The 144,179-nt window shown below is 45.1% G+C and overlaps 1 protein-coding gene across 8 annotated transcripts; it reads left to right on the top strand.

Annotated features, from left to right (window-relative positions):
* The first annotated feature begins 29,337 nt into the window (after nucleotides 1-29,337).
* Nucleotides 29,338-108,232, top strand: LOC140455411 (netrin-G1-like). 8 transcript variants are annotated; one of them, XM_072550249.1, is made up of 8 exons: nucleotides 29,338-29,567; nucleotides 31,332-31,365; nucleotides 33,215-33,326; nucleotides 34,451-35,002; nucleotides 72,597-73,240; nucleotides 76,679-76,851; nucleotides 82,405-82,431; nucleotides 106,322-108,232. In XM_072550249.1, the coding sequence occupies exons 4-8, from the start codon at nucleotides 34,760-34,762 to the stop codon at nucleotides 106,549-106,551; spliced, it is 1,317 nt and encodes a 438-aa protein (XP_072406350.1). In that variant the 5' UTR covers nucleotides 29,338-29,567; nucleotides 31,332-31,365; nucleotides 33,215-33,326; nucleotides 34,451-34,759; the 3' UTR covers nucleotides 106,552-108,232. The 8 variants fall into 8 exon arrangements, with proteins under 8 accessions (XP_072406350.1, XP_072406348.1, XP_072406353.1 ...); XM_072550251.1 differs by lacking the exon at nucleotides 29,338-29,567 and adding an exon at nucleotides 30,227-30,621; XM_072550250.1 differs by lacking the exon at nucleotides 29,338-29,567 and adding an exon at nucleotides 30,227-30,736.
* Nucleotides 108,233-144,179: the final 35,947 nt, after the last annotated feature.

Genomic DNA, 144,179 nt, shown 5'->3' with positions numbered 1-144,179 from the left:
ATGGCTGATCTTTTTATGAACTCAGCTTCACTTACCTGCCCTCTCATCATAACCCTTAATCCCTTTACTGTCCAAAATCTATCTTTGCCTTAAAAACTTTGAATGAGGTAGCTTCAACTGCTTCATTGGGCAGGGAATTTGACAGATTCACAACACTTTAGATGAAAAAGTTCCTCCTCAACTCAGTCCTAAATCTGCTCCCCCTTATATTGAAGCTTTGCCCATTAGTTTTAGTAATGTCATCATTCAGTGTAACAGTTTCCTGATGTACCCTGCAACAAGCAACAGCTCTGGGATTCTATTCATCAGTGGCAGCAGTAAACCACACAGTGGCTCCATGGTTAGCACTGCTGCCTCACAGCTCCAGGGACTCGGATTCAATTCTAGCCGTGAGTGACTGTCCCTGTGGAGGTTGCACTTTCTCCCCATGTATGTGTGCATTTCTGCTGAGTGCTCCAGTTTCCTCCCACAGTTAGCGAGATGTGCAGATTAGGTGGATTGGTCATACTAAGTTGTCCAAATTGGCCAGTGATGTGCAAGCTAGGTGGGAGTCAGTTTAGTTCAGTTGGCTGGACAGTGGTTTGGCAAAAGTGGGTGATGCTAACATTGTGGGTTTAATTCCCATCACCAAGCGGGGTTACCATGATGGACTCTCCTTCTCAACCTCTCCTCTCGTCTGAGGTATGGCAGCTCCTCAGGTTAAATCACTGCCAGTCATATTTGTTGAATGAGAGTGCAGTCTTATGGTCTGATAAGACTACAGCGACACAAAATCTAGGTAGATTAGACATGATAAGATGGGAATCATGTTAGGTCAGTTTAGGATGCTCTTTGGAGGATCAGTGCTGTAGTTGATGAGCTGAATGACCTCTTTCCACACTGTAGGGATTCTATAACCAGGGCTTTATTCACTTTTCATTTCAGAAGCAGAGTCATGCTCGACTCAAAACATTAACTGCTTTTTTCTCCACAGATGCTGCATGACCTGTTGAGTTTCTCCAGTATTTTCTATGTTTGCTACCCTACTTATGAGCTGGTAAACCTAACTTGTCATGTAGTTGTTCCACAGGATCACCAACGTGATTCATACCGATGTTAAGTAGTTGATGTTTTCATCTTCCAGTTCCATTATCTCCTCTCAAGGTGACTGATTGAACTTGTGATGATAATGAGTCTAGGTTGATATATTTTGAGTGCAATGATTTTCTGTCCTTGTCTCTCAGTGTGTGAAGACTTGGACTAGTGACGAGCTTGTTTGCCTGCCTGCTGTCAGACTGTGAAGTGAGGTGAAGTGTTAAGGATGAGTTGGAGCTGACATCAGTAATGCAATGTTACTCAGTTCAGTGCGGCAACTGGTAGCCTAGCGGTCAGCTCAGTTCCTGGCTTTGCTTGAGCATAGAGACTGCTTCTACACACACTGAGCCCATGCAGTCACTCACTATCATGGGAAGAGAAGACGTTAACCATTGTAGATTCATCTGTTGTCTTATTAGATGAAGAACAAGGGGATCTCCCTGTTCCCCTTTAAAGATTCCTCCCTCGACAGGACAGTGGTTGGACCACTTTTAGAATATTGCATTCAGTTCTGGTCTCCCAGCAGTAAGATATTGTAAAACTTAAAAGGGTTCAGAAAAGATTTCCAAGAATCTTGCCAGGGTTGGAGGGTTTGAGCTACAGGGAGTGGCTGAATAGGCTGGGACTATTTTAAAAGGAGCGTCAGAGGCTGAGGGGTAACATAAATGCTTATACAATCATGAGGGGCATGGATAGGGTGAATAGCCAAAAGGGATAGGGGATTCCAAAACTAGAGGGCGTAGAGTCGTAGAGTTATAGAACGCGGAAACAGACCTTTGGTCCAACTCATCCATGCTGACCAAATATCCTAAATTAATCTCGCCCCATTTGCCAGAATTTCACCTATGTCCCGCTAAACCCCTCTTATTCATACACCCATCCAGCTGCCTATTAAATGTTGTAATTTTACCAGCCTCCACCACTTCCTCTGACAGCTCATTCTGTACATGCACCACACTCTGCGTGAATAAATTGCCCCTTAGGTCCCTTTTAAATCTTTTTCGTCTCAGCTTAAACCTAGGTTTAGATTCCCCCTGCCTGGGGAAAACACCTTGTTGATTTACCTTATCCATGCCCCTCATGATTTTATGAACCTCTATAAGATCACCCCATACCCTCTGATGCTCCAAAGAAAACAGCCACAGCCTATTCAACCTCTCCCCATAGTTCAAACCCTCCAATCCTGGCAACATCTTTATAAATCTTTTATGGATCCTTTCAAGTTTCACAACATTTTTGCTATAGCAGGGAGAGCAGAACTGCACGCAGTATTCCAAAAGTGGCCTAATCAATGTCCTGCTGCAATGTAACATCTCAATGCCAATATTCAATATTGTAAGTTGAGAAGGGAAAGATATAAAAGGGTTATGAGGGGTAACGTTTCCACGCAGAAGGTGGTGCATGTATGAAATGGTCTGCCAGAGGAGGTGGTGGAGGCTAGTTCAATTACTACCTTTAAAATACATCTGGATGGATATATGAATGGGATAGGTTTAGAGGGATAAGAGCCAAATGGTGGCAAATGGGACTAGATTACTTTAGGACAGCTGATCAGCAAAGATGAATTGGACCAAAGGGTCTGTTTCTGTGATGTATAACTCCATGTATTGACCAAATATGCCGTGTGAACAACCTTCTGAACTCTTCCTCTTTTCCTGGGAACGTGAGCACGTAACCAACCTTCCCATGAATCCTGCAATCTTCTGAGACCTCTGCGTTCATCCACATCTGGTTTTTGCTCAATCCACTTTGCAATTGCTTTCAGTGTCTTTGACTGGCTGGACCAGAGGCAGTGGAATCCCTCTCCCTTTCATCTGTACATTTCTCTCACCCTGTCTCCTCCATTAAAACAATTCTTAAACTCTTTGACCAAGCTTCTCACCTCATGTCCTAATATCCTTTTAAGTGGATCAGTGTCTTTTGTGGATTTTGTGAAACACTTTGCAATGTTTATCACATGTTAATTGTACTTGGGAAATTCAGGGTTTTTTTTTATCTTGACAAATAATTAAATTCTGGGCACCCACAAGACAGGGTAACAAACAGACCAATCAATAGCAGATTCAGAGCTTGCTGAGTCAGGACATCATTGAATTAATCCTCATCCCCTACTTCATTCTTTCAAAAATATATTCATTCTATTCTGTCTTTATTTTAATCTGCTTCATGAATGAGTTTCAGATTAAGTTAGTTTAACTATATGCTTCATTTCCTTAAATCCCTTTTATATGTTACTGCGCACTTGCTGTAGGGAAACCAAATATAAATATTCTTCATCTCTGTTATTACAGTAAGTATGGGTCCCCATTGTTTGAAGGTTGTCTATTAACTTCCCTCTTTAGTTTTGTCCCTTCCTCTCATTCCTGCACAGCTTTCTCTTGCTGTAGCTTCTTCCAGTCCCCAATCCCTAGTCTATCACTGTAACCTCCTACAGTCCCCACAACCCTCCCTAACTGTATAATTTCCTCCAACCCTTAAACTCTTCCCCATCACTGTAATGTCTCCACCCTTTAATTCCTACCCTATCAATGTAACCTCCTTGAATTTCTACACCCCTCCCTATCACTGTAACCTTCTCCATTCCTCCCTATCTGTGCACTTCCTCCAGCCCCTCTAACCCACTTTTTGTAATCACTTCCAGGCTCTACACCCCAGTTATCTTTGGAATCTACCTCAGCTCTCACAAGCCTCCCTCTTTCTCCGGGCCTTACAACCCTCCACAATCTCTGCTTTTGTCTAATTCTGTCCCCTTGTGAAACCTCATGCTTCCCCCACTGGCTGCTGTGGCTTCAGCTGCAGAGTCCCTCAGCATTAGACTTCACTACATAAACCTTTGTGCCTTTTTCTCCTCCTTTGTCACATGCCTTATCAACCATCGCACTAATGCTGTGATTCAAATACAACTAAGATTGATGGATTGTTTCTTAAGTGAGACAATTAAGGGTCAGGAGCCAATGTACATATATTGAGTTGGGCTACAAATTAGCAATTTTCAACTTAAATGATGGAACACCGTCTACAAAGGCTTCTCTTTCGCCTATTGTGTTTGGGATCTTGCAATGCACTCTCTGCTGTCCCAACTCATAGGTCATAGCAGTGACTTCATATGCAAAGTTCTAATTGGTCTGAAGCACTTTGGGAAGGCATGAGGTGGGGAAACACACTATCGAAATGTAAGGTTTATCCTATCCTGAATTACAGAGGATTACATTAAATCCTCAAACCTCACTGGATATTGGAGTCTGTCCTTTTCACCTCAAATACTTCACAGTATCATACTTCAGTGCACAGAAATGTATATGTGATTAAAATCTCAGATCACTCTTTGTCACATTTATTGTACTATTTCTATGTGGTGACTCATATTAAGAAACCTAAGGGACTGGAATCTGTGAAGCTGTTAAACCGAGCAGGTCATTAATACAAGACCGTAGTCTCCTGCAAATTAACCCTCACATTAAGTAATGGAGGCGATTGTCAGAAATTGCCAAAAATAAAGAAGCCAGCAATAAATTGTCTCAAGCACAATGATTCCATCATCACAATTAGACTTCTAATTCCAGCTTGTTATTAAATTAAAAATACTTAATCTGCCGTGGTAAGATTCAAAGTCAGGTTCCCAGAACATTACCTGGGTATCTGAATTGAGTCCAGAGACAACACAACCAGAATGTTGCCTCTACCTCACCCTGAGGGATAGATATTGTGCTCACTGGCAGGGACCCCAGGTTCGGAAGGCCCTCTTGCCTGCCTGGTGTCAGGGTTAAAGGCAACTCCTCGGGGTTGGAGAGGAACTTGAAGTAGCTTGAAGGAATCCACTTACCCTCATCTATGATGGTACAAATTACAATAATATGATTGTAAAAGAGGTGCTGCTGAAAGATTTTGAACAATGAAGAAAAGCTAAAATGCAAAAACTCCACGTTCACAATCTATGTTACTATGCCGAAGGCAAATAAAACGTTACGGAGTTAAATGATTGGTTCAAAAGACTGGCGGGCATGGAATCAGTTTCCAGTTCATGTGTCACTAGCACCAGCACTTGAGCAGCCTTCATTTGAATTCTGGCCAATTGAATAACTAGGGTTGGAAGGAGCACTTTAAACAAATTACAGGATGGGAGGTGGGGGGGCTGGTTGGGATAGTTGAATGCATAGGCTTGCAAAGCAAAAGAAATGGCAGCATTCCATTAGAATGTGTGGATAATGATATCCTAAGTGGCACAGGATGAGAGTGTATGCACATTTTTTAAAATAACAAATAGGTTAAAGGGAGAAAACTTTGCAAATACAAAGGTTAATTCCTCTGTAATTAAATGTGCATAGATTAACTGGAACAAAATAAATTAACAAACAGCAAAAATTGAGGCCAATGGGTACAACCTTATAGCCATTGCGAAGATATCGTTACAGGAAATCAAACCTGCAATTAAATATTCAGGTGAATGTGACTATTTGAAAGGATAAGCAGGAAGGGAAGATGGAGTGGCTCTGTTAGTGCAAGTTAAAATAAGTCCATCAGCAAGATATGATCCAAGATTGGATGATGTAGCAATTGTATAAGTAAGAAACACATGGGGAAGAAGACAACAATAAAATTATTCCATAGACCCTCTAATAGTGGCTACAGTGTAGGGAAAGAATAAACCTGTAGATCATGAAGGATGTAAAAAGATACAGTCCCTTAACCATGAGTGACTTTAAACAACATGTAGGTTAGGAAAATCAAATTGGCAGAGTTAGCTATGAGGATGAATTTGTAGAGTGGATTCAGAACAGTTTCTGACAACAATATGAATGGATTCAACCAAGGATCAGGATATTGTGGTTCTGTTAAAGAGTGATGGGGCTGGCTTAATACATAATTAAGATAATAATAAGTAAATAATTTTCATAATAAGTAAAAGATTTTCTGGGTAGCATAACATTGTGGAATACAGTTTGAGAGTTAGAAACTTGGGTCAGAAACAACTGTGTCAATCTTTAAAAAAAGGTAATTACATAGTCATGAGAATGAAATTAGATGGAGAGAACTGGGAATAGAATTTAGCAGAAAATAAGGTTGACGATCAATAACAGGCATTAAAAAGTAGTTCATGACTCACAGTAAATGTATATCGCTGTGAGGTGGGAAGATTCTAAGGGGATTAACCGGACATGATTAACCAGGGAAATTTAGGAGTTAATCAGACTGAACACTAAAACATGCAACATGGCAATGCATTGGGAAGAATTTTAAAAGCCAACAAAAGATAACAAAAAAGGGAGAAAATAAATATGAGCTTAGACTAGCAAGTAAACCAAAAAAACAGACAGTAAGATCTTCTTTCACTATGCAAACAGGGAGAAGTCAAAGGAAATAGTAGAGGAGTTGAATGCATAATTTTCATCAGCCTTATGGTAAATGACACTGATAGCATTCCAAAATTACTAAATAATCATGGGCAAAATTTAAGGCAGGGGTGGGGAGGGTGGAAGATGATAACAGATACAATAGCTAAAGAAAAAAGTATGTGGAATTCTAATGGGTTAGATTAGATTACTTACAGTGTGGAAACAGGCCCTTCAGCCCAACAAGTCCACACCAACCCACCCAGAATCCTACACCTAACGTGACTGGCAATTTAGCGTGGCCAATTCATCTGACCTGCACATCTTTTGGATTGTGGGAGGAAACTGGAGCACCCAGAGGAAACCCACGCAGACACGGGGAGAATGTGCAAACTCCACACAGTCAGTCACCTGAGGCAGGAATTGAACCCAGGTCTCTGGCACTCTGAGGCAGCAGTGCTAACCACTGTGCCACCATGCTGCCCACTAATGGTGTTAGTCAATGCCCCTCAGATCTGATGGCTTGCATCTAGGATATTGAAGAAAATAACTACAGAGATAGTGATAGTCATATACCAAGAATCATCAGATTCTGAAATATTTCCAGAGGATTGGTTAACTGCCAATGTGACTCCCTTATCCAAATGGGGATGAAACCGAAAATCAGATAACTATAAGCTAGGTAGATTAACATTTGTCATTGTCAAAGACTGTTAAAGGATGTTATAGCAGAGTATTTAGAAATACACAATATGGTCAAATGGCCTCAGCATTGCTTCATGAAAGGGAAATTGTGGCTGACAAGTTGCCAAGAATTCTTTGAGGAGGTAACAAGTAGAAATAATAAAGGTAAACCAGTAGCTTTAATATATTTGTAATTTAAAGAAATATTTGGTAAGATATTGCATTAGGTTGATTAATAAGTAAAAGCACATGGTGCTAGCTTGTTAGCAGGATTACAAGTAGAAAACAAACACTTGGAATGATTTTCAGGATGATTGTAAGTGCCACAAGGATCAATGCTGTGGCCAAAATTGTTTAAAACCTATGATAATGACTTAGATGACAGAAGCAAATGTACAGTAGTCACTTCTGTGGGTGACACTAAAATTGGTGGGAAGGTTTGTCCCCAGGATGATACAAAGAGCCGACAGATAGATATAGACTGGGTAAGTGAGCAGTTAAAATATTGGCAGATGGAATATGATGAGAAGCAATGTTACATTCTATACTTTTGTCGGAAGGCTGGAGAAGTTGAACATTATTTGAATGAAGGAAGGCTGCAGGAGCATGGAGGATTTGAAAGTCCTTGTGCATAAAGCACAGGAGCTCAGCATGCAAATTCGACTGGGAATACAGAGGTCAAACAGAATGTTGGCCTTTACTTTAAAGAGAATAGAGCATAAAAATAGGGAAGCCTTGCTAAAAAGATACAATGCACTAATCAGACCACAGCTGGAATACTGGAAATGTTTTGGTCCTCTTACCTAAGGAAAGACACATTAGGATTGGTGGTAGACCAGACCAGGTTCACTAGGCTGATTCTAAGATTGGGGGGAACTGTCTTATGAAGAGAGGTTGAGTACATTGGGTTTGTATTCATTGGAATTTAGAAGAATGAGAGGTGACCTCATTAAATGCATTCTGTTCTTAGGGGACTTATTAGAGTTGTCCTCTTTGTGGTAGAGTTGCAGTCCAGAGGGTAGAATCTCAGAATAATACATTTAAAATGGCGATGAGAAGGAATTCTTCTCTCATATGTTAATGAATCTGTAGGATTCTATATTAGTATAGGGCTGTTGAGGCTGGTTCATTAAGTATATTCAATGGCGATGGCTCTTTTTAACCAACAAAGGAATCAGGAGACAGGAGCTGAACATTTGGGGTTTCGGCAGGAAAGTGGAGTTAAAGATTATCAGATAGGTCATGATCCCACTGAATGGTGGAACAATCTCAATGGGCCACATGACCTACTCCTGCTCCTACATTTTTTGCATAGACAGGTGGCTAATCTGCAAACTACACTCTCCGTGTAGTCTCACCAACGTCCTGTGTAATTGCAGTAAAACCTCCCCCCTTCAATGCCATTTCAGATTGTGCACAGACACAACATAGAGGAAGAATGTTCATGACTGAGCCAAGGCCAGGCATTGTCAGAACAAGTATGGCTTTCCACTGCCCGATTCAGAGTCTGCAAAGCATTATATAATCACATAGGGCCACCCACGCACAGAAAAGGGAGAGAGAAGTCGTGGTTTATTTGTGGAAACCTGTAAGCCTGTCTCAGAAGGAAGATGCTCATGATAGGTTTTCATCAACATTTCTCTCAGTTCTGCTCATTGCTGTATTATTGAGACAGTGACAGACATAATCTGATGCAGTCAGTAATATCAAATCTCCAGATAGCAATTCCTTCCAATTGGAACAGGCCATTCAGCCCCTTACTATGCCAATTCATAGAAATTGGAGCTTCTCTTGTCCATTCCACCATTTGTAAGGACAGAAAAGCATTTAGTCCCTTCAAATGGTTCCAATGTTCAGTGCAACAAATGAACAGGAGTGGGTAATTTGGCTCCCTTGAGTCTTTTCCATCATTCATATGACAAAGAGGAGGCTATTCAGCTCCATAACAGAAACACGAGAAAACCGTTCAACCCCCATGAACCTATCCTACCATTCACCATTCAGGAACAGGATGGATAATGGCTAACCATAGATGAAAGAAATTACTCAAGAGCCCAATAAGAATTTCAAGTGAAATTTCATCATTCTAAGAAAAGTGAGATTGTGGAGCACAGGGATTAAATGAGGTGCATTGGATAAATATATTTAAAGGCAGAATACATGGCGGAGTAGGAAAAGAGGTCAGAAGCATACATGATGATAAGAGGAAGAGGGTGTGAAGGGGATAATGTGGAGTGTCAAAAATCCACACGGACTTGTTGGGCTAAATGGCCTGTTTCTGCTCTGCTTAACATTTAAATTTTGACAACGTGATTCATCGCCTCAAGTGTTTTTGATCAGCCGAGGAGCGAACGATTGGAAATGGATTTATTCACAAAGCAGTCTGCAGAATGTGACCAGCTCACACAAACAGCCGCTGAACATGGAAATTTATTCACAGGGGGAAAATGGAACTGTATGTCAACTGTTGAAAGAGAGATTGCACAAAGTGTGCTTATTCCAAACTTCAGGCATGTTCAACAGCTCGCTCAAGTGTTGTTATCCTGTTGGAGCTGTTATTTTATAACATGGTTCATTTTAATGGATGAGAACAGTGTTTTAAACTGCACTCTCTTAACATGCTTAGATAGAACAGATTTACGTCACTGATCTTAGTTTACCTGTAGGCCCAGACCAAAGGCCCACCTCTTCCTGCAATGTTTTCTGTCTGAAATCTTTGTATTCCAAAGTTGGCCTTCAATCACAGCTTTAAATGGACCTGTGGAGAAACTAACCTCCCTTGACAGAAGTGGGTCAGAATGTGTTAGAGGCCAGTCTTAGACTGGTCATGAAGAAAGGGGAGCGGAAAGAAATGTTGCTGATAGCTCTTCCAGTGGGCATAAATTTCATTCACAGACCTGTCAACAATGTTGATAAATATGAAAACACACAGCATGACTGATTTCCTGAGAGTTTGTGAGATAGGGGACTTGTTTCTGCAGTCAGTTTCACTCACATATGGGAAAGGAGAGCTTTAATCTTCTAGAGTTGCCACACGGACAACATCAACTTTTATTTTTGTGATCATTAGATTCACAAGTATTGATAACAAACTTCTGGGATATAACTGTACTGTGACATGCTTGCAATTTGCTACAAGCTGAAAATCACAGAAAAAGACCATTTATATCCGTTTGAGTTATCGCGATCAGAGAGTTTTACAGCATGAAAAGAGGTTCTTTGGCCCATTGTGTCTGACCTGTTTACCAAACACTTATTTACTCTCGTTTCATTGGCCCATTGCCTTGTTACGGCACTTCAAATGATCATCTCATTAGAGTCATACAACATGGAAACGTGCCATTTGGTCCATCTTATCCTTGCTGACCAGGTTTCTTAAACTGAACTAGTCCTATTTGCCTGTATTTGGCCCATATCCCTCTAAACCTTTCTGATCCAAGTATTGGTACCAACCTCCATTACTTCTTCTAGCAGCTCATTCCATCCATGCACCATGCCCTGTGTGAAAAAGTTGTGCCTCAGGTCCCTTTTAAACCTTTCCCCTCTCAGCTTAAATTTATGCCCTCCAGTTTTGGACTCCCCTACTGTGTTGAAAATACCTTGCTTATTCACCTTATCTATGCCTCTCGTGATTTTATAAATGTCTATAAGGTCACCCCTCAACCTCCTACACTGGAGATAAAAATGTCCCAGCCTATCCACCTCTCCTTACAACTCAAACCTTTCAAACCTTAGTAAATGGTGTGATGATTTCTGCCTCTAACCACCCTTTCAGGCTCTGATTTCCAAACATTCATCATCCTCTTGGTGAACAAATTAACTCCCTTTAAACCTTCTGCCCTGCACCTTAAATCTATGTCCCTAGTTGCTAATCCTTTGATTAGAAGGAAGGTTTTCTTCCTGTATGTTCCTATGTATGCCCCTAATATTTTCTGCTGACCCTATTGCCCCTGGAAACAGTTTTACTTGGTATACCCTGTCAAAGACCTTCACAATTTTGCACACATTTATCACATTTGCCCCTACCCTTCTCTGCATGAAAAAGAATAAGTTCAGCTTCTTATATTTCTTCCCAACAGCTGAAGTCCTTTATTATTGATACCATTCCACTGCATTCTCTCCAAGATCCTGTCATCTTCCTAAAGTGCGAGACCAGGAAGCCGACACAATCCCCTGTGATTTATAACTGTACTCTAATGTAATTAAAAAATTTAAAATGTAAGTGAGGAAAAATTTATTCCAGTCGTAGGAGAGGTCAGTAATCAGGGGACACAGATCGAAGATACTTGGCAAAAGATCCTTCAGGCAATGAGGCGAATTTTTAAAAAGTTGCTATCGACTTGAACGTGCTGCCTAAAAAAGCAGTGGAAGCAGATTCAATATTAGCTCTCAAATTGAAGGTGGAGGAATAATTTTGAAGGAAAATCTGAAAGTTGTGGGAAAGTCCAGTGAAATGGAAGCACATGGATAACTCTTTCCAAGAGCTAGTCTGGGTATGTTGACATGGATGACCTTGTTCTGTGCTGTATTGTTCTACAGGTTCTATGACACTATGGTTGTAATGTAATTGAATTGATCAATAAGGTTAGAAATTATTGTGTCAGTTTTGGGGTCTGCGCTATGAGTCAAATTGTATTAACACTCAGCTCATGACAGTGAACAAAGTATGATCATTACTGCATCCAATTCTCAAATACTCAAATTAGTCTGAAAAGCTTACTTTATGCAGAATTAGGCCGCAACCTCACTACCAGTGCTGGGTGAAATATGGTCAATTAGATTCAGTGGAGCAGTGTAGGATTGTTTGTTGCTATGGAGACAGGAAGACACATTACAATATCATTGAACAATCCCCCAGGGCTATTAGATTTTTTGATTCTAAACAAGTTTACTCAGACACAAGTTCGGCTCCTCGCCTGCTGTTGTGCTTTGCAGAATGTTGCAGCTAACTAGCTGCCTCCTGTGCTCTGATGGATGAGATGAAAGTCGAGGCTGGTAAGCGTCTCTAGTGTAGCCAAATGTTGATCATTGTCAGAAAAAAACCACCAGGTTCATCGATGTCTCATTTGGAAGGAAATCTGCCATTCTTGCCCGATCTGGCCGACATGTGACCCACAGCAAATTGGTGGATTTTAAACAGCCCTTGGGACAGTTCAGGATAGGCAGCATCTGCTGACCGAAGTCAGTGATGCCCACATTTCATGAGCAAACTTGAACAAAAGAAAATCAAATTGCTAGTTAAACAGTGACAGAGGAAATTAGAGTCATAAAGTTGTACAGCACAGAAACAGACTCTTTGGTCTAACTCATCCATGCTGACCAGATATCCTAAACTGCTATAAGTTCTGTGTTATATGATTCTGCTCCACAAGCACTTGATGAAGAAGCAGAGCTTTGAAAGCTAGTCCCTCCAAATAAAAAACTGGTGTTGTGTGATTTTTAACTTTGTCCACCCCAGTCCAACAGCAGCACCTCCAAATCATAAACTGATCTCGTCCCATTTACCAGCATTTGGCCCGTATCCCCTGAAACCCTTTCTATTCATGTACTCATTGAAATGCCTTTTAAATGTTTAATTGTACCAGCGTCCACCACTTCCTCAGATAGCTCATTCCATTTATGCATCACCTTCTGCATGGAGTTACCATTTTATATGTTTCCCCTCTCACCTTAAATATAGGCTGTCTAGTTTTTGCACTCCCCTCCTCTGGAAAAAGATACCTTGGCTATTCATCCTATGCATGCCCCTCATGATTTTATAAACAAGATCACACCTCAGTCTCACATGCATGAGGGAAAATAGCCATAGCCTATTCAGCCTCTCCCTCACACTCAAACCCTATAATCCCAGCAAAAGCTGGGCCAAGGGGCTGAGGAGTAGCAGATGGAGTTTAATTTAGATAAATGCGAGGTGCTGCATTTTGGGAAAGCAAAGCTTAGCAGGACTTATACACTTAATGGTAAGGTAAAAACAATGACTGCAGATGCTGAAAATCAAATACTGGATTAGTGGTGCTGGAAGAGCACAGCAGTTCAGGCAGCATCCAACGAGCAGCGAAATCAACGTTTCGGGCAAAAGCCCTTCATCAGGAATAAAGGCAGTGAGCCTGAAGCATGGAGAGATAAGCTTATCTCTCCATGCTTCAGGCTCACTGCCTTTATTCCTGATGAAGGGCTTTTGCCCGAAACGTTGATTTCGCTGCTCGTTGGATGCTGCCTGAACTGCTGTGCTCTTCCAGCACCACTAATCCAGTACTTAATGGTAAGGTCTGAGTGTTGCTGAACAAAGAGACCTTCGAGTGCAGGTTCATAGCGTCTTGAAAGTTGAGTTGCAATTAGATAGGATAGTGAAGAAGGTGTTTGGTATGCTTTCTTTTACTGGTCAGAGTAATGACTATAGGAGTTGGGAGGTCATGTTGCAGCTGTACAGGACATTGGTTAGGTCACTTTTAGAATATTGTTTGCAATTCTGGTCTCCTTCCTATTGGAATGATGGTGTGAAACTTGAAAGGGTTCAGAAAAGATTTACAAGAATGTTGCCAGAGTTGAAGGATTTAAGCTATAGGGAAAGGTTGAATAGGCTGGGGCTATTTTCCTTGGAGTGTTCGAGGCTGAGAGGTGATCTTATAGACGTTTATAAGATCATGAGGGACATGGATAGGATAAAGAGGCAAAGTCTTTTCCCTGGGGTGGGGGAGTCCAGAACTAAAGGGCATAGGTTTAAGGTGAGAGGGGAAAGATATAAAAGAGACCTAAGGATCACCTTTCTCATGCAGAGGGTGGAACGTGTAAGGAACGGGCTGCCAGGAGAAGTGGTGGAGGCTGGTACAATTGCAACATTTCAAAGGCATCTGGATGGGTATATAAATAGGAAGAGTTTAGAGGAATATGGGCCGGGTCCTGGCAAGTGGGATTAGATTGGGTTGGGATAGCTGGTTGGCATGGATGAGTGGGACCAAAAGTCATGTTCCTGTGCTGTACATCTCTGTGACTTTAGAGCAGCTTTGTCAATGTTTTCTGCACCCTTTCAAATTTGACAACATCTTTCCTATAGCAGGGGGTCAAGAATTGATTACAGTATTCCAAAAGTCGCCGAATCAATGTCATGTACAGCAGCAACATGGCCTCCCAATCTTGTATTCAATGCACTGATCTTTAAAGGCAAGCATACCAGCAGAAAGTAAAACCTGCAAAAAAACCAGTGAGGGCCCAGACTAACGGAAATGTTCCAATACTGATCCTCTGGTGAACTGAAGGATCCGTAAATACTTAGGAAATTTAAAATCCAATTCAGGAGCACAAGTACAGGGTGGAATCTTCCAGGCCCATCTATTAGAAGAATGGAAGAGATATTTGATCAAATGGCAGGCAAAAATCGAGTTCACCAAGTTTTGCTCTGACATTCTCGGAAATGTTCGGGCAGGTCAACTTCAGGAGCCGATTTCGCATTCATTAGCATGCTATGAATAATTATTGATACTGCACTCCACTGAAATCATATACAGGAGCACAGTCTTGTTAGGGAACACAGGGAAATGTTTATGACCATGAACCTGACTCCAAGTATGAAGGATGTATACTAGTTGAGATTAACTTCTTCGTCCCATCTCCAGTGAGTACAACCTTCTCACGAATTTGGCTCATCCCTAATGAAGCATCTTCTTTCACACAAATGCTTACAGCAAACACATTGAAGCCTGACCAGGTCAACTAGCTCATGGGAAGTCTCAGTCAAAATCCAAAAATATGCAGGTTAGGTCAATTGGCCATGCTAAAAAGAATTGCCCATAGTGTCAGGAATGCGTAAGTTTGGTGCATTAGTTTCGGAGAAAGTGAGGACTGCAGATGCTGGATGCTGCTTTCCTGAAGAAGGGCTTATGCCCAAAACGTCAATTCTCCTGCTCCTTGGATGCTGCCTGACCTGCTGCGCTTTTCCAGCAACACATTTTTCAACCCCGTGCATGAATTTGGGGAAATGTAGTGTAGTAGGGGAATGGATATGGGTGGGTTACTCTTCAGAGGAACAGTCTGGACTTGAGGGCTGAATGGCCTGTTACCACACTGTAGGGATTCTAGAATTCTATGATAAGTGACCTTGTTGGTTGTTCTTAAGACCTTGTAATCTAAAGGGTGAAATTAAAGTTTTTTTTATTCTTTCAGGAGACGTGGGCTTTCATTTTTTCTCCATCCCTAACAATCCTTGAGAAGGTGGCAGTCATTTGTCTTCTCGAAGTCTGCAGTCCATATAGAGTAGGTAAACTAATAGTCCTGTTAGTGAGGGAATTCCAGGACTTTGACCCAGTGATGTTGAAGGAATGGTGATATATTTTCGAGTCAGTGTGATATGTCGCATGCAGTTGGTGATGTTACTGTGTACCTGCTGCCCGTATCCTTCCATATGGTGAAACATCACACAACACTGGGTTATAGTCCAACAGGTTTATTTGAAACTGCAAGCTATCAAAGCCCCTGCTCCTTCCTCAGGCTGCTAGTGAGAGAGAATACATCACACACAGAAGTTATAACTTAAAGATTAAAGGGTCAAACAACTTATGCAAAAGTATTGAACAAACCTAGATGGCTATTAAGTCTTGAATCAATTAGAATGGAGGGGCAAGGTTTGATTGATTAATACACAAATCCCAGAATTTCTTTCAAGCCACAAGATAACTTCAGGTTTTATCAGAATAAAGGTGACATCTCTGGTCAGACAATATATTTTAAGTGTGAGGCTATGTTTCAAGTCTGTTTGTATCTTTCAGACTGGTTTTCTTTCCAAAGTAGGAATTTATAAATCGTCACGTTGACTGACTGTCTACAGATCGTGTGCTTTTTGAATGTATCTGCAAATACAAATCTGCAAATGCAAATTCACCCTATCGATGTGTGTGTGTGTGTGTGTGTGTGTGTGTGTGTGTCTGTGCTTGTGTCTGTTTGTGTGTGTGTGTGTCTGTGTGTATCCGTACATGAATGTGCATGTCCTGCTCAATCCAACACCAGTAACTTCACAACATGGTTTCGAGATAGTGCAGATTGTAAAGTTGTAAGTTGATGTCAAAGAAGTCTTGAGTGCAAAGTTTGCTGTGTAGATTTTGGACAAGATTTGGGAAGATAGGAAGAGAATTAATTCATGTTGGATTTACAGACTCTGACCTACTGTTGTCGCTACAAGATTTATGTGGCTGTTGCAGTTCAGTTTCTAGTCAACAGTGCAAAGTCAATAGTGGGGGATTCACTGTTGGAGAGAGGCATAGTAGCAGAGCCATAGGAAAAGAAGGATGGAAACTACATACTTAGGTTGGTGAATGTAGTGGTGCAGGTTGGTGCACTGGAGGGACCAGGTGAATTGACTTTGTCTGGATGGTGCAAGGCTACGTCTGGGCATGGAGATATGGATGAATGTGGTATCATGGAGAAGAGCAGGAATACTTAGGATGACAATCATGATGAAGAAATGCTGGTGTTGGACTGGAGTGGACAAAGTTAAATATCACACAACACCACCGGGTGGCACGGTGGCTCAGTGGTTAGCACTGCAGCCTCACCGCACCAGTGTCCCATGTTCGATTCCAGCCTCGGTTGACTGTATGGAGTTTGCACATTCTCCCTGTGTCTGTGTGAGTTTCCTCTGGGTGCTCTGGTCTCCTCCCACAGTCCAAAGATGTGCAGGTCAGGTGAATTGGCCATGCTAAATTGCCCATAGTGTTAGGTGCATTAGTCAGAGGGAAATGGGTCTGGGTGGGTTACTCTTCAGAGGGTCGGTGTGGACTTGTTGGGCCAAAGGGCCTGATTCCACACTGTAGAGAATCTAATCTAATCTAAAAATCTAATCTATAGTCCAACAAGTTTATTTGCAAGTACTAGCTTTCAGAGCACTGCTAAGGCCAGTAGTTACACGGGAATTTGAAGAAGGATGATGGAAGTGCCTAAGGAAAAGGGAAGATGATCTCTAGTGATAAAGTGTCATCTATGGGGATAGTGGAGGATGAACTCATAAAACGTAAATTGGACAAACACCATCTATCTTCTAAATCAGCTTGCAAAAGAAGATCTTACAGAGAATGTATAGTATAAACATGATGGAGCCAAGACCTATTTACAAAGGATTCAAAGCAGAAACTGAAAATAAATACTGTGCGGTTTTAGAGCTTAGAATTGAAAGGAAACATTCACTGCAGAATGAAGGTGAATAAGCTGTATCAATAGTAAAAAACTAACTCCTCAATACTGGTAATGGGATTGGGGTGAGACATTATTCCATACGTAGCTCATGTTGTCTGAAAGGTAATGACATGGGAATGAAACCACTCTGTCGGCTGCAGATTCCAACTTTGTTGGGCTGTATCTCAGTGGACACAGAGATCATTATCACATGCATGAAAAACAATGTAAACATCAAGGCCTTAAAGATCATGCACAAAGCAAACGGAGGTAGGGAAAAACCAGTCATGGGAGTTGCACCTCATTTGATAGAGGAGGGGCTGTGTGGCAGACTTTCAGCCAACACATGAACAGCCTGTCAAGGGCCCAAAGATTAGATTGATTATATGCAGATCTCAAATTGAATACAAACTCCTCACTCCTGATATTTATTTACTGATCAGTACCTCCATGCCAGATGTCCCACTAACCTGCACAGGCCACTGCTTTAGTTAGTTTTAAGATAGGGGTGAGGGAGCAAGGAGGTCAAGAGAAGCGGGGACACACAGGGTGCAGCTTTGGCTGAACAAGCTGAGCATGAAGAGGGGAAGCAAAGACTTCAGCACCATCGAGCATTGGAACATGGGAATAAGAGTAGGCCATTCAGCCCCTCAACGAGATCTTGGCTGACCTGTGATTTAACTCCATATCCCTGACTTTGTCCATGTACTGAGAGTGGGTCTACCTGATATTGTGAGAGGCAGTGCTCGTGAAGCCTTTGCATCACTGGGGATGCCCATCTTCCACATCTGCCACATGCTGCTGGCATTTCTGCATCTGGGCTGTTCAGGAGGCAATGCAATCCCATGGCACTGAAGGTCACATCAGCATTTGAACTTCCTTTCAAGCCTCAACTGGGAATTCACATGGCATTTTCCAATCTGTGGCCCACAAGTGCATTTGCTACTGCACAGATGCCCTTTTTAGGAAAGCCATGCAGTTTGTCCAATAGCAACGGATCCAGAATGCCATGGTGCCCAAGCCATCAGATTTGCAAGCATCACTGACATTGCTCGAACACAAGGGACCTTGAATAATGTTGAGGAATTCCATGATACCATCCAATAAGATTACTGAACAGGAAAGATTTTCAATCCCTTAGGCCACCATTTCCTCTGGCAGCTCATTCCATACACGCACCACCCACTGTCTGAAATGATTGTCCCATAGGTCCCTTAGGAGTGTGGCAGCATAGTGATCTGTTGGTTTAGACTGGATATAATTGGATGATAAATTGGATAGTCAGGTGATCAGTGGAAGGTCATGCGATCTCAAAGGGATTGATGGGGTGGAGGGTTTCAGATGGGAGGTATACGGGATCTCAAAGGCATGGGCTTGTGGGAGTGTAGTAAGAATGTTGGGGCATAGCTAGGGATTCAGGGAACTAGTGGGGTGTTAACATCAGAAGGCTAGGGGTGTCAGAAGCTCAGGTACTTCATCAGAGAGTCAGTGGTGTGTTTGCAGATTCACATCAGGGGATCACGGTAAATGATTACAGTGTCAATTCTGTGATTAGCCAGGCATCATTGTTTTATTGGTCAGACCATTGAGTATAAGGGTTGGGAGGTCATGTTGCAGATGTAGAGGATATTGTTTAGGCCACTTTTGGAATATTGCATGCAATTCTGGTCGCTCTCCTATTGGAAAAATGTTGTGAAACTTGAATGGGTTCAGAAAAAATTTACAAGGATGTTGCCAGGATTGAAGGATTTCAGCTACAGGGAGAGGCTGAAGAGGCTGGAGTTGTTTTCCCTGAAGCATCAGAGGCTGAGGGGTGACCTTATAGAAGTTTATAAAATTATGAGGGGCATGAATAGGATAAAGAGTCAAGGTCTTTCTCTTAGGGTGGGGGAGTCCAGAACTAGAGGGCATAGGTTTAGGGTGAGAGGAGAAAGATGTAAAAGGGACCTAAGGGGCAACCATTTCACATAGTGGATAGTGCATGTATGGAATGAGCTGCCAGAGGAAGTGGTGGAGGCTGGTACAATTGCAGCATTTAAAAAAATATCTGTATAGGTATATGAACAGGAAGGGTTGAGAGGGATATGGATCAAGTGCTGACAAATGGGACTAGATTAGGCTAAGATATCTGGTCGGCATGGACAAGTTGGATCGAAGGGTTTGTTTCCATGCTTTACATCTCAGTGACCGTATAACATGTCTTGTATCAATATTTAGCGAAGCACCGTGAAAGTCTGTTAGGGATAACGCTGAAAATCATAGAATCTTTCCAGTGTGGAAGCAGGCCACTTGGACCATCGGGACCACACTGACCCTCCAAAAAGCATCCCACCCAGATCTACCTCCCCTCGGAGAAAGTGAGGACTGCAGATGCTGGAGATCCGGGTTGACAATATAGTGTCGGAAAAGCACAGCAGGTCAGGCAACATCCGAGAAGCAGGAGCATTGATGTTGCGGGCATGAGCTTTTCATCAGGAATGACGAAGGGCTGATAAAGGGCTTATGACCAAAACATCGATTCTCCTGCTCTTCACATGCTGCCTGACCTGCTGTGCTTTTCCAGCACTACAGATCTACCTCCCCTACCCTATCACTGTAACACTGCATTGCCACCAGTTTACCCAGCTAGCCTCAATACCATGGGCAATTTAGCATGGCCAATCCAACTAAGCTGCACATCTTTGGACAGTGGGAGGAAACTGCAGCACCCAAAAGAAACCCATGCAAACATGGGGAAATAATAGACAAACACTAAATAGACAGTGACCTAAGTCCGGATTCAAACACAGGTCACTGGTGCTGTGAGGAAACAGTACTAATGACTAAGCCACTGTGCTGCCTATGGGAAAGATTGCCTCAGGAACCACCCACTTGATAATGTCATATGGGTTTGGTGGGAGGATAGTTCGGGATCTAATAGGAGCAAGACCTGAAATTCAGATCCACCTCACTGTCTGTGTAGCAATGTCTGTCACATCAAATTTTATTGCTGTCAGAAACAAAATCAGAAATTGCCAGAAAAAATCTAGCAGCATCTGTGGAGAGAAAACAGAGTTTAATATTTCAGGTCCAGTGACCCTACTTCAGTTCTGATGGTATCTCGGGAAATGTAGGTATTTATGCTGGGGGAGGGAGGGGGGGGGGGGAGGGGTTGGGGAGAGGAGTAACGCTGGGTGGAGATAGAGCCAAATTGAGAAAAACACAGTTGTGAAGACAAAGAACATAGAATAGAAAATAGAAAAGTACAGCACAGAGCAGACCCTCTGGTCCATGATGCTGTGCTGAGCATTAATCCTAATGTAAAATAAAATAACCTAACTAACGCACCCCTCAATTCACTGCTGTCCATGTGCATATCCAGCGTCGCTTAAATGTCCCCAATGATTCTCCTCAAAGGATTGAGTAAATTCAGCCAGTGGGAATGACTGTAGACAAGCAGAAGCTTGGAAGAACACAACAATCCGGGTAACATCAGGAGGTGGAGAAGTCGATGTTTCGGGTGTGATCCTTCTTCAGGAATGGATTGCTGCTAATGGAGATGATCAATAGCCGATATTGGGTGTGTAGCAACCCATCTTGGGACAAGGTCTGTTGCGTATGTGTGTGTGTGTGTAAGGACACAAGAAGAAATGCTCAGGCCCTAAAATTATTGAAGTTAATATTGAGTCCAGGATGCTGCTGAGTTAGATTAGATTGGATTCCCAACAGTGTGTAAACAGGCCCTTTGGCCCAACCAGTCCACACCGACCCTCCGAAGAGTAACCCACCCCAAACCCATTTCCCCTCCCTGAAGTGCTTTTCCAGCACCACTCTAATCTAGACTCCCATTTCCCCTCTGACTAATGCACCTAATACTATGGGCAATTTAGCATAGCCAGTTCACCTGACTTGCACATCGGAAGGAAACCAAGCACCCAAAGGAAACCCATGCAGACACGTGGAGAATGTGCAAACTCCACACAGACATTCACCCGAGGCTGGAATCGAACCTGGGATGTTGGTACTGTGAGGCAGCAGTGCTAACAACTGAGCCACCGTGCCGCCCATCCCAAGCAGAAAATGATTTTGTTTTTCAGCCTTGCTCTGAGCTTTGCAGAAGCATTGCAGCAAGCATGAGATAGAGATGTTGACTGGGGAACAAGGTGGTGTGCTTAGATGGCAGTGTCAAGAAGTGTGGCACTGGCAACGCACAACGCACGCGCAGCATCTGAGAAGCAGGAGAATTGACGTTTCAGGCAGAAGCCCTTCACCAGGAATGGTGGGGGAAGGGTACTGACAGAAAAATAGGAGGGTGGGTTTGGCTGGAGGGAAGGTAGCTGGGAAGGTGAAAGGTAGATGAAGGTGCCGGCGATGGTGATAGGTCAGAGGGGAGGGTAGAGTGGATAGGTGGGAGGGAAGATGGACAGGTGGGACAGTTCAAAAGGGTGGTGGGTTGGGTCTGGAATAAGGTGGTGAAGGAGGTGATATGAGGAAACCGGCAAAATTGTGTGGTTAGAGTCCCAAGCAGAAGATGAGGTGTTCTTCCTCCATGCATCGGGTGGTGAGGATTTGGTGCTGAAGAAGGCAGCAGACAACCAGAACATTGGGGTAATTCCCACAGACTGAACGTAGGTGTTCTTCAAAACAATCACCCAGTCTGTACTTCATCTCCCCAGTGTAGAGCAGGCCACATTGTGAGCAGTGAATACAATAGGCTACATTGAATGAAGTGCAGGTAATGCACTGCTTCACTTGGAAGGCCTTGGGTACTGAGGAGGGCAGGTGCCTTGTGAGTTATAGGGTGTTGGGAGTGAAGGATGAGTGGATGAGTGGATGAGGGTGTCCCAGAAGGAACAGTCCCTGCGGAAGGCTGACAAGTGAGGGAATGTCTGTTGGTGGCATCCCAATGGAGGTGGCAGGAATGGGAGTTAATGATCCTTTGGGTGTGGATGCTGATGAGATGGTCGCTGAGGACAAAAGGGTCCCTAATGCTGTTGTGGGAGGGAAGGGGTGGGGGGGGGGGGGGTGGTTAGTGAGAGCTGAATTTTGGGAGATGGGGGTGGGGGCGTGTTGATACAGCTAATGGCCCTGTCAACCACAGTGCTGAAGAATCATCGACCCAGCATCCGCAGTTTTTTTTTTGTTTAGCTGCTGTCATTATTTTAAAGGTCTTATTTAAGAAAAAGCCTCACCTAATTAAACTACCAAGCGTTTTTCCTCTACCTCACTAGAGCAAGCATGCTCTGTAGCTTCCAGCCCTGCAAGAGGATGGTGCCTTTAAATTACAATGAGCATTCGAACAGAGAGCTGATACAACATGCAGAGAGTGCATGTACAAAAATATATCGGAAACGACCCATATTCTCCGACTTCACCTTAGGGACTGAGACTTTGTTGGAGGGTGCTGAGGAAGAGGTGAGTTGTGCTTAAGGTCAGTGCATCAGAAACTCCACAGGGTTCCAACTTGCATCTCAAGTTTCATGTTGGATCCACATTCCGATCAGCTGGCGACAGGTTTGGACCAGAGAACGAGGAGAGAAGGGGGGTGGGGGCGAAGTTGTGAAACAGAAGGAAAGTGAAGGAGACAGGGAAAGAAAGACTGAGACACAGAGAGTGAGAGAAAGGATAGGATACAGGAAAAAGGGCAGAACATCAGCGCAACAAAGGGACAGATTTATTGATCTCTGCAAACTTTGTGCTGTTATTGGATGGAATTGGGAGCACCGAGTTGCCAGTGCAGTGCAGTGAATGTACTGAGCTGTAATTTCACCTGTGATATGGAAACAGCAGGCTCCCAAATCACTGTGAGAGCCAGAAACATTCCAATCGTGAATTGTACGGATGGTGCTGAGTGACGTCAGAGGGACATTGACCGGTTGGCCAAATGGGATAACACCTGGCAAATGAATTTCAATGCCGAGAAATGTGAGCTCATACATTTTGGCAGAAGAAACACAGAAAGACAATACAGTCTAATTAGTACAACTTTGAGAGGAGTACAGGAGCATCATGTGTATGATTCTCTGAAGGATGCGAGGCAATTTTTAAGAGGCTAACAGGATCATCTGGTTAGAAATATAGGCATAGAGAGTAAAATCTCAAAAGTGTTATTTAACTTTTACAAATCATTGGTCGGCCCACATTTGCAGTGTGGTATTCAGTTTTCAGTGCCTTATTTAAGAAAGGATGTTAAAGCTCCGGCGAGAATTCAGAGGAGATTTACTCAAATGATACCATCAATGAAGGATGTTGCATGCAATTAAAGATTAGATAAACTGGATTTATTTTCCTTGGAGCAGAGAAGATTAAGAGGTTCCCTGATTGAGGTGTTGACAATAACAAACAATTTTGATAGTGTAAGGAAGGGCATTCTTTTTCCACTAGCTGGTATGTCAGTAATGAGGGGTCAGAATGTCAAGACTGTCAGCAGTAGAGAGCTAGGAGTGAGATGAGGAGGAATTTCTTCACTCAAATAGTTATTACGATTTGGAATACATTGCCTGAGAGGGTGATGAAGGTGAATCCAAGAGGACGTTTCAAAGTAAAGCTGGGTATATATTTGAAGTGACAAAGTTACCGGGCTAAGGAGGTAGGACTGAAGAGTGGGACTAACTGGGTAGCTACACCCGGAGCCAATGTGAACAGGATGGGTCAAATAGCCTCCTTATATACTATAAACTTCTATGATTTTATTTCCTCAATGACTGTCCCCTACGTTGGCCTCAATGATGATCCAAACCCCCACCCCACCCGAGACTGGAGCAGATGTTGTCCGAACCACCCTCTTTCCTGTCACAGTATAAAGCGGTGCCCACTGAGTGTCTCTGGAATATAAAAGCCGAGTTTTGATCATGTATTTCATTGCTATTGATGGAACATTGTTGTGCACACTTGGCAGCAATGTTTCTGACTGACTCAACTCCTGAAGTATTCCATTGTCTGTGAGGAGCTTTGAGAAAATTCATTCCCACCTTCTCAGGGCAATGAAGGGTTAACTTGAGCCAGATCGTAAAAGTGAACAACATCTCAGTAAACAGGGAGTGAAGAATAGATGCAAACCTTGCTCGTCACGCCCACATCCCCAGGACGAATGTGTGAAAAAGCTGACAGTTCCAACCATGAGAAAATAATCACATCCCAAATGTTGATGTTAAATAATTGATTCTGATTACCAATGGATGTGGAATATATAAACAATACTAATGTCATCATATAAATTGCTCCTTCATTTCAATGTTTGGTGAATTAATGTGGTGTGTGAGAATCTTTAATCAGTCGACAAGGTATAAATATTTAACACCAAAACCTCAATATTCACTTTAACAGATGGCTGAAAACAAATGATGTTGTGCAGGTTGTAAGAATGAGTTGAAATGTTGAAATATCACAGGCTGGAGGGAACCTGGGCTTCAGTTTAATGTTTCATCCTGAAGAGGAAGAGTGTTTCTGCATTAGGGAAGGACACAGCACCATACTGCGATGTCTGAGGATCAGCAGGATGGCAGTGGGTGTGGGTTCCTGCACATCACTGTCCTGATCTATCTGTGTAAAACCCATTGGCCACATATCCTGTAATTAGGTGTTACAACTCGCTGGAGAGATGGGAGAGACAGCTGATTGGGCTGTGAGTTTTCCTCAGGGCAAATTCACACACTCAGCTCACTGATGCATTGGCCACATTTAACATTCAGCTCCAAAGCATAGTCATGCAGAATCGGACATCACATCTTTCACGAGCAAACTATTGACAAACAGATCTCTACTGATGATGGGCAGACATGAAAGCATGCAGCAGTGTTAAAGGAGAGGTCTGGAGAGTGTACTGCACAATCAGAAGTTCAGTACTGATGGAGTGCGGCACTCTCAGATGGTCAGTACTGAGGGAGTGCAACACTATCAAAAGGCTAGTACTGAGTGAATGCCACACTGTCAGAGAGACAGTACTGAGGGACTACTGCACTGTCAAAGGGTCAATACTGAGGGAGTTTCACACTGTCAGAGGGTGAGTACTAAGGAAGAGCCGCACTGTCACAGGGTCAGTACTGAGGTGGTGCCACACTGTCACAGGGTCAGTACTGAGGGAGTGTACATAGAATACAGAATATCACACCCATTCACGATATAATTCTCCACCTCTGCACCCCTGGCAGAGTTCATTACTCCAGGGTCAGATTATTTAGCCATCACTCCCATCCTCGACCTGGAGGGACAGCCAAACAGCTGAAGAGTGAGTGCAAGAAGTTTCAAAAAGCAGGGAAATGTACCTCTTGCAGCTGAATGGAATCAAGGGATTTGGGGGAAAGGCTGGACTACTGAATGGAGCTCTCTGATCAGCCTTGGCCAGAATGAATGACTGAGCCATCCCTCGGCCTACTCCCGCTCCTAACTCCTATGTTTCTATGCGCAATTGTCCAAGGGTTAGGAGGTGGGGGTTGCTGCTGTTTTGAAAGGCGGTTACCGAGTGAATGCTGGACTATAGTAGAGTCAGTGCTGACTCCAGTTTAGACAACATTGAGATAAAACGAAAAAAGAAACCCTGCAGCTGCTGGAAATCAGAAACAAAATCAGAACATGCGAAAAAATGAACTGAGCAGATCCAGCAGGATCTGTAGATACAAAGAGGGTTAACGTTTCGGCTCTAGTGACCCTTCTTCAGGGTCAGGTGGACTGCATTTCTCGAGGAACGTTATTGAGAGAAGGCTGCACTGTTAGAAGCGCTTTTTTTTTCAACAAAACATCAAACATTCAACTCATTCCTTTCAATGCTAGTATTAAAAATCCCACAGCCACTATTTCAGATAAGTGCAGGCCAGTTGTCTATTAAGTCCCGGGAGCAATATTTTATCAAGCAACCTGCAGCAATCTTCAAAGGTAAATATTCCTCACCTAATGTGAGCACGGAGCTCTCTCAGCAACGAGTTAAAGATCAGAATATTAGGCTTGAGAAAAAATGTGGCTGTCTAGATATCTGTCTAGGTTGACAAATCCTGGAATATAAATTCATCATTAAAGGATTTCAGTCCAGCGAGACTTCCAGATAAAGAACTAGAGACAGAGTGAATGGTAAAGATTAAACAATCAGAAATAAAAAAAAGGATTTCAGGCTTCGCTCTTTCCCCTCCTCACACGTCTGGCCCTCTGCTCGTATTTATTATGCTTAGATTAGGTTTTTTTTGTTAATGTGAGGATCTCGTCCCGCCCAGTTCTGGCCATCTATCACCCCCCGTCCCACATCCCCCAAGTCCTCCCCCCCCACCACCATGTCCTGTTGCCAGATCGGAGTGCTGTCAATCCCGAGAATTGGGCAGAAATGGGAATTCAGGGGATCGGGATGAATGTCACACAATGCGGCCCTCCGAGGAATTCCTCCCACTCCAGCTCTCAGCCTTCACCCTGTCTCAATCCAGTTCCTCATTATTTTCAATCAAAAAACGAAGGAAATGTGGATGCTGGAATTCAGAAATAAAAATGGAAATTGCTGGAAAAGCTCAGCAAGTGCGACGAGAAATCAGATATTGCCAGACCTGCTGAGCCTTTCCAGTAATTTCTGTTTTTGTTCCTCATTATTTATATCATCTTCCTTTTCTCTCCCAGTGGTTTCGAACCTATGGATTCACCAGTTCAGTACCTCGCCACCCAACCATCAAAATCCGCCATGGGATCTTCAGGAATCGTAGGGTTACATTTAACCCGTTAAACGCTGGATACTCGGCCCTTGGGGAGATTTAGAGCGGGAGGCAGATTTGTTTTCCAGCAGTCAAAAAAAATGTTTTTTTTAATAAAACCCTCACAGAAGTATGGGGTCAGAAATGTTCACTTGTATATCTATTGCTGTAACTGGGTATGATAATGAGGCTGCACATAGACATGTATTTGTCTGGCCTAACCATACAAACACTCAGGACAAAGTTATGTAGCTGTACATCATGGAAACAGACCCTTCGGTCCAACTCGTCTATGCTGACCAGATACCCTAATTTAATCTCGTCCCTTTTGCCAGCAAAAACCCTAAACCCTTTCTATTCATGAACCCACCCAGGTGCCTTTTAACTGTTGCAGTTGTACTGCCCTCCTCTACTTCCTTTGGCAGCTCATTCCATCCACGCACCACCCTCTGTGTGAAAAATAGTTGCGTCTTAGGTCCCTTTGAAATTTTTCCCCTCTCACCTTAAACCTATGCCCTCTAGTTTGACTCCCCTACCCCGGGGGAAATACATTAGTTGTTCACCCAATCTATGCCCCTCATGATTTAATAAACCTCTATAAGGACACCCCTCAACCTCCGATGCTCCAGGGAAAACAGCCCCAGCCTGTTCAAACTCTCCCTGTAGCTCAATCTCTCCAGCCCTAGCCACATCCTTGTAAATATTTTCTGAAAACTTTCAAGTTTCACAATATCTTTCCTATAGCAGGGAGACCAGAGCTGAACACAGGATTCCAAAGAAGTGTTCTTGTATACCTGTAATATAACATCACAACTCCTGTTTTTTTTTTCTTTGCCCTCTCTTCCTTCCCATAGAACCTGCCAAAGGACAGCAATACCCATGAACTGAGTGGCAGCGGGCAGTTGGGAATCAGCCACATCACTCTGGCCTGGGGTCACTTGAAAGCCAGATATGGTAAGGATGGTTGATTTCCTTCCCAAAAAGGGTTTTGGTGAACAAGGTGGTCACTACTACTGATTAGTCATTGATTTTAAGAATGACATGGTGGAGTTATGAATCTATGTCCCCTGAGGGCAAAGCCTTGACCACAGATGAAGTGTTATTACCATTATGCCATCGGGGTGCTGGCCTTCTGTCATTCCCCTGAAACCCTAAGGCAGAGCATTTCCAGTGAGACCTGCAGTGGTGAGGGACAGTGGGTGTTCCTTTACTCCAAGCTTCAGATCTGAAAGCTTTCTGGATCCCACTTTCCTGACATTGCAAGGGTTGTCATGGAGCACGAAGGAGACCCTTTGAGTCTGCACCAATCTAGCTACATAAGATCATAAGAAATAGGATCAGGTGAAGGCCATTCAGCCCCTCAAGTTTGCTCCAACACTCATGGCTGATCCGACGTTCCTCACGTCCACTTTCCTGCCCTTTCCCTGTAACCCTTCATTCCTCTGCTGATCAAGAGTCTATCTCAGCCTTAAATATACACAAGGACCCTGCACAGACAGTTATCTGTGGCAAGGCGTTCCAAAGACTCACAACTCTCTGAGTGAAGAAATTCCTCCTCCTACCTCCTTCTTAAACTAGCATCCTTTCATTCTGAGAGTGTGCCTTCTGGTTCAAGACTCTCCAAGAATGGAAACATCCTCTCAGCATTGACCCTGCCAAACTCTTTAAGAATCCAACATATTTCAATGAGACCAACTCTTAATCGTCTAACCTCCAGAGAGTAAAGTCCCAGCCCGTTTAGCCTTTACTCAAGAGACAATCCCTCCAGGACCCTTTCTCGGACTTTGACCCACAGACTTGAATGTTCTGGCATTTCAAGAGCTCACCCAAGCGCTTCTCAAATGGTCTGCGACTTCCTGCCTCTATAATACCTTCCAAGACAGTGCATTCCAAATTTCCACCACCCTCTGGGAGTTTCTCCACCCCATCAGCCCCTTCCACCAACCCCCCCACCCCCCCCCCAACAAATCCTCTTTAAGCCTCCTTCAAATTGAGTCCACTCGTTATTGTCCTTCCAACTGAGGTGAATAGCTGCTTCCTATCCGCCTTTACCATGCTTCGAGTGCAATGTGAACTCTAATGGACAAGTCTAACATTGGTTACCCGATACTGGCTACCGCAGAACTGAGCAAATTGCTGCGGAATTCAAAGGGGCCGGTTAAGGATCGACCACATTGTTGTGGGTCTGGAACCTTTGACTGATAACCCACCAGGTTGAGTTGGCTTGTCCGCACCAATGTTTCGGTGCTCCTCGTACTAACCCGATAATGACAGTTTTCTGAACTGAATTTAAATTGATCAGATTTGGATTTGAAGCCACATCCCCTGGACCGTGCGTCCAAGTTCACTGCCATCTCCAAAAGCTTTCAAGCGACACCCTCCCCACCCCCCCACCACCTTTCAGCGAAAGTGATGTCCTTTCCCCAGCCTGCCGGGGAGCGCTGCCTTCGTGTGATTCACTCAGCGCCGACGCTGCTGCTGCTCTGGGTCTGGGAGGTGTGGATGCGCCGAGCTCTGGGGAGGAGGGAACTTTCGGCCCGTCTCCAGTGACACACACACACGGGCTCTCAGCGCATCAAGGCGGCCTCCAATTGGGAGCTTCAAAATGGAGCTGGCTGTGTTCAATCGGAGATTGCAGTAACCCGGGGTAGGAAACCCCCTTCAGAAACAGCCGGTGAGTGAGAGACACAGAGCGACAGAAAGAGAGAGAGATAGAGAGAGAGGTGTTGGGGAGGGTTTCTGGTGACTAGAGACTCCTGCAGCCCAACATCAGTGAGGTGTTACAAAGGGTGGACCGTCCACGTGGCCGCAAATAAACTGCATTGGTGTAGCGCCTTTACACCGTCCTGAAGCGTTTTCACGGGCTAGAAGTGGCGGAGCTCAGAAATCCTGGTTTACTTTGAGTAAGAGGAAACACTCCGTTTTAGCTCTCTGCCCTCGGATATCTTTTAAGTCGAATCTAAGATCAGTTTCCGGAACACTTCCTACATTCCAATGAACCCCGAGTTTTATTGCTGCTGTTGTCCCGGGATTTGTAAAGTGGGCTGACACTTTTCTCTGAGGAAGGGTCACTGAACCCGAAACGTTAACTCTGATTTCTCTCCACCGATGCCGAGCTTCTCCAGTAATTTCTGATTTGTCCACGTTTCCCATCGCTCCCCGGGGGGAGCGTGGAGGCAGAGTGTGGGGCAGAGAATTCCTGTCGGATGTTTCTTTCTTTTATCCCACTCGTCTCCCAGTTCATTCCTGTTTCCAGTCGGGATTTCAAGCTCTGGAATGCCAACAGTTCAGGAGCTGGGAGGGACTGAGGGCGGTGCGTTAGGAGATGGGAGTTGTTGTGGGCCACTTTAACACGGAGGGTCAGAGTGAGACAGACCCTCTCATACACCAAAGAAGTGAATAAAACCTCTTCTCTATTCCGCTGGACAGGGTCCACCCCACTCGGATATTCGCTATCATCCCTTGGTGATCCTGAAACAAAGGAATTGCATTTCTGAAGCACCTGTTTTTTCACCAGCCCAGCAATGAACCCAAAACCCTTTCCTAGCCATCAAACACTTCTTTTCCTGAAACGGTAATCACCGCGGAAATGCAGCTGTGGGATTACGCACGGCAAGATCCCACAAGTGGCAGTGTGAGGGCCACCAGCTGTTTGCTCCCTGCGTCTGTGGCGTTCGGGAAAACTGGGAATGCGGCCGGGAAACCTGCGGGCGATCCAGGATCAGGAGGTGCGTTTGATTCTTCAGATGGCCAGAGAGGGACAGGTGGCGCGTGATGTTTGAAGGAATATCGTGGGGTCGGAAATCGGCTTGGAGGAAGGAGACCATTCGGTCCAACCACCCAGTACTGGCTCTTCTAATCAATTGAAAGAAAAGGTTTATTCTGTCGCTGTCAGTTGCTCGTCACTGCCACATCCCTCCCCCCGCCTCAACACACACACACACACACGCTACTTCCCTGTATGGATCTTAAGTTCTGCCGGGGAATGAAAATAGCAAAAGGGCAGAGCTTTCCGGTATCTAGCCTCAGCTCTGCACCCGCACATCCACTCTCTCATGCTCCCCGCTTTTTACTTACACTTCCTATTTCGTCTATTTCATGCAGAGAGCAGCAGAAGGCATTCCACCATCTGAAACCATACTGAATACCGGGCAGTGCAACAGAATCTGGGAAATACTTAAAAGCTTGTGAACCAGGGCCACAGCTCAGCAGGGGATGGTTCCAGTCTGTCGCCAATTTAAATTTCATTCTGGGAATCGCTGGCTCCGATAAAGTCCAACCCTTCATCTCTCGAGATTCATCAAACTATCTTTAACGATCATCCCTACCCTTTGTTCTCACTTTTCAAGTTCAGTCTGTTTCTCTGACATCTCACCCCCACTTTCTCTCAGCTTCCACCTTTTCCGTGCAGCTCTAATTCATGCTGTTTCTCTTTCAGGAGCCGGTGTATGTGTGCCAGAGGTTTGGGGATGGTAAGTGTGTGTTAGGGGGTGTGGGGATAGTGAGTGTGTGTTGGAGTTGTGGAGGTGGTGTGTGTTGTGAGTTTGGAGATGGTGAGTGTGCGTCAAGGGCTTTGAGATTTTGAGTGTGTGTTTGGGCTGTGGAGGTGATGAGTGTGTGTTGGTGGTTTGGAAATGGTAAGTGGGTGTTGGAAGTTTGGAGATGTTCAGTGTGTTTTGGGGTGTGGAGTTGGTGGGCGTGTGTTGGGGGTTTGGGGATGGCGAGTGTGTGTTGGGGATTTGGAGATGGTGAGTGTGTTTTGGGGGTTTGGGGATGGTGAGTGTGTGTTGGGGATTTGGAGATGGTGAGTGTGTTTTGGGGGTTTGGGGATGGTGAGTGTGTGTTGGGGATTTGGGGATGGTGAGTGTGTGTTGGGGATTTGGAGATGGTGAGTGTGTGTTGGGGATTTGGAGATGGTGAGTGTGTTTTGGGGGTTTGGGGATGGTGAGTGTATTTTGGGGGTTTGGGGATGGTGAGTGTGTGTTGGGGATTTGGAGATGGTGAGTGTGTTTTGGGGGTTTGGGGATGGTGAGTGTATTTTGAGGGTGTAGAGATGTTGATTGTGTGTTGCGGGTTTGGAGGTGGTTAGTGTGTGCCAGGGTGTGGAGATGGTGAATGTCTGTTGGGGTTGTGAAGATGGTGAGTGTGTGTTGCGAATGGTGAGTATGTGTTGGGGGTATGGAGATGGTCAGTGGATTTTGAGAGCTTAGAGATGTTGAGTATGTGTTGTGGTTGTGGAGATGGTGAGTGTGTGTTGGAGTTTGGGGATGGTGAGTGTGTGTTGGAGTTTGGGGATGGTGAGTGTGTGTTGGAGTTTGGGGATGGTGAGTGTGTGTTGGAGTTTGGGGATGGTGAGTGTGCATTGGAGGTTTGTGAATGGTAAGTGTGTGTTGGGGTTTTCGAAATGGTGAGTGTGTATTGGGGGTATGGAGCTGGTCAGTGGGTGTTGAGAGTTTAGAGATGGTGCGTGTGTGTTGGGGTTGTGGAGATAGCAATTGGGTATTGGGGGTTTGGAGGTGGTGAGTGTATTTTGAGGACTTGGAGATGGTTAGTATGTGTTAGTGGTTTGGAGGTGGTGAGTGTGTGTGGGGGTTTGGAGATGGTTAGTGTGCGTCAAGGGCTTTGAGATTTTGAGTGTGTGTTTGGGGTGTGGAGGTGATGAGTGTGTGTTGGTGGTTTGGAAATGGTAACTGGGTGTTGGAAGTTTGGAGATGTTCAGTGTGTTTTGGGGTGTGGAGTTGGTGAGCGTGTGTTGGGGGTTTGGGGATGGTGAGTGTGTGTTGGGGGTTTGGAGATGATGAGTGTATATTGGGGGTTTGGAGATGGTTAGTGTGTATTAGGAATTTGGAGATGATGAGTGTATATTGGGGGTTTGGAGGTGGTGAATGTATCTTGGGGGCTTAGAGATGGTGAGTGTGTACTGGGGGTTTGAGATGATGACTGTGTTGTGGGGGTATTGAGTCCTGTCGTTATTTAAAGAATGTTTGCTGTTGATTGTGACAGAGTTGAATTATTTAGGGAGGAAGTGAGACATTCACAAACTATTTCTGCAATTTTGTAGCAATTTATAAACACTCGTATTTTTTTCTAGAATGTGTTATAAATATCTGAGTTACTAATGTGTGTATCATTCACAGCTCAGAGTAACACCTTGTCTTGGAAAAGAGGCTCTGGGTGGGGTCATTGTATTCTGATAGCATCAGTGTTTTACAATCCCTTTTACAATATTGGATCCAGGCTACTTTTGTTTTCCAGGCTATCTGGCTCCTGAGATTGAGGAGAAGTGATAGAATAAGGAAATCTTTTTATTGTTTTTTGCAGTTCCCCTGACATCTCCTTTTGGACCTGTTTAAATCCTTGTGCAGAGACTCAAGACTAAAATTCTGGCTGACACTCGCAGTGTTGACCTGAGGGAGGGCTGCATTATTGGAGGGTGAGTACTGAAGGAATTCTGCACTGTTGGAGGGTCAGTACTGAAGCAGTGCCACACTGTCAGAGCTTCAGTCCTGAGGGAGGACTGCACCATCAAATCATTAGTATGGAAGGAGTGCAGCACCGTCAGGAGATCAGTAGTGAGGGAGTGCTACACTGTCAGAAGGTCAGAACTGAGGGTGTTCTACACTGTCAGAGGGTCATTTCTGAGGGAGTGCTGTGCTAATGTCAGCGAACCAGCACTGATGGATTGATGTACAAGACAGGTGCATTCTTTCTGGTTAGACTTTAAAAGGTCACTAAGAATTACAGATGAAAGTTTGTGTTTTTCCAGCCAATACGTATTCTAATGAGGCACTATTAACACAGGTTTGTTGTCTCAGTTTGGGCGCTCTATGTGTGTCATTTAACTGAAAGAACTGCGGATGCTGTAAATCAGAAATAAAAGCAGAGGTTGCTGGAAAAGGTCTGCAGGTCTGGCAGCATCTGGGAAGAGATATCAAAGTTAACATTTCGGGTCCAGTCACCCTTCCTCAGAACTGATGGTAGGTGGGAAAATTTTGCTGTATAAGCAGAAGATAGAGTGGGGTGGGGGGGGGGGGGGGGGGGGGGCGGGGGGGGGGGGCGGGGGGGGGGGGGGGGGGGGGGGGGCGGGGCGGTAAGGAGTAAATGATATATGGGGATACAGCCCAAAACGAGAGAAGAACAGCTGGACAAAGGAGTTGATAACAATCTGGCTGGGAGGGCGAATAGCTGTTAATGGAGATTGTTAGTGGCTAACAATTAGTCATGTGTAATGGCAGACTAGGTGGTAACAAGGTCTGGTGTGAGTGGTAGGAGGCTAGGACATGAGGAAGGGATTCAGGCCCTAACATTATCAAACTCGAAATTGCATCTGGAAGGCTGCAGGGTCCTCAGGTGACCTTTTCCAGCAACTTTTATTTTTCTGTCATTGATCCACGGACTATCAATGCTACAATCCCAGCTGCTCGGTATTCCTGTCATATTCCAGCAAATGTGTTACTTGAGGGTGGAAGTCTGTGGTCCTGTGATTTGAGATCAATGTTCAAAGGTAGAGGTCAGTTCCTTTTCTGAATTTCGTTGATTCGATTTCTTTCTCAACAGGGCTCAGATTCCATTCTGGAGGGGTGATCTTTGGGAAACTGCTACTTTTTAGCAGACAGTGATCATATTGGCTCTCTGTTCTGCCTGAACAGCCATTCAGCGCATATGTATGGCAGAGTAAACAGCTGGGACAGCAGCTGGAATAGCAGCAGCAACACTGAGACAAACAGCTGGAAGATGAACCACAGGAATAGCTGAACACACCAAGATCTACTGCCTCTGTGTGCAAGTCCAGTCCAATCGGAGACTGCCTTGAATCACTCCTAGAAGAACTAAGATTACTTCCTCCCTATCTGTCCAATCGGAGTGATGCATCTATCAAGTCTGCTGCCCCTTCACACCCTCTATGTGACCCTGTCTCTCTCTGCACAGCACTTCCCATCCTGGGGACACTATGACCTGTGTAAGACCCGGGTCCACTGGGACCAGTGGATGAGTTGGGATTACATGGCCTGCCAACCTGAGACCACCCTGCTCACCAGGTTCCTGAAGATCAGTCTGGATCCCCCAAACAGCACGTGTGGAGAGACCCCCGAGATGTACTGCACTCTGGTGAGTACAACCTTTTCTGAAGCAGTCTCTGTTGTGTGTGGTACTGTGAACAGAGGCTCACTGATTGGCCTCTGTCAAAGTGAATTCTGGTCGCACTCCTACATTGGATTCATTACTAGACACATGGAGTACAAAGGAGAAAGTAAGGACTGCAGATGCTCGAGATCAGAATCAAAAAATGTGGCACTGGAAAAGCACAGCATGTCAGACAGCATTGGAGGAGCAGGAGAATCGATGTTTCAAGCATAAGCTTTTCATCAGGAATGTGGGGAAGGGCCCAAAGGGGCTGAGAGATAATTGGGAGGAGGATAGGGCTGGGGGCAGAAGGTAGCTGGGAAGGCAACAGGTAGCTGCTGGTCGGGGGTGTTGGTGATAGATCAGAGCGGAGATTGGAACAGATAGGTGGAAAGGAAGATGGACAGGTAGGACAGTTCAAGGTGCGGTGCCGAGTGGGAGGGTTGGATCAGGGATAAGGTGGGTAGAGGGGAGATGATGAAACTGTTGAAATCGACATTGATTCCGTGTGGTCAGAAGGTCCCAAGGAGGAAGATGAGGTGTTCTTCCTCCAATCGTCGGGTGGCTAGGATTTGGTGATGGAGGAGGCCCAGGACTTGCAAGTCCTTGGCAGAGTGGAAGGCGGAGTTAAAATGTTCAGCTGCAGGGTTGTGGGGTTATTTAGTATGCATGTCCCAGAGATGTTCTCTGAAAAGTTCTGTGAGTCAGCAGTGATATCAAACCTTTAAAAGTCACTGATTACACCCCAGTTGGAGGATTGTATCCATTTCTAGACAACATCCAGGATGGTGAGGTCTTAGAGAGGGTGCTGAGGCCAGTTACAGGAATTACTCCAGAGATGAGGGTCTTTGCTTAACATGGAGAGTCTGGGGTTACATCTCAGGTGGGGAATCTGTCCAATTCTGTTTATGGTTACTGATATTATAACATTCAAATTCTTTGGGGCTGCTGTGAAACATTTCATTTTGTGAAATTCCGATTTCAGCCAAAAAGCACCAGACTGGATTCCTGTGGGAGTTGTCATCTCAATGTGTCTGACAAGCTGATTTGATTGGGTTTCAGTCCGATAAACTATTCAGCGATGAAGTCATTGAGATGTAAATTCACGATTGTTTCTAAATATTAATTATCCTGTCATTAATTTAATCATCTCCTCAGGGTAACTAGTTCCTACATCATTGTTTTAGGAAAACTCCTGATTTAATCATCATCCACATGTTTCAGCAATAATTGAAAATGTATAATTTATTGCAGAACACGTAGTTTATCAGAGGGAATTATTCTCCAGGTCAATTAGTAACCTGTCACTGTATAACAATAATATGAGTCTTCGAGGTAAATCTTACAAATGTTCCATACTGCAGCATCAGAGCGGTGTCTGAAATATTGACTGGATCCTGTGAGACCAGAGTCTTTGTTTCTGTCTTAGCTGCGGCACATCAGAAATTCCCAAAGTACTTCACTCCTTGAAAGGTGATAGCTATTGCAAAGTAGGGAGATACAGCATTCCACTTGTGCACAGCAATATCCCACAGACAACCATGATCAGATTGGCTGTTTCTCATGGCGATCATTCAGGGTTAAATTTTTGCTTCCCCTCTGTTGATGTCAGGGCTTTAAAGGCCAGTGGGCATCTGGAAGGGGTGCCTGAATTTTGAGCCTTTTGTCTCACCATTTCTTTTAGAAAAATTCTGTGACTGTGTATTTTTTTTGCACATTTTCTTGTTCCTTCTTTCCCAATCTGTTCGGTTTCCTGAACTTCTGTTCTCTGATTCTGTATTCAGTGTGAGTGGGTGAGTGAGATGGAAAACTTGAGAGTGAGAATGCATTCAGACTGTGGCTGTGACGTTGGTGCAAAGTCACTAATTCCTGCACAGATGCCGTGGTGATATAATGTATCGGGGTTCGGTGGTGTAGGAGTTATGCTACTGAAGCAGTAAACCAGAGAATGGGACTTCCAATCCCATGTTGGCATTTGAGACTGGGCTGAGCAGAATGCTGAAGGTATCCACAGAATCACTATGGCACAGAGGAGAGCTCTGAGCCCATCATCTTCACAGAATGAGCAGTATGACTTTGTGCCAATCTCCTGTCTTTTCCGCACTGTACCTTGTTTTGATTCAAATCCTCTACGGTTGCTGTACGGCCAGTCACAGTATTAATTTCCCTCTTCCAACCTTATCTGAGCAGGGAGCACTTTTCAACAGAAACCCCGCCTGTTCCCTGGACAGCTCTGACAGCAGTTCAAAGATCAAGTTATCGACCTGTCACTCTGTCCCTACATCTCCTCCCCTTTAACACATGGTCTGCATACTCAAAAGAGTAAGGGGATAAGAAAAACAGTCAGTCACAAACACTGTGCAACAGAGGACATCACAGCAAAGAATGATTCAGTTTATCAATCCTTCACAAAAACTGCATAACCTCAACCAGATTAATTCATCAATTAAATATCTGGGTTGAAATGAAATGGGCCGCATTCAATCTACTTTACAATTCAATCGTGTGTTTCAATTGTAAATGAGATGAAATGTAAATATTAATTTAGATACCAGGAACATTAGCGCTGTGAGCAACCAGGGAACTAATTATCTAGAGATCTACTGATCCAGTGACACAAGTTCAAATCTCCCCACAGCAGCTGGGGAATATAAATTCAATGAAACAATGATAAATAAAAAGCCCACTTCAAGAATATTGACCATGAAACTATTGAATTGTCAGAGAGATCTCATCTGGTTCACTGAGCTTCCTTTAAGGAAAAGAAGTCTGCAGTCTTTATGGAACCCTGTCTGGCCTATGTGTGACTCTAGACCACAGCAATGCAGTTGGCTTTGAACTCCTGTCTGCAGTAACCAAGCAAGAGACTCTGTCATCAGAAGTTGACTCCTCTCAAGGTCAATTCCTATTGAACTATGTAGTCTGTTCACTCTTTAAAAAGGAATGGTAGCTTGTGCGTGAGTTTAAAGGAAAAAGAAATTGTGGATTGTTGAAGAGGGATGATTTATGGATGGGTTTCGGAAAGGAAAGGGTTTATGTATGTTTTAAGGGAGATATTGTTTGTGGATGGGTTTTTGTTTCCCTAGCTGTGGATCAGCAGTGCTGTGTCAAGAAGAAGTGTAACCTGCACTTTGCTTGTCAGTGCTATTCCAATTCTCTAACCTTTCAACATTTGATCTTGTAGAAGCTAGGATCAGGAGGAGGCCATTCAGCCATTTGCACCTTGTCCAAAATTCAACGTAGTGATGGCTGATCGTTTATCTCAACATCACATTCCCACTGTCTCCATACTGCTCGATGTCTTTAATATCTAAACAAAATCTATCTTTTTCTTGAGTATACTCAGTGACCCGGATTCCACAGCCTTCTGTGACTGTGAATTCCACAGGTTGACCACCCTCCGAGTGAAGAAATGTTTCCTCACCTCATTCCTAAATAGCCAGTGCTGTATCCTGACACAATAACCCACCCTGGTTCTAGACTCTCCAACCAGGGGGAACATCCTCCCTGTACCTAGTTTGTCTAGACCTGTCAGAATATTATTTGTTTCAATTAAGTCCTCTCTTATCTTTCTAAACTTTAATGATTACAGGCTAAGTCTCCTCATAAAACAGTCCTGCCATCCTGGTATCAGCCAATTCAACCTCTGTTGCACTTCCTCTGTGATAAGTGTACCCTTTCATACGTAGGGAGACTAAAACTACATGCAATTCTCTGGGTGTGGTTTCAGCAAGGCCCTGGATAACTACAGTAAGGCATCCCGACTTTTGATCTCAAAATTTCTTGCACTGAAGGCCAATATAGCAATTGCTCACTGTACCCGCCTATCTACTTGAAATGATTTGTACATAGGCCACTAAGATCCATTTGTACACCCACACTTCCCGAATATGTTACCATTTAAAAAGATTTCAGCTTTTCATCTCTTTAAGTAGAGGATGCTGAGAATGTTTCAATGGGTCAATTAATGAACAAAGAAAAAGGGATACTATCTGGATTCAGCCATTTTCAGTGTTATTTCCCTTTAGGACAACAGCTTCAATTTCTATACTGGTTTTAACAGAGGATCATTGAATGAATTTTCAGTATACATACTGCAGCAAAGCGTGGAGACGGGTGCTGTTGTGGAAGTGGAAGGATGCTGTCACGAGAATGAAGAGGAGATGATTATTTTCTTTGTTCTTCGACATAAAAGGCTTCACTTAATTCCCATCGATCTCAATGTTGTAAATGGATATTCTGCTGATTCTGTAATCCCCAATTTGATTAATCTCTGGCACCGGCTCAAAGTATTCCCATCCAATTCCACTTTCGTGTCAATTTGTTCATCGATTTTAATGTTTCTTGAGCTGCAAAACAAAATTCGTGACTCTGCACAAAACGGTAGATTAACCACATCTGAGATTCCGAGAGTACATTGAACTCATCACTACAGAAGAGAAGTAAGCCAGTGAGTATCGAGTGAAAAGTGTGGTCCTGGAAAAGCACAGCAAGATCGGCAGCATCCGATGAGTAAGAGAGTCAACGTTTTGGGTATAAGCCCTTCATCAGGAATATGTCCGATGCGTTGACTCCCCTGCTTTTTGGATGCTGCCTGACTTGCTGTGCTTTTCCAGCACCACACTTTTCAACTCTGATTCTCCAGCATCTGCAATCCTCACTTTCTCCTAGTCACTGAATTTAGAGACACACTGAGTGGCCCAGTGAGAGATAGGACACTGAATAGAGAAATACACACTGTGACCCAGAGAGAGAAAGAGAGAGAGAGATGGCTGATTGCTTTGTGAGACGCAATGTATCCCAGAGCGATATAGCACATTGGCTATAATGATCTGCAGTGTGACTCAGATAAACAGATGGGGCATTGGGTACATTTCTTTTATATTGTGAGTTTTTTTTATGATCTGGAATGTGTTGCTTGAAAGGGCAGCAGGAACAGATCCAGTGATAACTTTTGAAATGGAACTTGATAAACACTTGAAAATGGGGAAGACATTGCAGGTCTACGGGGAAAAGGGACAAATTAGCTAATTCTGTCAAAGGGTCAGTATGGGTAAGATAGGCTGAATGGCCTCAGGCTGAACTAGAGGACTTTATGTAATCACCTCAAAGTTCTTAGCTATTTGAAAAGGACCTTCCGAGGCTTGTCTGCTCCACCTCTAGCAATGCCTGCTGACAGTTACTTTGTTTGGTAAGCAGTCTGAGAGCATTGTGCTGATAGTCTAAGTGACCTGTTCATTCAAATCAAATCTCTTCCCTAATCTAATGTTGCAGGTCCACTTCAATTTAGCAAATACTCAAAATCATCCTCTCTCCTGGCCAATCTCAGAATTTCACAGTATTCAGTGTTCTTATGTGCTGATTTGCAACCCCAAGATCTGGGCGCTCACGTCGTTGGTGCCAGATGCCATTTTCTTCCCCTATTGACTCATCCAGTCTGATCGTGCTGTTCTGAGTGGTAGACATTGGAGCGGTATCTGTGTTTTTTGCTATCAGTAGGAAGGCTGTGCTCCTGACCCCACTAATAAGGAAATTTGATGATTGTGTATTAAACTGTACCTGCCATTTCTTTGCTCCCTACTCAAGCTTGTCCAGATGAATTGTGAATTGCTTTGAATTTGTGCAGATTGATATTTCATATTTCACTATTGACATCTGCGTGATTGTAATGCGGTCAGCCAGTTTGACCCCATAGAGTCATAGAGACGTACAGTACAGAAACAGACCATTCGGTCCAACTCGTCCATGCATCCTAACATAATCTAGTCCCATTTGCCAGCACTTGACCCATCTCCGTCTAAATCCTCCCTGTTAATATAACCAACCAGCCTTTTGAATGCTGTAATTGTACCAGCCTCCAGAATATGAGTTCCCTAATTTGGGGCTGTTAACTTGGTCCAATCAGGGAGTCCAGGTAAGAACAGGAATGTCAGAGGTTCTGTTCAGTCTGAGAGTTGGATCACAGTGAGCTGGATCAGTGCCAAGAACTCCCCATGTGTAAATAAAGGGTGACTTGGTGATGGGATACTCTTGTGGATGGAAGAAAATTATGCAGTGGGTGCCTCCCTTGTAGCAGTCCAGTTTAGAAGTGAAGTGCCACACACAAGCCTTGAAGTTTCAAAAGGAGAAGAGTGGGATTGGTAAAGGAAAGGGACAACATAACCTAAATACAGCTTCCAGTCCAGAAGGTAGGCAGCCAGGGGTAGGCCTTTCAGCCACAAATGAAATAAGTGCCATTGAATCTCCTTAGATGGTTGCGTTGGGTGACAGATCAAAAAGTGGTAAAAGTAGAATTGATGGATTTAGAGCCTGAAGGGTGGAGAGATAAGCTAGAGGAGGGTGGGGGTGGGGAGAGAGTAGCATAGAGTACAATAGGTGAGTGGGGGAGGCGATGAAGGTGATAGGTCAAGGGGGAGGGTGGAGTGGATAGGTGGAAAAGAGGATAGGCAGGTAACACAAGTCATGGAGACAGTGCTGAGCTGGAAGTTTGGAACTAGGGTGAGGTGGGGGATGGGGAAATGAAGCAACTGGTGAAGTCCACATTGATGCCCTGGGGTTGAAGTGTTCCGAGGGGGAAGATGAGGCGTTCTTCCTCCAGGCGTCTGGTGGTGAGGGAGCGGCGGTGAAGGAGGCCCAGGACTTCCATGTCCTCGGCAGAGTGGGAGGGGGAGTTGAAATGTTGGACCACGGGGCGTTGTGGTTGATTGGTGCGGGTGTCCCGGAGATGTTCCCTAAAGCGATCTGCTCGGGGAGACTGGACACCTCCTAGCAGAGCGCTTTAGGGAACATCTCCGGTACACCCGCACCAATCAACCACAACGCCCCATGGTCCAACATTTCAACTCCCCCTCCCACTCTGCCGAGGACATGGAGGTCATGGGCCTCCTTCACCGCCGCTCCCTCACCACCAGACGCCTGGAGGAAGAACCTCTCATCTTCCGCCTCCGAACACGTCAACCCCAGGGCATCAATGTGGACTTCACCAGTTTCCTCATTTCCCCTTCTCCCATCTCACCCTAGTTCCAAACTTCCAGCTCAGCACTGTCCCCATGACTTGTCCTACCTGCCTATCTTCTTTTCCACCTATCCACTCCACCCTCCTCCTTGACCTATCACCTTCATCCCCTCCCCACTCACCTATTGTACTCTATGCCACTTTCTCCCCACCCCCACCCTCCTCTAGCTTATCTCTCCACCCTTCAGGCTCTCTGCCTTTATTCCTGATGAAGGGCTTTTGCCTGAAACGTCGATTTTACTGCTCCTCGGATGCTGCCTGAACTGCTGTGCTCTTCCAGCACCACTAATCCAGAATCTGGTTTCCAGCATCTGCAGTCATTGTTTTTACCTAGAATTGATGGATGTCGTATTGAGAACTCTGAGTTTATGAATGCTCTGAAGCTAGTCGCTGAGGCAAGTGTTATTATACAAAGAGAAGAATAGCCTTGAGTATTGACTGGTTTATTCCTGAGCTCACAGTGAGAGACAAGTCGACCGAATGGTTGCAAATCACTCCGATGAGATACAGAGAGTTGCATGATTATACAGGTTACAATCATTTAACAATTAGCAAAATGTTGATTGCAGGATAATGAGGAAGCTTTGCACCCTGCCCAATCACTAGGTTCAGTCACATAATATCTTGACAGTCATGATTTGGAGATGCCGGTGTTGGACTGGGGTGTACAAAGTTAAAAATCACACAACACCAGGTTATAGTCCAACAGGTTTAATTGGAAGCACACTAGCTTTCAGAGCGACTCTCCTTCATCAGGTCATAGTGGGGGGCTTGCTCGTAACACAGAATTTATAGCAAAAATTTGCAGTGTGATGTAACTGAAATTATACATTGAAAAATTGATTGTTAAGCCTTTCATCTGTTAGAATACAGTGATAGTTATACTTCTTTCATGTGTAAATCACAAAACCCTTTTTTAAAAATTGCATTCTCGGGTTAGCTGTTAACAATGGTGATAGCTAGACAATATGTTGAAGGTGTTAGCCCCCTGTGTTCTCTGTCTATGACCTGATGTTTAGATTGATTCTAATCTAAAAAGTGAGATAACAGCATTTTACATAAATTCATGCAGTTTTTGAGCTCAGAGTTCTACATGAATGTATGCAGTTTTTGAGCAAAGTGCAATGTAACTCTGCAAGTACAAATTCATCTCACAAAATTTTTGTGTGCATGTGGGTCTTTGTCTGTGTGTGTGTGTGTGTGTAGTGAGTGCAGAGTCTCTTAGGTCTGTGAGGGGGTGCATGTGTGAGTGTGGGAACCCTCAACAGACAAGAGGGTTCCCTCCCAGTTGGGGAATACTTCAGTGGTCCAGGACATTCAGCCTTGGACCTTCGGGTGACCAACCTCCAAGGTAGACTTCGGGACAGGCAGCAGAGGAAAGTGGCCGAGGAGAGGCTGATAGCTAAGTTCGGTACCCATCGGGAGGGCCTCAACCGGGACCTTGGGTTTATGTCACCTTATAGGTGATCACCATTGCACTACACACACACACACAGATATTCCTACACACACACACACACTCTCACATACACACGGATACAGGTACACATAGACGCGCACACAGACACCCACACACACCCTTATAGACACACACACTCACACATGCGCACCCTCACAGACTTAAGAGACACACACACTCACAACCCCCACCCCAGACAGACACACATACACATAGACAGACAAAGACCCACATGCACACATACATTTTGTGAGGTGAATTTGTACTTGCAGAGTTACATTGCACTTTGCTCAAAAACTGCATATATTCATGTAGAACTCTGAGCTCAAAAACTGCATGAATTTATGTAAAATGCTGTTATCTCACTTTTTAGATTAGAATCAATCTAAACATCAGATCATAGACAGAGAACACAGGGGGCTAACACCTTCAACATATTGTCTAGCTATCACCATTGTTAACAGCTAACCTGAGAATGCAACTTTAAAAAAAAAGGTTTTGTGATTTACACATGAAAGAAGTGGAATTATCACTGTATTCTAACAGATGAAAGGCTTAACAGACAATCAATTTTTCAATGTATAATTTCAGTTACATCACACTGTAAATTTTTGGTATAAATTCTGTTACGATCGAGCCCTCCACAATCACCTGATGAAGGAGCGTCGTTCCGAAAGCTAGTGTGCTTCCAATTAAACCTGTTGGACTATAACCTGGTGTTGTGTGATTTTTAACTTTGTCTTGACAGTGTTACTTAGTTGCTGGTAGCAGGTGTTAGTATACAATAGGTCCTCGCAAAGAGAAGATTAGCCCCTTGCAAGGAAGTAATTTATTTATCAGGTAACAGTACAACTGTAAGGTAAACCATCTTAGCTGGGCCTGGGAAATACAGGAGAAAGTGAGGACTGCAGTTGCTGTAGATCAGAGCTGATAATGTGTTGCTGGAAAAGCGCAGCAGGTCAGGCAGCATCCAAGGAGCAGGAGAATCGACGTTTCGGGCATGAGCCCTTCTTCAGGAATGAGGAAAGTGTGTCCAGCAGGCTAAGATAAAAGGTAGGGAGGAGGGACTTGGGGGAGGGGCGTTGGGAATGCGATAGGTGGAAAGAGGTCAAGGTGAGTGTGATAGGCCAGAGTGGGGGTGGGGGCGGAGAGGTCAGGAAGAAGATTGCAGGTTAGGAAGGCGGTGCTGAGTTTGAGGGATTTGACTGAGACAAGGTGGGGGGAGGGGAAATGAGGAAACTGGAGAAATCTGAGTTCATCCCTTGTGGTTGGAGGGTTCCTAGGTGGAAGATGAGGCGCTCTTCCTCCAGCCGTCGTGGTGCCATGGTCTGGCGATGGAGGAGTCCAAAGACCTGCATGTCTTTGGTGGAGTGGGAGGGGGAGTTGAAGTGTTGAGCCACGGGGTAGTTGGGTTGGTTGGTCCGGGTGTCCCAGAGGTGTTCTCTGAAACGTTCCGCAAGTAGGCGGCTTGTCTCCCCGATATAGAGGAGGCCACACTGGATGCAGTGGATGCAGTAAATGATGTGTGTGGAGGTGCAGGTGAATTTGTGGCGGATATGAAAGGATCCCTTGGGGCCTTGGAGGGAAGTAAGGGGGGAGGTGAGTGCGCAGGTTTTGCATTTCTTGCGGTTGCAGGAGAAGGTGCCGGGAGTGGAGGTTGGGTTGGTGGGGGGTGTGGACCTGACAAGGGAATCACGGAGGGAGCGGTCTTTTTGCAACGCTAATAGGGGAGGGGAGGGAAATATATCCCTGGTGGTGGGGTCCGTTTGGAGGTGACGGAAATGACGACGGATGATACGATGTATATGGAGTTTGGTAGGGTGGTAAGTGAGGACCAGTGGGGTTCTGTTCTGGTGGCGATTGGAGGGGGGGGTCACAAGGGCGGAGGAGAGGGAAGTGGAGGAGATGCATTGGAGGGCATCGTCGATCACGTCTGGGGGGAAATTGCGGTCGTTGAAGAAGGAGGCCATCTGTGTTGTACGGTATTGGAACTGGTCCTCCTGGGAGCAGATGCAGCGGAGACGAAGGAATTGGGAATATGGGATGGCATTTTTACAGGGGGCAGAGTGGGAGGAGGTGTAGTCTAGGTAGCTGTGGCAGTCGGTCGGATTATAGTAAATGTCCATGTCAATTCGGTCGCCCGAGATAGAAACGGAAAGGTCTAGGTAGGGGACGGAGGAGTCTGAGACGGTCCAGGTAAATTTGAGGTCACGGTGGAAGGTGTTGGTAAAGTGGATGAACTGTTCAACCTCCTTGTGGGAGCATGAGGCAGCGCCGATACAGTCATCAATGTAGCGGAGGAAAAGGTGGGGGGTGGTGCTAGTTTGGCTGCGGAAGATGGACTGTTCCACATATCCTACGAAGAGGCAGGCATAGCTGGGGCCCATGTGGGTGCCCATGGCTACTCCTTTGTTTTGGAGGAAGTGGGATGATTGGAAAGAGAAGTTGTTCAGGGTGAGGACCAGTTCAGTTAGTCGAAGGAGGGTGTCAGTGGAAGGGTACTGGTTGGTACAGTGGGAAAGGAAGAAGCGGAGGCCTTTGAGTCCTTCGTGATGGGGGATGGAGGTGTACAGTAACTGGATGTCTGTGGTGAAGATAAGGCATTGGGGACCGGGGAAGCAAAAATCATGGAGGAGGTGGAAGGCATGGGTGGTGTCCCAAACGTAGGTTGGGAGTTCTTGGACTAAGGGTGACAGGACCGTGTCGAGGTATGCAGAGATGAGTTTGGTGGTGTAGGAGCAGGCTGAGACAATGAGTCGGCCGGGGCAGTCAGGTTTGTAGATTTTGGTCAGGAGGTAGAAATGGGCGGTGCGGGGTTGTGGGACTATTAGGTTGGAGGCGGGGGATAGGAGATCCCCTGAGGTGATGAGGCTATGGATGGTCTGGGAGATGATGGTTTGGTGTTGGGAGGTGGGGTCATGGTCAAGGTGGCAGTAGGAGGAGGTGTCCGCGAGCTGCCGTTTCGCCTCAACGGTGTAAAGGTCGGTGCGCCAAACTACTACCACGCCTCCCTTGTCTGCTGGTTTGATAGTGAGGTTGGGGTTGGAACGGAGGGAGTGGAGGGCTGCACGTTCCGAGGGTGAGAGGTTGGAGTGGGTCAGAGGGGTGGAGAGGTTGAGGCGGTTAATGTCACGGCGGCAGTTGGCTATGAAGAGATTGAGGGCAGGTAAGAGGCCAGCACGGGGTGTCCAGGTGGATGGGGTGTGTTGGAGGCAGGAGAAGGGGTCGTCAGAGGGTAGGCGAGAATCCTGGTTGAAGAAGTAGGTGCGGAGGCGAAGGCGGCGGAAGAATTCTTCGATGTCTTGCCGCGTGTTGAACTCGTTAATCCGAGAGCGTAGGGGAATGAAGGTGAGGCCTCTGCTGAGGACTGATCTTTCATCCTCAGAGATGGGTAGTTCTGGAGGGATGGTGAAAACACGGCAGGGCTGGGAGCTCGGACCTGGTGTGGGGCTGGAGCTAGGAGCGGGGGCGGGGTCGGGGGTGGGGCGGGGACGGAGATCGGCGTGGGGGCAGGGTTAGGCTTGCGGGCAGAGATCTGCATGGGGGCGGGGTTAGGCATGGTGACGAAGATCGGTGTGAGGGCGGAGTTAGGCGTGGTGACAGAGTTCGGCGTGGGGCGGAGATGCATGCGGCGTGGTGGTTGTGCAAGTGAGTGATGTCACTGGGGGCGGAAGTGGCTGTGGCGATGACAGAAACAGTGTTATTCCCGATAGCCGTGGACCCTGCGGAGGCCGTGAATCTGTCGGCGATGGTCTTCCTGACGATCGTGGAGGCGGTTGTCTGGGAGGCGATCTTGGAGTCTGCAAGGTCGGTGCGGGCAGAAGTGACGTCATGGCTCGCGGCGGCAGTTGCTGCCGCCGGCACCGTAGAGGCCACGTGGTTACTGGCACCCAAGTGATTTCGGAGGCCGATGGAAGATTCTGGAACAGTTGAGGAACCCAGAGTGTGGGGGTAAGTACATGAGAGTTTTTGGTACTTACTGTCTTTAATTTCCGATATGGCTAGGAAGAACTGTTTGTTTAGTGTGTGGATTCTTCTGTGGATGAAGAACAGTAGAGGTCCTTTACAGGTCTGTGAGAGTGTTGTCCTGAGCTGGGGTAGGGCTGACTGCAGGGAATGTAGGTAGCGGCGCATGGCTGCAAGCGTGGAGTGGAGTATCCGGAGGGAGGTCTGTTGCTGGAGGCTTTGGATTTGTTGTAGGTACTGGTTATCCTGGTTGGGTCCAATTTTTGTTGGTCCTAACGTAGTCCGGAGTCCGTGTCCGTGTCCGCCTCCAGCAACAGACCTCCCTCCGGATCCTTTGCTCCACGCCTGCAGCCATGCGCCGCTACCTACATTCCCTGTGATTAGACCCAACCAGGACAACCAGTACCTACAACAAATCCAAAGCCTCCAGCAACAGACCCCCCGTCGGATCCTTCACTCCACGCTTGCAGCCATGTGCCTACATTCCCTGCAGTCAGCCCTACCTCAGCTCAGGACAACACTCTCACAGACCTGTAAAGGACCTCTACTGTTCTTCATCCACAGAAGAATCCACACACTAAACAAACAGTTCTTCCTAGCCATATCGGAAATTAAAGACAGTCAGTACCAAAACCTCTCATGTACCTACCCCCACACTCTGGGTTCCTCAACTGTTCCAGAATCTTCCATTGGCCTCCGAAATCACTCAGGTGCCATTAACCACGCATCCGCTACAGCGCCGGTGGCAGCAACCGCTGCTGCGAACCATGACGTCATTTCCGCCCCCACCGACCTCGCAGACTCCAAGATCGCTGCCCAGACAACCGCCTCCACAATGGTCAGGAAGACCATCGCCAACAGATTCGCGGCTTCCGCGGGGTCCACGGGTATCGGGAATAACACCGTTTCTGTCGTCACCACAGTCACTTCCGCCCCCTGGGTTGCCGTAGCTGCAGCCACTTCCGCCCCCAGTGACATCACGAACTTGCACAACCACCACGCCGCATGCGTCTCCGCCCCCACGCCGATCTCTGTCACCACGCCTAACTCTGCCCCCACACCGATCTTCGTCACCATGCCTAACCCCGCCCCCACGCCGATCTCCGTCCCCGCCCCACACCCAACCCCGCCCCCACTCCCAGCTCCAGCCCCACACCAGGTCCGAGCTCCCAGCCCTGCCGTGTTTTCACCATCCCTCCAGAATTACCCCTCTCTGAGGATGAAAGATCAGTCCTCAGCAGAGGCCTCACATTCATTCCCCTACGCTCTTGGATTAACGAGTTCAACACGCGGCAAGACATTGAACAATTCTTCCGCCGCCTTCGCCTCCGCGCCTACTTCTTCAACCAGGATTCTCGCCTACCCTCTGACGACCCCTTCTCCCGCCTCCAACACACCCCATCCACCTTGACACCCCATGCTGGCCTCTTACCTGCCCTCGATCTCTTCATAGCCAACTGCCACCGCGATATTAACCGCCTCAACCTCTCCACCCCTCTGACCCACTCCAACCTCTCACCCTCGGAATGTGCAGCCCTCCACTCCCTCCGTTCCAACCCCAACCTCACTATCAAACCAGCAGACAAGGGAGGCGTGGTAGTAGTTTGGCGCACCAACCTTTACACCGTTGAGGCTAAACGGCAGATCGCAGACACCTCCTCCTACTGCCACCTTGACCAGGACCCCACCACCAAACCATCATCTCCCAGACCATCCATAACCCCATCACCTCAGGGGATCTCCTATCCCCCGCCTCCAACCTCATAGTCCCACAACCCCGCACCGCCCATTTCTACCTCCTGACTAAAATCCACAAACCTGACTGCCCCGGCCGACCCATTGTCTCAGCCTGCTCCTGCCCCACCGAATTCATCTCTGCATACCTCGACACGGTCCTGTCACCCTTAGTCCAAGAAAACCCCACCTACGTTCAGGACACCACCCACGCCCTCCACCTCCTCCATGATTTTTGCTTCCCTGGTCCCCAATGCCTTATCTTCACCATTGACATCCAGTCCCTGTACACCTCCATCCCCCATCACGAAGGACTCAAAGCCCTCCGCTTCTTCCTTTCCCGCCGACCCAACCAGTAGCCTTCCACTGACACCCTCCTTCGACTGACTGAACTGTTCCTCAACCTGAACAACTTCTCTTTCCAATCCTCCCTCTTCCTCCAAAACAAAGGAGTAGCCATGGGCACCCGCATGGGCCCCAGCTATGCCTGCCTCTTCGTAGGATATGTGGAACAGTCCATCTTCCGCAGCTACACTGGCACCACCCCCCACCTTTTCCTCCGCTACATCGATGACTGTATCGGCGCTGCCTCATGCTCCCACAAGGAGGTTGAACAGTTCATCCACTTTGCTAACACCTTCCACTGCGACTTCAAATTTACCTGGACTGTCTCAGACTCCTCCCTCCCCTTCCTCGACCTTTCCATTTCTATCTCGGGCGACCGAATTGACATGGACATTTACTCTAAACCGACCGACTCCCACAGCTACCGAGCCTACACCTCCTCCCACCCTGCCCCCTGTAAAAATGCCATCCCATATTTCCAGTTCCTTCGTCTCCACCGCATCTGCTCCCAGGAGGACAAGTTCCAATACCGTACAACCCAGATGGCCTCCTTCTTCAAAGACCGCAATTTCCCTCCAGACGTGATCGACGATGCCCTCCACCGCATCTCCTCCTCTTCACGCTCCTCCGCCTTTGAGCCCCACCCCTCCAATCGCCACCAGAACAGAACCCCACTGGTCCTCACCTACCACCCCACCAACCTCTATATACATCGTATCATCCGTTGTCATTTCCGCCACCTCCAACCGGACCCCACCACCAGGGATATATTTCCCTCCCCTCCCCTATCAGCGTTTTGAAAAGACCACTCACTCCATGTCTCCCTCATCAGGTCCACACCCCCCACCAACCCAACCTCCACTCCCGGCACCTTCCCCTGCAACGGCAAGAAATGCAAAACTTGCGCACACACCTCCCCCCTTACTTCCCTCCAAGGCCCCAAGGGATCCTTTCATATCCGCCACAAATTCACCTGCACCTCCACACACATCACTTACTGCGTCTGCTGCACCAGGTGTGGCCTCTTCTATATTGGGGAGACAGGCCGCCTACTTGCGGAATGTTTCAGAGAACACCTCTGGGACACCCGGACCAACCAACCCAACCACCCCGTAGCCCAACACTTCAACTCCCCCTCCCACTCCACCAAGGACATGCAGGTCCTTGGACTCCTCCATCGACATACAATAGCAACACGACGGCTGGAAGAAGAGCGCCTCATCATCCGCCTAGGAACCCTCCAACCACAAGGGATGAACTCAGATTTCTCCTGTTTCCTCATTTCCCCTCCCCCCACCTTGTCTCAGTCAAATCCCTCGAACTCAGCACCACCTTCCTAACCTGCCATCTTCTTCCTGACCTCTCCGCACCCACCCCCACTCCGGCCTATCACCCTCACCTTGACCTCCTTCCACCTATCGCATTTCAACGCCCCTCCCCCAAGTCCCTCCTCCCTACCTTTTATCTTAGCCTGCTGGACACACTTTCCTCATTCCTGAAGAAGGGCTCATGCCCGAAACGTCGATTCTCCTGCTCCTTGGATGCTGCCTGACCTGCTGCGCTTTTCCAGCAACACATTATCTGCTGGGAAATACAGGCTTTTGGCAAGCAAGCACTAAGCTGCAATTCAAAATGGTTTCCAGATTTTTAATATAGGACAAAATGACTGCCACAAATCCACCAATTCTCTCAGAATTCCTTTCATTATTCTTTTCACCAAATCAGGAGGGCAGTTCAGAGGAACCGGCAAAAGGAGGAACATAGCCGGACCCAGCGGGGGTTGTCAGATAATGGGGGTGTATAATCATCCAGGTAACTTTCAGAGTCAGGGTCATCAGGCTCGAGGAAATAAAAATCAGGAAAATTATCCATTGATGGGAGAATGTCGGGAATATGGATCCTGACAAGTTGGGAAGAGGCTGATATATTTGGCAGCAGTTGGGAGCCAAAACGGGCACAGCATTGTTTGAAAAATCATAATAATTGCAAGCAAACAAAAACAGCAATGAGAACAACAAGACTCGGGAGGAGGGCGTTATCCCAGGAGCCAAGCCACCCACCCATCCAGGTCCATAGTTCCCATCCAGGAATAGTGTCATGGAGGGAGGAGGCCGCCTTACTTATGTGTGTGGCAATGTTAGTAATGTTTCCACTGGAGTCAAGGTTTAGGTATAACAATCAGAGCCGGTAAGAGCACAAGGGCTTCCTTTCTTGGCTGAAAGGTAGTCGAGGGCCATGCGAGTTTCGAGGGCGACAGTGCAGATAGCGACCATTGAGTGGGTCAAAAGCCAAAGACATGGCATTGGCAATCTCTTCCAGAGGGACAGCAATTTGTCTAACCTCAACCTCAAGTTGGAGGATGGCATCGAGAGGGGAGAAAATAGATAAAAGACACATGAAAAGTTGAGAGCGCCCTCTTGCTGCGAGGCAAGAAAGTCTGAAAAGTGGGAGTGGTAAAGGAAAGGGACAACATAACCAAAATAACAGCTCCCAGTCCAGGAGGCAGGCAGACAGGGATGGGCCTTTTGGCCACAAATGGAATAAGTGCCATTGCATGCCCTCAGATGGTTGTGTTGGGTGCTAGTCCAAAAAGTGGTAAAAGTGGAATTGATGGAGGTCTTACTGGGAACTCAGTTTAAGAATGCTCCCATCTGATGTGGACTGAAATGCAGTTGAAGTAAGAAGTAGGGAGTGCACCCACTTACTGAAACCAGCATGCCTGCTCTTGATGCAAATACTGCATAGAGGTATGGTTGTGGCCATGAAATTGGTGAGCAACGGGGAGGGTGGTGTACGGGAGAGGTTGCATTGAGGTTGGAACCAACCCTTGAATGTATCCATTGTGTTCCCCACTAATTACCAGCAGAGCCGGGTATTATCCCTATCAGGGTTTGGGGCGCCCACCCAGTTAGGGAAACTGGAAGGGATGCTTGTGGTCGTAACCACAGCCACCACTCAGCAGAGTCAGACTCATTAAATGGAATGAACCGCAGAAGGATTCCTCCCCTGGAGAGGATGGGGACGTGGGCATGATCCGTGGGCAGTTAGAGTGGTTGACCTTCTGTGCATAAAGGTAAGCCATGTAAAGAAAAGTTTTGAAGTGTAATTCCCATTTGCTAGAGACCATTAGGCTGTCCACAGCACCTGAGTCAAACATAATTAACGTCAGAGACAGAAGCAGAAGCAGCGTAATGAGGGGCATAACAATCATGCTGAGCCGTACGAGTTTCTAGGCAGTGTTCACCTGGTGTTCATCCGGGGGTGGTGCTCTCTTACACTGCGGGGGCATGTATCCACTCGGGCCTCCCCTCGACCTTGAGTGCTGTGCAGGTCACCAGAAGGATGAGGAATGGCCTTTCCACTGAGAAGTAAGAGAATCTTTCTCAAACGACTTGATCATAACGTGGTCCCCAGGCTGGGCTCACCACTAGGGACGGGGCTGACTGCCTTACCGAGGTCGTGATTTTGTGTGATGAGCTGAGATACGGCCTTGGTGTAATCAAGGAGAGACTCCTGTGTCAGGAGCAAGGCCAGATCAGAAGGGAGGCTGGGGCGTGGGGGTCTGGTCACAGTAGGCATGGGCCTGCCCATCAAGACGTAAAAAGGGGTAAGGCTTGTAGTTCCGTTAACCTGATTCCGGATAGTGGACAGAGCCAGGGGCAACACATCAGGGCAGGGCAAGCATGTGTCCTGCACAATTTTAGTAATGACCATTTTGAGAGTGCCATTCATCCTTTTGCACCATGCCCGAGGACTGCGGTGAGTGAGGGATGTGATGTTTTCAGATTATCCTCAGAGCCATACTAATTGCAGTGACAATACCTGCAGTGAAATGAATGCCCATATCATTGTCAATGGAGCCCGGGAACCCAAATCTGGGGGTGACATCTCTTAACAAGCATTTAATCACCGTTCGAGCTTCATCTTTCTTGGTTGCAAAAACCTCAACCCATTTTGAAAACATGTCAACAATCACTAGCAGGTAGTGGAAACCCTACCTTGTTGGCATGTGTGCAAAATCTATCTGCAGTTGAGCAAATGGGCCTGCAGAGGCTGTAGGTGGTTATACTTCACCACTGATTTCGAAGTATTGTTCCTCAGGCAAATGAGGCACCGTGATAGCCAAGTGCAAGCAGCTGCTGTGAAACCGGGGACATACCAGGGATGCACAACAGCATGTGGCATGCCCTGCTTCCCAACATGCCCAACTCCAAGGGCAACTAGGGCCAGGACATGCAGGTGAGATTGAGGGCAAATGATGCAGCCATCAAGATGTGTGAAAAGATGCAGTGAGTGTGATTCTGTAGCGCCCAAATGGGCCCACCAGTCCTTCTCACATTGGGGGTTCTGAATACCAAGCCATGCGGATGCCCTTGGTCAGGTTAGGAATGATTAGATTAGATTAGATACCCTACAGTGTGGAAATAAGCCCTTCAGTCCAACAAGTCCACACCGACCCTCCGAAGAGCAACCCACCCAGACCCATTCCCCTGTACCTCACACTATGGACAATGTAGCACGGCCAATTCACCTAACCTGCAGATCTTTGGACTGTGGGAGTAAACTGGAGCACCCGGAGGGAATCCACACAGACACGGAGAAAATGTGCAAACTCCACATAAACAGTTGCCTGAGGCGGGAGTTGAACCTGGGTCCCTGGCGCTGTGAGGCAGCAGTGCTAACCACTGAGCCACTGTGCCACCGTTGAGTTTGTCATATCTTAGGTGTATGCAAAGCCTGGGTAGGGGAATTTGTAGCGGCCATACGGGCCGTCTGTCAGCAAAAGCATTACCACAGTCACAGGATCCCCAGCAGTCGTATGGGCAGTACATTAGATGATCGCTATAGCAGAAGGGTGAAGGATGGCTTCCAAAAGATTGTTAATCGGCTGGCCACGTTGTAATGGTTTCCCCAAGAAGGTGATGAAGCCTCTATGCTTCCAGAGGGTGCTGAAATCGTGAACCACTCCAAAAGTGTAGCGATGTGTCAGTGACTCGGATGTAAGCCCTGGTGAGATCGAACAATTCAGCTGCCCCATGAAATACCATTAGGGAGCGCAGCAGACTCAAGACGTTCAGTGGGCATGCATACTGCATCGCCAGCTAGATTCTCATGATCAGAAGGTTGAAAGGAGAAGCCATTGGGGAAAAAGACCATATTGAGGATATCTAAAGGGGTCTCATAAAGATCAGGGACAGGAGTGACGATCTCATGAGCAACATGGCAAACAGTAATGGCCAGTCATCAGAAAGTGGCATCTCAGTGCGCTGGAGATGCCCATTCATTTGTGTCACTATGCCTGAAGCCCATGCCTCCTTCTCAGTAGCGTAAAGCTGGAACGCCTCCCTGAGAGGTGCATTGATCTCACGAAGGTCAGGAATCCAATGCCTATAGTAATTCACTATCTTGGGAAAAACATCAGTTCAGTGCGTGTAGCAGGGGGAGGGGTCTAATAATGGCACTGAGTCAGACAAGGGCCAGGGCTCTGGTATCCTGCAAGAGTGCGAAGCCCAAGTAATGCACTTTAGGCTGACAGAGCTGCATCTTGTCAACAGAAACTTTGTGGCCATCCTGTGTCAGGCACTGAAGCAGGACAACAGTATCTTGCATACAGTCATCATCAGAGGTGGAGGTGACAAGTAAGTCATCAATATACTGTTCGAGGACAGTGTTAGGGACGTGAAGGGTTCCGAGTCCACTGCACCACGAAAGCATAGACAGTGGGGCTCTCTGTATACGCTTGGGGAAGCCAAGTCCATGTAGACTGGATGCCAAAAGTAAAGGCAAAATGGTGTTGACTTTCAGGGGACAATTTAATAGAGAAAAAGGCAAAGCAGAGGTCAACTATGGAAAAACAAGCAGCGGAGACAGGGACATTCATGAGAATAACATTGGCATCAGTTAACACAGGGGAACAGAGAACAACAATGGCGTTCACAGCACGTAAATCCTGCACAAACCTCTATTTGTCCGGCTTTCCAGGTTTCGGAACCAGCAAGATGGGAGTATTGCAGGGGTTCCACGTGGGCACGAAGATGCCCTGCTGTAGGAGAGGAAGTAATGTCTGGTCGTATCCCTTCTGTAGCAGTAGGTGTTAATGCGTTCTGGTGGACTGATGGCAGTGAGTGCCAGCCTTCAAGGCGATGGCATGTGGTGGGGCAGAAAGGACTAAACCGGCATGGTTAGGGTGGCGCGCCTGAAGCATGGGGTGAGCCCTCCAGGAGCCGTGGGCGATTGTAGGAAGGCAAGGCCGAGGGGTCCTGAGTAGCAAAGGTAGCTGTAACGGTGAGAGTCGGAGAACGCACACAGAATCTGGTTACATTGAGCAGAGCAGCATGCAATGATAATGAATTTTCAGGGGTTCAAATGAACAGGAAGCTCACAGAGGTGCACCTCCATGGAAGCCAAGTCGCTAAGTGTCCAGGAGGTCTTGAGGACGATGGGAATAAAAGGTATAGCGCTGGGGAGGAAAAGCTGAGGCTGCTGCCATGCCAGCGAGACTTCAGCAGAGAGTCCCTGCTGTCCAACATAGCAAAGACCTGTAAGAGTAATGTCAGTCTGTTTACTCAAGTGAGAATCTGCAAGCGCAGAATATGACGAGTCGGGAGCACAGATTTGAGCAGCTATGCAGTGGAAATCATGAAGGAGATGACCAGTCAACAGGACCCAGTGCAGAAAAGAGGCACAAGGGGATGAATGGGCCCCGTGCAACTGTGTAATGAGGGAATCAAAAAGCGAGCAAATAGGGTCAGTGGCACAGTACCAGGTGTAGACAGTATTTGCAGACCATGGCGGTGGTGAGTCAGTCAATGCACAGTACAGCATAGTGTAGTGAAATTCAGAAACCTCTAAGTCAAGAACTGACGGGAACAATAAATGGAAGCATTTAATTTACAGAGGTTCTCACGGCCCAGTAAAGCAACTGGACAGGAGGGGGAGATGATAGCCGAGTCAGGAATGGTGGCGTGTCCAATGGTAATAGGGATGGTATCAGTCAGGGGATCAACCATTAGTATACTGGAGACACCCACTGTCTCGACAGATTCAGAACTGAGGGGTGGATCTGCAGAGGGAGGTGCAGAAGAGTGAGTGGCCCCGGAATCCATCAAAACTAGAACGGCACATGCCCCCACATCTGCACTGTCCACATGGGGTTTTCAGATGGGAATCGGGAGATGTGTATCGAAGCAGTCTGCTGAACGTCCCCACCCACCACAGGAGCCCTAAACATAAGGGAAATGGAGAGAAGGGTCATCTATTTGGGCTTGGCATTGTGGTGCAAATGGAGGCTGCGAAGGCATGAGTCACTGTGAAGCAGCTGTATGGCAGTTACGCTCCCAGTGGCTAAGCTGACTACAAGACCAGCATTTGCCAAATTTCCTATCCAGCTGAAATGACCTTTGTAACTGAGGAGGTGTATTTCTCTAAACACGGATAAATCTCTCCATTGCACTTGGTGTCAAAAAGACCGTGTCTGTCCAAATTATTAAGGGTAGTGAGTGTATCTTTTCAAGTGGCTATCTGCCAAGTAAGGTCTCATTGTCCTCTGTAGGGATGCCTGCTGAACTCACACATGTATGCCTAAAATGAGCAAGAAAATCAGGGACAGTTTCAGTTGTCTTTTGCAGGCAGCGAGTGACCTCACTGTGCTGTCTAGCAGTATTCATGATGGCATCCTTAACACATCTACCCAGCCAGGCAGAGTGCTCTTCAGCTGTGGCCCAGTGTGTGCAGGGAAAATCAATGGTGCCCTTAACAGTGACCAATGGGAACCGTAAGCCAGTTGAAGTAAAGTCTACACCTCCTGTGGAACGCAGATGTAAATGCTGCAAATTTATAAAAGCCAATTATAGAAAGGAACTGGGCGCTTAATGGGATCTGGGGTATCCTCTAGCATGCCGCAGACCTCAGCAAAGGGTCCAGGGTTTGTCAAGCGGCGTATTACCTATCACAATTCTGAGCAACTGTGGCATGAGATGACTATCAACCTCTGAGGTGGTGCCTCCCTTCGAATCAGTGCGCTGTTGCCAATTTAAATGGGTGTCATAGCAGTGGCCAGAGGTTGTAGAGTCAGGTGCCTGCTGCAGTGAAGCACTAGATGCAGGCAGAGGTGCTGTTGCAACGGCAGAAGCACTGCTGGCTACAGCGCCGGCTTGTCCTCCGTTGTGAGTAGCAACAAAGGCAGCAATCTCATTCATTAAAGTTTGGTTTCGGGAGTTTTAGATTACTTACAGTGCGGCCCTTCGGCCCAACAAATCCACACTGGACCTCTGGAGAGCAACCCACCCAGACCCATTCCTCTACACCTAACACGACAGGCAATTTAGCACGGACAATTCACCTGGCCTGCACACTTTTGGACTGTGGGAGGAAACCGGAGCACCCGGAGGAAACCCACACAGACACTGGGAGAATTTGCAAACTCCACACAGACAGTTGCCTGAGGCGGGAATTGAACGCAGGTCCCTGGCACTGTGAGGCAGCAGTGCTAACCACTGTGCCACCATGCTGTCCAAGTTGAAGCAGGGGTTTTAGGGTATTGAGGAGAATAGGGCAGGGGTGCAGTGGGAATAGGTGCAGGAGAGGGAGGATTTCCAGAAGGTTGGTGGTGATCCTTAATCTTGGGGGTGTGGTGCCCTTTTGCAATTTTCTTAAAACTTTTCTATGCATCAGAGCATGTACTTGTTCTCCCAGGTGGTATCGCCACATCCTTCCTCGATGTTAACTAACCAGTAATCAATCTTGTCTAAGTTAAATGAACCTGCGTCAGGTCAATTTCCATGCGTCCACCCATAGAAATCAGGGTAAAAGGAATAACATAACGACTGTCACCCGTCTCCCTCCAAATCATGGCGGCTGGCGAACCTGGTGGCACCAGCAGTTTTCTGACCTCATTCTTGCACTTCCCGTATTTACTGTGGCACTGCCGTGTCCTTTCCAAGGAAGCAAAAGGTTGAAGGGCCACCTGGCTCAGCAGGGTGAGGTAACGTCATCCCCAGGGGCAGCCCATCACTGCCGATCTTTGAAAGCTGATTTGTGTGTCGGTCAAACAGCGTAAATGAACAAAACAAAGCAACAAAGCAATACAAGCCAAGCCAAAAGAAAGAGACAACAGAAAAGCTGAGACAGACAACAAATGTCGGGTTCTTGGTAAATCTCTCAATTCGGACACGGCTTAATTCGTTACAAAGTCCACCGCAGTCTCCTTCAACCCAATCTTGCCTCAGTGTCTCACATTCCGTAGCTACAAGGGAACCCAGTTCCCTTCTCACGCTTTTTGGCTCAGAGGAGGAACGGCCACAAACTGCCGATGGAAACTTTTGGAGCAACTCCAAAACTTAACCTCTGTGGCCATGGCCCAACCGGCCCGTGGTTCAAGGCTTACCAAAAAATCTCAACCTCTTCCTCTCAACTAAGGACCACGAAACTAAACCTAGTCACCTCCATCGCCACAGTCTGACTGGTTCGTGGCTCAAGAATCGCGAAACTGAAACTAGCCTCTCTCGCCACAGCCCAATCCCACTCACTCCGGCTCGTAGCTCAACGTTTGCCTGCCTGCAGCAGTCACTTTTCATCTCCCGTCTTGTCGCAGGAAGGTACTCAACAGGATAGGGGACAAAATTTAACAGGTTCCAGGAAACCTCGTGAAGTAGAGGTCCTGCCGGCTACACGAACTGTTGGGAGTGGAAGAAAATTATGCAGTGGGTGACTCACTCGTAGCGGCCCAATTTAGAAGTGAAGCACCACACGCAAGCCTTGAGTATTGACTGGTTTATTTGTAAGCTCACAGGGAGAGACAAATCGACCAAATGGTCACAAGTCATTCTGAAGAGATGCAGAGAGTTGCGTGATTTTTTTTAATTTTGTTACAAAATTACAAAACAGTTTACAAAAAACAGTTAACATTTATAGCTGTATACAACAGCAATTTTACAAGGGAGAGGAGCAGCAAAACCAGGCACCAAACCCTACCGTTCAACCAGTTTACAGGGAGATGAGGACAAACCACAAATCCCAGTTTCACATATAAAAGACAGTGACAATGACATGTGTACATAAAAGGACAATAGAGTTGCGTGATTATACAGATTACAATCATTTAACAATTAGCAAACTGTTAATTGCAGGATAAGGAGCAAGCTAGGCACCCAGCCCAGTCACTAGCTTCAATCACTCGTAATGTCTGGACAGTGTTGATTAGTCGCTGATAGCAGGTGTTAATGTACAATAGGTCCTTGCAAAGAGAAGAATAGCCCCATGCAAGGAATGAATTGGCTTCTCAAGTTCAGGGTAAAAATCAACAAGGTAAAAACAATGACTGCAGATGCTGAAAACCAAATACTTCTCAAGTATCAGTACAGCTGCAAGGCGAACTGTCATGGGCATGGAAAACGCAGACTTTTGGCAAGTTGGCACTGAGATGAGATTCAGAATGGTTTCCAGGCTTTTAAAATGTTTCAAAATGGCTGCCACTTATCGAACAATTCTCCCACAGATACAAAACCTCTGTGGAGTTATTTCACCATCAATTTGGCGTAGTTTGTAAATTTAGACGCAATTGCTATTTAAACTCAGTTAAAAGAAAATGACAGGCAGTAGCACCAGTTCTGAACCTAATGCCCTCTGATGCTACCATAGACTGTTCAAATACCTGTCGATTTAGTACACTGAATGTACCAAACAACCATTTGTCAACTACTTTAAGAGATTGCTGTCTCATATACCTGGAGCTGGTGAATTGCACTATTCTCTGAGGCAGTCAATTTTTTTCTTGAAAGCTAGGCACACAGCACCTACCATCTCCAAGATAGTCACCTTCTCAAATACATACTATTCATCATTCAACCATGACCGCCTATTGACTTGGATTCCCTCATGACTCACAAGATGCCCTTAAACAGTATTATAAACAATCCCTCACAAAAATTTCACTTTGCAAACAGTGAAAGCAAAGCTTCTCAGTTCAATGCTTCATTTCTTGTCTCTTTCTTAAAGTTAGAAATCACACTTATTACATTGTAGTCTTCCGTAATTTGGACAGATACTGGGATCTCTAAGTACCATCTGGAACCACTCAGAATTGTCTGAGCCTTGTGTCACTGAATTCACAATCTGTGTTGTAATGTTTGCCAAAAGTATTCATGTGTAACTATCAGTAGAAGTGACTGCTTGTGGAGACAATGTCCCATCCTTTCATTGAGAATTCTCTCTATTGCATTGTGCAACACTACCATCAGACTAAATGGGACAGGCTCCAAACAGATCTAGCAACTCAACTGGACATCCATCAGATACTGTGGGCCATCATCAGAAACAGCAGAGTCATATTTAACCACAATCTGTAGCCTCATGGCCCAGCATAACCTGCACTCTATCATTATCATCAACCAGGAGATCAACCTGATACAACAGAAAGTATAGGAAAACATGCCAGGAGTGACACCAGGCATATCTAAAAATTAAATGTCTATTGGTCAAGCTGCTGCAGAATACTACTTCATGCAAACAGCAGAACCTATATGCAATGGACGGACTATGCCACAACCAATGAATCAAAGCATTACAATCCTCTCAAATTCAGTTCTTAGTGGTGGTTGATAATTGAACAAGCAACAGGAGGTGGAGGCTCCACACGAATCAGTGATTGGGCCACCCAGCTCATCAGAGCAAAGTATGAGGTTGAAGTAGTTCCAGCGTTCAACGAACTTCATTCACTCCTCGTGACATCTAAAAGCTACTAAAGACACTGGATGCTGTAAAGCCTACAGGTGCAGGCAACATTCCAGCAATAGTACTGAAGACATTTGCACCAGAACATGCCACACCCTTGGCTGAGCTTTTCCAGTATGAGGAGAAAGTGAGGACTGCAGATGCTGGAGATCAGAGCTGAAAATGTGTTGCTGGAAAAGCACAGCAGGTCAGGCAGCATCTAAGGAACAGGAGAATCGACGTTTCGGGCATAAGCCCTGACCTGCTGCGCTTTTCCAGCAACACATTTTCAGCTTTTCCAGTATGACCACAGCACTGACATCATTCTGACAATGTGGAAAACTGCCCAGATAGGCCCTGCAGACAAAAATCAGAACACATCCAACTCAACTAATTACCATTCTAACAACCTATGCTAGATCATGAGCGAAATGATGGAAGGGGTCATCAACAGTGCTGTCAGGGACATTTGCAAAGGAATAATCCGACACTCAGTCAGGTTCTTCCAGGGTCACCAGCTTCAGATCTCATTACAAACTTGCACCAAATGTAGATTAAATGATTGAGGTTCTGAAGTGAGATAAGAGTGACTGCCCTTGATTTCAAGTTTGCATTTGACAGAATATGGCATCAAGGCATTGGAGTGAAACTTGTCTCAGTGGGAGTCAGGGATAAATTTTATATCTATAGAATCAGATCCAGTACATAGGAGGATGGATGTGCTTGTTGCAATTCTCTCATTTATCAATAGTTCCTCAGCAGAGTGTCCTAGGTCCCCCAAGCTATTGCATGAACTAACTTGCAGCTATTGCATTAACTCTCCCTCCATCGCAAGTTCAAAAGTGGGGATGTTTGCTGATGAATGCACGATGTTCAGAACCATTTGCAACAACTCAGATACTGAAGTAGACCATGTCCAAATGCAGAAAAACGTCAACAATATCCACACTTAAGTATAAGTATCAAGTAACATCTGAGTCAGATAGATGCTAGGCAATTGTCCATCTCCGATGACAGAGAAACTAATCATTGTCCCTTTCCATTCAGCTACATTATTATCATGCCTAGAAACTGACCTAGACCAGCCAAGTGAATACTGTGGCTTCATCATCACATCAGAGGCTAGGAATACTGCAGCAAGTAACTCATCTGCTGACTGCCCGTTATGTATAAGGCACAAATCAGGAGTGTGATAGAAAACTCCTTACTTGCCTGGATGGGTGCAGCTCCAACAAATATCAAAAGGCCTGATGCTATCCAAGGGGCAGCACGGTGGCTCATTGGTTAGCACTGCTGCCTCACAACAGTCACAACAGTCACACTCGGGTGACTGCCTGTGAGGACTTTGCACAGTTTCCCTGTGTCAGCGTGGATTTCCTCCAGGTCCTCTGGTTTTGTCCCACAGCTCAAAGACGTGCAGCATAGGTAGTTTAGACATTGGAAATGCAGGGTTACAGGGATAGGGTTAGATGGTGGATCTGTGTGGGCTGCTCTTCAAAGGGTCAGTGTGGACTCAATGGCCAAATGGCCTGCTCCTACACTGTAGGGATTCCATGATTCTATGAAGGCAAAGCAGCTCACATGATTAACACCCATCCACCACCTTCAACAATCATTCAATTCACTACTAATGCACAGCTACATCAATATTTACCACCTCTAAGATGCCCTACCCAACTCACCCCAATCCTTTATTTCATTCATTCATGGGATGGGGGTGTCACTGGATGGGCCAACACTTGTTGCCCATCCCTAGTTTGTGAAGGTGGTGACATTCTGCCTTCTTGAATCAGTGCAGGCCATTTGGTGTAGGTTAGATTGACAGTATCTTCCAAACCCACTTAGAAGGACATGGGCAGCAGATACATGGGAACACCATAGCCTGCACATTCGGCTCCAAGTGCCACATGCCATCTTGACGTGCAACAATATCGCCATTCCTTCAATGTCACTGGCTTAAAATCCTGGAACTCCCGAACAGCGCTGTCAGTTTATCTACATCTCAAGGACTGCAATCACTCAAACAGGCAGCTCACCTCCACCTTCACCAGTGCAACTAGAGGTAGGCAACGAATGCTTGTCAACCAGTGACACTGACAAACTTGAACATATTTTTAAAAAATCATTAATTCTTCAGAAGGTGCAGTTTGTGCTTGCTTGGCTAAATGTCCGACAGCAATCTTTTCTGAATCCCAGTACCAACTCCTAAAATTCAAGCGAGTCTTGACCGTCAATGTTAATGTTTAGTCTCTGGGTTTCATCTTGAAATGAAGGATTTGTGTTTGTATTGAGCTTTTCGCAACCTCCCCTTGTCCCAGAACACTTCACTGCCAGTCAAGTCCATGTGTAGTTCAGTCTCTGTTGTAATAGGCAAGTAGCAGCCAGTTTGGGCCCATCAGCATCTCCCAAGAGCTGAGGTAATCATGAGTTATTCTTGTTGATGTAAATGCCATGATTCATTTCTTTGTCAGCTGCTCATAGAGTCTAACACCACAGAAGAGGACAATTTGATCCACTTGGCCTTCGTTGGCTCTTTGAAAGAGCTATCTAATTAGTAAACCTCTTTCATTCTTTCCCAGTCACCAAATACTTTCTTTTCATTTCAGTTATATATTTTCCCCCATTTTTAGAGTGTTCCTATCATGCCTCCAGCTAGGCAGCATTAACATAATGGGTTGAATGGCCTCCTCAAATATTGTATACTTCTACGATATTTCCCCCCTCCCCGCCCCGGTTTAAATGAGTTCATTTTAAGCAGATTTGAAAACAGATGGGATTTCAGTCTGAATAAACCAAACATTCGCTCTGTAATATCGCAGTCTGTTCTCCTGTGACTAAAGCTTCAGCACTCAGATGGAAAGTGGAGAGTCTGGAACAGGCTGCAAGAAATGGATTAAAACTCAGACTGTAGATTATATCCCCATTAATCCTTACTCTGACAAATACCTCACTCACTTTCCCTGGGGCCACTGTCCTTAATAAACCCAGTAGCACGTTAAACGTTACCAGCCTCTTGATTCCTGGATCAGAGCTTCCACGGAGTGCTGTATTGTTGGAAATGTTCTGCTCACTTTAGCAGCTGAGAGGCGGGGGGGGGGGGGGGGGGGGAGGGGGGGGAATGTTTGAAGAATTATTTGCTGTTGTTGTGGTCGTGATTGACTGACCATGACCCTGTCATCCAGGGATGGATTTTTTTTTATCGATCCATTTGAATGAATGTCTTGGTTCCATCTCTTGTTATTCTCCATTTCCTCTTCGCTGTAATACCCACGTGCAAACTTAATTATAAACACAGACAGAGACAGGCAGCCAAGGTCAGGGATTCAAGTCCAATCAAGAGACTTGAGCGCATAATCCAGACTGTCACTCTCCATGCAGTATTGAGAGGGAGTGGTGCACAGTCAGAAGGTGAGTACTGAGGGAGTGTTGCACTGTCAGAGGGTGAGTACTGAGGGAGTGTTGCACTGTCAGAGGGTGAGTACTGAGGGAGTGTTGCACTGTCAGAGGGTTAGTATTAAGGGAGTGTTGCACTGTCACACGCAATGCTGAATCTGTGCAGTGAAGGAATTGTGCCACATAAGGGTCAGTGAGAGTCCTGATTTTCACAGGGTCAGTACTGAATATGTGCTTCCACCTTTAGAATGAAACATTATGTTAAGGCTTGATCTTCCCTCTCAATGTGAGTACAAAATAAAACAATTCCCTGGTATGTTTTGAAGAGAGCAGCGGAGAGCCATCCAGTCTCCTGATCAATAATTATTTAATATCACCAAAAATAGATCTTTTGATCATGATCTCATTGGTGTTTGGAAGTGCATTGTAAAATAGTGTGAAGTCAGCATGGCTTCGTCAAGGGCAGGTCACGCCTCACAAATTTGAGGAAGTAACAAACAAATTTGACAAAGAAGAACCGGTGGACATGATCGATTTGGATTTCCAGAAGGCCTTTGACAAGCTGCCACACAGGACGTTGCCAAATACGATAAGAGCCCATGGTGTTAGGGGCACGAATAAGGATTGGCTGACTGGTGGAAGGCAGAGAGTTGGGATAAAGGGTCTTTTTCAGGGGGGCAGATAGTGACAAATAGGGGTCAGTGTTGGACCACATCTGTTCACAATACAGTATACATTAACAGTTTGGATGAAGGTACTGAGGCCATTGTTGCTAAGTTTGGAGATGACAGAAAGACAAGTGGAAGGACAGGGAGTGCTGATGAAGTGGGAGGAGGGCTGCAGAAGGACTTGGACAGGTTAAGAGATGGGGCAAGCAAGTGGCAAATGGAATAAAATGTGGGAAAGTTTGCAGTTATACACCTTGGTAGGAACAATCGAGGAGAAAACAGTTTCATAAATGTGGAAAGGCTTCAGAAATCTGAAGCACGAATACGGGTGACACGATGGCTCTGTGGTTAGCACTGCTGTCTCACAGCACCAGGGACCCAGGTTCGATTCCAGCCTCGAGCGACTGTCTGTGTGGAGTTTGCACATTCTCCTCATGTCTGCGTGGGTTTCCTCCCACAGTCCAAAGATGTGCAGGCCAGGTGAATTGGCCATGTTAACTTGCTCATGGTGTTAGGTGCATTAGTCAGAGGTTACTCTTCAGAGGGTCAGTGTGGACTTGTTCGACCAAAGGGCCTGTTTCCACACTGTAGGGAATCTAATCTAATCTAATCATACTCTTGGGAGTCCTGGTTTAGGATTCTCTTAAGGCTTTCATTTCAAGGGGCTAGAATACATGAACAGAGGTGTACTGTTGTATAAGTCTGGTCGGATCACACTTGGAATTTTGTGAGCAGTACTGGGCTCCATATCGAAGGAATGGTGTGCTGGCATTGGGGATACTCCACAGGAGGTTGACAAGAATGTTTCCAGAGATAAAGGGCTTGTTAGATGAGAAGTGGTTGATGGTACCTGTACCGGCTGATCAGGTACCAGTGTCTGTGCCTGATTGTAATTTAGAAGGATGATAGGGAATCTGATTAAAATTTGAAGAACACTGAAAGGCCTGTATGGAGTGGATGTGGAGAAGATGTTTCCATTAGTAGGAGAGACTCTGACCCGAAGGCACAGTCTCAAAATGAAGGGATGACCCTTTTGAACTGAGATGAGGAGTAATTTCTTTAGCCAGAAAGTGGTGAATCCGGGAAACTCATTGCTGCAGAGGCTTGTGGAGGCCAAGTCCTCAGTGCATTTAATACAGAGATAGCTTGCTGGCTGATAAGGGGATCAAAGTTTACAGGGAGAAGGCAGGAGAATAGAATTGAGAACCATACCAGAGATGATTGAATAGCAAAATAGGCACAGTAGGCTGAATGGGCGAACTTTGCTCCTATATCTAATGGCCTTCTGGTAGTTGTGTGATCTTGCTGTGCACAATTGGCTATCATAGTTCTCCAAATACATCAGGGATACAGACAAAATAATTGCATTGGAAAACGAACTGTGGATGCTGAAGGTCTGAAACAAAGACAGAAATTGCTGGAGAAACTGAGCCAAATGATAGCATTTGTGCAGAGAAAGCAGACTTAACATTTTGAGTCCAGTGACCCTTCTTCAGAAATTCAGTGCGGTTTGAGATGTTCTGATGTTCTGAGTGGAGCTAGTAAAAATCAAAAATTTTTCTTCCCAATCTTTCTGTACTCATTATTCAGCTTCTTTACTTCTTTCTTTCTGTCTCTACCTTTCCTGTTCGATTTCTCTTTCTGCCTGTCAGTCATCCTCTCTTTCTCTCGCCCTCTTTTTCACTTTCCTCTGTTTGCTCCAGTTTGCATACCCACCAGAAAACATATCTTGTTTATTGTCGGTGGAAGGTTAGCACTCGCTGGCAGCCCTTATTTCATTTTCCACGCCCCTAGTAACGTGATCAGAGGAGGAACATAAATCGGAGACTGGGAGGAAGAAATCTTTTCAGTATGCTTTCACATAAAATCCATACAATAACTGACCAGCTGCCCACAGCTTTGAGTTTCAGTGAGGCTGGGTTCAGTGGGGGGATCAGTTGGGGTGAGATGGGAGATACGGGGGTGGGGAGAGTTGCTTATTTGAGACACTTTATCAGAAAAATAGGAGTGCAGCGTGTAGTGAAAGGTGACTGCGCTCTATAAAGACTGACCTACTAAGCATCCTGGCAATAATGTGGGATTTGCACCACTGTTTAGAGAAGATTTGCTGTTGATGCTCATTCTTTCTCTCGTGTGCTTTTTGTTCGCTGGAACCTCCGTCTGGTCTTCTCACTTCTGAAATGTTTGGACACAAACACCAGGTGCAGAGTTCTGAGTTTCATTAACTTGAGCAAACATTCATTTCTGTCAGCTCACTTCCTTCATAATTAAATTCCAGTGCTTAGATTTCCATCGAGCTGCCTCACAAGAACTTGGCATAAAATTGTTCTTCCTTTAGAAAATCCAATCTATGCACGTGGGAATCGTAGCTATTTATTCCGACCCCTAGCTACCGTGAGAAGGTACTGCTGTGCCACTGACAGTGGGTTCGGTAACATGCTTGGTGATTTTCAAGGGTAGTTAAGAGTCAGCTGCACTGGTGTGGGACTGGAGTCACATATAGGCCCAAACCAGAGAAGGACAGTGAATGTGGATGTTTAGAGTCCAGCAAAAGGTGGCAGTGGTCAATTAAGACTGATCAACATGGGACTCTCTAAAATAATGTGCAAGATCACCAATACCTGTCACTGTGAGTCAGTCTGACTTTGAGATTGAACCAAGATTTTTAAATTGAATTCTAAAGAACTCTAGGATGGGATTTCAACACACGTTCTCCAGAAAATTGATTCAGTTCAGTAATTAATTAGCAATCTCTCGTCTGCACTGTCAGATTCCATTGCATTTGACTGTCCTGAACTGATTTGAACTCAATACAGTGATGACAGTCTGAGCATTATGAAGGTCTACTTTCATTCTCTTGTGCCTGTTCCTGGTTAATCTGAAGAAGATGGTACCTTCTTGAACTGCTGCACTCCATGTTCTGTAGGTAGACCCACAATGTTGTCAGGGTAGATTTCCAGGATTTTGACTGAGTGATAATGAAGGGATGGTGATCTATTTACAAATCAGGATGGTGAGTGGCTTGAAGGGGAACTTGTAGGTGGTAGATACATACATCCTCTGTATCTGCTGGATCAATGTGTTTATGGGTTTGAAAGGTCCTGTGTAAGCATCTTTTGTGAATTTCTGCAGTCCACTTTACAGATAGTACGCTGACTGAGCATCAAGAGTTGGAGGGAATGAATGCTTGTGGGTGTGGTGCCAATCAAGTGTGTTGTCTTGTCCTGGATGTTTTCAAGTTTCTTGAGTGTTGTTGCGGCTGCACCCATCCAGGCAAGTAGGAGGTATTCCATTACACTCTTGACTTGTGCCTTGTAGGTGGTGGCTAGGCTTTGGGAAGTCAGGAGATGAATTATTTGTTGCAGTATTTCTAGCCACTGACTGATGGAGATTGATAACCGAGATACATTTAAGAGGAATCCAGGTAAACACTTGAGGGATAATGGAGTAGAAAATTATGTTATGATAATGCAAAGGAGATTTTTTTTAAAACACTCATTGGATGTGGGTGTCTCTGGCTAAACCAAAATTTATTGCCCATCCCCATTCCCCATTGTCAAACACATTACTGTGGATCAGAAGTCATATGTTGGCCAGACGAGGTAAGTATGACAGCTATCCTTCCCTAAAGGACATGCATGACCCAATGTTTTTGGCGTTTGATAATGGTTTCATGGTTATCATTCCAGATTTTGTTTTTCAACTGAATTCAAGTTCCACCATCTGCCATGGCAGGATTTGAACTCAAGTCCCCAGAACATTAGCTGAGCTTCCTGAATTAATGGTCTTGTGATAATACCCCAGGCCATTTCCACCCTAATATTGTTATGTGTATGCAGCACATTTGGAACTGTCCTACTTGTCTCAGTGCTGTAAATTCGATGTCGTTCCATGTAGTTTTCAGAAGTAGCAAGTGCCTCGAGCAAGCTGTTCTTCTTACAATGAGTGATGAGGATCAACAAAGGCTTAAGCTGTGCACAGGGTTGGAAAGAAAAGAAATACCACTTGCAAGTTCCTCTCCCAGCCAAACACCATCCTTCCTTGGAAATATATCACCATTCCTTCAGTGTCAAAATCAAGGAACTGCTTTCCAAATAGAATAGAATGCCCAGCACATTCTCAAGGTCGGTTAGGCATTAGCAACAAATGTATTGCAGCAAGGTAGCTCAGTGGTAGTACTGCTGCCTCACAGCACCAGAGATGTGGGTTTGATGCCATCTTCAGTCAGCTGTGTAAAGCTTGTACATTATCCCTATGCCTGTGTGGGTATGCTCCAGTTTCTTGCCACAGTCCAAAAGACAAGCAGATAATGTGAATTGGCCATGCTAAGTTGCCTTTAATATTCAGAGGCGTGCAGGCTAGGGAAATGCAGAGTTACAGGGTGAGGGTGGGTAGTGGGGGATGCTCTTCAGTGGATGCATGTAGACTCAATGGGTCAAATGACATACTTCCACAATTTTATGAAATGTTGTCCTCATCAGTGATGCTCACATCCTGTTAATAAAACAGAATGCATTAATGAAAAAAAAATTCATCTCTCTTTCAGCACCTCAGAACATCACAAAATATTTTACAGCTTCTCCCCTCGCACTGTTCTCTCTTCCCTTTAATTCACCAGTCGTACTATCTCATGACGTGGCTGAGTGTCAACCTTTTCCAGATTAATGTTCCTGTGAAATGACTCAGGACATGTTCAGGCGCTACATAAATTAAGTCAAACAAAAGTGTCAGATTAATCATGACCTGGAAGTGACATGATTTTACTGGGAGTGAACTTTACAGAGCCAATAACTTCTGTCCTTAGTAATCCTCCAAAGGTACATCATTAACCAGGGGAATGAGGCATGCTGATAGCAAGTGGTTTAGTTAGTAAGGAAAGCAGGAGCTTCGTCACACAACACATTGCAAATCCAAGATAACAGCACTTAACCTTCTGAAATAAACATCAACGGGTGAGTGGATTTGTTGCAGTAACAAGGATTGAGGAACTGCTGTGTTTACACTCCAGTGCTCCACTCACTTTCCTGTTTTGATTCAAACACACACCGCAGGAACCTGTTGAGTCTCTCTCTCTCTCTCTTTCTGTGTGCCTGGATTATGACGTTTTAATACCTGTTTCAACAACAACAGCTTGTATTTATATCACACCGTTAACACAGTGAAATACCCCCAATGTGTTTAAGTGAGATTAAGTCAGACCCAAATTGACACTGAATCACTTAAGGTGATATCAGGACAGGTGATCTGTCAAACACACAGGCTGTAAGAAGCCTGAAAGGAATAGACAGTGGGACAAATGTTTAGTGAAGAAATTGCAGACTTTAGGGCCCAGGTGATGGAAGACATCGGCCCCAAAGATGGAGCATTTAAATTGGGAATACTCATGAGGTTGCAATTGGAGGAGTGCAACGATATCACAGGAGATTGTGGAGTGCAGGAGGAGTCAAAAGGTCAGGAGGTGAGGCCATGGACGGATGTGAAAAGAAGGATGAACATTTTTAAATGGAAGTGTTGCTGCGCTGGGAGTCAACGTTGGTCTGTGAGTTCAATGAGCAACAGTGGAATGAAAATGATCCCAGTATTTGAACTCCGAGCAGAAACTGTTCCTCGAAATCCCTCACTGTTGCAACTGCCTCTCATCATTGAAGCTTCTGTTGTAGTGCTGGGACATGGTGCTGTTAATGATGTACTGAGGAAAACAGTACTTCAAGAGCACTTAACATTGCTGTTGCTCAATTATTCATTTATACTCTAAATAGCTTGAGGATTTTGTTATCAATATTCGCTCAATTTCATTTACATAGAAAGCTAAAAATAATTTTTGCCATTACACAGCTTTAGTTGATCCCTTTAGATGATGCTGTGACAATTGCAGATTCATTAATCTTGATTGTCCTTGTGTATTGCTACACTCTCCATCTTTAGCACATACTTTAACTTATTTGATTGCAGGGAATAGCCAATGTTTACAGATTCCATGCCAACACAGAGAGTTGTGTGGTCATTTAAAAAGGAGGGTGTACTGCTTCAGGGTGGGAGGTGGCAAATTCAACAATATCTCAAACTCTTTGCTGCGACTTCCCTCGGAATATTTGGTAGGGATAATGTAGGGAGAGCTATCCTGCGTATCTAACCCTGTGCTGTAACTTTCCTGGGACTATTTAATAGGGACAATGTAGAGGGAGCTTTACTCTGTATCTAATACTGTGCTGTACCTGTCCTGGGAGTAGTTGATGGGAACAATGCAGATGGGAGTTTTATTCTGTATCTAATCTTATTCTGTATCTGCCCTGAGACTGTTTAACAGGGACAGTGCAGAAGGGAAGATTAATCTGCCTGTGATGTCTGTGTTCTGGTAGTATTTCATGGCAGACAGTGCAGAAGAACCTTTACTCTGTATCTAACCCTGTGCTTTTCCTCTCCTGGGAGCGTAGTGATTGTGACCGGGTAAGCCAGCTGGACCTCACAGGATATGAGTTTCCTGATTAAGGTCATTGATCTGGGATCACTGGCTGACAGATATAAACAGAAGTGTCAGATGTTCTGTTCACTCTGAGAGCTGGTTCAGAAGGAAGCTGGATCAGTGTCAATGACTGTCCAGGTGTAAATAAAGGGTGACTTGATGGCAGGATACTGCTGTTTGTGGAGTTATTTCAGGGAGTAACTGATAGATATAATGTAGAGGAAGCTGTACTCTATAATTCCATGTTGTATCTGCCTAAAAGTATTTGATACAGCAAGTGTAGAGGGAGATTTACGTTAGGTCTAATCCTGTGCTGCACCTTTCCTGGGAATATTAGATAGGAACAATGTAGAGGGGGCTTTGTTCTGCATTTGACCCTATGCTGTGCCTGTCCTGGGTTAGATCCCCAATAAAGCTCCCTATACATTGTCCCTATCAAATACAGAGGAACCTCGATTACCTGAGTGTCAATTATCTGAATTTTGGAATATTCAAACAAGATCTCAACGTCCCGCTGTTTGGCTAAACTGTATTATCTGAACATTAGATTATCAGAATATTTGATTATTTGAACAAAGTAGTCCCTGCCCTTGTCATTCAGATAATCAAGGTTCCTCTGTATTTGATAGGGACAATGTAGAGGGAGCTTTATTCTGGACCTAACCCTCTGTTGTACCTGACCTGGCAGTATTTAATAGAAAAAAGATAGAGGGAGCTTTACTCTGTACCTAATCCTGGACTGTAACTGTCCTGGGAGTATTTAATAGGAACAATGTAGAGGAGCTTTACACTGTCTCTAACCCATGCCGTTCCCCTCTCTGTTCCAGGAGAACCCATACATGTGCAACAATGAGTGTGATGCTCACACGCCTGAGCTGGCCCACCCTCCCGAGCTGATGCTGGATGACGAAGGCAGGATTCCCACCAGCTTTTGGCAAAGTGTATCCTGGAGGAGCTTTCCCAAGCCCCTGGTGGTCAACATCACCCTGTCCTGGGGGAAGAACATTGAGCTGACCGAAGACATCATCATCACCTTTGAGTCTGGCCGGCCGGAGCAGATGGTCCTGGAGAAGTCCCTGGACCATGGGCGGAGCTGGCAGCCCTACCAATTCTACGCAGCCGACTGCCTCAACTCCTTCGGGATGGAGCCGAGAAGGGCCCGGGATCTGAGGGCTGCCTCGGTGCTGGACATCATCTGCACCGAGGAGTACTCCAGGGGCTACGTGTGGAAGGTGGACAAGATGGTTCGCTTCGAGATCCAGGAGCGTCTGGCTCTGTTCGGGGGTCCCCGTTTCGGGGACATGGCCTCACTGTATGGCCAACTGGACACCACCAAGGAGCTGAGAGATTTCTTCACCCTGACCGACCTGCGGCTCCGGCTGCTGCGGCCGGCCACTGGACCCACCAGCGTCGACCCCCACAATCTCTCCAAGTACTTCTATGCCATCTCCAACCTGGACATCCGTGGCCGGTGAGAGCTCCACAGTCCTTTCTGGGCAGGGTCACAACTCACTGTTCACATTCAGGGAGCACGGGGTCAGGGTCCACATCTGGGGAACACGATCAGGGAAATATTTTGGGAGCACCAGTCGGAGAACATCTGGGAGCATCAAGAGTGTTAACACTTATGAGTTTGGCATGAGGGTCAACATCATGGGTCACCATTAGGGTCAATAGCTGCAGAGCATCATCAGGCACAATATCTGGGGTCACCGTTGGGGTCATCATTTCTGGACACAAGCCAGGAAACACTTGGGGAAGGCAGTAGTGAGGCAAATATCTGGAGGTCGTTTTGATTTTATGTAAGATTCCAAGAAGGTGAGATGTTCTCACCACTTCAATTGTCAGTGCTTAGTAACTCTGTAAGTTTTACAGACTTAGCGTCATAGGGTCATACAGCACGGAAGCACATCCTGTGGTCCAACTCTTTGATACTGACCACGTTTTTCCAAACAAAACTCATCCCACTTGCCTTTAGAGTCCTAGAGTTAGAGAGATATATAGCACAGAAACAGACCCTTCGGTCCAACTCGTCCATACCGACCAGATATCCGAACCTAATCTAGTCCCACTTGTCATCATTCGGCCCATAGTCTCTAAACCTGTCCTATTCATATACCTACCCAGATGCCTTTTAAATGTTACACTTGTACCAGCCTCCACCATTTCCTCTGGCAGCTCATTCCATACACGCACCACCCTCTACATGAAAAACTTTCCCTTCAGGTCTCTTTTATATCTTTCCCCTCTCACCCTAAACCTCTGGCCCCGAGTGGGACTCCCTGACCCCAGGGAAAAGATTTTGTCTATTTACCCAATCCATGTCCCTCATGATTTTATAAATCTCTGTAAGGTCACCCCTCAGCCTCCAATGCTCCAGGGAAAACAGCCCCAGCCTATTCAGCCTCACCCTATAACTCAAACCCTCCAACCCTAGCAGCATCCTTGTAAATCTTTTTTGAAACCTTTCAAGTTTCATAACATCCTTTCAATAGGAAGGAGACCAGAATTGCATGCAATATTCCAAAAGTGGCCAAACCAACATCCTGTACAGTCACAACATGACCTCCCAACTCCTATACTCAATACTCTGCCCAATAAAGGAAAGCATACCAAACGCCTTCTTCTCTGCCGTTTTTGGTCCATAACCCTCCAAACCTTTCCTGTTCATGTACCTGTCCAAATGTCTTTTAAATGATGTAACTGTATCTGCATCCACACTGCCACTGGCAGGTTATCCCATGTGCACACTACCCGCTGTGTGAAAGTTACCCCTCAGGTCCCTTTTAAATCTTCCCTCTTTCACCTTATGTGCTTTCATTTGAAAATCCCCCACCCTAGAGAAAAAACCTTTGCAATTCACCTTGATGATTTTATAATCTCCATAAGTTACCCTTCAACTTCCTCCGCTCCAGGGAAAAAAGTCCCAGCTTAACCAGCCTCCCCTTAAAACCTAAACTTTCCAGTCCTGGTAACATGTTTGTAAATCGTTTCTGTAACCATTCCAATTTAATGATATCCTTCCTATAGCTGGGTGACTAGAACTGCATGCAGTATTCTAAAATCAGCCCCACCAATGTCCTGTACAATCTCAACATGATGTCCCAACTTCTATGCTCAATGGTCTGAGCAATGAAGGCAAGCATGTCAAACACCTTCTAAACCACCCTATCTTCTTCTGACACCACTTCCAAGAAACTATATACCTGAACCCCTAAGTCAGTTTTCCGTACTCCCCAGGATCCTACAATCAACTGCATGAGTCCTGCCCTGGTGTGCCTTACCAAAATGCAACCCCTCCTATTTACCTAAATTAAACTCTATCGACCCACTGATCCAGCTGATCAACTTCTTATTGCACTCTTCGACATCCTTCTTCATTGTCCGCTTGGTCACCAATTTTGGTGCTATCTGCAAACTTACTTACATTCTTCCTATATTCTCATCCAAATGATTTATATAACTGATGAACAACAATCGACCCAGCACACCGCTGGTCACAGGTTTCCAGTTTGAAAAGCAACCCTTCACTGCCACCTGTGTCTCCTGCCATCAAACCAATTTTGTATCCAATTGGCAAGCTCTCCCTGGGTCCCATGTGATTGAACCTGAGTAACCAATCCACCATGTCGACCCTTGTTGAAGGCCTTGCTGAAGTTCACATACTTAAATGGGGGTCCTTAGGCCTATCAGGTGCCTCATTATCACCTGCAACACCTCCTCTGACGAGGCAGTGTGAGAGTCGGTGTACACCAGCATTGTGACAACCCTCCTGCCCTGTAGGTGGGCTTGTTAATGTGATTTACTCCAGGACAGGGTGATGTTGACCACCAGGGGCTTGGGGAAGCTCCTCCAGGGCATACATTGCCACAAGCTGGTGGGAATCCTGCCTTCCTCATCCAGTATCCACTCGGGAGGGTGGGCCAGCTCAGGCATGTGAGCATCACACTCATTGTTGCACATGTACGGGTTCTCCTGGAACAGAGAGGGGAACGGCATGGGTTTAAATACTGAGTCTGGCTACTTCTATGTTGTCCCTGTCAAATACTCCCAGGACAGGGACAGTCCAGGTTTAGATACAATGTAAAGCTCCATCTGCATTGTCCCTATCTAATACTCCCAGGATAGGTAATGAATGGGGTTAAATAGGAGAAAAGTTTCCTTTATGCTGTCCCTACTAAGTACTCCCAGGATGGATACAGCACAGAGTTAGATACAGAGTAAAACTCTCTATGTGTTATCCCGGCAAAATACTCCCAGGAAAGGTTTGATATGGAGTAAACATCCTCCATATTGTACCTATTGAACATTCCCAGGACAGGAACAGAATGGGCTGGTTACAGAGAAAAGCAACCTCTACACTGTCTTCGTCAGATCCTCCTCAGGCAGGTATAGCACAAGGTTAGATACAGAGTAAAACCTGCTCCATACAGATACATCAAACATTCCCAAGGCAGGTAAAGGAAGCATTAGATACAGAGAAAAGCTATCCCCATCAAACACTGAGATAGATGAAGTTAAACACAGAGTTAAACTCTGTCAACAATACACCCATCAAACAGTTGTAGGACAGGTACAGCATGGAGATAGCTGTCGTGTAAAGCCATCCCTACACGAACTCCATCAAATACTTCTGGTACAGCATGGCTTTTTACTGAGTAAAACTCCCTCTTTTAAACTGAAAGTAAAGCCACCTCGACTCTTTTAAAGTGACAGATACAGCTCAAGGTTAGATATAGCTCTTTTGACCCAGTGGTCAACTTGTCCATGAACTCTGAGTTTTACTCTAATTTTCACCTTACCAATTGTTTTCATAATGTAGCTGATAAAGGGGGAGCAGACTGACGGTGCGGAGAATGTGATCTCTCAGAGAGCTGACTGGTGGCTTTTTGCTGTTGTGTGTTGTCAGGTGCAAGTGTAACCTTCACGCCAACAACTGTTTCATGAAGAAGGGGAAGCTGAGCTGTGAGTGTGAGCACAACACCACGGGGCCGGACTGTGGTCGATGCAAGAAAGGTTTTCATGGCCGACGATGGAGAGCAGGCTCGTACCTCCCCATCCCCAAAGGGACGGCCAATGTCTGTGAGTAATGAACATCTCTCCGGCTCAGTCTAGCATTGAGGGGGGGAGTTTTACTTCATATTTCATCCTTGTGCCAAACCCTGAAAACTCGATGATTCTAAATCCAACCCAGTGGATGTTTGCGAGTGTGTTCTCAAATAAACAGAGACACATCATGACAGGTTGTACAGAAGCACCATCAGAGATTCAGACAGCACAGAAAGAGACCATTCAGCTCATCATACCGGAACCTTCGAAAGTTCTGTCCAATCAACCGTACTCCCCTGATTTTTCCCAATCGTATTAGAAATGTCTCCTTTACAGATTTTTGTCCAATTGGATTTTGGAATTTCTGATTGAATCCACTGCCACTGCACTTAGAGGCAGCACAGTCCAGATCACAATTGCTGTATAAAATCACCTCATCTCCCCCTTCGGTTCCTTTGCCAATTATTTTGAATTTGTGACCTCTAGGTTCTGACCTTCCTCTCACTGGAAACGTTTCCCCTTATTTATTCCATTTAAACATTTCTTGAAGTTAAAACTGTCAGTGTAATGTCAGAGTCAGTGAGCAAGGCTAACATTATGTAGCAGGTGGGTTATGAAAGTTGGATGGTTTAGATATATCCAGACTCACGCACCAATAGAGACAGCAATGAAGTGTAGATTGATGTGTGAGTGGCATTGTAATAGCTGGATAAACATCCGAGGAACAACTGAAGGAGGGTGAAAGGAGAATAAGCCTATCAGTAATAAATATCTGAAATATCAAGAAATGAATGCTGCGAAGGAGGGATATAGAGTCACAGAGATGTAAAGCACGGAAACAGACCCTTCAGTCCAACTCGTCCAGATATCCCAACCCAATCTGGTCCCACCTGCCAGCACCCAGCCCTATTATTCTAAACCCTTCCTATTCATATACCCATACAAATGTACTAGCCTCCACCACATTCTCTGGCAGCTCATTCCATACACGTACCACCCTCTGCGTGAAAATGTTGCCCCTTATGTCTCTTTTATATCTTTCCCCTCTCACCCTAAACCTATGCCTTCTAGTTCTGGACTCCCCAACCCCAGGGAAAAGAATTTATCTATTTAGCCTATCCATGCCCCTCATAATTTTGTAAACTTCTATAAAGTGACACCTCAGCCTCCGATGCTCCAGGGAAAACAGCCCCAGCCTGTTCAGCCTCTCCCTGTAGCTCAGATCCTCCAACCCTGGCAACATCCATGTAAATCTTTTCTGAACCCTTTCAAGTTTCACAACATCTTTCGGATAGGAAGGAGACCAGAATTGCACACAATATTCCAACAGTGGCCTAACTAATATCCTGTACAGCCGCAACATGACCTCCCAACTCCTGTACTCAATACTCTGACCAATAAAGGAAAACATACCAAACGCCTGCTTCACTATCCTATCTACCTGTGGCTCCACTTTCAAGGAGCTATGAACCTGCACTCCAAGGTCTCTTTGTTCAGCAACATTTCCTTGGACCTTACCATTACGTGTATAAGTCCTACTAAAATTTGCTTTCCCAAAATGCAGCACCTCGCATTTATCTGAATTAAACTCCATCTGCCACTTCTCAGCCCATTGGCCCCTCTGGTCCAGATCCTGTTGTAATCTGAGGCAACCCTTTTCGCTGTCTACTACACCTCCAATTTTGGTGTCATCTGTAAACTTACTAACTGTACCTCTTATGCTCGCATCCAAATCATTTATGTAAATGACAAAAAGTAGAGGGCCCAGCACCGATCCTTGTGGCACTCCACTGGTTATAGGCCTCCAGTCTGAAAAACAACCTTCCGCCACCACCCTCTGTCTTCTACTTTTGAGCCAGTTCTGTAGCCAAATGGCTAGTTCTCCTTTTATTCCATGAGATCTAACCTTGCTAATCTGTCTCCCATGAGGAACCTTGTCAAACGCCTTACTGAAGTCCATATAGATCACATCCACTGCTATGCCCTCATCAATCTTCTTTGCTACTTCTTCAAGAAACTCAATCAAGTTTGTTAGACATGATTTCCCACACACAAAGCCATGTTGACTATCCCGAATCACTCCGTGCCTTTCCAAATACATGTACATCCTGTGCCTCAGGATTCCCTCCAACAACTTGCCCACCACTGAGGTCAGGCTCACTGGTCTATAGTTCCCTGGCTTGTTCTTACCGCCCTTTATTAAACAGTGGCACCACGTTTGCCAACCTCCAGTCTTCTAGCATCTCACCTGTGACTAGCAATGATACAAATATCTCAGCAAGAGGCCCAGCAATCACTTCTCTAGCTTCCCACAGAGTTCTTGGGTTAACCTGAGCAGGTCCTGGGGATTTATCCACCTTTAACCATTTCAACCATTCCAGCACTTCCTTCTTGTAATCTGGACATTTTGCAAGATGTCACCATCTATTTCCCTACACTTTGTATCTTCTATATCCTTTTCCACAGTAAATACTGATGCAAAATATTCATTTAGTATCTCCCCCATTTTCTGTGGCTCCACACAAAGGCCGCCTTGCTGATCTTTGAGGGGCCCTATTCTATCCCTAATTACCCTTTTGCCCTTAATATATTTGTAAAAACCCTTTGGATTCTCCTTAATTCTATTTGCCAAAGCTATCTCATGTCCCCATTTTGCCATCCTGATTTCCCTCTTAAGTACACTTCTACTTTCTTTATAGTCTTCGAAGGATTCACTCGATCTATTCTGTCTATACCTGACATATGCTGAAAATGTATTGCTGGAAAAGCGCAGCAGGTCAGGCAGCATCCAAGGAGCAGGAGAATCAACGTTTCGGGCATGAGCCCTATACCTGACATATGCTTCCTTCTTTTTCTTAACCAAACCCTCAATTTCTTTAGTCATCCAGCATTCCCTACGCCTATCAGCCTTCTCTTTCACCCTGACAGGAATATACTTTCTCTGGATTCTTGTTATCTCATTTCTGAAGGCTTCCCATTTTCCAGCCGTCCCTTTACCTGCGAACATCTGCCCCCAATCAGCTTTCGAAAGTTCTTGCCTAATACTGTTCAAAATTGACCTTTCTCCAATTTAGAACTTCAACTTTTAGATCTGGTCTATCCTTTTCCATCACTATTTTAAAGTGAATAGAATTATGGTCGCTGGCTCCAAAGTGCTCCCCCACTAACACCTCAGTCACCTGCCCTGCCTTATTTCCCAACAGTAGGTCAAGTTTTGCACCTTCTCTAGTAGGTACATCCACATACTGAATCAGAAAATTTTCTTGTACACACTTAAGAAATTTATCTCCATCTAAACCTTCAACACTATGGCAGTCCCAGTCAATGTTTGGAAAGTTAAAATCCCCTACCATAACTTCCCTATTATTCTTAAAGATAGCTGAGATCTCCCTACAAGTTTGTTTCTCAATTTCCCTCTGACTATTGGGGGGGGGGGGGGGGGTCTATAATACAATCCCAATAAGGTGATCATCCCTTTCTTATTTCTCAGTTCCACCCAAATAACTTCCCTGGATGTATTTCCGGGAATATCTTCCCTCAGCACAGCTGTAATGCTATCCCTTATCAAAAATGCCACTCCTCTTCCTCTCTTGCCTCCCTTTCTATTCTTCCTGTAGCATTTGTATCCTGGAACATTAAGCTGCCAGTCCTGCCCATCCCTGGGCTATGTTTCTGCAATTGCTATGATATCCCAGTCCCATGTTCCTAACCATGCCCTGAGTTCATCTGCCTTCCCTGTTAGGCCCCTTGCATTGAATAAATGCAGTTTAATTTATTAGTCCTACCTTGTCCCTGCCTGCCCTGACTGTTTGACTCACTTCTGTTCTCAGCTGTACCTGTCTCAGATCAATCTCTTTCCTCACTATCTCCCTAGGTCCACCCCCCCCAACCTCACTAGTTTAAATCCTCCCAAGCAGTTCGAGCAAATTTTCCTGCCAGTATATTAGTCCCCTTCCAATTTAGGTGCAATCTGTCCTTCTTGTACAGGTCACTTCTACCCCAAAAGAGATTCCAATGATCCAAAAGTGTGAATCCTTCTCCCAGACACCAGCTCCTCAGCCATGCATTCATCTGCTCTATCCTCCGACTCCTAACCTCACTGGCTCGTAGCACTGGGAGCAATCCAGATATTACTAGCCTTGAGGACCTCCTTTTTAAATTTCTGCCTCACTCTCTGTAATCTCCCTTCAGCGTCTTAGCCTTTTCCCTTCCTATGTCGTTGGATCCAACGTGGACAATGACCTCCTGCTGGCCCCTCTCCGCTGTGAGAACATTTTGCACCCTCTGTGAGACAGCCTTGATCCTGGCACCAGGGAAACAACACACCATTTTGCTTTTTCTCTGCTGACCACAGAAACGTCTGTCGATACATCTGACTACAGAACCCCCGAACACAATTGATCTCTTGGAAGCCGACCTACATCTCATTGCATGAGAGCCAGTCTTAATACCAAAAACTTGGCTGTTCGTGCTACGTTCCCCTGAGAATCCATCACCCCTTACATTTTCCAAATCAGCATACCTATTTGAAATGGGTATATCCACAAAAGACTCCTGCTGCCTACCTCTCTTACCCTTCCTGGAGTTAACCCATCTATGTGACTGTATCTGTGACTTCCCCCCTTCCTATAACTGCCACGCACCACATACTGTTGCTGTTGCAAATTCCTCATCGCTTCTATCTGTTTTGCCAACCGATCCACTCGATCTGATAAGATTTGCATCCAACAGCATTTATGGCAGATATAATCCACAGTAACCCTTAAACTCTCTTTAAACTCCCACATCTGACATGTAGTACAGATCACTGCAAAGGCCATGCTTCTTCACAATCTACAGACCCAGAAAATAACACCGTCTTCTTCCTCTACAAACACTGCCCCAGGTTAAATTAATAGCTATGGCTTATATTTTAAGTTTACTCGAGAGACTTATCTCTAAAAATATATAATCAAGAAAGAATCCACTCTACTGCAGCCTTTCTGTTGGACAGACTTAAAACAATTAACTTATATGATTCTTTGCTGTGAACTTCGCCCAACAGTTCCTCCAAGATTAGTTGTGAGTTTCACTATCTGTTAATTTTCCCAGATGCACTCCGATGTCCAGCAATACACGAATTCAAAAACAGCAAAGGCAGTAACTGTGCAGGTTCTCTCTCTCTCTCTCTCTCTCTCTCTCTCTCTCCTGCACTGTCTATCTTTCATCATTTCTGTGTATGGAATATCCTGAGATTGCTAGTGGTGCAAATGGACATTGTGAGAGACTATAAGTAATTAGTGGCAGCAATGGGTACTCACTGGGTGCACTGACACTTTCATCACAAGTGGTGCAAAAATACTTATTCATTAATCTCACTTTCACCTTATGTGAGCAATGTAGCGATTTGAATTTGTCTCACCAATGGATGGTCTGCGTGCTCAGAGAATGCAGCACGTAAATTCCTGATGAGTTCATTATTCGTGTGTATGAGTAAGATTGATCTCATGAACAGGTCATGTGATGGGTCATTTTAGTGTATTTGCAAGTAAAATGTTGTTAATAGTTTGTCTCTCTAACGCTTTGTGGTTCTGATTCCCTTTCCAGGTCTCCCAAACACCCTTTCCAGTGGCGGTAAGTAGAACTTAACTTCTCTGACCTGTGACCTCTGACCCAGAACCAATTTCTGTATGAGGAAAGCACTGCTTCCCTCAAACCTCCCACATCTCTCATGGATGGAGAAAAAAGTCCACATTATCAATGTGAACAGGCAATGTGTGTAGCATAGATGTTGGAGTGGAAAGAGACTAGAATTAGAACTCTGCCTGTTTGTGTATTGCTGGAATATGTTTAATCTCCTCTTGAGTGTTAGGGCAAATACAAAGCAGATAACTTACAAAATGTATATATCACACATCTTCCAACCTCAGGTGACTGTCTGTGTGGAGTTTGCACATTCTCCCTGTGGCTGCGTTGGTTTCCTCCCACAATCCAAAGTTATGCAGGTCAGGTGAATTGGCCGTGCTAAGTTGCTCATACTGTTAGGAGCATTAGTCAGAGGCAAATGAATCTGGGTGGGTTATTCTTTGGAGGGTCAGTGTGGACTTGTAGGGCCGAAAGGCCTGTTTCCACACTGTAGGCAATCAAATCTAATCTAATCTAACCTTAATTGAGAACAAAGAGAAAGATACTTTTCAACTCTATCTTAGTGGAAACTTTTAATGGCAAGTGGAGAGATTATTTGTAAAAGTCCTGAGGCATTCTCATTGAGAATTAAGAACCTGAGAAATCGAAGCTGGAATGGAAGTTTTGGCACTTTGAGCCACATCTGTAATTCAGGAAGATTACAGTTGATCCGATTGTGGCCTTGACTCCAATTTTCAGCCTGTTTTGCACTGGAACCCTAATTCCCTTGCTAATTAAAAATCTGTTCAACTCAACCTTGAAGTATAGGATTTGTGGTGTCATGTTGTGGCTGTACAGGATATTGGTTTGGATTAGAATGGTGTTGGAAAAGGACAACAGGTCAGGCAGCATCCGAGGAGCAGGAAAATTGATGTTTCGGGCAAAAGCCCTTCATCAGAAATGGAGGCAGGGAGCTTCCGGGAGGGAGAGATAAATGACGGGGTGGGAAGAAGGTCGCAAAGAGTACAATAGGTGAATGGGTGTGGGGATGGAGGTGATAGGTCAGAGAGGAGGGTGGGGGAAGGTAGCAAAGAGTACAATAGGTGAATGGGTGTGGGGATGGAGGTGATAGGTCAGAGAGGAGGGTGGGGGAAGGTAGCAAAGAGTACAATAGATGAATGGGGGTGGGGATGGAGGTGATAGGTCAGAGAGGAGGGTGGGGGAAGGTAGCAAAGAGTACAATAGGTGAATGGGGGTGGGGATGGGGGTGATAGGTCAGAGAGGAGGGTGGGGGAAGGTAGCAAAGAGCACAATAGGTGAATGGGTGTGGGGATGGAGGTGATAGGTCAGAGAGGAGGGTGGGGGAAGGTAGCAAAGAGTACAATAGATGAATGGGGGTGGGGATGGAGGTGATAGGTCAGAGAGGAGGGTGGGGGAAGGTAGCAAAGAGTACAATAGGTGAATGGGGGTGGGGATGGGGGTGATACATCAGAGGGGAGGATGGATGGATAGATGGGAAGATAATTGGCAGGTAGGACAGTTCATGAGGATGGTGCTGAGCTGGAAGTTTGGAACTGGGGTAAAGTGGGGGAAGGGGTAATGAGGAAACTGGTGAAGTCCACACTGATGCCCTGAGGTTGAAGTGTTGCAAGGTGGAAGATGAGGCGTTCTTCCTCCAGGCGTCGGGTGGTGAGGGAGCGGCGGTAGAGGAGGCCAGGATCTGCATGTCCTCGGCATAATGGGAGGAGGAGTTGAAATGTTGGGTGTTGGGGCGGTGGGGTTGATTGGTGCGGGCATCCTGGGAGATGTTCCTTAAAGTGGTCTGTGAGGAGGTGTCCAGTCTCCTCAATGTGGAGGAGACCGCATCAGGAGCACTGATACAATAAATGACATTGATGGATGTGCAGGTGAAACTTTGATGGATGTGGAAGACTCCTTTGGGGCCTTGGATGGAGGTGAGGGATGAGGTCCTGGGCCTCGTCCACCGCCGCTCCCTCACCCCTCAACGACTGGAGGAAGAACACCTCATCTTTTGCCTTGGAACACTTCAACCCAGGGCATCAATGTGGACTTCACCAGTTTCCTCATTTCCCCTCCCCACATCTTACCTCAGTTCCAACCTTCCAGCTCAGTACTGTCCCCATGACCTGTCCTACCTGCTAATCTCCCTTCCCTCCTATCCCCTCCACCCTCTTCTCTGACCTATCACCTCCACCCCTTCCCCATTCACCTATTGTACTCTTTACTAACTTCTCCCCAGCTCCCCCCACCCCGCCCTTTTATCTCTCCACCCTGGAGGCTCCCTGCCTCCATTCCTGTTGAAGGGCTTTTGTGTGAAACATCGATTTTCCTGCTCCTCGGATGCTGCCTGACCTGCTGTGCTTTTCTAGCTCCACTCTAATCTAGACTGTTGTTTCCAGCATCTGCAGTCCTCACTTTTGCCTAGGATATTGGTTTGGCCAGTTTTGAAATTTTGCATTCAGTTCTAGTCTCCCTGCTGCAAGAAAGATATTGCTAAATTTGAAAGGGTTTAGAAAAGATTTACAAGGATGTTGCCAGAATTGGAGGGTTTGAGCTACAGGGAGAGGCTGAATAGGCTGGGGCTGTTATCCCTGGCGCATCAGAGGCTCAGGGGTGACAACATAGAGGTTTATAAGATCATGAGAGGGTATGGAAATTTGAGTAACCAAGGTTTTTTTTCCTGGGTAGGAGAATTCAAACTAGACTAAATGTGTTTAAAGTGAGAGGGGAAAGATTTAAATCGACCTGGGGGACAACCTTTTTCATGCTGAGAATGGTGCTTGTTTGGAATGAGCTGCAGAGGAAGTGGTGGAGGCTGGTACAATGACCACATTTAAAAAGCATCTGAATAGGTATATGAATCAGAAGGGTTTAAGAGGGATCTGGGACAAGTGCTGGCAAATGGGACTAGATTAATTTAGGATATCTGGTCAGCATGGACAAGTTGGAGCAAAGGGTCTGTTTCTGTGCTGAACAACTCTGCGACTCCATGACTCTGTATTTAATGACCTGCCCTCCACTACTTTCCAGGGAAGAACATTCCAAGTGTGAAGGGGAATAAATCCCCTGCTACCTTTGTCTAAAATGGGATAAGGTCCATTCTGAACCTGCTTCACCTTGTTCTGCGTTTGTTCATAAGGGGAGTCATGCTATCATCATTTGCCCTGTCTAGTCCCTTCAGCAAACTGGATGTTTCATTACAGTTGGCATTTATTATTCTAAGTACACTAATTGCAGAGCTCAACCTGTTCAACCTTCCCTTATAAGAAAACCTCACATCTCAGCAATAGACCAGTAACCTATTTCTGAACTGCTGCAGTGTAAGTCCCTCCTTAAGAACGTGACCAACTCCCTACACAGTACTCTAGATATGATTTCACTAATGCTCTGCACAGTTGCAATGAGACTTCCATACATTTAAACTCCATCCCTTTGCAATGAGGGCCAACATTTCATTTGACTCATTTGACTTGCTCTACCTGCATGTATTTTTTTTTAAAGAACCCCATACATAAAGGACACCCAGCTGTTTTCATCATAATGGCCTGCAGTCTGTCTCCTTTCAAAAATGCTCTGTTTTGTATATTCTTCCTGAATATTCATGTTTTTCCACATTGTTTTCCACCTGCCCCATTTTTGCTCACCTATTTAAGCTACCCTCTACATTCCTCTGTGTCCCTCTGCAGACACTTAGACTTTGAATTTTGTTCCTGGGTGGGGTGAGTGCAGAGACTCTGGAGAAATTTTGGCTCGACAAATTAGATCTTTAAATGTGGCCACCCTGGAATTCTGATTTTGTTTGTCCATAAGGGCAGGTGATCCAGTATAGACCTAAAGGCCAGCCAGTTCCTGAGGTGAGCTGAATGGAAAGCCTGCCCAGAGTCTGTCATGCTGTGGTCAAAGTTTAAAACATGAGATTAAAACAGAACCATGCCAGCAACTCTCATCTTTCTGTCTTCCTCTCTCTCTCTCTCTCTCTCTCTCTCTCTCTATGCTGCACCCATTCTAATCTATGAATCTGCACCATATCCTATGGGCACCCATGCCTCATATGGAGTTAGACCAGATCTCATTGAATGGTAGAGAAGGCTTGTGGTGCTGATACTCCTATTCCGATGCTAACTTAATGCCTATTTCTACCCAGTAGTTTTTCTCCGACATCTACTGTACCACCTTATTGAATAATCACAAGTTTTCTTGCGCACAGGAGAAAAGACACAGTTCTCTTACTTAATGGTCCAACTTGTAGTCGACACTCTATTGAGAAAAAATCATTTTCGTTTACAAATGTATATTTTGATATTGGACACTTGTTGATGCCTCTTGACAGGTCTTGTCAAGGTGGGCAGTTCTGTGCAGGTTGTACACCTTCTACATACAATTTTTCATAGAACGTAGAACATAGAGCATTACACCCCAGTACAGGCCCTTTGGCCCTTGATGTAGAGATGACCTGTTCCAATCTGAAGCCCATCTAACATACATAATTCCATTTTCATCTATATGTTTATCCAATGACCATTTAAATACCCGTAAACTTGGTGAGTCTACTACGGTTGCAGGCAGTGCGTTCCACACCCCTACTATGTGATCAAGGATAGTCAGCATGGTTTTGTGAAGGGCAGGTCGTGCCTCACAAACCTTATTGAATTCTTTGAGAAGGTGACTAAGGAGGTAGATGAGGGGAAAGCGGTAGATGTGGTATATATGGATTTTAGTAAGGCGTTTGATAAGGTCCCCCATGGTAGGCTACTGCAGAAAATACAGAGATATGGCATTGAGGGTGAGTTGGAGGTTTGGATTAGGAATTGGCTCTCTGGAAGAAGACAGAGGGTAGTAGTTGATGGCAAAGGTTCATCTTGGAGTGCTGTCACTAGCGGTGTTCCGCAAGGATCTGTTTTGGGACCATTGCTGTTTGTCATTTTTATAAATGACCTGGAGGAAGGGTTAGAAGGTTGGGTGAGCAAGTTTGCGGATGATACGAAAGTCGGAGGAGTTGTAGACAGTGAGGAAGGATATGGCAGGTTACAGCGGGTTATAGAGAAGCTGCAGAGCTGGGCAGAAAGGTGGCAAATGGAGTTCAATGTAGCTAAGTGTGAAGTGATTCACTTTGGTAAGAGTAATAAAAAGATGGATTACTGGGCTAATGGTAGACTACTTGGTAGTGTGGAAGAGCAGAGGGATCTTGGTGTCCATGTACACAGATCTCTGAAAGTTGCCACCCAGGTAAATAGTGCAGTGAAGAAGGCATATGGCGTACTGGCTTTTATTGGTAGAGGAATTGAGTTCCGGAGTCCTGAGGTCATGCTGCAGTTGTATAAGACTCTGGTGCGGCCGCATCTGGAATATTGTGTGCAATTTTGGTCGCCATACTATAGGAAGGATGTGGAGGCACTGGAACGGGTGCAGAGGAAGTTTACCAGGATGTTGCCTGGTATGGTAGGAAGATCCTATGAGGAAAGGCTGAGGCACTTGGGGTTGTTTTCATTGGAGAAAAGAAGGTTTAGGGGTGATTTGATAGAGGTGTACAAGATGATTAGGGGGTTAGATCGGGTTGACAGTGAGAACCTTTTTCCACGTATGGAGTCAGCTATTACAAGGGGGCATAGCTTTAAATTAAGGGGGGGTAGATATAGGACTGATGTTAGGGGTAGGTTCTTCACTCAGTGAGTCGTAAGTTCATGGAATGCCCTGCCAGTAGCAGTGGTGGACTCTCCCTCTTTATGGGTATTTAAGCGGGCATTGGATAGGTATTTGGAGGATAGTGGGTTAGTGTAGGTTAGGTGGGCTTTGATCGGCGCAACATCGAGGGCCGAAGGGCCTGTACTGCGCTGTATTCTTCTATGTTCTATGTTCTATCTACTCTGAGTAACAAAACTACTTCTGACATCTGTCTATATCTATTACCTCTCAATTTAAAGCTATGTCTCCTTGTGCTAGCCATCACCATCTGAAGAAAAACAATCTTACTGTCTACCGTCTCTAAACTTATAATTATCTTGCATGTCTCAATTAACTCACCTCTCAGCCTTCTTCTCTCTAATGAAAACAGCCTCAAGTCCCTTAGTCTTTCCTCATAAGGCCTTCTCTCTCTACCAGGCAATAACCCAGTAAATGTCCTCTGAATCCTTTCCAAAGCTTCCACATCCTTACTATAATGCGGTGACCAGAACTGTACGCAATACTCCAAGTGTGGTTGCACCAGAGTTTTGTACAGCTGCAACATTACCTTGTGGTTCTGAAACTCAATCCCTCTACCAATTAAAGCTAACATACCGTATGCCTTCTTGCCTACCTTATCAATCTGGATGGCAACTTTCAGGGATGCATATGCATGGACACCGATATCTCTCTGGTCATCTACACTACTAAGAATCTTATCATTAGCTCAGTACTCTTTATTCCTTTTGCCCTTCCAAAGTGAATCACCTCACACTTTTCTGCATTAAACTTCATTTGCCACCTCTCAGCCCAGCTCTGCAGCTTATCTATGTCCCTCTGTAACCTGCAGCATCCTTCAGCACTATCCACAACTCCACTTACCTTCGTGTCATATGCAAATTTACAAACCATCCTTCTACACCCTCATCCAGGTCATTTATAATAATGACAAATGGCAGTGCATTAAAACAGATTCTTGCAGTACACCACTAGGAACTGAAGTCCGGAATAAACATTTCCCATCAACCACCACACTCTGTCTTCTTTCAGCTAGCCAATTTCTGATCCGAACTGCTAAATCACCATCAATCCCATGCCTCAGTATTTTGTGCAATAGCCTTCTGTGAGGAACTTTATCAAACACCTTACTGAAATCCAAAAACACCACATGAACCACTTTACCCACGTCCACCTGTTTGGTCACCTTCTCAAAGAACTCAATAATGCTTGTGAGGCACAACCTACTCTTCACAAAACCGTGTTGACTATCCATAATCAAGTCATTCCTTTCTTGTTGATTAGAAATCCTATATCTTGTAATCTTTTCCAACACTTTACCCACAACTGAAGTAAGGCTCACTGGTCTATAATTATCAGGGTTGTCACTACTCCCCTTCTTCAACAAGGGGACAATGTTTGCTATCCTCCAGTCTTCTGGCACTATTCCTGTAGACAATGAGGACATAAAGAAAAAAAAAACCAAAGGCTCTGCAAGCTATCTGATTTCCCAAAGAATTCTAGGATAAATCCCATAAATTTTCACACTTTCCAGAATTGTTAACAGCTCCTCCTTGTGAACCTAATCCCCTCTAGTCAAGTAGCCTGTATTTCAGTATTCTACTCAACAACATTGTCTTTTTCCGGTGTAAGCACAGACGAACACTATTCATTTAGTGCTTCCCCTATCTCCTTAGACTCCTTGCACAACTTCCCACTACTGTCCTTGATTGGCCCTAATCTTACTCTAGTTATTCTTTTATTCCTGATATACCTTCAGAAAGCTTTCAGGTTTTCCTTGAACCTGTCCGCCAATGACTTCTCAAGTCCCCTCCTGGCTCTTCTTCATGCTCTCTTTTGGTCTTTCCTGGCTAACTTGTAACTCTCAAGTGCCCTAACTGAGCCTTTGTGAACCTACCTGAGCCTACCTAACCCTTTCCACTGCTAAAGTAAACATAACTGAATGGTGGTCATGAGCACCAAAGTGCTCACCTACTTCCAAATCAAACACCTGGCTGGGATCATTAACCGTTACAAAATTCAATGTGACCTCAGCCCTTGTTGGCCTGTCTACATACTGTGTCAGAAAACCCTCCTGCACGTATTGAACAAAAACTAACCCTTCTAAAGTACTTGAGCTACAGTATTCCCAGTCAGCATTTGGAAAGTTAACAACTACATAACAACTACCCTGTTACTCTCGCTCCTATCCAGAATCATCTTTGCTATCCTTTCCTCTACATCTTATGGGTGGCACGGTGGCACAGTGGTTAGCACTGCTGCCTCACAGCGCCTGAGACCCGGGTTCAATTCCCGCCTCAGGCGACTGACTGTGTGGAGTTTGCACGTTCTCCCCGTGTCTGCGTGGGTTTCCTCCGGGTGCTCCGGTTTCCTCCCACAGTCCAAAGATGTGCAGGCCAGGTGAATTGGCCGTGCTAAATTGCCCATAGTGTTAGGTAAGGGGTAAATGTAGATGTAGGGGTATGGGTGGGTTACGCTTCGGCGGGGTGGTGTGGACTTGTTGGGCCGAATGGCCTGTTTCCACACTGTAAGTAATCTAATCTCTGGAACTATAGAAAACTCCCAGCAGGGTGACCTCTCCTTCCCTGTTTCTATCTGCAGCCCATACTACCTCAGTAGACAAGTCCTCAAATGTCCTTTCTGCCATTGTAATCCTGTCCTTGACTAACAATGTCACACCTCCCCCTCTTTTACCATCTTCTCTGTTCTTACTGAAACATCTAAATTCCTGAACCTGCAACAATCATTCCTGTCCATGGTCTATCTATGTTTCTGAAATGGTCACAACATCAAAGTCCCAGGTACCAACCTGTACTGCAAGGTCACCCACCTTATTCCGGATGCTCCTGGCATTGAAGTAGACACACTTCAAACCACCTTCCTGCTTGCCAGTGCACTCTTGTGACCTGGAAACATATTTCTGACCTCACTACTCTCAACCTGCTGGACACTGGAATTTGGGTTTCCATCCCTCGGCAGAACTAATTTAAACCTTCCCGAAGAGCATTAGCAAATTTCCCCCCAAGGATATTGCTACCTCTCTGGTCCAGGTGTCAACCATCCTGTGTATAGAGGTACCACCTACCCCAAAATGAGCTCCAATTATCCAGGTATCTGAAACCCTCCCTCCTGCACCATCCTTGTAGCTATGTGTTTAACTCCTCTCGTTCCCTATTCCTCACTTGCCAGCACGTGGCATGGGTAACAAAACAGTGGTAACAACTCTGTTTGTTCTAGCACTAAGCTTCCACCCTAGCTCACTGAATTTCTGCGTTAAATCACCATCCCTTTTCCTACTTAGGTCGTTAGTGTCTACTTCGGGCTGGTACCCCTCTCTCTGTCAAGGATCCTGAAAACACAATCTGAGACATCATGAATCCTGGCACCTGGGAGGCAACACACCAACTGTGAGTCTCTCCCGTTCCCACAGAACCTCCTATTTATCCACCTAACTATGACTCCCCAATGACTAATGCTGCTCCTCTCCCCCACTTCCCCTCTGAGCAATAGGGACAGACTCTGTGCCAGAGACCTGTAGGCCATGGTTTATCCCTGGTAAGTCCCCCCTCCCAACAGTATCCAAAATGGTGTATTTGTATTGAGGGGAATGGCCACAGGTGATCCCTGCACTGTCTGCTGATACTCTTTGAGTCTCCTGACTGAAACCCACCTGCATTTTTCTTATACCTGAGGCGTGACTACCTCCCTGTAACTCCTCTCAACAATCCCCTCTGCCTTTCAAATGATCCGAAGTTCATCCAGCTCCAGCTCCAGCTCCCTAATGTGGGTTCAATGAGATGGAGTTGGGTGTACTTCCCGCAGATGAAGCCAGTGGGAACACTAGTGGTGACCCTTACCTCCCACATGCTGAAGGAGGAACATTCAACTGCCCTAACCTCCATTCCCACTATTCTAAATTCCCAAAGAGACTGTTAAAAAGTAAAGAATAAAAAAAACTAGTTACCTCACCAATATGGCGCACAGAACCTATTTTTAGGATGGAGAAGGAGGATGTGTGGGAGACACGACCTACATAGTGTTTTGGGTAATGCAACAGCCCAAATATATTACTTCACTTACTCAGCAGTCCTGTGTCTGCTCCTGCTCAGCGTGTGCTCCGCCTATTCATGAAGTAAGTAGTGATTTAACTTCCTGGCAGTCTCCTGGTCTCACTTCCACTCTTCCTGCTGCTAAAAAAAAGAGGGCCTCGATGCTTGAGGTAAGTTTGCAAAGCAGTGATTGACCTTCCTGGCAGCCTCCCAGTCATGCGCCCGCTCTTCCTGCTGCTAAACAAAAATGGAGGGCCCTTTTCCACAGTGGACAGTCTCACAGGGCATCTGAACCACCAAATGGATATCTAACCCCCACTCGAAATGATTAGCTGACCTTTGCCTCACAAGCAAACTGCTGAGCACCACCTCCATGATGCACAGAAACCATAACTGCATGAAGATATGAGCTCTTCAAAGGGATGACAATCCAAGAGAAATTAACTGAGAGTGGACCTATTCTCACCTGGTCTGATCTACATACTCTGGTTCCAAACCCGAGGCATTTCAAAGTCTCATTTCAGTGTGATTAGCTGATCATTGAACATCCAACTATTTCAGGAAACTGTGCACCACGTTGCTCCCCTGAACATGAAGAATACTGAGTTTTCAAGACAGGAATTTGGGCTCCTCAATTCTTCTGCCATTGTCTTCATGGTAAATCAGTCTTTATAGCTTCCTCAGAACATGTTTTCCTACCTTTTCAACATGTTGACATACTTTCCTACCTTTTCAACAAATTTCAACACTGTTCTTGCCTGCAACATGCCATTTGTATAGATCATGCATTGTTGAGGCCCCAGCACTGATCCCTGTGGCACTTAACATGTAACAATTTTCCAACATGAAAATGACCCATTTCTGCCAACTCTCTGTTTCTTGCTAGTTAGCCAGTCTTCCTCTCTTCCATGTGAAAATAGCACCCTCAAAAGTATAAGCTCTTAACTTGCATTGTCACCTTGTTGCATCCTCAAAGACTGGTTTATAAAACAAGTTGTCAAACACTATTACCCTTTCAGAAAACTATATTGATTCTGCCTGATTGTATTGCAATTTTCTAAGTGTTCTGCTACTACCCTCTTAACAAATGATTGAATCCTAATGCAAATTTAATTTTACTATTCCTGATACAGGATTGGGAACTGGATAAGTGTCTCTGGCATCAATCTATTTACCTTTGTTCCTGTTTGTTTCATCAACTCCTTCATATATATTTAACACTTTGCGTGCTGTCCACTTCATTCTGAACTACCTGTTACATTAATCCCTTATACATACACTGAGGAGTGACCAAATTCATAAAAGCTAATGAAAAATTACTATAAATCCAAATGTGCATCAACTGTGACTATAACTCTCCACAGACCAGGAGTGAGCAGACCTCCCCATGCAGACTGAGAATGATCATAAGCCCCAACCTCACCACAATGACCAGAACTGTCCAAATTGATGAGGAGCGACATACTATCTAAGAGTGTCCATAACTTCCCCACATTGACTGAAAATGGTTGTAATTGCAGTGATTGAGAGTGACTAATATTCCGCACCGACAAAAAATGATGACAATTCCTCCTGTTGGCTGAGATTGATCATAACTTCCCATATTGACTGGGACTGACCATAATTCTGTAGACTAATCAGAAGCATGACACAGGAGCAGGAATGGATTGGGATCAGTGATTTTTGCTACTTAAGCCATATGCTCTTCAATTCCCTCCCTCAATATCTCCACCCCTTAAGCCCTCTTTCCTCTTTTAAGGTACTTTTTAAAATCTCCCTCTTTGAGCGAAATTCTGGGCAGCTGTCCTGATATCTTTGCATAGTCTCAGAATCAGCTTTGATCTGATAAATTGTGAGATGGATACGGCTGCTTGTCTCTTGGACGCTCTTACGGTTTCACTGTGTGCATGTATATACATATTGTTTTGTGGTACAGATGTAACATACAGGCCAGGCATTGTCTTCTGGCTGTGATTAATAATTGCTGCTTTCTCCTGACACATGCAGCTGATGCAAAGCAGACTCACACATGGTAAAGCATCTCCTCACTTCATGTCACAAACCCAAAGCAAGGTAGGAGCACTCAAACAATATGAATGCTTTCATGTGGAGAGAGAGAGGGAAAGAGAGAGAGCAAGAACTTGTGTTTATATAGCACTCTTTCTCTGTTTATATAGCTTCCCCTTCAATTCATCTCTGCAATTTGCCTCAACTGCAGCCTCTGGTAGCATTCCCCACATTTTCACTACTGTCTGGATAAAAGAGTTTCTTATAACGTCCTAATTGGATTTATGGTCATCTATGTTACAGGTAAAACCCCTAATTTTTGTCTCACTCACAACTGATAGAATCCGTACAATGTGGAAGCAGGCGATTGAGTCCACACTGATCGTCAAAAGATCATTCCATCCAGACCAACCCCCTTCCTTATCCCTGTAATCCTGCATTTCCCAATGCTAATACACCAAGCCTACATAACCCTAGACACTATAGACAATTTACCATGGTTAGTCCATCTAACCTGCACATCTTTGAACTGTGGGAGGAATCAGGAGAACCTGGAAGAAACCCATGCAGATATAGAGAAAATATGCAAACTCCACACAGACAGCGTCCCAAAGCTGGAATCGAATGCAGGTCCCTGTGAGGCAGCAGTGCTAACAACTGAGCCTCCATATCACCTAGAGGAAACTGCATTCTCGTACTTAAAGCTTCATCATTGCTTTTAAGGTTTCTCACGGATCACCCCTCAGTCTTCTCATTTAATGAAAAGAGCACCAGCTGCTTCAGACTTTCTTGATAGACAGAGCCTCACAGCCTTGGTATCATTCTTGTTAATCCTGTTTTGAACTTCATCCAGTGCTCCATGTGGTTCCTACAATTTTGGAGACCAGAACTGTCTGCAGTTCTTCAAAGGTTGACTAACCAAGGATCAATACAAGTTTAAAACAACATCTTTACTTTTGAATTTAACCCTATGGTGATGAACCTAGTGCTTGGTGAGCTTGTTCTGGCCTTGTACATAGTTTGAAGCATAATCAGTCTGTGAAGGATTGAAGCTGTTTAAGTGTTGGAGATTTGTTTCATTGTCCAAGTCTGACTGTCCTGTGTCTTGGCTTACTGTTGTTTCTGGTGTGTGTGTGTGTGTGTGTGTGTGTGTGTGTGTGTGTGTGTGTGTGTTAGATCCATATGACGTCCTGCAAGCTGTGCAACACCCTGAGAGCTCACTCCACCATTCCTATCATGGCACTGATTATATGGCCGAAAGAAGTTTGCAGCAGTGCCATCCCTGAAAGTTGCCACCCAGCTTGATAGGGTTGTTAAGAAGCCATTCAGTGTGTTAGCTTTTATTGTGAGAGGGATTGAGTTCCGGAGCCACTATGTCATGTTGCAGCTGCATTACAGAAGGATGTGAAAGCTTTGGAAAGGGTTCATAGGAAATTTAGTAGGATGTTGTCTGGTATGGAGAGGAAGTCTTATGAGGAAAGGCTGAGGGCCTTGAGACTGTTTTTGTTAGAGAGAAGGTTGACTTTAATTGTGAGATACAGGATAATCAGAGGGTTAGATAGGGTGGTCAGTGAGAGCCTTTTTCCTCAGATGGTGATGGCTAGCATGAGGGGATGTAGCTTAAAATTGAGGGGTATACATATAGGACAGATGTCAGATGTAGGTTCTTTACTCAGATAGTAGGATGGTCATGGAACACACTGCCTGCAACAGAAGTAGAGTCACCAAGTTTAAGGGCATTTAAGTGGCTATTGGATAAACATTATGGATAAAAATGGAATAGGGTAGGACAGATAGGCTTTAGATTGGTTACACAGGTTGCCTCAACATCGAGGGCTGAAAGGTCTGTACAACGCTGTAATGTTCTATGTTCATCTCAGTCATAAATAGCCTATGTTGTATTCTTATCCTGTAACCTCTGATTCTGCACTACCTGGTAATCAGGGACATCCTTCCTGTGTTTACCCTGTCCAGTCCTGTTAGAGTTGTGGAGATTTCTATGAGATCCACCTTCATTCTTCTAATCTCCCATGATTGTCATACTAAATAATTCAGTCTCTCTTCATCTCAGGAATCAGTCTTGGAAGGTCTGTTGAGTTTAGTGACTGTTCCAGCACCAGTCCTTCATCCCTTCCACTGCACCCCAGTTTCTGTGACCTGTGTTGACTATGTATCCGATAGCAGAGATACCATTGGGGTAAAACAAAGAGGCTATCAGTGAGTGAATTACGCTGAGCTCCACTTTCACCCACCAAATAAATAGTTTTATTCCCGTTCTAAAGCAGACTCTAGAGATCAGAGAATCAGCTGAGTGAATCGCTTTTCGAGTGCCTCTAATGCCAGGACATCTCCTCTTAAATATGGGGACCAAAACTGTGCAGAAGACTCCAGATGAAGCTTCAGCAGCACTCTGTTCAACTGTTCCCTATTTTTAAATTCTACACCACCCGCCAACATAAAGGCCAAAAGTCAACTTACCTGTTGAATTGCTTACTGCATCTATGTACAAATCTATTATAAATTCATGCATGAGAGCACCCACATTCTTCTTTTTCAAGTCTCTTTCCATTTAAATAATAATCTGCCTTTTGATTCTTCCTACCACAATGTATGGCTATAAGGTTTGCGAGACTACCCTCCATCTACCAAGTCTTTGCCCATTCACTGATATGCACTTCCAGGTTCCTTATATCCTCATCACAACATGTCACCCAATCCCCACCTATTCTTGTATCACCAGCAAACTTGGAGACATTAAACTCTGCCCCTCCTCCAGATCATTAGTATAAACACTAAATAATTGAGGTTTTGAATGATCCTTGTGGCACTGAAATATTTGCAGCTTTCTAACCTGGAAAAGACACATTAGTCTTGACTCTGTGTTAATGTTATGGACCAGATAAGACCCCCTCAAAGGATTCTAAGAAGGTAGCCCAGACACTAGCGTTTATTTTTTGTAAAGGCAGATGTAACGTGGATATTCCAGGAGTGATGCAGCTCTAAATAAAACAGAATTTAATTAAACATCATGGATGAAACACGTACGAAGAAAGCAGAATTTAGATTAACAACTTATTTAATAACCCAACTGACATGATATCACAATTTAACAAAGCTGTTCTAATCCCTGCAACATCCCATAAACACACCCCTTGGCAAAAGGTAAATTCAAACACAATTAGTACAGGCAGGAGAGATTTCAGAGAGACAGTCCAGGCAAGATCTCTGTTGAAGCATAAAACCTCTTTTCACTGTAGTGGCTTCTCTAGGTCCCCAGTGGTTTTGTGCACCAACCCCCATCCCCCACACCCTCAACCTCGTTAAAACTAAAGCAAACGAGAAAATAAAAACCTGAACTGGGAGAACTGGCCACTCCGCGGTCATTGTTTTAAAGTAGACATTTCCAGACTTATCAAAACTTCTGCCTTCACGACCCCGCTTGAAAAAAACCAAGGACAACATAACCTTGTTAAAGGAGCAACATCATCACAATTAACCAACACTCAGTCCATGCTAAGACATTATCCCCAGAACTCTGCAAGGATGCTGTGAAACTTAAAAGTGTAGGGGGTGACCTTACAGAGATTTATAAAATCATGGGGGGCATGGATAGGATAAATAGACAAAGTCTCTGCCCTGGGTGGGACAGTCCAGAACTAGATGGTATAGGTTTAGGATGAGAGGGGAAAGGTATAAAAGAGGCCTAAGGGGCAACTTTTTCACTCAGAGGGTGGTAATTGTATGGAATGAGCTGCCAGAGGAAGTGGTGGAGGTGCGTACAATTGCAACATTTAAAAGGCATCTGGATGGCTATATGAATATGAAGGGTTTGGAGGGATATGGGCCGGGTGCTGGCAGGTGGGACTAGATTGGGTTGCGATATCTGGTGGGCATGGATGAAATGGACCAAAAAGTCTGTTTCCATGCTGTACATCTCTATGATTCTATGAATCTAAATGGGCATTTTATTTCATCCTTTAATTGATCCTATTTGATTGCAGTAAGGTTACAAAATGTCCTTCTATTTATTCTTTATTCATGGACCTCAGCTTTTACGCAATGAAAAGTTAGGCTAACTGGTCTGTGGATTCCTGCTTTCTGTCTCCCTCTCTTCATGAACAGAAGTGTCCCATCTTGGTTTTGCAATTTCAAGTAAATCAATATTTTCTTTCTTGACTTGAACCAGAAGCAACAAGAGTAAAATGTGAAAATGGTGGAACTGGTCTGAACTCATCTTGCAAAATATGAAATTCCAGGTTGAGCCAACATCACCATTTCCAAACTGATACTGATTGATACTGGTTCCTTACTTTGACATTTGAAAACGTTTGAAGTCAAGACACACTTTCACGCTCAAGTGGGAGAACGTTTTATTTTGAAGTGAGTTTTCATGGTCTACTATCTGGAATGCCTTCGGTTGTAAGATTTGCTTGTAACATACCATTAATCTTAAATGGTATACATCCTGGACTATGTTGTGGACTGTCAGCAGACTTCTTTCCACCCATGGTATACTACCTGAGAACACAGTGACAGTTGCCCCTATTTTGAACTCAAAATTAATGAGATGCTCATTGATTTAAACATCTTATTGCCAAATTCTGGATTAGCGGTGCTGGAAGAGCACAGCAGTTCAGGCAGCATCCAAGTAGCTTCGAAATCGACGTTTCGGGCAAAAGCCCTTCATCAGGAATAAAGGCAGTGAGCCTGAAGCGTGAGAGATCCACGCTTCAGGCTCACTGCCTTTATTCCTGATGAAGGGCTTTTGCCCTGAACGTCAATTTCGAAGCTACTTGGATGCTGCCTGAACTGCTGTGCTCTTCCAGCACCACTAATCCAGAATCTGGTTTCCAGCATGTGCAGTCATTGTTTTAACGTCTCTAATCTTATTGCCAAATAGCTGGTTCTGGATTACATAGTTCTCCCAGGAATACTTTTCATTCTTCTTCAGTTGTTACCTGTTCTACCTCATGAACATCATTGTGTGTGAGTTGTTATTTGACTTCTTGTGGTTCTGTGACTGGGCTGTACTCTGGTACATTTTGTGAAAGTCACCTCGACCGACTTGGGGTCAGGGCACAGAGGTGGGAGAATACCCAACTTTGACAAACTCAAATTCAAAAAATTATGACTTGTGTTTCCCATTTTTGATCTTGGGAAGCGAGCTAGATTGGGAATCATGGTTCTGCTGGTTTCTGAGGTGGGCTGGGCAAGAAAACAATCTCAGGCATCTAACATTGTGTCCTAATAAATAATGTAGTGTTCCTCCAGCTTTCACAACTCAAAACCTTTTCACTTCTTCTCACTCTTACACAAACCTCATGCCCCATTCATGCCACCTCATCTCGAATGAATCCTCCATCACCTTAGTCCTGTTTCCATGGACTTGTGCATTCCATATGCCTTCTACTCCCTTCTATTCATTGACCAGACACTTTATACCCTTTAGGCCAACCTTTCAGTTATAATATGTACACCTTGGCTCTCCAACACATGGATGGGTCTGCCTCCAAAAGACATGCTTGCTCCTTGGATGCTGACTGACTTGCTGTGCTTTTCCAGCACCACTTTAATCCATGCCCACTCTTGTGTCCAAAAAATGGGATGTGCTGACCCCATGGGACTGAGCACACTTTTAAGCGCTGGACACGGCTTGTTGTTGTGAGGCCTCCTTGCTATCTTGGCACTAGCTCTTAGGTGGAATCTTAGAGGGGCATGAATGACGTGGACTATGTTGAGAAATTTGGGAGAGGCACATGTGAAATCCAGCCAGACCTATCGTGACGTCTGCTTTTTCTGAGTTCCAGGCATCAAGATGACCTTCATGTTTGTGAGCGGACTATGAATGGGAATTATTGCCTCTTAACAGCCTAACTAACACTGAATATTGCCTCATTGCTATTCTGTTTCCTAGCCTACCACTTGCCATGAGGAAACTCAAATTTGACAAATCCTGACACCAGTATCACAGTGGTAAACTGGAGATTCCTGCTCTCTCCATGGTGCCCTGGGCTATCATCTTGAACACCTGGCAATGATATTGCAGAATGTCCTCCAGGGCACTAGCCACATGAACAACTTTGTCAATGGACATTTGCACCCAACAGCTTGCCAGATTCTCTGTATTCTGATGGCACATCTCTGAACTTCAATGCTGAAACTCAGGGGCTGGGATTCACAGGCAATTAGCATTGAAATGCTACTGCAAGGACAGTTTCTGCAGAGAGGCAGGCAGCCTCACACAGACAAGCACTCTGATCACGGACTGGACCAGGCTGCACCTCAGGGCTGTTCTCTCACTCTTATCTTGCTTACTTGCTTTGAACGCACCTTGATTCTCAAAAGCATCACTGCCTTGCCTTGGCTTTTTGAAGTTTGCCCCCTCAGGCAAAGCTGTCAGGCACAATAGTTCTGTCTTGCCTTGCTGTTCAGTGCAGATACAAAGGCAGGAAGCTGGTTTTCCACATGGCACAGATACAGCATGGGAGATGACCTTCAATCAGGAACCTTCCAGCATAATAAGTCAACAGCAGCTTTTGATACCAGTTCAGGAGTTTGGACATGGTCAGTCAACCACTTGGTCAGGATTCTATCTTCATTGGGAGTGAGCAGTCGAATCTCTGGCAGCCACCACCGATCCGGGTTTTTTCTGTTCTCTTGTGGGCTATTTTCTCCTGTCTGCTGAGAATGGTGATTGAGTGAGATGAAAATGGCTGCACAAATATTGTTGATGGAACAGGCTGGAGGAAATAGGCACGTTGCCCCAAGTGAGTAAATAGGCTGGCGTATTGGGCATGCAGGGTTAGTGATATTGGATATTGAGGTGGGTGAAGACAAACGCGGACATATCTTGCTTGCAATAGTAAGAATGGTAGAACTTCAGCCTTGGTGAGAGCTGTGTGCAATAGCAGTGATGGAGTGAATGTGAGATAGAAAAGAAAGAGCTGTCATCTTAGCAGTGAGGAGAAGGACATTGACTTTCTTCCCACACTCCAGATGATTCATGACAAACTGGCCTGGGTGGAAACCTTGACCAGGCTGGTAGATTACAGTGCCACAGCCTCTATTGTTGGGCTTGGGCAAAGAGGATGGTCCTCCTCTGCATTGTCCTGTTCATCAGAACCTCCAGATGCCTGCTCACAAAAACAAGCCCCAAATTTACACCTTGCTGCCATGTCAGGGGCAAATGTCAGTCACCATATAGGGCATCTCTGGGCTGGCAACAATTATTTGAGTGCAAAATAAGCTTACAAAGAAGTCAGGGTTCTGATCAAAATTAAGCAAATGATTATCAGGAAAAGCTTCTCTGTTAAATACATTTTTTTAGCACCTGAGTAACGATTCAGCTGAGTCCACAATTGCTTCCAGAGCTCCAATCTGCACCTATCCTAGATCACTTACACTCCTACAGCCACTGACCTGTCACCCCCTTCTCTCCTTTGGATCCCTCTTGATCAGATTTGGACACAATTCCACTCACCCACCACTAAAAAATGACCCCTCTTTCTCACTACTACACTCAGGATTCCCCTCCCTTCTACTGTTCATCTGCTTTCAGAACTGACACTTCAACGTTTGTGAGCTGAAACATTTTGTCCTACTTCGAATCCATTCTCTGCTTCGGTCACCCCAGTATCATCCTCATCTTGTACCCAACCCAAATTTCATTCCACTGCCTTCCGCTGTTCAATCTTCCCCACCCTTGCACCTGTCAATTCTCTTCCATCCAGTTGGCACTCTATCCATGTGGCTCTCTGGCTTTTAACCCAATGGCACACTATGGCCTTGACATATGAACCTCACACACCCCTGAGGTATTTGAGTGTTTCACAGCAGCTCCTCAAAGTGGCTGTCTGTCATTCTTGATCTTCACGGTTCAGAATGTGAAGGTAGATTGTCGTCAGGAGTGAATGTAATATGAAACCACCCCTCTCCCTAGTTCCCTGACTGATCTGCATGACCAAGGGACGAGAATGGAGAAGCACAGCTCTGTATTTCTGAGGAAGGATTGACTGGAATTTCCTGCCAGCAATGCAGATCTCCCACCTTTTGAACAAAGAGGGGCAGAGTGGCAGATTGCTAGTACTCAGAAAATCCAACGCATTACCAGTGGACAGAAAATAAGGTCACCTTGGATCACAATGGGATCTTGATCAGATGAGCTAATGGACTGAGGAGTGGCAGATGGAGTTTAATTTGGATAAATGCAAGGTGCTGCATTTTGGGAAAGCAAATCTTCACTAATCTTATAAACTTAATGGTAAGGTGCTGGCGAGCATTGCTGAGAAAAAGAGATCTTGGAGTGCAGGTTCATAGCTCCTTGAAAGTAGAGTCACAGATCAATAGAATAGTGAAGAAGGTATTTGGTATGCTTTCTTTTATTGGTCAGAGTATTGAGTACAGAAATTGGGAAGCTATGTTGTGGCTGTACAGGATGTTGGTTAGGCCACTTTTGGAATATTGCATGCAATTCTGGTCTACTTCCTTTTGGAAAGATGTTGTGAAACTTGAAAAAGTTCAGAAAAGATTTACAGGAAGTTGCCAGGGTTGGAGGATTTGAGCTATAAGGAGAGGTTGAATAGCCTGGGGCTGTTTTCCCTGGAGCGTTGGAGGCTGAGGGGTGACCTTGTAGAGGTTTACAAAATCATGAGGGGCATGGATAAGGTAAATAGACAAGGTCTTTTCCCTGGGATGGGGAGTTTAGAATTAGAGGGCATAGGTATAGGGTGAAAGGGGAAGATATAAAAGAGACCGAAAGGGGCAACATTTTAATGCAAAGAGTAGTGCATGTGTGGAATGGGCTGCTAGAGGATGTGGTGGAGGCTGGTACAATTGCAACATTTAAAAGGCATCTGGATGGGTATATGAATAGGAAGGTTTGGAGGGATATGGGCTGGATGCTGGTAGGTGGGACTAGATCGGGTTGGAATATCTGGTCATGGATGAGTTGGGCCAAAGGGCCTGTTTCCATGTAGTACATCTCTATGACTCTATGTCTTCCTCCTGTTATTACTTATTTTCCTTGCTTTAAAAGCTGTTAATTCGGCAGGCTGTTTGTATGCTGGAAGCTTATCCCATCTTTCTGTGGTCAAAGTTTCTGAAAGTAAAATGGATGTAGCTGCCTATACATGACTTTTCTATATGAGTCCCATGAATCATTGCTTTTATAAATGATTCCTGTTTCGTTAAAAGCTGAAGCTTATTGTTTCCACAGCCTGTGGCTTTAATAAACAACCCCATTGCTCTTAATGGTTGAACCAAAATAATCCCCCTCTTTGTGCTCTGTAATATCAATCCTGTTTCTTAAATGGATTTTCCAAGATGATTAGCCCTGTCTGTAGTTCAGCTCATAATTCCTGTTAATGTTTTTTTTATTCCTGGATAGTCCCAATGCCTATGGTTTAATAAATTCTCCCTGCCTTTGCTGTGGTGTTAAATAATGGATCTCTCACCTTTCCTAAAGCTTCAGTAGTCTTCGATCTGTCTTATTCCATTAGACTTTGATGTGGTTTACTTTGGGTAGAAAATCACTGCCAGAATTATATTGTCGTACGTGCTTCCCTATACGTTAGCACATGTAACACATGCAAGAAGAGTCAAGCAAAGTTCTTGTTGAGAAAGATATCTTGAAGTTTATCAACAATCTACAATTGCATAATATACATAAGTGACTAACTGAGAGAATGTGGAGACTTTTCAAGCTGGATTATCACTAGATGTCATTGAGCTGTTTCACAGATACAGTGGCTTTATGAGATCTGTGCATTAATACACTAGACTTTGTTGAATGGGCTTCTACACTGCTCCTTTATCTCTTCAATTCTGGTGTTACAATGTCCCCAAATTTGTTGAAATTTTAAAGAAAACTTTTTGGATTTTGATTTCCTGTACTGTCCCTGTGTCACTTTGTACCCACTCACTAAGATAGCAGTGTTCAATGTGAACTGTAAGCCTGTAAGTCATTTGTTTTCATTTACCCTTTCCAGCCTGTGAACTATACCTTTTTGTTTTTAATGCTTTCTCCCATCCACAAGTTCATCCACTGAGTCTTCATCATCTGATCACTCTCCAGTTGAGCTTCATGCAATGGCCTATTCTATTATCCTGCTTCTATTTTTAAAGTTTCTATAATTTTCAAGAAGGAGTTACGTATAGTTCTTCAGGCTAAAGGATCAGAGAATATGGAAGAAAACAGGAAATAGTTTGCATGATCAGCCATGATCATCCTGAATTATAGAGCAGGCTTGAAGAGTTGAATGGCCAACTCCAGCTCCTGTTTTCTCTGTTTCTGATTTGGCACCAGTTCTACAGCTCAACCAGAACTGTATACATGACTCCAAAAGTGGCCTTACCAACATCCTGTACAACCTCAACATAACATTCCAACTTCGACAGTCAATGTTCTGAGCAGTGGAAACAGGCTGCTAAATGCCTTCTTAACCACCCTGTCTACCTGTGATGCAACTTTCCAAGAACAATGTACCTGAACCCCTCAGTCTCTCTGTTTGATAGCACTACCAAGAGATGTACCATTAACTGTATAAGTCATGCCCTTGTTCACTTTACCAAAATGCAATACCTCACATTTATCCAAATTAAACTTCATCTGCTGCTCCAATTGGTCCAAGTGATCGAGATCCCTATGTAATCTTAGAAAACATTCTTCAATGTTGACGATACTAGCAGTTTCGGTGTTATCTGCAAACTTATGAACCGTCCTCCAAAATTCTCATCCAAATAGTTTAAATGAATGACAAACAACACTGGACCTAACACCAATTCCTGCAGAACACCACTGGTCACAGGTCTCCAGTCTGAAAAATGGCAATTGTACACCACCTTTTGTAATCTATCATCAAGCTCATTTTGCATCCACTTGCCAAGCTCTCCCTGAATCCCATGTGATCTAACTTTATTAATCAGTCTTGTGCCATTGATAGGGTCACAGCCCTCCATTGATTGCTATCTAATTGCAAGGTGAAATTTTTCCGTCGCTGCCAACATGCTGTATGCTGAATCCTCAGCTCATCTTGGTGTAAATGTTCATCTTGGAATTATTGCTAACATCCTCTTTACTGACAGGGACCAACAGGGCTACTTGGTCCACTGAGACAGGGGAAAACTACTTGGTAGTCTTAATGATGAGCTTCTTGTCTGATGAAACATATAGTTTATTGAACAATGACAATTAGATCAAGTTATAGTGCGATGATGGGCTGGGGGTAGTTGGTTTAGCTCAGCTGGCTGGACAACAAAAAACAATGCCAACAGCACAAGTTCAATTCCTGCACTAGCTGGGGGGAACCATGAAGGGTTCCCCTTCCCAATCTTTCCCCTCATCTTAGATGTGATGACCCTCAGGTTATACCATCGCCAGTTGTGTCTTTTCTCACTGGTTTTGTTAGACAATGGTGCCTTAACCTTTACTTTAGACATGTTACACTGAGAGGGAGACTTCAACATTAAAACTTGTGTTTGCAAAATCCAAAACTCTGCCCAAGTTAGGCAGTACAGTGCTGGATGCACTCCACAGCATTAACTCTTTCCGACTCCTGCACCCTAATATGAAAGCTCTTAACCGACAATTGCATTGAATTGAAATTTCTAATCCATACGTTCAAATCCCAGCTTTGACAAAGAGTCAGTTAGATTTGAAACATCAGCTCTCTTTTCTCTCCTTACAGATGCTGCCAGACCTGCTGCGATTTTCCAGCATTTTCTCTTTTGCATTCAGATCCCTCTGTTGGCCTCACCATCCACCCAATCACTTATCATGCCTGAGGTATCCCCAGCAGCCCTCAAGCCTCTCATTCTGACTTCTGGATCTTCTTTGATTTTAACCTTCCCATTGTTGGCCTTGCCTTCAGCTGTCCCAGTCCTAAACCCTGGAGTTCCCTCTCCCAAACCTCTCCAACCCTTCCCCTTTTCTTTAAGGAGCTCCTTACAAACATTCCACTTAACTCTCAAGTGTCTCTGCATCAAGTTTTTTTTTTAACCACTCTGAATAGTATTGTGTTGATTTAGGGGCTGCACATGTGAAAGTTTGTTGTAAAAAATGAAGAGTGGCGACAGTCTGTGTTGTGGGCAAGTTTTCAACGGCCTGACCTTATTGTGTATTTTGTTTTGTTTTCTCTCTCTCGCAGGGGGAGTGTGCGATAACTTGCTAACACGGTGTGAGAACGGAGGTGTGTGTGAGGAGAACGGGAGGTGCCGGTGCCCCGCTCCCTACACCGGGCTCCTGTGTGAGAAAGTCCAGTGCAGGAAGGGAGCGGAAGGCTGCGTCTCCCAATCGGCCCGGGAGCCCTCCTTGCACCGGGCGCTGCTCTCGCTGACCGCGCTGCTCACCGCCGCCCACGGCCGCCCGCTGCTCTGAGCCGCTTCCAGCGCCACCGGAAAGCTGAGGAGAGCGGCAGGACAGATGCAGCGTTTACTGCGGCGCCGTTCAAACACGCTCCAACCCTCCCTCTCCCCTCCCTCCACCCCCCCTCCCCAGCAAGTCCCGGGAAAGGAAAACTGCAGCTGAGGTCTGAGCCCGCCCAGTCACCCAGGCCGACTGGATTTCAAGAGGGAATGGACAATCAGTGGGGAAACTGGACTCTCTGTGTCTCTTCACGGGACACAGGCAGCTCCTCATAATTCATCCTCTCAATTTTCAGCCGCTCGGCCCGTCAAAATTTGGGACAGAATCTTTCCTCACCTCAGGACACTCTGAAGCGCTTTGGAGGAACTTTCTTTCCGACAAAGCGCAATGTGACAATGGACAAATGACCAGATTTGTGACTGAGGGATAAGTACTGATCAGGGCGCAAGACTGAAACGTTCTTCTTCATAATAGATGCGTAATTGGAATCTTTTACGATGAAACAAATTGTCGGTTTAGTGTTTCATCTGAAAAGACCACCTTAATTGTTGCCACACATATTCCCTGCCCCTTCCCTCCATGAAGCTGCCATCCCTCCCTACACTGTTTCTCTTTCCCTCACTCCCTTTCTCTTTGTGTACAAGTGAAGGAGTTCACCAGAAGGTAAGTGGGGTGTCTCCAGCAGTTGGCGGCATTTTTCCCACCGGATCTTTTCCAGCCGGTTTACAGATTCCGGGAAGCAGTGGAACGGAGATCGCTCTTCCGCAGTGTAGTTGTTGACGAGAGGGGTACAAAATAAGCTCCACTGCTCCCTCCGACCCTGTGGCACAAGATGAAAAAATACAGTATGCAGGGGCCAAACTTGATGTTTGCTGTGCACTGACGCATCGGCTACTTTGCACAAAGTACACTTGTGAGGTATTTGTGAGTAATTGCTGTGACACCCCATTCCATGCACGGAGATCACTTAGAGTCATAGAATCATAGAGATGCACAACATGGAAACAGACGCTTCGGTCCAACCCGTCCATGCCGACCAGATATCCCAACCCAAACTAGTCCCACCTGCCAGCACCCGGCCCATATCCCTCCAAACCCTTCCTATTCATATACCCATCCAAATGCCTCTTAAATGCTGCAATTGTTCCAGCCTCCACCACATTCTCTGGCAGCTCATTCCATACATGTACCACCCTCTGCGTGAAAACTCTTCCTGAGTTTATTTGATTTGATTTAGAACTGTCACGTGTACCCAGGTAGCGTGAACAGTCTTGTGTTATTTACTCTATGGACAGATCGCGCTATATAAGTGCATCAGGGTAACAGAACAGAATGCAGGATACACTGTCACAGCTGCCGAGAAGGTGCAGAGAGAGATCAACATTAACAATAAAGAGGTCCATTCGAAGAGGTCATATTTTCACAGAGGGTTCAAAGCTTTTAACTGCAATAAAACAGAAGAGATATTCTCGCTTGAAAAATGTTTCAACTGATCGTTTCCCAGACAGGGGCATTAATCACCATTGAGTTTTTCTCTCTCTCTCTCTCCCTGGTTTGGGAGAATTTTTTTTCAAACCTGTACGGTTTTAAAACTATCGCTTCTGAACTGCTGTCGTATATTCCTTGGTTTCAAGGAATTGTCTTCGTTCCTTTGTCTGATACTTCAGATGATTAAATGTTGGAAAATTGTTCAGCAGGTTTCAAATGTCTCCGCAGGGTACCGTTATCACAGTTTTACACCCTACGCTTGTCTAAGAGATTATTTTAAAGATTTATGCACCGTTTTAACATTTGCTTGTTCCCTCATATGGAAAAAAAAATCTTCGCTTTCAACTAAGACACTCCACACTGGAACCTCAGCTTTTGTGTGTGTGCGTTTTGGGGTGGGGTCGGGGGTCTTAATTCCCTTTTTGGGGGGGCTCCTGTCCCTTCCAGGAGCCATCTTCAAGAGATATGTTATTGAAAGAGCTGCTTGCTGAGATTGTGAGCAGATAGCTTACCACCCATAGTGGGATGTGGTTGGGGAAAAATGGTGGTGGCTGTTATGGGGCGGGGCGGGGCGTGGAGATGTCTCCCAAGTCCCCAGCAGGTGACGGGGGAGGAGGCTGCTTCCGCTTAACGGCAGCTCTCGAATGGACCTCCATTTAAGGCCAGTGGACAAGCCCACCTGATGCAGTTTCCTCAAAGTGTTAACAGCCCCCGGTGGTAAGGGTGGACGTGTTTTGAGGCGGCTGAAGTATTGAATTATGCATTTTAAATTAGAGTTACAAATGGCTGATCCCTCTAGATTGTCAATTGGGAATGCATGGTTTGCTTCATGAAATGCATGAAGCCGGCGCTTGCTCTTGGATCTCCTCTGACAGAATCACAGAATCTCTACAATGTCGAAAGAGGCCATTTGGCTCGTCACGTCTAAGCTCCAAAGAATATCCACACCCTAATCCTGTAACTCCATATTTAGCATGGCCATTCCACCTAGCCCGCACATTCCTGGATATTATGGGGAAGTTTAGCATGACCAATCCACATAAACTGCACCCTGGAGTGATGCTGACAAAATGCTAGCAGTCATGAGTAATCCACACCCACATAGATCGCAAACAAAAGTAAAAATTGTCTGTACCAGATAAATTCAGATGCAGCAAGATGCAGATCCAGACCCACAGCTTGGGAAGCTTCGTACAACCGAACAGTTTCACCTCAACCGAGTCATGGGATGTGAAATAAGACCCAATAATCATAACGTGACTCCTTATGCAGATCACCTACTTGAAAAAAAACATATCAACTTGTTATAACATAAAACATCATCCTGCTGGGGCAAAATGGATAGTAAAACTGCTACCATCTGACCGAGTCCTGAAGTGGTAATTGAAGTCGAATTCTGAAATGGTAGTCCATTGAGGAGAGCAAGGAAAGCTGGTGGTATCATTAGTAGTACTAGTCCAATCCTGGTTATTCTTCCAATCTGTCCCACTGTACCTATATTTCCAACCATGTGCTGCATTTATTGCTGATACATCTCCATGTTGTAGACTTGGAAGTTTTTTTTTGTAAATCACTCATTGCCCATCTCCAATTGCCCTTGGGAAGGTGGTGGTGAGCTGACCTTTTGAATCACTGGGGAAGTCCATTTGATATAGATAAACACATATAGCCATTAGGGAGGGAGCTTCAGCATTTTGACTCAGGATACAGAAGGAGCGAAGATATACAGTATTTCCAAGGTAGGATGATGTGTGGAGCTTTGAGGTGAACCTTAAGGCCCTTTTCCTTCATGTTAGACATGGTCGTGGGTTTGGTGCACATTATCAAGGAGCTTTGGTGAATTTGTGTGTCTGTGTGTGCACCTATCTGTATATTTGTGGGTGTCTATGTACGTGTCTGTATGTGCGTTTGTGGATCCTTTTGTATATGGATGTGTGTATTTGAGGGAGTCTTGTGTGTGTGTTTTTGCAGGGGGTGTGTGCATGTGTGTGTACTTGTGAGTGTCGCTATGTGTGCATGTCTGTGTATCTGTCAAATGTTGGCTCTGGGTTAAAGTGCAGTTCAGAAGACTTTTCAGTTACATCTCTATATATCCAGGTGAAAAACTCAGACCAAAAGTTGGAATAGAGTCATAGAGTTAGAGAGTCCTACAGCATGAAAACAGACCTTTCAGCCCAACTCATCCACACTGACCATGGGTTAACTCCAAGTAAGGTAAGAGTGGTAGGCAGATACTGCAGGATTCTTCTGTAGCCATCCCCATTTCAAACAAGTGTGCTGTTTTGGAAAATAAAGATGGTGATGGATTCTCAGGGGAATGTAGCACAAACAGTCAAATTTCTGGTATCAAGGCAGGCTGTAATGTAATGAGGGATACATCAGGTTCCAAGTGATTGATGGTGTTAGCAGACTATCTAGCCAGTAGCAAAAAATCAGAATGGTGTGTTGCCACCCTAGTGCCAGGATCAAGGATGTCTCAGAGAGAGTGCAGAATGTCCTCAAAGGAGAGAGGGACCAGCAGAGGTTATTGTACACATTGGAACTTGACCAAGGGATGGAAAATATCAAAAATTAGGCAGGAATTTAAATAGGAGGTCCTCGAGGGTAGGACTATCTGGATTTCTGCTGGTGCTAAGAGCTAGTCAGGGTAGGAATAGGAGGGTAGAGCAGATGAATATGTGGCTGAGGAGCTGGTGTATGGGAGAAGGGTTCACATTTTTTGGATCATAGGATTCTCTTCTGGGGTAGAAGTCACCTATACAAGAAGGAGGGATTGCAGCTGAATTGGAAGGGGCCTAATATACTGGCAGGGAGATTTGCTAGAATTGCTCAGGAGGATTTAAACTAGTAAGGTGAGGGGTGGGACCCAGGGAGATAGTGAGGAAACAGATCAGTCTGAGACTGGTACAGTTGAGAAAAGTGAGTCAAACAGTCAGGGCAGGCAGGGACAAAGCAGAGAACAAGGTAGGACTGATAAACTGCATTTACTTCAATGCAAGAGGCCTAACAGGGAAGGCAGATTAACTCAGCATGGTTAGGAACATGGGACCGGGATATCATAGCAATTACAGAAACATGGCTCAGGGATGGCAGCTTAATGTTCCAGGATATAAATGCTACAAGAAGCATAGAATGAGAGGCAAGAGAGGAGGGGGAGTGACGTTCTGATAAGTGATCATGTTACAACTGTACTGAGGCAGGATATTCTCGAAAATACATCCAGGGAAGTTATTAGGTGGAACTGAGAGATAAGAAAGGGATGATCACCTTATTGGGGGAGATTGTATTTATAGACCCCCTAACAGTCAGTGAGAAATTGAGAAACAAATTTGTAAGGAGATTTCAGTTATCTGTAAGAATAATAGGGCAGTTATGGGGTTTGGGGATTTTAACTTTCCAAACACAGACTAGGACTGCCATAGTGTTAAGGGTTTTGATGGAGAAGAATTTGTTAAGTGTGTACAAGACAATGTTCTGATTCAGTATGTGGATGTACCTACTAGAGAAGGTGCAAAACTTGACCAACTCTTGGGAAATAAGGCAGTGTAGGTGACTGAGGTGGGGGAACATTTTGGGGCTAGCAACCATAATTCTATTAGTTTTAAAATAGTGTTGGAAAAGGATAGACCAGATCTAAAAGCTGAAGTTATAAACTGGAGGAAGGCTAGTTTTGGTGGTATTAGGAAAGAGCTTTCAAAACCTGATTAGAGGCAGATGTTCACAAGTAAAGAGAGGCAGATGTTCACAAGGAAAGAGACGGCTCAAAAATGGGAAGCCTTCAGAAATGAGATAATGAGAGTTGAGAGCTGAAAAATGTGTTGCTGGAAAAGCGCAGCAGGTCAGGCAGCATCCAAGGAGCAGGAGAATCGACGTTTCGGGCATAAGCTCTTCTTCAGGAATGAAGAATGGCTTATGCCTAAAACATCGATTCTCCTGCTCCTTGGATGCTGCCTGACCTGCTGTGCTTTTCCAGCAACACATTTTCAGCTCTGATCTCCAGCATCTGCAGTCCTCACTTTCTCCTAATGAGATTTGAGAGACAGTATTTTCCTGTTAGGGTGAAAGGAACAGCTGGTAGGTGTAGGGAATGCTGGATGGCTAGAGAAATTGAAGGTTTGGTAAAGAAAAAGAAAGAAGCGTATGTCAGGTATAGACAGGATAGATCGAGTGAATCCTTAGAAGAGTATAAAGGCAGTCGGAGTATACTTAAGAGAGAAATCAGGAGGGCAAAAAGGGGACATTAGATAACTTTGGCAAGTGGAGTTTAGGAGAATCCAAAGGATTTTAACAGATACATTAAGGACAAAAGGATAACTAGGGAGAGAATGTGGCCCCTCAAAGATGAGCAAGGCGGCCTTTGTGTGGAGCCGCAGGAGATACTAACCAAGTATTTTGCATCAGCCTTTACTGTGGAGAAGGACATGGAAGATATAGAATATAGGGAAATAGATGGTAACATCTTGAAAAATGTCCATATTACAGAGGAGGAAGTGGTAGATGTCTTGAAACACATAAAATTGGATAAGTCCCCAGGACCTGATCAAGTGTACCCTTGGACTCTGTGGGAAGCTGGGAAAATGACTGCTGGGCCCCTTGCTAAGATATTTGTATCATTGATCATCAAAGGTGAGGTGCTGGAAAATTGATGATAGGCTAACGTGGTACATCGACTTAAGAAAGTTGGTAAGGACCAGCCAGGGAACTATAGACCATGAGCCTGATGTCAATGATGGGCAAGTTGTTGAAGGGAATCGTGAGGGACAGATTTACAAATATTTGGAAAGGCAAGGATTGATTTGGGATAGTCAACATGACTTTGTGGGTGGGAAATCATGTCTCACAAACTTGATGATGTTTTTTGAAGAAGTAACAAAGAGGATTGAAGAGGCAGAGTGGTAGATGTGAGTTATATGGACTTCAGTAAGGTGTTCAACAAGGTTCCCCACTGGAGACTGGTTACCGAGGTTAGATCTCGTGGAATACAGGGAGAACTAGCCATTTGGATGTGGAACTGGCTCAAAGGTAGGAAACAGAGCGTGGTGGTGGAGGATCGTTTTTCAGAGTGGAGGCCTATGATCAGTGGAGTGTCACAAAGATCGATGCTGGGTTCACTACTTTTCGTCATTTATATAAATGACTTGGATGTGAACGTAGGAATTACAGTTAGTAAGTTTGCAGGTGACACTAAAATGGAAAGTGTTGTGGACAGCAAAGATGGTTACCTCAGAGAACAATGGAATCTTGATCAGATGGGCCAATGGGCTGTGGAGTGGTAGATAGAATTTAATTTAGATAAATACGAGACTCTGTACTTTGGAAAGCAGATCAGAACACGATTTATACAATTTGTTGTAAGGTCCTGGGAGTGTTGCTGAACAAAGATACCTTGGAATGCAGGTACATAATTCCTTGAAATTAGAGTGGCACATAGATAGGATAGTGAAGAAAAGTGTTTGGTGTCTTTTCCTTTATTGGTCAGAGTATTGAGTACACGAGTTGGGAGGTCATGTTGAGGCTGTATAGGACATTGGTTAGGTCACTTTTGGAATATTACGTGCAATTCTGGTCTGCTTCCTATCGGAAGGTTGTTGTAAAACTTGAAAGGGTTCAGAAAAGTTTAAGAGGATGTTGGCAGGGTTAGAGGATTTGACGATAGGGAGAGGTTGACTAGGCTGGGACTGTTTTCCCTGCAGCATTGAAGGCTGAGGGGTGACCGTATAGAGGTTTTTAAAATCACGAAGGGCATTGATAGAAGAAATAGACAAAGTCCTATCCCCGTGATTGGGGAGTGTAGAACTAGAGGGCATGGGCTTAGGGTGAGTGTGGAAAGGCATAAAAGGGACATAAGGGGCAACCTTTTCATGGAGAGGGTGGTGCGTGTATGGAATGAAATGCCAGAGGAAGTAGTGGAGGCAATTGTAACACTAAAAGGCATCAGGATGGATATATGAATAGGAAGGGTTTGGAGGAATATGGGCCAGGTGCTGGCAAGTGGGACTAGATTATGTTGGGATATCTCTTCAGCATCAACTAGTTGGACCGAAGGGCCTGTTTCTGTGCTATATATCTCTGTGACTCTATTTGCCTGTATTTGACCCATATCGCTTTAAACCTTACCTGTCCATGTACCTATCCAAATGTTTTTTTTCAATGTGGTAACTTTAATTGCCTCTACTACTTCTTCTGGCTGCATGTTCCATACCTGCACACCATCTATGTGAAAAAGTTGCCCCTCAGGTTCCTTTCAAATCCTCCCCTTCTCACCTTAAACCTATGCTGTCTAACTTTTAAGTAAGCCTGAGATGACTACCCTTGAAGTCCCACTCCTGCTTCACTCCATCTGTTCGCTCTGCAGGACCTCATCCCTTTTCCAACCTATGTCATTGGTACCAGTGTGTACAATAGCCTCTGGTTCCTCATGACCTGCTTTGAGAATTTGTTGCAACTGCTCTGAGATATCCTTGACCCTGGCAGCAAGGAGACAATACGCTATCCTAGAGTCTTGCTTCCAGCTTCAGAAATGCCTGTCTGCACCCTGGACTAGACAGTCCCTATCACAATTACTCACTTGGACTTTGCCATACCCTGCTTTACAGCAGAGACAGTCATGGTGCCAAAGTCTACTTAAATCTTTGCATGGAAATGGAAGGTAAATGCATGTAATTTGGGATGCTATCAACACTGCTTAGCTGAGTCTCAACAAAACAATACAAGTAAAATTTGAGTAAAATCTGGGTAAATTTTATAGAGGATCAATACTCTCCCAATCATACACTGTTCCATGTATGCAATTTCCTCCCTAATTCTGATTAATATGACAGAGGGATATCCTGGCTTACTGCACATTGAGAGTCTGGCACAGTCCTCTGACTGCAACTGGAGGTAAAAGTAAAATAAATGCTATGTTTGAATGAGTGGTTGGCAAAGAACATGTTCACAACCACAGAAAGTCTATCACTTTATTCCAATAAAAGGAACATTGCATTAGCGCTGACAGAAGCACAGGTAATTTGCAATTATATAAACAAATATTCAATTAATTAATTTGTAGTAACAACTTGTATTTGCTGAAAAAAAATGAATTTTGTGTAAGTATTTTGTCTTACACTCATTGGGACAATTCACACAAAATAGCAATGTAAACAGAAAACAATATTTATACTTTATGAAAGGACAGTGCTGATTAATAAGTGGATGGCCTTCAAATGATTGAGGTGATTTCATGTATTTCATTGCCAGTTACCTGCCAAGTTGTTCTTAAATGCAACTGGGAGAGTGGGAGTTGATGAAGTTGGGGAGAAGAGCTGTTGATGCAATTGGTTTGAGCAGGAAGTTACTGTATTTGGATACAAGAGATCTGCTGAAAATTGGAGGTGCTGCAGTTGATGAGACAGGTAATGTTGTATGACTACACAGATCTCAGAAAAAAAACACTATATCTTTAAGACAGCTAAGAAGGCATCACTACCTGTGGCACAGTTTTGTTAAAGGTCCTTATCTTGCTCAATGTTCTTTCAGTCAGTGTTCAGTAAACTTTTACATCATTTGGTCAGTCAGTCACTTCTGTGGATAAGATAACCGTAAGCTAAGTAACCACAAAACCTAGACTGTGCATTTAAATCTGAGATTTTCTGCACTGATCATAAAGAGTTATGTAAATAATTACATAATTAGTTAGTTAATAAACTCCCAGATATCTGACTCAATATGAACCCGATTCTTTTTGTGTTTGCATTTTGAATGAGTGATGATTTATTGTCACTTGTCTGTGACCATGAACAACATGGTAAAAAACAATATAAAGCTTCAACTTTTGACACAATTCAGCACCATTTGTACACTTTATTAATGAAAAGAAAATAAGACAGATCTGAAAGAAAGCCCATTCTCACACTGCTATCTCCACCATGAGTCCTGAGCTCCGAGCCGGCCAACCAATGCTACCTGAGCTGGACCCACCAACATTAGAGTTGCTACTTTTCAGGCTCTATATCTTCATCACTGGGCCTACCTCTCTGACAGACTGTCAAAGCTGTTTCCTTTGCTGGATACACACTCGCCCTGCAACCAGGAGCCCCTGAGTCTGCTGCCGCGGCCACTGCCACCACCAAATCTCTGACACCAGGAGACCCTGGCTGTAGGCCTACCACCATCAGGAGCTGCCATCACCAGTGTCACACTGATAGCCAGGATTCCCTACTAAGGGCCTATCGCAACCAGAGTATCTATTTCTACTGCCATTGCCACCTCGGTGATGCCTGAAGTCCTCGATCCAGGCTGAGAAGAACCAGGACACCTTGGCTCCAATGAAGTTGCCATCTTGCCAATGCCTGTCGTCCCCAATCTGGGCATACCACACTGCTGCCAGTTCAGTTGCTGCCTGGTTTAGAAAGCCATGTCAAACATTATGATGGCAACGTGGCTGCAAGTGGGTATCAGAAGAAAGTGATAACTACCACCTCAGCACGGATTTGTTGTGAAATGTTCTTTTCCTACCAGTCACCTATCATATGTCTGAGTTCAGAGCTGAGGTTACAAATCAAATACAAAAAGTGACAATCAAGAATGGAGTGAGGAAGGTTATCAACAATATCAGCAGAATCTTGATCAGCTGGAGAAGTGGGCCAAGAAATGGTAAATGGAGTTTAATACGGATAAGTGTGAGTTCTTGCATTTTGGAAAGTCCTTCAAGGTATGAGTAGCATGGTGGGATCTTAAGAAATGTAGTGGAACAGAGGAAATTGGGAGTTTCGATGCAATGTTCTCTGGAGTCACAGGTAGACAGGACAGTGAAGAAGGCGTTTGGTACACTGGCTTTCATCAGTCAGGGCACTGAGTACAGAAGTTGGGAAGTTATGTTGTAGTAGTCCAGGTCATTGGTGAGGCCGCACGTGGAGTATTATGTTCAGTTTTGGTCACCTTGCTATAGGAAGAATGCTATTCATCTGGAAAGAGTGCAGAAGAAATTTACAAAGATGTTGCCAGGACTCAAAGGACTGAGTTATAGAGAGCGATTGGATGGTGGTGGAAGCTAGGACATTTTTTTCTTTAGAGCATAGGAGACTGAGTGGGAATCTTATTGAAGTGTGTAAAATCATGACAGGCATGGATAAGATGAATGCACTCAGTCTTTTTCCCAGGGTTGGGGAATCAAGGACGAGAGAGCATCAGTTTAAGTTTAGAGGGAAAAGAATGACTGGGAACCTGAGGGGCAACTTATTTGCACAGAGGGTGGTATGCATATGGAATGAGCTGCCAGCAGAAGTGGTTGAGGCGAGTATAATAGCAACATTTAAAAGGCATTTGGCAAATAGATGGATAGGAAAAGTTCAGAAGGATATGGACCAAGAGAAAAGGGGTTAGCGCGAATGGACATTTTGATTGACATGGACTAGTTTGGGCCAAAGGGGCCAGTCTCCATGCTGTTGAGCTCCATGACTTTATGTGTGAAGGCTGCAACTGAATTGAAGCCAGAAATATTTGTGACTCTCACCCTTACCAAAAAAATGATGTCACAGTTCTTTTGCTTTACAGAGAACAACAGTTTAGTAGGTCCTGAAGGATACCTCCAAGTTACTAAAGTGTTTCTAGAAGAGAATACAGAATGCCCTTATAAAACAAATGGGTTCCTGCATTAAAAAACCTTACATTTCCAGACATCAGAACACATTTGATTGAAAGTTTTTTTTAATAATTATAAATGGTAAACAGGAAGAAACTGTCCCTGCTTATAAAAAGCTCAAGAAAGAAAGGTCACAGATTTGAAGTGATTTTCAAATAAACTAAGTTTAAATTGAGGAAATAAAAAGCATTGACATCCAGTGAGTGCTTTGGGTCTGGGATTCACAGTGTAGTGCAGTATGGTTCAATCAAAGCATCCAGGAGGGCAGTTAGATGATTATTTAAATTGAAACAATGTGCTATTAAGGAGAGGCACTATCTCATGTTACCCATTGAGAGAACCAAAGTCTTTTTTTTATTCATTCATGGGGTGAGGATGTCACTGGCTAGGTTATTTATTGCCCATTCCTAATTGCCCAAAGGGAAGTTAAGAGTCAGCCACATTGCTGTGGGTCTGGAGTTACAAGTAGGCCAGACCAGGTAAGGATGGCAGTTTCCTTCCCTAAAGGACATTAGTGAGCCAGATGTTATTTTTCCAATAATGGATTCATGGTGATTAACAGACAACATAATTGCAACATTGCATGTCATGCTGATTGGTATAACCTCTTTATGGACCTTTAGTTTACAGAATAATACAAAATGCATTAAAGGAGCACTCTAAATCCAGGTTTAAGTCCAAGACAACTGAATATTGCACCAAAAAGGATATCCACACAATATTCCTGCCTTGTAAGTGCTTAATCACAAATTTGCAGGTGCAAAGCCTTTTTCCAGATTTATGCCGGGAATATATATTGGGCCATTGATCTTTCTCCAGACTCCCAGGAACTGACAATGTTTAGAACACCTTTTAGTAGGTACAGTTTTCTCAAATTACAACGATCCATTAATTAGAATACCTCCCAACATATGAATTGTATTGTCGAACACTTGCATGGTTGGTTCTGTATCAACATTCCTTCTAAGCTGCACAATAATGTGCACAGTCATTTAGGGTTCAACCCATGGTGATCAGTGTCAGCACAACTATTCATGGTATTGACTTCTGGATGCAGAACAATAATGAAAACCAAAAAGGAACAAATATCTTCACTGGAAAAGGAGGGGGCGGTTGGGGAAAGAAAAAGCCTCTCCTCCTCCAAAACACAGAGATGGGCAGCAGAGACACACTGACTGTGGTCCAGCCAGCACAGAGTCAGTGCCCTAAACTGAGGAGATTCTAAATCTCCTGGCTATTTTTGTTATTTTCCCCCACACTACCACCTAACAGCAGATGTGTTTCTATTTCCCCAGCACCCGTGTTGTCTGTGTGCAGGTGTGAGACACAATGAAAGAAAGACATTTAAAATAAAATTTTATCCAACAATAAACAGTTTACAAAACCATTAACATTAACAGCTATGTACAGAGAAACATCAATTTTACAAGGGAGAGGAGTGGCAACGCCAGGTCCCAAACCGTACTGTTCAACCAGTTTTCAGGAAATGAGGACAAACCTCAAATCCCACTTTCAATCATCATAAAACTGTAACAAATACATATAAGACAGTCCAATTACATTAAAAAGTGCATAGAATACAGACCCTCCTCACAACCCAGCAAACTACCCATCCTCCCATCTTCCGGCCACTCCAAGACAGCCCGCCCAAAAGACATTTTTATTGGTGCACTGGATTTCATCAACCTAGGAATATGCAAATTGGTGCCAGCTGAAATTTATTTGGTCCCACTAAGCAAGTGGGAAGCCTTCCTAGATTTTTTAAGATTTTGTTGATGTATGAGTTACCTAGTCATCTCCAATAGTATCCAGCTGAGATCAAATCAAAGCTGGTTCCTTCCAGTTCAGGTTAGTTCAATGTTCAGCTACTGAACTAATTTTCACTCCACTTCTATGTTTGACCTTTAAAGGTCTTGATGCTGATGACTTTAACTATAAAGGTCTCTTGTGAAGTCAACCTTTCATATTTAAAACTGAAGCCTGTACTATCACTGAGCTCAGATTCATGGTCATTATCTTCCTGTCATTTCAATCTCCCAAGTAATTTTACTGAAAGGACAGTTCACTGGGGATACGTTCTACATTTAGGGGAATCTATGACATGATACTTCTCTTCTCTCAAACTGAAGTAAGGTACCGCAGATGCTGGAAATCTGAAATCAAACCAGGAAATGTTGGAAACCCACAGGAGGTCAGCGGGGGTCTGTTGAGGGAGAAACAGAGTTCTGATAAAACTTTATTGATTTGAAACATTAACTTTTTATTCTCCTTGTGTGTTATTTTTGTTCCACCAGTTTACGAGGAAGTAAGCTGGTGGGCAGGCTCAGATTGATGATTCCCTCAATAAACAAAATAAAATTCAAACCATGCGGGACTCTGTCAGTACTACCCTCTCAATAGTGAGGCGGCACCATCATTTTGATTGTGCAGTTGTCCTCCTACATATTGCTCCTCTGATCACACAAGACTCCCTCAATACTAGCCCATGGATTGTGCAGCAAACCTCACAGAACTGCCCTTCTGACTGTGAAGTACTCTCTCAGTGCTGCTATCCCCGAAACATGCAAGCTCTCACTCAATTCTGACATAGGGATTGTGTAGTACTGCCTAAGTACTACAAAGTTCAGTTCCCTGCTGAAGAAATCTCCACAGTGGCCAGTATCCTGTCACCAAGTCTCACTTTATTTACAACTGAAGATTTCTTGATTTTAGTACTGCCTCATTCAGAGTCAGCCATTTATATGTCAGCCAGGGTTCGCTGATTGGGGCTGCTATTCTGGAACAATCAGGGAACTCACATTCTATGAGGTCCATCTGGTTGACCTCGTTGCAATCATTACATCCCTCTCCCCCTGAGTCTGAGGACATAGGGTAATCCTTTTACTTAGAGAACCCCCGAGGTGATTGAGCACTGGGCCAGGTTCCTCTGACTTGGGTCCTGATATGAAAACTTGCTTCTTGTGCCAGGAGTACCTCAGCAGAATTTCACTCTCTTCTTCCGGCATCAAAGTGGCTATATCCGTCAAGTCCAACTCTGATTCAGAGGACTCAACAACATTTAGCAAAGAGGGTGAATCTACGGATTCCAGCAGCATTTCCAATAGATTCGAGGAGCTGGGCATGTTTTGCTTGGGCACCGTTTGCAAATGCACAGCTTTCAAATGTTCCACGTGTTTATTCAGAACCATCCCCACCTACCCAAACTTCATCCCCTGTATCAAACTGTCCATCTTAATTGGTGGAATATTGGGTCCAGCATTGGAGTTCCTGATGCCGTTTCAGTCTCACCCCCAGGTCCGGAAAGATCAGACTTAACATGGTACAGAATCTTCTCTTCATTAGCAACTCTGCTGGTGCAATCCCTGTAGTTGGATGTGGGGTAGTCCTATATTCAAACATGAATCATGACAGCTTGGTATCCAGCAAGGTTGTAGGCTGTTTCCTCAAGACATCCTTCAAAGTTTGGACTGCTCTTTCTGACAGGCCATTGGATGATGGGTAATATGAAGCTGTCCTTCTATGTTGGATCACACTTGACTTTAAGAAATAACAAAATTCCCTGTTATCTGAGACCAACACTTTCACTTGTCTGTGTGTTGAAACAGATGTGCATAGTCTTTCTATGGTCATCCCCGTATTTGACGAATACTCTACACATGTCCAACCACTTTAAGTGAGCAAATATAATGACTAAGAACATTTAACGCATGAAAGGACCTGCATTGTCGATGTGAGTTCAACATTTACCCAGCCATTCTCACGATGTGGGGGAGCTGCTGGTGGTAATTTTTGTCCCTGTTGGCACTCTGGGCACTGCTCTGCCCATACAGCTGCATTCAGGCCTGCCAGCAGACGTAGCTTCTCACCAGCATCTTCATTTTGGAGACCCATGGATGCTGCTAGTGGAATTCAGAGACCAAAAAAGCTGTAGACGCTGGAATCAGCATTACACCCAAAACATCGACTTCTCCATCTCCTGATGCTGCCTGACGTGCCGTGTTCTTCCAGACTCCTGCTCATGGAATTCAGGCAGAATTTTGTGGAGACCTTTGGGACAATCACTCTTGCTCCCTGTAATAATATGCCATCTTCTACTGTATTTTGGTTTCTATGGGTCCAAAAGGCTGGAATTCTAGCTGTGATAACCTTTTAGTTTCCCCCATTAAAACCAATTGTTCCAGTTTTAAAAGGACTGGATGCTACATCCAAAGTCTGATATTGTTATCTGTGACTGGGAGTGTGTTCAGAAAATTTAATATAACAGACTCTTCCACTGGGGGTACCACTGGTAGCGAAAGTCTTAATGGGAGTTGGCTCAATGTATCCACATTCACTACCTGGTCTCCTGGACAGTGTTCTAACTTGTAATTATAAGCACTTCATATTAGAACCCACTGCTAAGTGTGGCCCGAAGTTAAGATGTAGACAACGTAGGGATTTGTGGTCCGTGATTAATACAAATGTTCATACATATAAAGTTTTGGTGGAACTTCCAGACTCCAAATATGACCACTAGTCCTTCATTTTCGATCTGGGTGCATTTATACTCCACATTAGCCAAAGTCTTGGATGCATATGCTATTGGGTGTTCCCCTCCATTGGATCACCTATGAGATAATACTACCCTGATGCTACACAGGGAGGCATTGCATATCAATACTAGATCTTCCTTGCGATCATAGGGTGCCAACACTTTAGAGGATGATAACTGTTTCTTTAATCACTGAAGCAAGGGTTTGTCTCTGTGACAACTTCCAATGCTGGCCCTTTTTTTGGAGTTGAGGCAAAGGTGCAAGGATAGATACCAGGCTATATATGAACTTTCTGTAATAATTTACCAGTCCAAGAAATGACCCAAGCTCCTGGACAGACGAGGGTGCTGGGGCACCTTTGATTGACCTCATTCTATCTTCCAATAGGTGTAACCTGGTATTGTCGATTTAATAACCTAATTATCATAGAATCGCAACAGTGTGGAACCAGGCCCTTCAGCCCACAAGTCCACACCGACCCTCTGAAGAGTAACTCACCCAAAAGCATTCCCCTACCCTATTACTCTACATTTACCCCTGCCCCTAACCTACACATCACAGAACACCATGGGCAATTTAACATGGCCAATTTACCTAACCTTCACATCTTTGGAATGTGGGAGGAAACTGGAGCACCTGGAGCAAATCCATGGTGACATGGAGAGAATGTGCAAACTACACGCACACAGTTGCCCAAGGCTAGAATTGAACCTGGGTCCCTGACACTGTGAGGCAGCAGTGCTAACCATTGCAAGTAGATCACTTGGGGTACCTGGAACACACATTTTTTCCTTCTTAGGCACACGGCTGCCTTGGAAAAGTGCCTTAAGACTGCATTCAAATTCTCTGAGTGTTGATTCTTAAATTTTCCTATTATTGCGCATCATTTAGGTAAATGGCACCCTGATGTAGACTTTACAAAATGTTCTCCATTGTTCGCTTGAACATGCTGATGATACAGCAAATGGTAGTCTTGACTATTTGTACAAACCATTATGAGTATTAATTGCAGCATACTTCTTAGAATGCTGATCTGAAAGCAATTGCAAATAAGCCTGGCTGATGTCCAGCTTTGTGGAGGAGAGCACCCCCTCTGTCAGCTTTGTGTATAAATCGTCCATCCGAAGGATTGGGTGTTTATTCAGCAGCAAAAAGCTAATTGCCATTTATTTAAAATCTCCACAAAGGCAAACCATGTCTATCCACGAGCTTAGGTCATTTCTTGGACTGGTAAATTAGGCTTCAAAATTGGCATGACTGGCGCTGTCTATTCCATGAGTTGGGTTGATTTGAAGATTCCTTCGCTTTTCGGCCTCCTGATTTATGCCTCTACTTTTGCCCATAATGCAAATTGCACTGGGAGGGCCTTACATAATCGTGGAATTATTTTCTGGTCAACATGTAAGGTGGCCTAGGCTCCTCTGATAGACCTTCCCGGAAGACTTCTGGGTATTTCATCAACACATCACTCAGGAAGCCATTTTCCAATTGAAAAATGCTAAACCAATTTAGGTGAATCTCTCTCAATCAATTTTGTCTCATCAAACTTGGGCTAAAGCCTTTATCATAATCACCGGTAACTGAATCAGCTATTTTTCTTAAGAGATTGGAAACAAAGTTGTATCCTTTATCTGTAAATGTTCCCTGGTATATGTTTTCAGCCAGGCTTATGTTTTATGTAAAGTTATGGGCTGGAGTCCAGAGTGAATTTGGTAAAAACAGTTTCTGTGATCACCGATATGGCTGTGCCAGTATCGAATTCCAATGAACTCACCTGGATATCCTTCCAGATACTGTCGATGAGTTATCCCATTCTTGACATCACTAAATAACTTCACAGAGGCCGTTATCTGATCAACAAGTCTAGCTTTGTTTACACATGAACAGTCCATGGCTTTGCCTCATTCAGATTCGGGTACCATTGCATCAATATTTCTGATAGTCAACCATTTTTACCGGACCACCTTTAAACCAGCAGAGTTCGGACCCGAACAGGACAAACAGTACAGACTACAGATTCAAAAACACCAGCAACAGTTCTCCTTCAAGATCCTCCGCTCCACACTTGCAGTCTACAGTCAGCCCTGCCTCAGCTGAGGGCCACACTCTCTCAGAATTGCAAAGGATCCGCTCTGTACTACATCCTCCGGAGAATTCATACTCTCAACAAACAGTATTTCAATTCCATCTCAAACATCAAAAACTGTAAGTACTACAAACTTTTATCCACCCACCTCCATAACCAGCGCTCCTCAAACATTCCAGAAGGTTCCCCTGGCCTCGGAATCTATTCCGCCATTAGCCATGCAGCTGATGTAGCTGCCACCCCCACGCTGATTGATGATGTCACTTCCGCCCCAATCATGGCCGCTCCCACAACAACTTCCACCCCGCACAATTCCTCATGCATCACACATGACATCACTTCTGCCCTCCACATCATCGCTGATGCCACATGCTCAGTGACTTCCGCCACCCCTACTGCTGTGGTCACCACCACTTCCACCCCCACCAGCGCCACTCACCTACATTCTGCTGACATGCCCCCCCACAGACCCCATTGTCACTATCCCCACCCCCCAGAACCCCGAGGGAAACACTACCCCTGCTCATGACTCCACCTCATTCCCGCCACCGTCACACCCACTCCAGTTACAGGTTCCGCCCCCACTCCCAGCTCTACACCCACACCAGATCCCAGCTCCCAGCCCTGCCAAGTTTTCACCATCCCCCCAGACCTCCCCCTCACTGAGGACAAACAATCAGTCCTCAGCAAAGGACTCACCTTCATCCCCCTCCGTCCATGCATCAATGAATTTAATAAACGCCGTGACGTCGAACAATTCTTCCGTCGCCTCCGCCTCTGAGCTTACTTTCACAATCAGGACGCCCGTCCCCCTTCCGAGGACCCCTTCGCCCACCTCCAACACACTGCATCCACCTGGACACACGGCGCTGGCCTATTACCTGCCCTAGACCTCTTCATTTCCAACTGCTGCCGGGACATCAACCATCTCAACCTGTCTACCTCCCTCCCCCACACCAACCTCTCACCCTCTCAACGCGCAGCCCTCCAATCCCTCTACTCCAATCCCAACCTCACCATCAAGCCAGCAGATAAAGGGGGCACAGTGGTAGTCTGGCGCACTGACCTCTACACCGCTGAAGCCAAACATCAACTCGAGGACACCTCTTCCTACTGACCCCTCGACCATGACCCCACCCCCCATCACCAAACCATCATCTCCCAGACCATACAGAACCTCATCACCTCAGGAGATCTCCCACACACAGCTTCCAACCTCATAGTCCAGGAACCCCGTACTGCCCGGTTCTACCTCCTTCCCAAGATCCACAAGCCTGACCACCCTGGCCGACCCATTGTCTCAGCATGCTCCTGCCCCACTGAACTCATATCTACCTACCTCAACACTGTCCTATCCCCCCTAGTCCAGGAACTCCCCACATATGTTCGAGACACCACCCACGCCCTCCACCTCCTCCAAGACTTCCGTTTCCCTGGCCCCAATGCCTCATCTTCACCATGGATATCCAATCCCTCTACACCTCCATCCGCCATAACCAGGGTCTCCAAGCCCTCCGTTTTTTCCTCTCCAGACGTCCCCAACAGTACCCTTCCACCGACACTTTCATTCGTTTGGCCGAACTGGTCCTCACCCTTAACAATTTCTCCTTTGAATCCTCCCACTTCCTCCAGACCAAAGGGGTAGCCATGGACACACATATGGGCCCCAGCTATGCCTGTCTCTTTGTTGGCTACATAGAGCAGTTGATCTTCTGTAATTACACCAGCACCACTCCCCACCTCTTCCTCCGCTACATTGATGACTGCATTGGTGCCACCTCGTGCTCCCGCGAGGAGGTTGAGCAATTCATCGACTTCACCAACACATTCCACCCTGACCTTAAATTTACCTGGACCATCTCTGACACCTCCCTCCCTCTCCATCTCTGACACCTCCCTCCCTCTCCATCTCCATTAATGATGACCGACTTGACACTGACATTTTTTACAAATCCACCGACTCCCACAGCTACCTGGATTAAACCTCTTCCCATCCTACCTCTTGCAAAAATGCCATCCCGTATTCCCAATTCCTCCACCTCCGCCGGATCTGCTCCCAGGCGGACCATTTCCACCACAGAACACACCAGATGGCCTCCTTCTTTAGAGATCGCAATTTCCCTTCCCACATGGTTAAAGATGCCCTCCAATGCATCTCGTTTACATCCCGCACCTCTGCCCTCAGACCCCACGCCTCCAACCGTAACAAGGACAGAATGCCCCGGTGCTCACCTTCCACCCTACCAACCTTCGCATAAACCAAATCATCCGCTGACATTTCCGCCACCTCCAAACAGACCCCACAACCAGGGATATATTTCTCTCCCCACCCCTTTCTGCCTTCCGCAAAGACCGTTCCCTCTGTGACTACCTGGTCAGGTCCACGCCCCCCTATAACCACCCTCCCATCCTGGCACTTTCCCCTGCCACCGCAGGAACTGTAAAACCTGTGCCCACGCCTCCTCCCTCACCTCTATCCAAGGCCCTAAAGGAGCCTTCCACATCCATCAAAGTTTTACTTGCACATCCACTAATATCATTTATTGTATCCATTGCTCCCGATTCGGTCTCCTCTACATTGGGGAGACTGGGCGCCTCCTAGCAGAGCACCTTAGGGAACATCTCTGGGACACCCGCACCAATCAACCACACCGCCCTGTGGCCCAACATTTCAACTCCCCCCCCACTCTGCCGAGGACATGGAGGTCCTGTGCCTCCTTCACCGCTGCTCCCTCACCACCAGACGCCTGGAGGAAGAACGCCTCATCTTCCGCCTCGGAACACTTCACCCCAGGGCATCAATGTGGACTTCAACAGTTTCCTCATTTCCCCTTCCCCCACCTCACCCTAGTTCTAAACTTCCAGGTGAGCACTGTCCCCATGACTTGTCCGGACCTGTCCTACCTGCCTATCTCCTTTTCCACCTGTACACTCCACCCTCTCCTCCCTGACCTATCACTTTCATCCCCTCCTCCACTCACCCATTGTACTCTATGCTACTTTCTCCCCATCCCACCCTCCTCTAGCTTATCTCTCCATGCTTCAGGCTCACTGCCTTTATTCCTGATGAAGGGCTTTTGCCCGAAACGTCGATTTCAAAGCTCCTTGGATGCTGCCTGAACTGCTGTGCTCTTCCAGCACCACTAATCCAGAATCTGGTTTCCAGCATCTGCAGTCATTGTTTTTACCATTTTTACATGTCAGCCTGATTGGACCAAATAACTGAACTCCAGCTGGCTGACCTTGTTACAATCCGACATCTGCCATACTGTTCCTCAGAGAGTGCAACTCTCCCTCGGTATTATCTAGTGACAGTGCAGTGCTCCCTCAGGACTGGTAGTAGCAGTGTCAGCCTGAATTCTGCACTTAAGAATCTCCACTGCATATTGAATCACAACTGAGCATTATCCATTGAGTCACAGCTGTTTCACATTTGGAACTTGTCTTACGATCTCCTTCAGTATTCTCGGAAGCTGCTCATCACAGACTATTTGACAGAAATCTCTCAAACAATGATAGCAACAGACTTCACAATTGAAATATTAACTGCTTCACATGACGCCATTTTGTGGGAGACAATTGTGAAGAACAACAACTCCAGAACATGCTTTCTGTTTCTGAATGAAAGCAGCACTGAGATCACGTGCCAGGGAGAATAATATAATCCGAGAACATCAGAGCACAAATAGAGGCCTTTGTGTCTATCTCTATGATAAAAAAAAAAATCCTTATCCCACTTTCCAACACTTGGTCTGTATCTCTGCAGGTGGCAAAGTGTCCCACATACCCTAACCTACATTGAAAATACCATGATGTTTGCTGCCAATGCCTCCTTTCAGGTAGTGCGTTTCAGAAACCCTCAAAAGTCAGACTGGGAACATTTCACTCATTTATGTTTTGATCCTTCTGCCAAGTACTGTCAATTTCAGAAAGTCAGAGATTACAATGGCATTTCATATTAAGGGAATGTTATTAGATTCTCTCTTGTTGGAGATAGTCACTACTTTGCAATTGTGTCACATATTACTTGACACAAAGCAGCCCACGACTGAATATTACTGAGTCGTTGCTGTGCATGGACATAGTCTGAGGAGTAGAGCATGGTGCTGAACATTGAGCAGTGAGTATCCCCACCTCTAACGGTGTTGGAGGAAAGTTAATGATAAGGCAGCTTGAAGATAATTGGGCCTAGGACACTACCCAGAAGAACTTCTACACATGTGACCTTGGGGTAAGACAGTTGCCCTCAAGCAATGATGATGATCTTCCTTTGTGCTAGGGTTGACTCCAACCAGCAAAGTATCCTCCCAATTCCCAGGCCACCTGATATCAAAGGCTGTCACTTTCACCTCACTTCTGCAGTTCAGCTCTTTTGTCCGGTATTTGAGCTGCCTTTGCAGTATCCAGTGCCTTCAGACATTTCTTGCTGTCACATGGAGTGAATAGAATTGGCTGAAGGCTGGTATCTGTGATGTTGGGGACCTCTGGAGGAGTTTGATATGGATCACGCACTTGACACTTACAGCTGAAGATTGTTGCGAATGCCTCAGCCTTATCTTTGCACTGATGTGCTGGGCTACCCCATCATTGAGGACGAGGATATTTGTGGAGCCTCCTCCACCAGTGAGTTGTTCAAAGTCCACCATCATTCATGGTATTAGATTTGAACTGCCAATTGTGGAATCACATGGCACTGCCAGTGATTTTCTGCTTACCCTGTTTGCCACACAATTTTTTACTGCTTCACTAAGTTGAAATCTCATGTTCAGGTATACCTGGTGCTGCTCCTGGCATGCCCTCCTGCGTTCTCCTTTGAACAAGAGTTGATTCCCTGCCTCAATGGTAGCTTATGACAGAATCATAGAATAAATACTGTATGGAAGCAGGCCATTTGGTTCATCTAGTTTACACTGACCCTCCAAACAGCATCCCACCCTCCTACCCTATCCCTGTAACTATGCATTCCTCATGGCTAATCTACCTAGCCTGCACATCCCTGGACACTACGGGACCATTTAGCATTGCCCATCCACCTAACTTAGACATCTTTTGGGAGAAAACCAGAGCACCTGTAGGAAATCCGTGCAGACAGTCCTCCAAGACTGGAATCAAGCCTGGGTTCCTGGCATTGTGAGGCAGCAGTGCTAACCGCTGAGCTACCGTGCCACCTCCTGCTGGTCACAAGGTTGCAGATTGAGCAATGACAGATTCTCTGACTAATACATTCCCTCTGAGAGTTTTTATACTAATCTCTGATTCAGCTGTACGCAGTATCCCACTAAAAACAATTATTTTGTAATTCAGCAAGACTCCAAGTTACTAACAGATTTACCTTCAGTGGAAACACTGGAAGAAAACTACAAAGGCAGTTCTTGACATTACACTTAACAAAATAATATCAAGGCTTGCAGGCCTGCAGAGTGGTTTGCTTTCATATAATTAGCCATGGATTAATAACTAGCTCTCACACAGGCTTACACTACTTCAATGGACTTACTTGCTTACCTGAAGCATCAATGCCAGCAAGAATAGTGTATTATGTTGTCCTGATGAAGGGAAACATATCTCTTCTTTCCTGTGTGAAGTCATCTGTCCCTTTGCGCTGAAGGCAATCTTCCTAATTAAACTCTGAGGTCATGAACTCACAGAGCTTTTAAGTTTTTCCTCTGTTCAATCTCCAGCGCTCAACTTAGTTTCTTTTAAAATGTGTGCAAACAGATTATGGTAGCAACATTAATTCCCTGTTGTGATCGAATATAATTAGAGCTGAGATTAAATTAGAAACCCCTAAAGACTGAGCAGCTTTGATTTGATTAATTAACGAAAATTGGAAAATGTATGCAATGGTGTTGTTCATTCAAACACGATCAGACTCATCTCCAGATATCTTCTCCTTTCAGTAGCCAATTCATTCTGCTGTGTTCGCATACCATTTAATATTCAAATTGTATTGCCCGAACAGGGTGCTGCACTGGAACCTGTTTTTTGTGGCTCTTCCCTGTGACTGTGACTGTTTGGTTAAATGACTCAAGCAAGGAATTTGCATTTAGGTCTCAAAATCAATTCAGGCCTTCACTTACACCCCTAAGCTAATTCCACAATGTAATTAGTCTGAAAACTGCACAGTCAGTGGGTTCAGGTGCTCCACTCTGTTTACCCGTTCACACTGAGCACAATTCTACAATTTGACCACTCTTCCCAGTAACACCATCTCTTTGAGAGTCGCCTGCTCTGATTCATCTCTGAACAATGTTCCATTGAAGGTGATAACACAATATTTCAGCAAGCTCTCAGATCCCAGTAAAAGTCTTTTCGCCACTTGAACCTGATAAGGCTCCTGAAACAATGACAGCCCCACAGCCAAATGCAGCCCAGAAACAAAGACCTTCCAGCACAGTCACTCAAACAGTTGCATCTCCTCAAAAGAACCCGTAAGAAAGTCTGGAATGCGTTCACGTTTCCTGTTACAGATATTTCCAGATGAGAGCATTTTTTAAAAGGGAGGATGTGAGTCGCAGCGTTGTTTAAACTAATAGAAAGTGTGAGCAGATTAGATTTAGACTTTGTTGTCACATGCACTCATGTACAGAAGTATAGGAGTAGAGTGAAAATGCACACACACAGCACCATCTTAGGTACTAAAGTAGCTAGGCACAAAACGTTTAGGAACAAAATAGTAAGAGAAGCAGCATTAAAATGTTAACCATTACCTTCATCACATAAGTAGACAAATAAAGAAATAAGGTCATAGTTAATATTAAAGTCTTTTTTAATTTAAACTCAGAAAATAACAGAATAAATGAAAGGTTTCATAAAATCCCTATAGTGTGGAAACAGGCTCTTTGGCACAGCAAGCCCACCTCAACCTTCTGAAGAGTATCCCATTCAGACCCAGTCCCCTACCCTAGTACTCTACATTTACTCCTGACTAACGCACCTAACCCACATATCCCTGAACACTATGGGCAATTAAGCATGGCCAATTCACCTAACCTGTACATCTTTAGATTGTGGGAGCAAACTGGAGTACCTAGAGAAAACCCATGCAGACATGGTGAGAACATGCAAAATCCATGCAGATAGTCGTCCAAGGCTGGAATTGAACCTGGGTCCTGGCATGATGAGGCAGCAGTTCTAACCACTAAGCCACTACACCACTCCCAAGTTCAACTTCTTTGATGAGTCCCCTGTTTATCTCACTCTCCGGGAGACCTTGGCTGCATGTCCTTGATGTTGCTACACAGATATGATCAGAACCCCCCCCCCACCGCTCAGCCTTCCAACATTGGGCTGTGATGCCATTGCTGCTGCTGAAGCTACTGCCTCTCTGATTTCACTCGGTGTCTTAGGAACTTGCTAGGCCAGGACCCACTCGCACACTGAGCCAAGATGCCACCACAAGCTGCCAAGAGCCCAGGCTTAGACCCACCACGAGCCACTGAGATTAGGCTAAGACCTGCCGTGATCTGCCGAGAGACTAGGCTTAGACTTGCCACAAGACACTGAAAGACCAGACTTAGACTAGCCACAGAGGAGGGATCTTTTGATGTGGTCATAGGTTTTGAACTGAAGAACTAAAAAACAGGCAAAGATCAAAGAAAATTGCAGCTCAAGAATAGGCCCTTTGGCCCTCCAAGCCTGCACTGATCCAGATCCTTTATCTAAACCCGTCATCTATTTTCTGAGGATCTGTATCCCTTTGCTCCCTGCCTCTTCGTGTATCTATCTGGATACTTCTTAAATGATGCTATCGTGCCCGCCTTTACCACCGCCACTGGCAGCGTTTCCTGGCACCCACCACCCTCTGTGTAAAGAACTTTCCTCCAATATCTCTTCTAAACTTTTCCCCTTTCACTTTAAACTCACAACTCCTACTAATTGAGTCCCCGCCTCTCGGAAAAAGCTTGCTATTCACCCTGTCTATACCTGTCATCATTCTGAAGACCTCAATTAGGTGCTCCCTCAAGCTATGTCTTTCTAATGAAAATAATCCTAATCTACTCAACTTCACTTCATAGTTAGCACCCTACATACAGACAACATCCTATTGAACTTCCTCTGCATCCCCTCCAAAGCATTCACATCTTTTTGATAATGTGGTGACCAGAACTGTACACAGTATTCCAAATGTGGCCGAACCAAAGTTCTGTACAACTGTAATTCTTGTACTCAATATCCCTTCCGATGAATGCACTTGTATAACTTGGAATTTATTATAAAGGCTCAAACATTTTGGGTGAGATCAAAGAGCATCTATGAGGGAAATCACTGAGAAACTTAAAAACAACAGTGTAGAAATAGTAGGAAATAACTGCCTTTCTCTCCCTAGTTACCCTGTTGTGCTTAATGTATTTGTAAAAACTCTTTGGATTCTCCTTAACTTGATTTGCCAAAGCTATCTCATGCCCGCTTTTTGCCCTCCTGATTTCCCTCTTAAGTATACTCATTGGTAAGATTTTAGAGTCCATTGTGAAGGAAGAGATCTCTGAATACTTGGAAGTGTATGGCAAACCAGGGCAAAGTCAGCATGGTTTCATTAAGGGGAGGTCATGCCTGACAAATCTGTTAGAATTCTTTGAGGAGCTAACAAGCAGGTTAGGCTAAGGAGGACCAATGTACGTTGTCTATCTGGGCTTCCAGAAGGCCTTTGATAAGGTGCTTCACAAAAGGTTACTGAGTAAGATAAGGGCCCATAGTGTTATAGGCAAGATGCTAGCATGGATAGAAGCTTGGCTGTCAGGCAGAAGGCAGAGAATGGAGATAAAAGTGTCCTTCTCAGGATGCAACCAGTGACTTTTGATGTTCCACAAGGGTCAGTGTTGGGACCGCACTTTTCACTTTATACATTCATGGTCTGGATAAAGGAACTGAGGAAACTCTGGCTAGGTTTGCAGATGATAGATGGAGGGTAAAGATAGATGCAGGGTTAGTAGTATTGAGGAGGGGGGAGGCTGCAGAAAGACTTTGGTTAGGAGATTGAGCAAAGAAGTGGCAGATGAAATATAATGTGGCTAAGTGTGAGGTCATGCACTTTGTTTGGAAGAAAAGAGGCATAGAGTATTTGCTAAATGAGGAGAAAATCCATAAATCTGAAGTGCCAGGAGACTTGGGAGTTCTGGTCCAGGTTTCTCTTAAGGTAAACTTGCAGGTTGAGTTGGTGGTTAGGAAGGCAAATACAATGTTGTCATTCATCGTGGAATATGAATACAGGGATGGACTTCTGAAGCTTAATAAGTCTCTGGTAAGATCATATATGATGTATTGTGAACAACTTTGGGCCCCTACCTCAGGAAAGATGAATTGGACATGGAAGCGGGTTCAGAGGAGTTTCACGAGAATAATCCCAGGAATGAAAGCCTTAACATATGAGAAACATTTGCAGACTCTGGGACTATACTCAATGAAGATAAGGATGAGGGGGGATCTATTTGAAACTTACAGAATATTGAACAGCATGGACAAAGTAGACATTTGGAAGTCGTTTCCATTGGTACAAGAGATGATGACCCAAGGGCACAGTCTTAGAGTAAAGGGAAGACCCTTTAGAATGGAGATGAGGAGAAACATCTTTAGCTAGAGAGTGGTGAATCTGTGGAATTCATTGCTTCAGAAGGCTGTGGAGGCCAGGTCATTGAGTGTATTTAAAACAGGGATAGTAAATTCTTGATTGCCAAGGCGATCATTAGTTACAGCGAGAAGATGGGAAAATGGGATTGGAAAACCTATCAGCCATGATTGAATGGCAGAGCAGACTCAATGAGTGAATAGTCTAATTTCTGCTCTTATGTCCTCTGGTCTCTGCATACTCCCCATGGCTAACCTATCCACCTAACTTGGTATAAAATGATGGAATTGGCAATGACATCCATATTTCATGTTAGAGAAAAAAACGTCAAAGCTCAGTTGAAAAGGTGGATCTATGAAATCCAGTAGGTGAAAGTGATGACTGCAGAGATTAGAGTCGAGAGTGTGGCACTGGAAAAGCACAGCATGTGAGGCAGCATCCAAGGAGCAGGAAAATCGATGTTTCGGACAAAAGCTCTTCATCAGGAATGAGGCTGGGAGCCTCGGGGGTGGAGTGATAAATAGGAGGGGGGTGAGGCCAGAAGGAAGGTAGCTGAGAGTGCAATAGATAGATGGAGATGGCAATAATGGTGATAGGTTGGAGGGCAGGGTGGAGTGGATAGGTGGGAAGGAAGATAGACAGGTGGGTCAGGTCATGAGGATGGTGCTAAGCTGGAAGGTTGGAACTGGGGTAAGATGGAGGGAGGGGAAATGAGGAAACTGGTGAAATCCATATTGATGCCATGGGGTTGAAGATGGGGTGCAAGATGTGGTGTTCTTCCTCCAGGCGTCGGGTGGTGAGGGAGTTGTGATGAAGGAGGCCCAGGACCTGCATGTCTTCAGTGGAGTGGGAGGGGAAGTTGAAGTGTTCAGCCACGAGACGGTGGGGTTGATTGGTGCGGGTGTCCCGAAGGTGTTCTCTGAAGCTCTCTGTGAGTAGACGTCCTGTCTCCCCAATGTAGAGGAGATTCACATCGGGAGCAATGGATACAGTAAATGGCAGGAAATTAAATCCAGGCATATCCAGAGGGCAAGAGGTTTAAACATCAGCATGGAGAAGAATACAAAGTTTCTGAGATAGTGAGGACTCAATACTGCAAAAAAAAACCCATGAAGAATTGAAAGAAAAGTGTTGGTGTGCAATTAAAAAGGAAATTAGGAAAGTAAAATGAAGGTATGTACGATATTGGAAATTACAATGGAAAAATGCAGTTTTCGTCTTTATAATTAGAAAAATAACAAAAATAAGGATAGAGTAATGATGTCACTGGGTTATCAATCTGGAGCTAGGCTGATGTTCTGGCGATGTAAGTTCAAAACCTAATGTGGTAGCTGGTGGAATTTAAATTTAATTAATAAATCTGTAGTATACAGCTAGCTTCAGTAATGGTGACTGAGGAAATTGTAATTGATAGTTAAAAACTACACCTGGCTCACTCATGCCCTTTAGGGAATGAAATCCTGCCATTCTGTCGGGTCTGGTCTCCATGTGACTCCAGACCCATAGCATTCTGGTTGACCCTTACATGCCCACTGCAGTAGCCTTTCTGTTCAAAATCATTTAGCAACAACAAATGGCCAACAAGTGCTGCACCAGCTGGAGGTGATGAGATCCCATGAATCAATAAAATAAAACAATATACTATGGGTGTATTAGGGATTTATAATAGTAAGATGTGTCTGGAAATTGGTGCTTGGCATTATGGTTCTGAATGAATATTTTTCGTTTGTGTTTGCACAAAAGAGTAGGTGATGCAGACATTGCACTCAGAAGAAAGGAGTGTGAAATATTGGATGAAAGTAACATAGTGAGAGGGTTAGTATTCAGGTTTTAACATCTTTGACAAAGAATAAACTATGTTAGCTTGACGAAATGTATTCTTGACTGCTAAGGAAAATCAGACAAGTAATCAAGAGAATACTAGAATTATTTTAATCTTCTTTAGTTGCAGCTGTAGTATTCAAGCAAGGATAATACTAACATTTTTCAGCAAGCCCAACTAACCTGATTGGTAAGAAAGTTATTGGAGAAATTTCTGGTGAACAAGATGAATCACTGTTTAGAAAACCGCAAATTAATTAAAGCTCGCCAGATTTACAAAGGGAAAGTCATGTCTGATGAGCATAATTGCTTTTACTGAAGAGATTGGAAGAAAAGATGTCAATGATGTATTTTTACATAGTCCTCATGGATTTTAGAGTCATGGAGGCATAGAATCATACAGCATGGAAAGAGACCCTTTGATCTAACTAGTCCACACTGACCACGTTCCTAAACTAAACTAGTTCCACCTGCCTGCATTTGGCCTGTATCCCTCTTTCCTATTGATATACTTATCCAAACATAGATTAAACATTGTAACTGTATCTGTCTCCATAACTTTGCCTGGCAGTTCATTCTGCAAACTAACCACTGTCTGTGTAAAAGGTAGTCCTCATGTCCTTTTAAAATCTTTCTCCTATGGCCTTAAAAAATGCCCCCGAGCTTAGAACACCAACAGCTTAGGGAAATTACATTTGTTATTCAGCATATCCTTCACCCACATGAGTTGAATAACCCTTTTTAATGTCCCTGTCAACCTCTAGTGAAAAATGTCCCAGCCTATTTTTATAAGACAAACACTTCTTTCTTGACGACATCCTAGTAAATCTTTTCTGGATCGTCACGAGCTTAATAACATCCTTCCTATAACAGGGCAACCAGAACTGCACATATTACCCCAGAAAAGGCCTCACCAATGTCCTGTACAATCCCAAAAAGAGGACCTAACTCCTACACTCCAAGGACTGAGCAATGAAAGAAAGCCTGCCAAACATCTTCTTGTGACGTACAGCCCTCCACTCCCTCTGCTCCAACCCCAACCTCACTATCAAACCAGCAGACAAGGGAGGCGCGGTGGTAGTTTGGCACACCGATCTTTACATTGCTGAGGCTAAACGCCAGCTCGCGGACACCTCCTCCTACTGCCCCGTTGACCATGACCCCAACTCCCATCATCAAACCATCATCTCCCAGACCATCCATAACCTCATCACCTCAGGAGATCTCCTATCCACCGCCTCCAACCTCATTGTCCCACAACCCCACACTGCCCGCTTCTACCTCCTGCCCAAAATCCACAAACTTGACTGCCTTGGCCGACCCATGGTCTCAGCCTGCTCTGCCCCACCGATCTCATCTCTGCATACCTCGACACGGTCCTTTCCCTCTTAGTCCAAGAACTCCCCACGTAAGTTCAGGACACCACCCACTCCCTCCACCTCCTCCATGATTTCCGCTTCCCCGGCCCCCAACGCCTTATCTTCACCATGGACGTCCAGTCCCTATACACCTCCATCCCCCATCACGAAGGCCTCAAAGCCCTCTGCTTCTTCCTTTCCCGTCGACCCAACCAGTGCCTTTCCACTGACACCCTCCTTCGACTGACTGAACTGGTCTTCACTCTGAACAACTTCTCTTTCCAATCCTCCCACTTCCTCCAAACCAAAGAGTAGCCATGGGCACCCGCATGGGCCCCAGCTATGCCTGCCTTGGATATGTGGAACAGTCCATCTTCCGCAGCTACACTGGCACCACCCACGACCTTTTCCTCCGCTACATCGATGACTGTATTGGCACTACCTCGTGCTTCGATGAGGAGGTTGAACAGTTCATCCACTTTACGAACACCTTCCCTCCCCGACCTCAAATTTTCCTGGACCGTCTCAGACTCCTCCCTCCCCTTCCTAGACCTCGCCATTTCTACCTCGGGCGACCGACTCAACACGGACATTCACTATAAACCGACCAACTCCCGCAGCTACATAGATTACACCTCCTCCCACCCTGGCCCCTGTAAAAATGCCATTGCCTTCGCCTCCGCTGCATCTGCTCCCAAGAGGACCAATTCCAATACCAAATAACCCAGATGGCCTCCTTCTTCAAAGACCACAATTTCCCCTCAGACGTGGTTGACGATACTCTCCACCGCATCTCCTCCACTTCCCTCTCCTCCGCCCTTGAACCCCGCCCCTCCAATCGCCACCAGGACAGAACCCCACTGGTCCTCACATACCACCCCACCAACCTCCAGATACATCGTATCATCCTTCGTCATTTCTGCTACCTCCAAACAGACCCTACCACCAAGGATATATTTCCCTCCCCTCCCCTATCGGCATTCCAGAAAGACCACTCCCTCCGCGACTCCCTCGTCAGGTCCACACCCCCCACCAGCCCAACCTCCACTCCCGGCACCTTCTACTGCAACCGCAAGAAATGCAAAACTTGCGTCCACACTTCCCCCCTCACTTCCCTCCAAGGCCCCAAGGGATCCTTCCATATCCGTCACAAATTCACCTGCACCTCCACACACATCATTTACTGCATCTGCTGCACCTGATGTGGCCTCCTCTACATTGGGGAGACAGGCTGCCTACTTGCGGAACATTTCAGAGAACACCTCTGGGACACCCGCACCAACCAACCCAACCGCCCTGTGGCTGAACACTTTAACTCCCCCTCCCACTCTGCCAAGGACATGCAGGTCCTTGGCCTCCTCCATCGCCAGACCATGGCAACACAACGGCTGGAGGAAGAGGGCCTAAACTTATGCCTAGGAATCCTCCAACCACAAGGAATGAATGCAGACTTCTCCAGCTTCCTCATTTCCCCTCCCCCCACCTTATCTCAGTCCCAACCCTCAGAGTCAGGACCGCCTTCTTGACCTGCAATCTTCTTCCCGATCTCTCCGGCCTATCACCCTCACCTTAATCTCCTTTGACCTATCGCATTCCCAACGCCCCTCCCCCAAGTCACTCCTCCCTACCTTTTATCTTAGCCTGCTTGGCACACCCTCCTCATTCCTGAAGAAGGGCTTATGCCTGAAACGTCGATTCTCCTGCTCCTTGCATGCTGCCTGACCTGCTGCGCTTTTCCAGCAACACATTTTACAGCTCCTCCCTGTCTGCTTGTGAGGCAAATTTCAAAGAACTATGTCCCTGAACTCATTGGTCTCTCTTTCTACAACAGAGGGCACAGCCATTATTTGTATAAGTCATGCTCTGGTTTGTATTGCAATACCTCATATTTATCCAAAGTCAATTCCATCTGCCACTCCTCAGCCCATTGACCGAATTGATCAAGATTTCTTTGTAATCTTGGATAGCCTTCTTCACTGTCCACTATATCACCAATTTTGGTGTTATCTGCAAACCTATGTATCCTGCATTCTCATCCGAATCATTTATATCAATGACAAATAAATGTGGATGTAGTACCGATCCCTCTGGAACACAGCTGATCACATGACTCCATTCCGAGCTGAGAGATAAATGAGAAGGGGCTGGGGCTAGGCGAAAGACAGCTGGAAATGTGACAGATAGATGAATGTGGGGGTGAAGGTGAAGGTTGAAGAGGGGGTGGAGCGGATAGGTGGGAAGGAAGATGGACTGTTGTGTTCCTGTTGGAGGCTTGGGACTGGGATAAGTTGGGGGGAAGAGAAATAACGAAACTGGTGAAATCTGGTGCACTTCAGCGAGTCGGTGTGGACTTGTTGGGCCAAAGGGCCTGTTTCCACACTGTAAGTAATCTAATCTAATCTAATCTAAGTAATCTAATGTAATCTAATCTATATTGATCCCATGTGGTGTAATATGTCAAGGCAGAAGATGAGGCATTCTTCCTCCAAGGTTCGTGTAGTTAGAGCTTGGCAATGTAGGAGGCCCATGACCTGCATGTCCTTGGTGGAGTGGGAGGGGGAATTGAAGTGTTCAGGCACAGGACAGTGAGGTTGGTTGGTGCAGGTGTCCCCGAGATGTTGTCTGAAACTATCTGCAAGTTGGCATCCTGTCTCCCCAATGTAGGGGAGACCACATCGGGTGCAATGGATACATGGAGATGACAGGTATGGAAGTACAGCTAAATTTCTCTCAGATGTGGAAGGATCCTATGGGGCCATGGATGGAGGTGAGAGGGGGAAGTGTGGGCACAGGCTTTGCACTTCTTCTGGGTGGCAGGGGAAGATGCTGGGAGTGGAGGGTGGGCTGGTAGGGGGCATGGTTCTGAAAAGGGAGTCATGGAGGCTAGAACTTCAATATCTTTATTCATCCATTGTTCCCTAATCCTACCAGCCTTACCTTTCACTCTAACAGGAAAATAATAACTCTGAACTCTCATTATCGTACTTTTGAAAGCTTCACACTTTTCAAATGTCCCTTTACCTGTTGACAGTCTAGTCCAATCAGTTTTAAATCTTCTTGTCTCATGCAATTAAACTTTGTCTTTCTCCACTTAAGAATATTAACTTTTATGAAACGCTGATCCTTTTCCATAACTAATTTAAAACTAGTAGAATTATGATCATGAGTCCCAAAGTGTTCCCCTACGAAAACTTCAATCACTTGTCCTCCCTTATTTCCCAAAAGAAGATCAAGTTTTGCTGCTTCTGTAAGAGGAATATTGACATGTTGATAAAGAAAATCTTCTCACCATCCAAGCCTTTAATGCTTTGAAAGTCCTAGTGAATGTTTGGAAAATTAAAATCCCCTACTACTATAACTATTTTTCTTACATATATCTGCGATCTCACTCTATATTTACTCCTCAATTTCGTCTGACTATTGGGAGGGGGGGGGGGGGGGGTGTGGAGGGTGGCTATGGGACAAGCCCAGCAAGCTGATCATGTTTCTTATTTCTAATTTCAATCCACATATTTCCACTGGACAATCCCTCAGAAATAACCTAATTACAACAGTGACATTTTCCTTAATCAAAAATGCCACATCCAATCCTCTTTTGCCTCCTTTACGATACTCGCTATAGCATCTACAACTGGAAACATTCAGCTGCCAGTTCTGTCCTTCCCCAGCCAAGTTTTTGTGATAGCTATGATACCCCTGTCCCATTTTCTGATATATGGCCTGAGTTCATCAACCTTAGTTCTAAGAGTGCTCACATTGAAATAAACACAGTTTGATTTTTCAGCGTCACCTCGGTCTCTGACTTGCTCTTGTCTCTCTTTCCTAATTTAATTGCTCCTTTCTGATTCAAAACCATCCTAGCCTGTCTTTCTATTTTCAATACCACTAAGGAAACCCCCGCAGCGCCCCCCCTCTCTAATACTTTACAGACTCCCGAAATGGAACAAGGAATCTTCCCGCCACAATATTGGTCCCTTTCCAATTAAAATGAAACCCAGTCTTTCGAATATATCTTGCAGAGATGGCTAGTTATTGCCTTTTTTGAGACGGTCCTGGATTGGTACCTTCAGAATGCAATTTTACCTGTAACTTATTAGCCCAAATTAATATTCTCCATATTTTTATAAATAATAGAAAGCATTTTTAAGGGTACCTACCTATTAAATACAGTATGTAATATATACCATTCCTCCATAACATCAAATTCATTCCTCAGGCACATGATTGAAAACTGTATTTGTCCATTAAAGTAAAGCTAATTGAAATGCTGAAGTATTTTCAGTCAAGAAGCAGAACTGAGGTGATTCTCAATGAATTATTTGTTGGTTTTGCATGTATATTTTGAAATTCTCCGTTTTTGATTCTTGAACCATTTCCACAAAACAGTGTGAAATTTACAACTCAAACTACATTAAAGCTACAAAAATTCAACTGTCAAATTCTCAACACATCCAATTACTTAATTCTGAAAATAGTTAGTTGCAAAGTTCGCTCACCAACAATGTAATTGCAGTTGGTGTATTCCCCACTGTATAAAGCTGAGTGCCAGCAACACATGGCAGATTGACCACAAAGCTCAAGGTACAGGAAGCAAATGATAATATTTGATAAGTGATTTGTCTCTGCAGGCTGATGACTTGGTTCTTGGATCTTTGTGGTATATATCAATGATGTTTGAAAATTCTCCAAAGTCTTCCATGATTGTGGTGCTGATATTGAAATCAATATCCCATGGACAGAATACTAGTCAATTTGAAACTACTCTCGGTAAAAACCAAGGTCTCCAAAAATGTACTTTGTGACTGCCTGTTTACTGGTGACTGTAAATTCATGGCCAGATCAGAGAGGGATGATGCAGTCTTGTTATGCAGTGAATGTGACAACTTTGGCCTCACAAAATAATGATACAGGTATGGTGTCTCAACCTGCTCTCAGAGAAATCTTACCTTGATCCTAAGAGTTTCAGTCAATTTTTTTCTCTGTTTTTTTTTGAGTGGGAGCAGTAAGGCGAGCCAGGAAGGCTACAGCTAAGGTAAGGGAGATTTTTAAAAATCACTGTTTTTCCTCCACAGTGGGAACAGGAGCAGCGGCAGAAGTGACACGGACCAGAGGGGCTGCCGGGAAGGAAAGTAAGTGACCATATATATTAGCAAGGTGGCTAAACTCAAGGCACTACTGTGTCTCCCACCCGCCCTCCTCCTCTAACAAGTTAATAAGGTATGGTTCATTTCTAAACTTCCTTTATTGAATATAAGTTTATTGCTTGATTTTATAGAAATTGAATTAAGCGTTCTTGTTTAGTATTGTGTGGGCGTTCAGATAAGTAGGGTATGGATGCTAGGGCAGTTGCTTACTCCTCCTGCAGAATGTGGCAACTGAGAGACATGACACATGTCTCCGCTGGCTACATCCGCGGGAGGTGTACCCAACTCCAGCTCCCTGAAAACCGTGTTAGGGAATTGGAGCTGGAGCTGGATGAACTGCGGATTATTCAGGAGGCTGAGGGAGTAATTGAGAGGAGTTACCGGCAGTTGGGCACTTCTGAGGCTCAGGATAAGGATGGATGGATTACAGTCAGAGGGAGGAAAGGGGACAGACAGACAGTGCAGAGATCCCCTGTGGACATTCCCCTCAGCAATAAGTATATCATTTTGGATACTGCTGGGGGGGGGGATGACCTACCAGAGGAAAGCCATAGTGGTTAGTTCTCTGGCAATGAGCCTGACACTGTGGCACAGAAGGGAAGGGGGAAGAATAGAAAAGCGCTCGTGGGAGGAGACTTGATTGTTAGGATAATTGACAGGAAATTTTGTGGTCAGGATCGGGATTCCCGGAAGGCATGTTGCCTCCCTGGTACCAGGGTCCAGGATGTCTCTGATTGGGTGTATAGGATTCTGAAAGGGGAGGGCGAACAGCCAGAAATCGTGTTACATATTGGCACCAATGATGTAGCCAGGAAAAGGATTGAGGATATAAAAAGTGTTTTCAGGGAGTTAGGGTAGAAGCTGCTGAGCAGGACAAACAGAGTAGTGTTCTCGGGTTTATTACCGGTGCCACGAGATAGCGAGGTGAGGAACAGGGAGCTGGTGCAGCTTAACATGTGGCTGTGCAGCTGGTGTAGGAGGGAGGGCTTCAGATTTGTAGATAATTGGGATGCCTTCTGGGGTAGGTGGGACCTGTACATGAAGGATGGGTTGCACCTGAATTGGAAGGGGACCAATGTCCTGGGTGGAAGGTTTGCTTGAGTGGTTCAGGAGGGTTTAAACTAGTATGGCAGGGGGGTGGGAACCTAAGCTATATACTGGTGGTGAGAGTTGATGAAGATGAGGCAATAGCAAGAGGTAGCGCAGCCAGTGGGAAGGAATTTCCTCGGAAAGAACCAAGGGATCGGTTAAAGTGTGTTTGCTTTAATGCAAGGAGTATCAGGAAACAAAGTGATGAGCTTAGAGCATGGATCAGTACCTGGTGCTATGATGTTGTGGCCATACCAGAGACATGGGTTTCCCTGGGGCAGGAATGGCTGCTGGATGTTCCAGGGTTTAGAGCATTTAAAAAGAATGGGGGGGGGGGGGGGCGCAGAAAGGAGGAGGGGATGTAGCACTGCTAATCAGAGAGAATCAGAGAGGGTATCATAGCTACAGAAGTTAGCATTGTCGAGGAGGGTCTGCCTACTGAGTCAGTATGGGTGGAAATTAGGAACAGTAAGGGAGCAGTCACCTCGTTAGGGGTTTACTACAGGCCCCCCAATAGCAGCAGACAGTTTGAAGAAAGCATAGGTCGGCAGATTTTGGAAAAGTGTGAATGTAGTAGGGTTGTTGTAATGGGTGACGTTAACTTTCTCAACATTGATTGGAACCTCCTTCAAGCAGATGGTTTGGAAGAAGCTGTTTTTGTAAGGTGTGTTCAGGAGGGTTTCCTAACTCAGTACGTTGACAGGCCAATGAGGGGAGAGGCCATTTTGGATTTTGTGCTCGGCAATGAGCCAGGGAAGGTGTCAGATCTTGAGATCGGAGAGCATTTTGGTGATAGTGACCACAACTGCCTCACATTCTACATAGCTATGGAGAAGGAGAGAAGCAGTTACAATGGGAGGACATTTAATTTGGGAAAAGGAAACTATGATGCTATCAGACATGAGTTGGGAAGCATGGACTGGGAGCAATTGTTC

Source organism: Chiloscyllium punctatum, chromosome 30, assembly GCF_047496795.1.
Source record: "Chiloscyllium punctatum isolate Juve2018m chromosome 30, sChiPun1.3, whole genome shotgun sequence".
Classification (NCBI taxonomy): Eukaryota; Metazoa; Chordata; class Chondrichthyes; order Orectolobiformes; family Hemiscylliidae; genus Chiloscyllium; species Chiloscyllium punctatum.
This window is presented reverse-complemented; position numbering and strand designations above follow the sequence as displayed.

Excerpts from the sequence above, each read along its gene's own strand:
- LOC140455411 (XM_072550252.1), top strand. The coding sequence starts at position 34,760 with ATGCATCTATCAAGTCTGCTGCCCCTTCACACCCTCTATGTGACCCTG. Across the intron at positions 73,241-76,678 it reads AACCTGGACATCCGTGGCCG|GTGCAAGTGTAACCTTCACG; the intron begins GTGAGAGCTCCA and ends GTGTGTTGTCAG. Across the intron at positions 76,852-82,404 it reads CAAAGGGACGGCCAATGTCT|GTCTCCCAAACACCCTTTCC; the intron begins GTGAGTAATGAA and ends TTCCCTTTCCAG.